At 26.2% G+C, this 144,179-nt stretch overlaps 1 protein-coding gene across 2 annotated transcripts; it reads right to left on the bottom strand.

Moving 5' to 3' along the window:
- Positions 1-79,260: 79,260 nt before the first annotated feature.
- LOC136990882 (probable G-protein coupled receptor No9) lies at positions 79,261-133,895 on the bottom strand. Of its 2 annotated transcripts, none has more exons than XM_067289331.1 (2): positions 133,728-133,895; positions 79,261-82,633 (listed from the first exon to the last, which is right to left on the bottom strand). In XM_067289331.1, the coding sequence occupies exon 2, from the start codon at positions 82,565-82,567 to the stop codon at positions 81,092-81,094; it is 1,476 nt and encodes a 491-aa protein (XP_067145432.1). In that variant the 5' UTR covers positions 82,568-82,633; positions 133,728-133,895; the 3' UTR covers positions 79,261-81,091. The 2 variants fall into 2 exon arrangements, with proteins under 2 accessions (XP_067145432.1, XP_067145433.1); XM_067289332.1 differs by lacking the exon at positions 133,728-133,895 and adding an exon at positions 84,115-84,126.
- Between the last annotated feature and the right edge of the window lie 10,284 nt (positions 133,896-144,179).

Genomic DNA, 144,179 nt, shown 5'->3' with positions numbered 1-144,179 from the left:
AGATGGCGCTAACTTCCGACGACCTAAGTTTGCTTTTCTGTGAGGCATTATGCTTTTCTGTGAGAATGGACTGAAGCAGATCATTTTCTATCTATCTATATAAATAAAATATAACGTTCGTTTGTTCCTACCGATTCCTTTGAAATTTTGACACAACGTTGCATTCGAATACGCACGTGTTTTTATATAATATACATGTCGAAATTTCCCCCAGTGGGGGGAGATGGACGGGATTAAGGCTTACCGCGAAGAACTCGGTTTCTATTTATACTATTTTACATGCGGTTTTTTGCGTTTTTAATTGCGTTTTAATAGGTTACGTCAACAGAATATACACTAAAAAGGGATTTTTCGATATTCCCCAGCGGGAAAAGTGACGGGATTAAGGCTTACTGTGAAGAACTCGGCTTTTATTATACTATTTTACATGCGGTTTTTTGCGTTTTTGATTGCGTTTTAATAGGGTACGTCAAGAGAATGTACACTAAGAAGGAATTTTTTGAAATTCCCCTACGGGGGAAGTGTTATACATTTATAATAGATATCGTTATTTTAATCCATCTGCAAAAACACATAAGTACGTCTTTAAATTTTAATATATTCCTTTAAGATAATTGGTCTTTGAGCGAATTTCTATATAAACATGGGTACGCCTGTATGGGAATAGCTAAGTAAGCAAGCCAACCAATCAACCCAAGCTAATGTCATTGGCTTGCTTATTTAGCTGTTCGTCACATAGTCGCCACCCAAATGTTTCGTGAATGTAATCTAGGGTAAAGTCGTCCCGTTATTCCGGACAGGCGTAGCCTACTCAGGTATACCGGTATGTGTGTACCCGGCTTAAATGTACGATCTAATTGTATTGTTTTCATTCGTTTTTAAAATATTGAAGGCATTGCTGTAGTTACTCATTATTATACTTTGCTTAAAAGTTATCCACAAATTTAAATTTTGTTATGTTTATTTTATTAGTAAGAAATAGAGAATACAGTAGTTTTCATAAGTGTAAATGTTAATGTTATAATTTATGAACTGAATCTTGCAAGAAATGTATCTTAAGACAGAATTATGTGTCGCAATTATATATTTTATTATACTGTATTAATAGATAGCAGAAATTTTGAATTTTTAAACTTATATACTAATTTTAATCATTTAAAACATTTCCGTTATAAGTTCGGAATATTACTTTAATTTTTATAAAATATTTAAATAAATGAATTAATATAATTAATGTATAAAATATTTCATAAATATATTATTAGAACTAAATTTTATAAAATAAAAATGGCAAAAGATATATTTATTGCTGGAAAAAAATGACTATAATAGAACATAAACTACGAAGAAGCTATTTTCGAATGAAGTAGAGCATAAATTGTCTGTATTTTCCTAAAAGATTCCATTTTAAAGAATAGTTAGAAGATATCAAGATGATACTTTTGAAAGGACTCAGTGCATTAAACAGAATCCGAGATAAACTAACAAAACCACTTTTTGTTGAATGTCTGAAAAATCAGTTTAATCTTGATTTTTCTGAATATTTTTTGTCATTTAGTGTTCATGCGCTATCAATTTTCTATTTATTTTTATCTCTTCAATTCTATAAGCTTTCAAATGACAATAAAATAAAACTTAAATATATAAATAACGTTATAAAAGAAATAACAATAAAAAGTGGAACTTAAATATATTTAAATTCAATAAATTATTTTCGTATTAACGATGATTATTTCAAAATTATAAGCTTATGAAATTTATTCTAATGTCTGACGTGGACGGTCGTGTTGAGAGTCATATAACTTAATATATTAAGTTATATGACTCTCAACACGACCGTCCACGAATTGAAGACCGGTGAATCGAATAGGAATATGGCGGATCCAAGAGCAAATTTCAGCGAAGCGATTTTTATTCTGGTAATAAATAAAAAGAAAATTTTATAGCTTCAATAATTGCTTATAATAAACTTAAAATTTAAATGTTGTAATAAAAATATTAAAATATAAACATGTTATTTTAAGGAAATAATGAATGTCATGTTAACAATAAAAATATCAGTTGGAGAATCGTGCCTGTCGCCACTTCCTAAATCTGCTATGAGGGAAGATGACCAGCAACAAAATGTCTTTAAGAAATTATAAATTTGATTATTTCTCGAACTTATTATAAGAATATGAAATCTGGAGTTTCGAAGAATCTGGATTCAAAATTCGAACCCAAATTTTTCAATTATAAGCATTTCAATTTAATATAATCTGATTAAATAATGCAAATTAAATCAAATTTATTGTACTCTTGTACTCTCTATTAATTTAGATACGATAACGATAATATTTTTCCCATTTATGCAATAAATTCTGCGGAAATACGGTTGTTTATGGATAATATTTTTACTTGAATATATTTACTAAATGCAATTTTAAGCAGATCAAATATTTAGTATAAAAATATTTTAAAATAATAATTAGTTGTTGCAACTATTTAATTAAAATTTGCTTCATTATTTATTAAAAATTTGTATTTTCAGTTGAATCTGTTTATCCCAAATCTCATGGCAACGAGAAAAAATTCTAGATAAACAGCTTTCGAGACATTGCGGTTCCTACACTGTAAACAGTAATAGGTTTGATTAGACCTGCGGTACAATAGAAAGCACAGTAATGCCATCATTAAGTATAAATAAAACATTTTTGACCTTCCTTAACAGAAATAGTTTGACAATAGTTTCTAATAGCTGACTTTCTTCAATCAATAAGACATAACATATCAATACATCAATACATAAGCCAAACTCGTATCTAATCAGAGAAAAGCTGAGTTAATTGCAACAATTGCCTATGTAGTGTATGGCAATTATAGTTTATGCTATCAAAATGTAATCATTGAGCTTTCAATTTGTATAATTGGCTCTTCAGTATGTAGTTTGAAATATAGAGGTTTTGGGAAAAAATTATTTGAGATAAACATATAAAATATATTGAATTTAGACTAAGAAAAATGCAGGAAGATAATAAAATTTTTAGATAAAGAGGTTTTTGAGATAAAAATATTTGAGATGATAGGTTCAACTGTATTTAATTTCAGTTTTAAATGTATAAATATAAATCACAGTTAAATCATGGTATAAGCATTTATTTTAATGAAGTGTTACGATTAATATTTTTAATTTCAAATTGTCAAGAACGTTGTCTTTGCTTTTAATTAGTAAGCTCTAGATAACCTACGAATTTTCTGTAGAGATATATACTGTAATACTTTAAGGAATTACATAATATATGGAATGAAATTTTAAGTATTTGCCATTTTGTGCAAAATAATAGAAATTTTCCTGAATTTCGTTCATACGATTAAATTAGCGAGCCTTACAAAGGATATGGAATAAAATTAACTCTGCGAGTGTCAAAACTATCGAGTGTGAGGTTGCTTTGTAGCTGTTAGATACAATAAAAATAATTCAGAACGAATTGCTGGATTATCCCTCTCGAAATCTGACACATGACTCCCCGTTTATCTTTCTATTCCCTGACATTTATCCACCAAAATTTAGCATCAATACCCTTTATATATACGGTCCTATGCCAAATTTCGTTTGTTAATCTTTACCCTATCCTGACATATTTAAACTTAATAGAGGCCAACGGATTTTTATTTTTTTATTTATTTCTTCTGTCGTTTTTGGTACAGGGAGCCTCAAAACGTGGAGATTTGCAAGATAACGCGACGAGTCAAATTTGACAGGATTCCAATACCTGCCTGTGTTATATACATAACAGCCGGGAAAATAAATTTGTTTCAAAACGTGTATTGGTTATCAAAAGTTTAAAATAAAAGCATTTATTGTATTTCTAACTAAATTTTAAATTTTTTAAAGTCATGAGAAGAAATATTAATTTTTAGCAGAGTTTAATAAAAAAATGTACAAAAATAAATTAAAGTGAAACTTGTAATAATTGATTTACAAATACAGTCAATATTCTCAGTTTATGAACTAAAACATTGTAGTTGATAAACTGAGAATATTGACTATCTATATGCTAATATATGAATTGAAATGCATTACATATGGACTATATATATATGCATTACATATGGACTATATATATATGCATTAATATGCTAACATATTATGTTAGCACGATAACTTCAACATCAGAAATTTCTTGTTCGGTATCAGAATTTTCTGCACGTTCTTCAACTATATCATTTTCATCGACATCACTTTTAGTTTTCAGATCCAATAATTAAATTTTTATCAAAGGCTCAAGTCTTCTTCTGTAAGTCTTCGCCTTCCCCTTCATTGTCAATTCGATATGCAATATTTTTCATTTTCAAACAGAAAGCCGAAAATATTTTTTACGAAATAACAAAATTCTCTAATAGGTTGCGGTATTTCTCAAATACAAATTCAGTTAAAAGACAAAATATTCATAATAAAAATCCATATTTTGTAATTGTGAGTTAATTGAAAACTGCGAGCAAATAAATTTTTATAAAACCAATTATTAGTATTTCATTTATTTTTATAAAATTTTTATAGTTAATTATAATTATTTACTGTATATGATGTTAGTTTTCTAAAACATTATCTTTAATAGTAGTATTATATTTTTAGAATTAAATATTTATATTATGACTATTGGCCATGTCCGAGTATTTTGAAAATGCAGAATAGTAGTAAAATAAATTCAATTATAATCGTAACATGTTAATTATTAAATAAAATAAATATTCACAAAAAAGATAGAGAATGTTATTTATGCTTAACAGATATACAAAGTATTGAAAATATTTAAGAACAAGAAATAAATTTATTCTCTTATACTGTATTTACTGTAAAACAATACTTCATTCAATTTTAAATTATAGAGTAATAGAATAAACAGACATTTATTAATATGCATTGCAATGGATATTAAAATCGAAATATATGAATTTTTGCAAAAAATAAAATATAGAATGAAAGATGACAAACTCTAGAATAAAAAGTAATTTCATATTCAGTATTAAATCGCACTGATATTGGTCCCATGGCACTAAGGCATGTTAATAATAAAAGTAATAAAAATGAATCTTACATTAAATATAATTTAACTAGTTTGTTTTATTACGATATGAATCATTTATTTTTTATACAAGCGTAAATGTGTAAGCTGTAATAGATCGGTTATTAAATTGAATTATAGGTTACAATAGTTTTTTTATTATACAAGTAAAGTTTTTACAGTTGACTATTAAATTTATGATAACATTTTTTGTCTTTCCGAATGGGATAATAAAAGAATCTTTAATCATGTTCATTACGTGTTTGGCCAGGCTCATAAACGAGATGACTGAATGATAGGTAACAGGATTCGTCATTTCAAGTCGATGCACATTTGAAAATTTATGAGCGACTTGCAATCGAACCCAAATCTTCCAGAGCGGAAAAATGTTGCCTTTATCGCTTTGTCTGTCTGTCCATTCTTATGACAATGTTACTTTGTGAAGAAATTTCAATTTTTTAATTAAACAAAAGAGCAATCTTATAACTTGGTTTAATATTTTTTTCAAATTAGTCTTTGAATTGCTTTAATAAGAACGATTTTAACCATTATTTGGTTAATGATAGTTACTATTACCATTAAGAAAATAATCCGTTAAAACAAAATGCCATTAAAAAAAAAATAGAAGTAACTAAAAAACATTATAATAAATTAATTAATTAAGATAATTACATATAATAAATAAATTATACGGTTAATTCAATATCTATATAAGTAATCTTATAATTTAATATATGACTCGTTATACATATACACTTAAAAACTTATGGTTTACGTACATATGTAAATTTTTCAATCCCTTTTGACTTCTGCCGTACAGTTTACTGTCTGTCTGCTTCAGTTCCTAGAACAAGAATGTTCTTTGAGAGATCGCCTTTCCCTATGAGGATGACCATTTTGTTCTCTAACGTCTTTTGACCCGGGGTGAAACAGGTGACCGCATATCTCCGTTTGTTTGTTTTGTTAAGATGTAGCAACGCAATGTCGTGGCTATAATTTGGCTATAGGAGGGCGGCGGGCACATCTCTGCGCTGAGAGGGCGCTTTTGTACCATTGAAGCACGAGGTGTGCTTTTTATCGTCCATGTTGAGCGTGTGAAACCTTTATAGTTGACAATAAAGTTGTTATGTGGTTAAAGGATTAGATTAATTGAGAATATAGATATCCTAGCATGCGACATTAACGTAACAAAGGGTTATGGGCCCAGGAAGAAAATTCCAGCGTTGATGCAACTGGATTGAACGACCAGCCACGGTAAGCCTAAATTTGCTATCTTAGAAACCGAACCCTTATAACGAATAGAATGGCCGAAATAGGACATGGTCAGTTACCGAAGTTTACGGGTAACAATTTCACAAGCTGGAAGTACCGTATAATGGCCATTCTAGAAAGTAGAGATCTAGGAAATCTGTTAATAGTCGACCCACCTACGGATCCCGCCGAAGAGGCGAAATGGAAAAAAACGAACTCGCAGGCCAGAGGCATTTTAACAAGTGCGATGGATGACACACAAGTGGCCCTTATCTTAACATGTAGAACGGCAAAAACAAATTTGGACTCACTTAAGAGAAAGATATGAAGGGGACCTAAGCAAACAAGCTATAGAGGCCAGAAACAATGTGGCGAGATTAGTAATGAATCGTGACGAGACAGGGAGAGATTATCTATTAAGAGGAGAAAAACTTCTAGAGAGTGCTAGGATAATGGGAGCTCAAATAGAAAACGACGAATTCATCACCGCACTATTGAAAAGTTTACCGCAAAAGTACAACCTAATAGCCATGCAATTCGACAACTTAAAAGACCCCAAGATCTCCGATGTGAGAAAAACCTTTGAAAGATATAAAGAAAGAAATGGGCCCGAACAGAGGGAAAACCTCGCAGCCTACAGAGCATATCACCCACCGAATTACAAAACCCCAAAAGACAATGCACAAAGAAAATCTCAAACAAGGGAAATGCTATGCTACATCTGCCGTAAACCAAATCACAAGGCAATTGAATGTTGGTCGAACCCGATTAACAAAGCAAGGAATAGACACAGACGAGATAACTACTTCGATCTTGATAACCGAAGATCAAATTTCAAAACTTCTAAAATAGCTTGGGAAAACTCAGCTAGAGAGGACGATAACCGACACAGAAAGGAAAAATCAACTAACGAGGATAACAACCGACAGAGATTAATGACTTTAAACACAAACGGTCAGCCACGGTGGATCATAGATAGTGGGGCGACCAGTCACATGACCCAAAATCGCCAATGGTTAGAGAACATGAGTGAAGACAGAAAAACAATCACCATGGCCGATAATAATGTCATATACTCAGAAGGCATAGGAGTCGCAGAAATAAGAGACGAAAACTCTAATAGATTACTTCTTGAAGACGTACTATACACCCCAGATCTGAGCAACAATTTAATTTCTGTAAACAAACTGGCAAAGGAGGGAATCAAGATAATCTTCGACGCTGAGAACTGTAAAATACTTGACGAAAGAGGAAATGTCATCATGTTGGGCAAGAAGTGGAAAGACCTATACACTGTTAGACTCAGGACCCCCAGCCATGAATACAGTATGAAATCCTACCATAATGACTGGGAGACCTGGCATAAGCGTCTATGCCATATCAATGGAAATTACATGAACATTTTAGCCAAGAACGAGATGGTACACAAATTCCCACTCATACCACAATCCAACACACCTGTATGCGATACCTGCATTCGAGCGAAGTTCACCAAATCTTATCAAATCTGGTATCAAACACTCAACAAATATCTAATAGAGATCGGCGCAAAGAACTTTCAAACTGACAAGTGTGTGTACATCTATAAACTAGGCACTAGAAAAGTTATCCTGGGAATACATGTAGGAAGCCCTTTAAGCCAGTGATCACAAAACAATCAAAAAATCCTCTCGATCTCTTACATCTTGACTTAGTCGGACCCTTCAGAGATGAATCAATGGGAGGAGCAAAGTACGTACTTACCATTGTGGACGATTACTCAAGAAAACTTTTCACCAAATTCTTAAGAGCCAAATCCGAAACGACGGAGGAAATCATAGACTTCATAAAAAACGTCGAAAACGCAACTTCGAGAAAGGTCAAACAAATCAGATCTGATAACGGGGGAGAATTCCTTAACGAAAACCTAAGGACATTTTTAAAGGATAAGGGTATTAACCATCAATTGACTAATTACTACTCCCCTGCTCAAAACGGCGTGGCAGAAAAGGCCAACAGAACTCTTATCGAGGGTATCACAGCGCTACTGATAGAAGCGGAACTGCCAAAAAACTTCTGGGCTGAGGCAATGAATTGCTTCACTTATGTACGCAACCGGACACCCACCCAGAACAACATGAAGAGGACCCCCGAGGAATTGTTCTCTGGAAGAAAACCCACTGTAGGACACTTGAAAGTATTCGGCTGTATAGCATATTATTGGATTCCCAAGATGAGGAGAAGTAAACTTGACTCAAAGGCGGAACTAGGAATCTTTGTGGGATACTCATCCTGTAGGAAAGCGTACCGAATATTCGACCCTACCACTACGACCGTAATCGAGTTACGTGATGTAAAATTTCTAGAAAACCAAAGGGGCAAAGACCTCCAAAAACAAGCGAATCCAACGCAGGACTATACCCTAGTCGATATAGAGAGGCAGGGCACCGATTCAACTTCTACAGCTCAGGACATAGAGGATACAGAAGTCGCAAATCCTGATAACGAAATCGAGACAGATTACGACCAAAATGAACCTATAGAGGAAACCCACTCTCCAATTGAAGGGAAAAGACCTAGACCACCTCTAAATTTTTACTATGAACCACCTCTAAGTGACTCCGATGTCGAAGAAGACATACCAGAGGACACAAACGATCCAACATATCGACCCAACAACAGAGTCCTGTTATCAGAAAGCAAAGTCATAATCCCGAACAGTTACGAGGAAGCAATGAACCTACCGAGCAAAGACAAATGGATTGAAGCCATGCGAAAAGAGATGCAATCATTAAAGGCTCACAATGTATGGGAAACTGTAACCCTACCAGAGGGAATAAAACCGTTAAAATGCAAATGGGTATACAACATCAAGCTCGACCCCTTGACTTCATGCACAAAATACAAGGCCAGACTAGTAGCCACGGGATGCTTCCAAAAGTACGGAATTGACTTCCACGAGACGTTCTCACCCGTTATGAAAGCGGATAGCCTTAGAGGACTTTTGATATACGCTGCTATGCACAACTATGACGTCAACCACCTAGACATAGAAACGGCATATCTGTACGGAAGGTTAGACGAAAACAATATATATGGAACAACCCAAGGGATACGTAGAAAGTACGAAAATCCAAAGGCAAGTATGCAAATTGAATCAAGCCATGTATGGATTAAAGCAGAGTTGCCAAATCTGGTATCAAACACTCAACAAATATCTAATAGAGATCGGCGCAAAGAACTTTCAAACTGACAAGTGTGTGTACATCTATAAACTAGGCACTAGAAAAGTTATCCTGGGAATACATGTAGATGATATAATAACTATATCTACTGACAGGAAGATCTTACAGGAACTACTAGAAAAACTACGAAGAAAATTCAAGGTCAAAGAAAGTCCAGACACGAAGAATATTCTAGGCATGGAAATAATAAAAGGAAAAGGAGAGGTAGTAATCAAACAACAAAATTACGTAAAGTGCATACTAGAGAAATACTCAATGCAAGACTGCAAGCCAAGAAGTATCCCACTTGATCCAGACGTTAAACTGGAAAAATATAACGACTCAAAACCGTGCGATCAGAAGTTATACCAAGAAATGCTAGGCTCGTTGATGTTCCTGACAACACGCACGAGATTCGATATAGCGTGTGCAGTAACCCTACTCTCAAAATATACCAGAGATCCAAGAAATATTCACCTGACTGCATTAAAAGGCGTACTCAGATATCTGAACGGAACACAATCGACAGGTCTGCGCTTCACACCAGACAGACTAGATGTCAAAGGCCTCTCTGACGCCAGCTGGAGAACCCCCCCCCAGAAAAGAGTATAACGGGATACGTATACTCGATAGGAAAGAACATATTAAGTTGGACATCGGAGCAGCAAACCGTTACCCCTCTTTCGACTTGCGACGCCGAACTATACGCCCTAGGAAGCTGCGCCAAAAAAGGGATTTGGATAAAATTCTTTCTAGAAGAACTGTTTGGGAAATTGGGAATAATCCAATTGCTATGTGACAACCAATCTGCGATCTCCATAGCAAAGTCAGGCTACACGAGTAACAACTCAAACCATTTAATTAGACTGGCATCATATCTAAGTCAACAGATAGGAGGAGGAACATTTCAACTTAAACATATAAAGACCGAAGAAAACGTAGCCGACGCCTTCACAAAACCGTTAAGACGACCGAAGTTAAATCTGTTCGTCAAAGACAATTTTTTGTATATGTGAACGCCGCACCCAACCTATAGCCAAATTAGGCAGGGAATCTGTCGTGCCTATAATTTGGCTATAGGAGGGCGGCGGGCACATCTCTGCGCTGAGAGGGCGCTTTTGTACCATTGAAGCACGAGGTGTGCTTTTTACCGTCCATGTTGAGCGCGTGAAATCTTTATAGTTGACAATAAAGTTGTTATGTGGTTAAAGGATTAGATTAATTGAGAATATAGATATCCTAGCATGTGACATTAACGTAACACGCAACACTTGGGCAATTTGACTATTTCTTCCGGGAAGTCTTTTTAACGGTAACTGCCCCCTATTGCGGCGTTACAGACGTGGAGAAAACCCGAAAAACTCCACGTGGCCAGCCGGTCCTGGCAAGGCGCGACCAAAGAACGAAGTCCCAGTGTTCAAAGAACGGTTTGGTCACTGGTGGGCCGTATCTCCATTTACTGTTTTACAGATATATAAATACTTTTTTATATTCTTGCGTATTTTTTTTAAAGTACAGTGGGTGATCGGTTAACGAACATAATCCGTTCCAAGACTGTTCGCTATCCGAATTGTTCGTTAACCGATTATCGATTTACCATAGGTTTTTATGGAAATTTGCTAAATTAGTTCTGAAGACCCCAAAAAATAAAAAATATAGACTTTCTTACTACGTTTATTTATAGGTAATAATAAAAATACATATATACAGTCTTGCATTTTTATTAGTCATGGTTTTTCTGTTTGTGGGGCGTTAAAGAAACTGTTCAATGTCGATTGATTTTCTCTCTTCAGAATTTTTCAGAAGAAATTAATAACATTGTCGTTGTAGAGATCTCTGAGTCTATTAAACTCAACCTGGTTTGGATGCCATTCTAAGACCGTTGTTCTGGCATCGTCCCATTCCTTCAAAAGCAGATGTCGGCATTAATCCTCTTTTTCAGTAGAAAACATATCTCGTCGAGTTTCTTGGTTTTCTTCATTCAAGAGTTCTTGGCGTTCTTCTGTCGTCAGATCAGTTTCAGGTTCCATTATGAACATATTAATGTTCTCTTCAAATTTCTCAGATGTGATTTTGTGTTATTCCTTGAGCGGCTTGAGTCTTCTTGATTATACTGTATTTTTGTTAGATAAGATTAAACTGCGGCCTACTGTAGACCTGTATAAGCCATACTGCCCAGCATCATCAGACATCTTCTGCCCACTCTCTACCTTTGCTATTATACTCTAACCTTTCGAAAATTAAAACCGGCGCAAAACTCAACGAGTGCCCGCCCAACAGTCTCGCGAATACTATAAAAAATTGTTTGTCAGAAAAATAAAAGGCTGGAATTACAAAAGAGACTTTCAAAGTTCAGAGAAATACTATCCGATCAGTATTTCCCCGTGTTGAGGGTCGATGTCGACGTCTCGCACGCTCCGAAAAGTTTCGAATTGTTGCCTGAAAACAAGAGAAGACCAATCTGTATTCATTATTTTACGTCGCTTCTATCTGTGTTTATTCTCTGAGGTGTTCGTTGTCCGAACATAAAAATCTTTCGCAAAAGTGTTCGTTATCCGATTTGTTCGTAGTCCGAACTGTTCGTTAATTAACCAATCACCAACTGTATATCGAAAGAAACAAAAAATAAATCACAATAAATCTGTTTTATAACTAAAAGTTACAAATTGATTTCTTTAGAACGAATTTCAAGTAATTCTAAAACATGTTATAAAATTTTGTAACCGAACTTTATATATATAGAGGAGTTTGTTTATTTCGGATTTATATAAAACTAGCAGAAACGTCCGGCGCTGCCCTGGCCAAAATTAACAGAGTCAAATATTAAAACCATATTAAAAGTTTAGTTATTTTAACGTACTATTGTTATATTTCTTACGAAGTGTGAAAGAGGTGAAATCAGAAGAGTGGTATGTTTAAGTTTCATGGTAGCCTATATTTTCCAGAAGATCATAGAGAATAAATACCAAACATTTTGTGTGGCTCTATTAAAAATTTTAGATGCGTATAGTGAACAGACAGACATTTGAACCTTATTCGGCTGCAATTTGAAAAATATTGTAGATAGACTGTCGTCCATCTGTACGTTTGTCTGTCCTTCCTTAATCTGGAGGACGAAGTTAGAAAGTGAAATTCAAGACAACAAGTTGAAGGATTTAGAGAAGGAGGTTCCGATTAACTATGTAAACCAGATCCCATGCAAACCAGAAGTCATGTTATTCCAATTGAAATACTTTCACCTGAAAGGAATTAGATAGATGACTGGTTGGGGCCTTTTTATGCTCTCTTTTGTGCGGAAAAGGGTCTAAAACCACAAAAAAATAGATGACTGGCACCACTTTATTGCTAACAGGAATAGTATGATGTACAGGGGCAAAACACTACTAATTTGAGGTGGAGAGAATATATTTTAAATTAAATAAATTAAAATTATGATTAAAAATTGCAACCCGGCATTGTGATGTCACAATATCATATTTATATTTGTATTTTTTATTATGACAAATACATAAATTGCAAACTATTAACAGCATTTTATTTATGAGAAGATGATTTAAGATATCCACAGTTTTTCCAATGTTTACTCTAATGTATCAAATGCTAATCGTCCAATTAGATTTCACAAAAAATTGCCGAAATATTTGAACTCGGCACCTTCGAAAACCTCTAAAAACACATTTTGTGCTCGCTGGTAACATTTTGTGCTATATTTTGTATTAAATAGTTTTATTACTTTTATATCATTATCTCGCTGGACACTTAGTAAAGGATCCTCTTATGGACCGAGGGTTCAAGTTGATTCGACAAAAAGTAGTCGTTCGCCTCCTCCAGCTTGTCACTTATTTAGGATTTTTATCATTTAGGCTACCATAATTTCAATATATACATATATGAATGCGTTTATATTTTATGTATATGCATGGCCAGACAATTTTATAATCACAATAAAATCTACAAAAAATTATTTACTTATGAAATAGGATTTCTTTTATAAATTTATCGTACTAGATGATTCAATACCTAAATATCATGAAATTAAAATAATTTCGTCGTTTAGGTAACAACATAAAATTTAAGTTTGAGAATTTAAATTTATCTCTTTTAAATATTTTTAAAATAATTTATGAATTATGGAATTATAACTATATGCTAGATACTAGATACTTACTAGATGCTCTTCAGTCATAAATATTAATTATATGTAGATGTTATAACCGTCTTTTTTAAAAAAACGCTTGAAGTATCTACATATAAAATTTATTTTTTTAAGTAAAATAACCTTGTTTATAAATAGGAAGATTGTTTAGAGAATGTTATAGAATAACGAGCAATTATTTATTCTGATATCGTCACAATGCCGAGTTGCAATTTTTAATAATAATTTTAATTTATTTAGTTTAAAATATATGCTCTTCACCTCAAATTATTAGTAGTGTCTTTCCCCTGTACATTATACTTTTCCTTTAACAATAGTGTCGTGCCGGTCATCTATTGATATTAACTGCCTTCAGTGAAAAAGTTTTGAAATAACAATTTCCGGTTTTTATTGACGTTCGTATATAGTTAGTCGGGACGTCCAACCTCTATTGTTTCCATATCTGTTCCAGATTTTATCTGTCTAAATAATTTCTCGAGATTCAGGAAGGACAGACGGACAGGCGACAGTGGCAATTTCTAGTTCTACAATTTTTTCAAATTGCAGCCCAAGGACTTAAAAAATAACCATAACTGATTTAAATCTAAGAGATATAAGCATTAATAGTAATTTATATGAAGAATCTAAAAGTGTTCTAAGTGCACAAAAAATTAAAAGTGTAGTGATTCACTGCAATAAATAGAATTTTATATTTTTAACTAAATAATTCCTCAGTGACAAAAGATATACTGTATTAGCTCATAACGGAGCTTTTCTTGTAGCCTAATGTTGAAGCAGAGAGGTTTTGTTTTCTCGGCAGTTACATATACCGTACGCTATGGTAATTATATTTACATATTATGATGTAAATGTAATTGTTCGAATTTTCACACATTAAAAAAGAAAACCGTAAAATAATTGTCTTCATACTTTTAATTAGTTCCAGACTGATCGACAAGAAAAGATTTGTTACGTATTAGAATATTTTCGCAAATGAATCTTCGTCAAAAATATTACTTTTATCTTTTATACTTTATTAAATTTTTAAAATTAAACATAAGGAAACCAATTTTGCAATTTTATTTTTATAATATTTCTTACATTACCAATAAAATTACCATTTTAATGATTTACCATCTTGAAAAAAACACTATTACTTTAATATAATTTTATTAGTTAAAATTAATTTATGCATTTTAAGGACTTTTTTTTGCTATTATTGAATCTTTAGAGTAGTAAATATTTATACCTTATGAACATTCACTGTAGTATCAGTTTACAAAATCTGTTTCAATATATTTTCCTTTCTGGATAATGAACACTGTAGTTGGTGGCGAGTTCACAGCTCACCAATGTGAGTACGTGAAGTTTTCCTAGTTTTCTTCACATACCTAACACCTAAATACGGACGAGTTTCCATAAAAGCTTTCCGGGAGACACTACTTGATAGATCTATGTGTTGCGTTGTCTTAAACCGTCAATCTAATCCGATTATTATTTGAACTAGTACTACGAATTTCAAAATGGGCTGCAAGTTATTTTCATGGTTTGCAACAATTTCTTTAAATTATAGTCCTTGATTCTATCATTATCATAGAAGGGGTAGGAATCCTTCGTTCGCCACTCAAAGTTGGCATCCATGATCATTACTTATATCTAAATTTTATTATAATTGTGTAAACTTAGAAAATTTAACTAATAATTTTTAATTTTCAACCATTTTCATTCATTATCAAATAGTTACTACTCAATATCTTTAAATAATTTCATATAATTAGTTAATAGTATTTCTATTAGTATTTCATTACACGAAAATAGAATCACAAAAAAATTATGATAGAAATAAAAGTTTTAACTGCAACTGCTTCGAGAGAATAAAAAACTGCAAACTATAGTTTTTCTCCTTTCCAAAAAGAAATATTATCCTAATTTCCCTAAGAATATTTTGATTGTTCTAAGGCAGCAGAGCCCGGCAGATTCATATCATTTAGGAGAAATTGCGCTAGATTTAAATAGTCAGTTGCTGCTGCATAAAAATGTCTCGATACGGCCCTTTTTACGTCATCATCCGAATGAACCGTCGTCCTTTCAGAGATGTTTTCAGAAGACCATAGGCATAAAAATCTCATGATAGAGATCTGGACTTTACGATCTTATTCTCCTATTTAAGTGTGTTCAACTTCTGTATTACAACATTGTTAACATGAGGATTAGTATTGCCGCTACCTTTACGGAACTTCAAATTCCACGATGGTGATTTTGGACAGAAACGCATCTCTACATATTCATTATTTTGCAATGAATGTAACCGATTTTTGTCCTTTTGCAGCCAAAAACAGAGCAACGGCATGTTGATCTGATTTGGCCGTCCAACTATCAATTGCCTATGATACCGTCAATTGCCGTCAATACCAGAATTGCATGCAAATCTGAGTGCAACAAATGCTGTATTAAATACCGTGCTTCGTATCGGCTCACTTTGGAACTGTGTACGTCATATACGCGACTGCAATGCGGTCAAGGAAAAATTTTTTATCATTACTTATAGTTTATTAGATAATTCTTCTTAAATATGGGCATTATTATATAATAGAACTTTTATAAAAATAAATATAACTTATACAATACAACAATAACTTACAATGATTACTTATAAGCTTTTTTCCTCTTTCTTTTAATAATTCACACTATTTTATGTTACAACACTGATTTGAATTAAATTTCTGCTTCCTATGACTTAAATTTTTCATATTCTTTATATTCAAGATTAAATCAATTTTTAAGTAGATATACCAAATCTCCTAGCAAATTATTTGCTATAAGAAAGGCTATTGTATTAATATTTAATTCTTCATAAACTTTTGAATTATAAAGATGTGAAGCTTTGCAATTTTCTATCCTTCTAAGAATACTAACTAAAAATATATATAAATATTTTATTTTTAGTACAAATACTTCATAAACTGCTACTAAATTTTAAATTTACTAATTAATTTTGTAATTGAAATTTTATGTCTGAATAATCATAATACTTTCTCGAAGCTATACGAAAAATGTAAGCTGTTTATCAATAAAAGAAAATATCTATTATTTAACGTAAAAATACGTAATATTTATTATTTTGAGTTTGCTATGGTGATAATCAAGTAACAAATGTTGTCATACTAAATTATACGTGATAATAATGTATATATATGTCAAGTACACATTATTTATATTTCTATATTTCACTCACTTCTATTGACGTTGTTAATAAATATCCCTCAAGTGAAAATCTTAATGTTTAAACAGGAAATTCCTCAAAGGAAATGAATTTCAGACGGAAAAAATTGTTGTTTACAATCATACCCACGTATGAATCAAAACGACCCACGTATATACCCACGTATTTTGTATATGTAAAATGCTGATCAATTAACTACTGTTAAACTACTGAGATATATTCCCTCTTAAATGGACTCTTTTAACTTTCTCAAGGAAAAGCTCAGAATGAGATGTTTATTCTTTTTACACGTTCAATTTATTTATTGAATTTGAAAAAAAATCAAAGCATTTCACTTGAATATATTTCATAAAAACTGAAATATTCTCAATGTTTTTGAATAATATTCAGGTGATGTCGTAAAAACTATATCATAAAAATGATGAAGCATAAATTGATATTTTGAAAGGATAAATGAAAAGAAATAAAGACGAAATAGAAAAATAGTTTTGAGAAAAAATGTAAGAGAGTCGAATTACAATTCAATTTCGAAATAGATGTAGGAATGGAAAATTAATAAATGCATAAAATATTGAAATTTTAAAAATTTAAATAATGTAGAATTTGAAACGATAGAGGGGAGATTGAAGAAGTTTACGTATTCTTATAAAATATAAGTAATAACTCAGAAATACTTTAAAAAACTGAACATTAAATATGTTTATAAAATATACAGAATTGCAAACATATTTGAAGATGTGTTGTAAACATAACTTGACACCATGACAGATATAGAAAAATAAACAAACTATTTCTGAACAAAAGAAAATGAAATGTTTCAATAACTTTAAAATTAAGAATAAATGAAAAGTATATACAGGTTATAATTATTAAAGTTAGTCTTCATTATTTGCTGTATTTTATTCTGCGTATTAAATCGCAGGAATGGGGAACAGGAAAAAATCCCATGGAGCCAGGTCAGGTGAATAGGGTGAGTGGGGAATCACAGCGGTCTTGTTTTTGGCCAAAAACTCGCGAGTTCTGAGGGACGAATGAGTCGGGGCGTTAAGGTGGTGAAAAAACCACTCGCTACTCTTCCAAAGATCGGGCCGTTTTCGCCTGATTCTGTTTCTTAGGTGTTTCATAACCCCCAGGTAGTACTCCATGTTGACCGTCTGGCCTGTAGGTAGGTATTTGTGATGCACAACCTCCTCTGCATCGAAAAAAACAGTTAACATCACCTTAAAATTTGAGCGAACTTGTCGAGCTTTCTTGGGGCGGGGGATGTTTTTATTTACCTTTACCATAAGCCTTGGTAATCAACTCAAAAGTTTCTGTGAAGGATTTCCCGAGTTTCACACAGAATTTCACAAAACAACGCTGCTCCGTTAAAGAGCTCATTTCCGCAGATCCGATTTTTCGCCGAACCCCACAAATATTCCTTCATATAAACGGTCGTAACTAATCACCAAAACAAGATATCAACAAACGGATTGAATGAGGTTACTCATGAGGTTTCTGCGGATATAATGCCTCCAAACGGATTAAAAAATAACCAACTGGAGGCGCGCTATTCAAAAAGTTCGGGAACTTTTTGAACAACCCACGTACATACTCACGTAGTTTGTATATTTCGTTCACATAAATTCTCTAAATACAGTATTTTGTAAATTAATAAATAATCACTATTTGTTTTATTAACGACAATTATATTTTAGTTTAAGTACTCTCGCATACATATCAAAAGAATATAACCGTATTTGAGACATAGAAGAATGGAGACTGTCCTGAAGGCAAGTTTGTGAGCACTTCACAAATGTTCAAACTTCCATAATGGTATATTAATCATAGTACATCGAAAAGCAAAATTAACCGACAGCAGCTAGTATAGTTCGTTTAAAACGTTGTTTTTCTGAACAGTAGTATCAACTATCTATCTATTTTTTCTCAGCAATATTACATAACAATATAATGTAAAAGCCTGAAGATGGCCTACACAAGTAGGCTGAAAACGTTCGGAATAAAGAAAAAAACTCGGCAAATATAAATCAGGTGTGTTTATTAATATAGTAATGTCAATGAAATGCCAAAACCTATTTATGAATGTGCCTCCATTTTTAGTTTTTCTTCGGAACTTGAAATGATAGAAACATAGGGTCTGTTCGATTGGTTTGAATGATGTACTGTACATTTTTACGTTAATTACTACTTCAGTTTCACAGAGGAAACTTCTAAAGAATGAAGTTAAATTAACGTAAAAATTTACGTATCCCAACAATCCAACAGACCATATAATACAATAGTCAGTATTTGTAAATTTGTTTACATTTAGCGACAGATAATTAATCATTTAAGTTTCACAGAGATTTTCAGTAATTGTATTAAATTGAATATTAATGAATTCTGTCTATTCTTCAATCGATATCTTAATATGACTAGACGAATGCTGAGGCATTAAAGTCTGAGCATATGTGTTAAAGAGTAACAAAATTTCGAATCTAAATAAAGAAATTTAAAAAATTGCTTATTTATTGATTATACGTTACACTATTCAAAAAATGTTCTTTTTTAGTATTTGTTTCGTAGTTTCAATTTTATTTATTTTATTACTTAATATTGAAAGATGGATCTATCTTTATATCTTTTAGTTTTCGAACTCTGCTTAGAGCTAGGTATGAGTGCGGCAACGTTTTAATTTTTCTAAATGTCAATTACTGCTTTTTACAGTGTTTGTTCTTGAGTTTCGTGTATAGTCAGTGAGTATGTCATCCAGATTGGAAATTGTCTTACTGTGCAATCCATATCGTTTGCATAGGAAGAATAGGAAATGCTCCATTACTTACGGTTGGTCTCATACACTTATCGAATTTCACCATTATTGCCAGTGGTAACGAATGCGATCTCTTTCCTTTCTGTATAGAATGTCAACAACTGTTCCAAGAGATCGGTTTATAGGCCAACACCGATTCATAAATTTTTTTCCAGCTTTATGCGACAACCAATAGATACATATAATACTAATTGAAAACCTTGAGTTTGTTTATCTGATGCATGTTTTCGCAAAAATGCTATTATGTTCTGCAAAAATGTTTGCAACCGGTCTATTACTTTGCGCATGGAACGACTTATTACGAAATAATCATTTTATTTGTAGGAAATAATCTTATAGAATCTTTCTATATATATGTATATATATCTGCATGGAATGTCAGAAATCCAGACGTCGGTGAGCACCTGGCGTAGGTTAATAAGTGGTTAGCAAGACACATCCCGGGAAAGTTACAACCAGAGTGGTTCCCCGTTGCTTTCTCTGGTGCGCGATGTTACGCGAGGGAAAATGCATTCCGCGAGGTCTTGTAAGGGAAACTGGCCCCTATTCAGGTGTTACAAACGAGTAAAAAACCCGGAAAACTCCACGTGGCTAGCCCGTCCGAGAGCGGCGAGAACCCGCGACCGAACTCCTAGTGTTTAGCGACAGAACCGCTCGGTGGGCTTCTATAACTGATGAAGATAAAATGTCTTCTATCTTATGCCTCCCATTCTTGCTGCTTCAGTTTTCCGATTGCAACATTATCTAACATACTACGTATTTTGAACTGTTGTTGGTTTGTATCTTGCCTTATAGATGTAGTTAATTGAAACATTTTTTGTAATATACTAAAAGCAGTTTTTCCTCGAGAAGAAAATTTTTTAGAGTTTGAGAAGAGAGGTATACTTTTTATAGGAGACAATTGCCGGATATCTCCGAAGAAGTAAACATGCCTTCAAACGGCACATACTTTGCGTCACAGCATCTGTTGTGAATTTTCGACATTATTTGTGACCCGATCATAGAATGTTCATCGAAAATCAGGTATTGAATGTTACTTAATGCAATCTGAAAATTTCAAAGCGAATCTCCAACTAGTTCTTTAAAAGAACCAATTGGTATTCTTAGACCCATTCACGTTGATGGCGGCAGCACCTGTTGGAACAAGCACCAGGATGCTGTCGTTTTCTAGGGTTTTGCTTACCAATTTTACTATGGCCTTAATTACTGTAATTTTTCCAGTGCCCGCTTTTTAAATTCTAGCGGAAAATTAGTCTCACTACTACTTGACTACTTTTTTCGGGTTTGTTTTTACTTCAATGGCTCTTATGTTAGCAGATTTGTTTTTATTCTAGGCATCTTTATTTTTGAAAAACAAAGCAAAGACAATAATTAAAGAAACAAAATAGTATTAAACAATTTATCTTTAGACCAAGTTGATTCCTTGTATAAACTTTTTTTACAGAGTATGGAGATTAATAAACACATTGAAACCAAAATCCAGAAAAAGAATTTCACAAAACACAATAGAAAATGAAAATATCAAAAAAAAAAAAAAAAAAAAATTCAATAGTAAGAATTTTTAAAGAATGAACGAACAAATAGAAGTACTTGTAAAGGAAACGTAAATAAACTATTTACGCATGTCTTTTTACCTCAAGATAACACGCGCTTGCTTAAAAATGCCATTTATTGGTTTAAGAACAAAGCGCTTATCATATTTTATTTAACCACTTGATTAATTTTTACCAAAATTTATACAGCTTATACATACAAATAAGTTATTCTGAAAATTTCATGAATTTTTGTTATGTAATTCTTTAGTTATCGCTTCACGCAACCGTGGGGTTTCTGAAATTAAAAGGTCTGAGCGTTAAGCGAAGTCTAAATTTAAAATATCATTCGTTTCTATACCTATTTTTACCATAAATGATATTTAAATTAATAAACAAGTTATCATAAATTATCATGATCATAAATTAATATACAAGTTATGAATTATAAGTTCTTGTATAAGCTCTTTTATAAGTAAATTATGTATTAATTATGTTTTTTAATATAAAACATACGAAAAAATTAGCATAAAAATCTATAACTTGAAATTGTTTCTGATGTTAGTTTATCATCATTGCACTTAACAAAAGATATGATAAAAAATTTTATTTTGTGATTTCTATGGCTGGAGAGAACAATGAAAACTTTTATTCTATATTTTGCTTCTATTTTTGATTTATGTAAGGTGTAATTTGTCTTATATACTTATGTTTTAAAACATGTTACAATGAGTAATTTATATTACAAAAAAATTAAAATTAATGTTTCATTAAAGCATTTTTGTAAATTGTATATAAATGTTCATTATTTTTAATTAAACGTAACAATTTTTGACAATTTGTAATTAATTTTTATTAAATATTCAAATATCATGGCATAAGCTTCATTAAAGTGACAAATATTAAATTAAAAGCAATAATTTATATTTTAAATTATTTAGAAAAACTTTTTTCAAAATATTTAGTTGGTAATTTTCAGAGTATCATTATTTAATTGATAATTCCAAAAGTAAGTTATAATTAACGGTAATACTAATATGTAATTTCTCTTTATGATGTGTCAATACGAACTGTAATTAAATTATGTTCTTTGGTCAATTAAATGTCAAAATGGAGTTTACAAAAAGAAGTATTTATTAAATTTTAATTATAATACAAGTTTTAATTTTTAACAAAGTGATTAAAAATATCGATTTTCTGCGTAAAATAATATATATATATATATATTTTTTAAATTTGGTTTTAATGTGAATTAAAATTAGTTTAGTTGTTAAAGGAATATATGCAGTGGCGTCGAGAAGTCTTGGTGTTAGAGGGGTGTATGACAAAAATAGTAGATTCAATAATCAAAATTTCCGAATAATATTTGAGTATTTATTCTGTATTTAAAATACTAGTTGCGACGGACTTAGAAGTTTTTAAAAACGATGTGGCTACATAAGCTAATCAGTTATTGAGTTTAAACTTTTAAAATCAGTTCGTACATTATTAATAAAAAATTTTAATGTTTAGAAATTGCTGTATTTTTTTCGAATAAATTCTGTGGGGTTTATTTTTAAAACGTACATATTTCCCGGAGTTTATTTGAAGACCCGGCGTTTTTGACGACGAAATTCATTGATACTTTCCAGCAGGCGTCGTGGATAAAAATTGAAAGAAACACCTTAATTACCCGTACATATTCCAAACTATCAAAACCATTTATTGATTGTATTTACGGGTTACATCTATAACATTTTAAACAATTACTGTTAACTCGATTCAGCATTTTCCAATTCGCTTATTACGTTGTCATTCGTGTCTGCTTCCATGTAATTGTAGGAATCAAGATCTTGAATACAGTCCAACTCGCCATCTCATTCCAATTCGAGTTTTCCTAATTGCCTTTCGGTTGATAAACTCTCGAAGTATGAACTCGATCGTGACTTCCACGCTCAATATTTGATATTTATTATTGTATTTCGAAAAACGTTTTAATGAACCTTGGAATGGAAAGCTCTGTCCGACTGTAGACAATTTGAAGAGAGAATTTTAGTTAAACTCCTTACCTGCCACTCTAAACTACATTTTTTTTATCCCATGCAATGCAGTATTACATAATACATCTGGACAATAATACAGTACTTGATAGTCAAGACAGATTTAAATGTTTCTTATAATTATGGACTACTGATTTAACGTGTCCTTCACCTTTTATACGTTTCGGATTGATAGAAATGCTTTGCTGAATAAAGGTAAAAATGTTAACTATCTAGGTCTGATTAATATGTATTACGGGAAAGGACGTGTTATATCACTAGTCTACAATTATAAGAAAAATTTCATAAGTTCTAGCCATTTCTATAGTTAACAAATTTAGTTATTTCTTTAAGTAAGACATATATACTCATGAAGATTTTCTGCTATATTTAATACTCGGATCTAATCTCAAATTTTGAATCTGATATTTTTAAAATAAGTTATAATTTACATAGAAAAGTTAATTACAAGTCATACTGATGACCTGTACAACGCAGACCTGTATACAACACGAACGACCCTGGATTCTGAAGCTTTTATTGTTCGGCCTCTTCAGATCCTACTGCTTTTATTTCATTTTATTGTAGACTGCTGAATTAAATTGGCAGTTAACAGTATTGGTTCAATTTGCAATATTTTTCCGGCTGTCCTATACTTTGTACTTGCCACTGTATGAACACAAATTAACCTTTAAACGTCTTGATACGTGAAAAGCAAAATCAAAGTAGACGGCAAAAAGTGTTTGAATAGGGCGACGATAAGTCAATAAACAGTGGTGCCATGTGTCATGGAAAATTTGTAAATTTTGCGACAAAAAACGTTCCTCCTTACTACATGATATTACGTACTGTACAACACAGTCAAAATATTTTTTAATCTCAAACACTGCATTATATAGTCATAATCGTCTTCAATTACTTTTACGGGAAAATAATAAGGGATTAATTTGATTAAAAAGTGATAGGAACTATCTTTTTTACTTTTCCGGTGGTTATACATAACAGAGACAAAGTATAGAGAACGGTCAAAAATGACCCTGGAGATTTTTACACTTTTGGATTCAGGGGACCTTTAAACATCGAGAAATGCCAATAAATTCGACGTTTTTATCTGTATATATGAACGTATGTGTATGATGTGTTTGTGTGCATGTGAGGCACGGTTTTGTTCACAATTTAAAACTTAATGACTCTAGTGTCGTTTGTCGAAAAGTTGAGAAATTTGGCAGGAAGGATTGTGTATTAGGAGAATTGATGCTATTAAAATTTTAGTGGTTTAAGGTCGAGAGAGTAGACAAATAGAGGGTGTCACGTGTCACATCTCGAGTGGAGAGATATATATAATTCATCTTTACCCTTAAAATTAGGCTTTTTGCCATTTTATAATTAATAATAAATTTTTTTTTAAATAAAGTGTCATAACAAATGGTCCGATACAGAATTTTAACTCTTGCCTGTTACGCGACTCGTTGCTGGATTTTCCTAATAACAATTCTATTACTGAAAAAATGAATTCGAATTTAGCAATAGACATTCATTTAAAGGTTCTTGGATAAAAAAGAACTAGTATCGTTTTTAATATTAAAAGATAAGTTATTGAATCTCACTAAGGAAAGAATACAAATCAACTTTCAATTTAATAGTGAGCAATTTTTATAACATCATTAAACAGCTAAATTAATTTTACTCTATTATTTTAAATCAACTATCATATGAATTATTTATAGCACTGATAGGTCATTTAAACTCATTTATTTTAATTTTTAAGAAGTTTTAACAAATTATTAATTCAATCCTTAAAAACTTGAACTGTGACTATTTCAAATCTGACTATTATTTCTAATACTGTATCTATATCCTTCTATACTTATCAACGACATTATATTACTTCTTCAATTCAGAATTTTAATTAATGAGTAGTAATGATATACTGTTAAAATAAATTCTAATTTCTAGGTTGAAAGTGTTTGTCTATTTAAAAAGCTACAATATAGATTTTATATTAATAATCCTGATTACTTTATGCATTGGTATAATATTAATTGTTAATTTCAATGCCCATATTTTTCAATGGTCTAAATTTTTGATTAAAACCTTTAGAAAATTTAAAAAATTATAACAGAGAAATGATTTTCCGCAGCTGTTATATTACGTTAATCATTTGTATTTTAATAATTAAATTAAAAAGAATTAATGCAAACTTTACTTCCGTTAATAATAATTGTTTAGTTGCAAATTTACATTTTTTTTTTTTTTTTTTTTTTTGTTGACGATATTGCTGAATAACTATCGAATTTCCATACAGAAGTATAATCATATTTAACCATTTTTAAAGATAATAATATCATAATAATAAATGCGGAGCTTTCAAGTGTTTTTCGTCTGTTCCATCTAATTTTGTTGTAGCACTCCATCAACGAAGGTGTTATTTTTAGCGCTGGCTATTTTGCTTACTAACTTCCATTTATATAATGTTCTCGAAGAAAATTTTTAAACAGTAGAACATCAACGATACTTTCCAGTATCAATCTCACAATTACCAATCAAACTATATTCGAACAATTTTCAGTTTTATTATAAAAGAAATACAAAATTCTTCATTTAACAGAAAAGTTTCAAAAATAGAAAAAAGAATTTTTGTGCAAAAATAATTAACTACGGACTATCTTCATAGTTAATTTCTTTTTGGATATTATTAACAAAGGTTATGCTAATCAAACCTTGACTACAACCATTATAGCACAAGTTAGCACATTATAGCACAAGTTGAAAGAGAAACTATATTACAGTACTTGTAATTTTTCCACATAATATTCTTCTACAATTTCACTTGTCCCAGCGTTTGATAACTTTTGCGATACTTCCAGCATAAAATTTTTATTGATACGTTTGAATCCAGGTCCGACAGCCATTATGCATAATCAATTAGAAAATTTTGTTTATTCATGTTCGCCCTGTGAGACAAACTGCACTGAGGATGCCTCCCAGAGCAATTGATAGGTTTAAGTAGTTGTCTAGTAAATGTCTAGTAAATTATTCTGCAAAAAAACAGCGTGTCTTTGTTAATAGAAATTTTGCTTTTTGAGGTCATGTTATACGACTTTCAGAACCTAACAGTATCAATTACTATTAGGTTTTAGTTATACCCGTGTTTCTTACCCAGATTTAAAGTAATCTTTCTACTACTTAAATTATGCTAGCCATCACTTTGCTTATAAACCGCATAGACTGGAATTTTTCAGTCTGTAACAAGTTTATATCTAGTAAGTTTCCAATGTTTAATAGTCCACCCGAAATTGGTATAACTATAGTTGAATCATATAACCTGAATGAGTTGATATTTTGCAGTAATTTACGAATCAAATTGTAACAAATTTCAATTTTGTATTTGAGTTTTAGTATATATATTTTTTATAATTATTGACGAAAATATCTGTAAAATGTTATTTATGAAAGAGTTTAAACATTCACGCTATAATATTGTAATTATTTATACGCGAAGTTTTTCAAAAATTTGATATTATAAAACTTATATTTGGTCACGGAACCATAACAAACAAATATATTCGATCGCGAGAGCAAAAAGTTTGAGAAACGCTGTTTTATACTATGTCCATTAGTAATACCTCTACTTAGTGCTACATTGTATATATACGTAATTATTATGTATATATAAAATGTAGCAGTAAGTAGTCTACTGCACTGTTTCTCAACCTTTTTTTGACACTTGGTCCTTTTTGAGCTTAATATTTTTTGAGATCCCCAAAATAGTAGCAGGGAGAAAAATTTTAAAATAAATATTAAAAATTCTACTGCATTTTTAAATATTACAAAACGGAGTTTTAATTAACATATTTCTTAATTAGTACACACATACGTTTTATACATTTCTTTTAAAAAATGAAACATATAATAAGTTGGCATTTATTTTCATTTCCTTTATTCACCTTCGTTCTCTAACCACATCGCTGTTATAAGACATGACAACTAAAATCATTAGATGTAATTATAAGTTTTCGGTAGATTTCACATAAATTCAGCAGATTTGAATCAATTGAAATGTAAATCCTTAAAGAAGGGCGTCTGCAAAGGAGAGCAAATGAGACATTTGCACCAACCTGGAATTGATTTAAAAATTATTCAAATCATAATAATAAAAGTGATTGAAATGTGTACCCTTACATTCTTGACTATGACTGTATTTTACAATTTACTTCTGAAAAAAACACCTAAAATATTAAATAATTTAATAAAAATTTATTGATATAATTATTTATCTCCAAGCTTTGTCCCTCTGAAAAATTTTGTGGATGCTCCTGCCTTTAAATATCTCCACACAAAGAAAAATGAACTTACACTACTTTCATAATAAACAGTCCATGTGTGACTTATCAAATGTACGATTTTGCATTGAAAACAACATTGTTAACATTAAATCACACTAACTTTCAACCTTTAAATTCAAAACATGTATGCATACGGTATTACTATATATAATTGTCATATTTTAAAAATACTTAAGTTTAGCTCCATGCTTGACTTCATGCCAATTTCAGAGGCAAACAAATGTTGGTGCTAAATTAAACTTTCACAATATATACACCAACCAGTTTCCAGTTTTAGCATTTTTGATAAGATGATATCTTCAATATTGTTTTTTTTATTGGTCAAGCAGACCTCCCTCTTTCGGGGCAAACGAATTCCAAGAACAACCCAAATCCCTTTCAAATTTGTCGTCTCCAATTATTATTTTACCTATTCGTATAAATGGAATGATTAAATTCATTGGTTTTGTTAAATTATTTAGTTTAATAAGAATAAAGCAAAAGCCAACTTGTTAAGAATGTTGACATCAAATTAAATTTATGTGCAGTATAGTCTCCGCGATAAGACCGAGGAGGAGGAAATAGAGATATTGAAGTTGGAAAAAGTGATTAAGACCAAATTTTTACACCTAACTTAAGAGTGCAACATGTCCAACAATGTATATTGTCCATGCCAATTGTTTCAATTTTATAACTCCCCCATCTTAGATGATAAAACTGATCGTCTCAAAGATGGTACTCACATAAAAGGATTTTGAATCAGGTAAAGAGGTATTATTGGTTGACTTTAAGGGTCATTCGGAGAGGTTTTACTTTATACGAAATCTATCCTTAAATGATAAAACAAGAAATTTTAATAATTTTCGAAAAAGCATCAATAAATTTAAATACAGAAATCATATATTAGTCAAATTTGTATTTATGACAATTTATTTTGTTTATTTATGATCAATTGCTTAATTTTATTGATATCTTACATAGTGTAATATAAACATTTTCTTTAACAAATTTCTGAAATTGAGAAACATTGAATAAAGTTAACGGTAATTGCACTTTTTGATTGAATTTCACTCCTTATGAATTTATTAGATTTCTGCCATATTTATTAGTTAATCATCTATTATATAAACATTAAGGTACGTATCTTTCGTAAGTTTCTATATATTAAAATGACATATATATGAAAATTTATGTATTAATTTTTAAATTATTGCTCAATAGCTATGATGCGAAGCTTTAGACAGCATAATATTAAATTGAGCAATTAGTTAAACACAGATACTTGTTTGATCATTTTCACTTTTTACTTTAAAAATGTGATATTTAATATAATTGTTATAAACAGATTTATTCATAATAGAATTTTAGAGATATAAATATATTTAGTTTTTATAGATCAACATACAAGGATTATACTTTCATATTTACTTTTGGAAATTTTAATCAGTCAGCTTCAATATGTAAGATTATCTACTAATGCTAAACAATTTTGGAGGAAAATAAATATAAAAATTCAAAATTTTATAGAATAAATGATAAATAGTTAATCAATTTATTATTCGTTATCTTTTAGATGTAAAAGACAGTAATATTTTCGGATTATGCAGTAAAATTTTCAATAGAAACTGAATAATCTGGTTACTTATTGCGACAATAACTGTCTAGCCATCAACGGTCATAAATTCAAAGCAATAATCTTTTATCTAGTGACAGAATTGTCTAAAGCTTGAAAACAAGCTCATTATTTATAAAGTTCGGATAGAGATCAATCTAAATTATTTGGACATCATTTTTCTCCTTCAGGTATTTTGATTCTACATTAAATATAATAACTTAATTTATTAAATTTAATTTATATTAACTATTTTCAATGCTGAATGTTTACTTACATACTAAAGAAATTTTCATATTTTTTAGAGGACTATTTTACTGTAAATTACACTTTTGGGTGTAATCTTAAAATATAAATTAATTGTATTAACAATATAATCAAACTGTTAAACTTTTTGTAAAATGTAAAATTAAATTTCTTCCTTTATTTGAACCTTGTAATATCAGAAATTACATTTTTTAAATTGTTTAAGAAGAATAAGTATAATGAAAACAAAGATAAAAGGACAAAATTTAAAAATTGTTATAAGAAATTTTTAAAGTATTTTCATTCTTTACAAATATATATATATATAATATATATATATATATATATATATATATATATTATATAATTTTAAAACTATGGTTAAGAAAAACTAGAAATAACAGATTACCGAAAAAATTGATGCAAAATATGACGAAAGCACTTTATATGATTGAATATTTTGGGATAGAAAAATAGACAGACTGCATGTCACTTTAGAGTTCAATTCAAATTGTACTTTTATAGATAAAAAAAAATCTGGTGCAGAAAAGATCACTTCAACCATCACTGCACTATTTGAACTGAATGTGAGCTATGTTATCTGGTCCATCAGCTTTTCTATTTTTATAGATTGAATTTATTCTAGTCTAGTTATTTTTACAATTCTATTCACTTTACTTTCTAAGCATTCTTAGTTTTTTTAGACAATTTATAAAAAGTAAACTTGTAGCGTAGATTAAAGAGATTGCAAATAATATCGTTACTTGAAAATGCGCTATACGGAATCTGTCATCTGATAAATTGGATAAAATTGTTTCTAGCTTTTGATTTCGTAATGGAATATAATACAATATATTCAATCTTGCTAGAATTAATAATTAATTCTGGCAAGATTCATTTAGCAAACTATAAACGATTAAAATAACGTCATCTGAGATCAAATTTTAATTTATTACTTATCAACAGCTACAGTATCATTTGAGATATTATTGTTAATATTTGTCATTGGTTAAGCTTATGTATAATTCACATAATATAATTATTAAATATATACATATTAAACTTATACGCAGATTTAATAACGATATGTAACCTTAACAAAATATCTAAATAATCGAGGTTAGATCCAATTTAGCTCATACAGATGGGAATCATAATTAACTAATTAACTTGCCTAAGGATGTGCAAAACGAATTTTAAATCAATAAAAAGGAGAGAAAAAAACTACAAAGATAGTAAACAAGGTATAGTAATTGAGTTTATAAATTAATGATATAAACAGACAAATGTAAATAACTTAAAATAGGCATTTTAAGTTGTATAAATGAATATATAAAACAGTAATGTATAGTAAGTTATTTAAAGCTTTAGAAATCCATGCAATTCATAAGATGAGATAGATATTCGTATATAAAGGTCATCTTTTCTGTGACTTCTACAGTCTAAATGATAATAATAACATATAAACATATTATTAATATGTATATATACGTATTCAAAAGCTTAATGAATTGATTGAAGTAGAATCCGTCTTGCATTATGAAGAGAATGCAAGACGGATATAAAAGATAAACGATAAATAAATTTATATCTTCATTATTCTGAAAATGTCTAAAAATATATTTAACTTATGAAATTTAACAATTACGAATGTAATAAAGAAAATTCATAAGATTAAGACAGAAAATAATTGAAAAAGAAAGGAAGCTAGGCTACTTATAAGAGTTAAAAAGGCGTGTATAAGAGACGATAATGGTCATATAAAAAGAGTTTGATTTAACTGGTATAACAAAAAAATAATCTACTAAAGCATTACATTTTACACCAATTTAAACATAATTCTTGTTTTTTAAATATGTAAATGACATTGATATATGCTATATATTGACTGCTGTTACATAATTTTTTTTCTAATAAATTTATATTGGTACTTATGTTTTTACACAAACAATTATTATATGCCGGGTGATCGTCATTAACACCTGCATCGCTACGATCGCTGTATAGCGTAAGTGCATGTACTGTACAAATAAAATGCTTGTTGCTCGTAGCGTCAAAATTACTATAGTGGCGAGTTTTGCTACTAATTGTTTTTTACGAAAATGTCTTCAGTATGTCGTAAAATATCGTAAAATTTAATTACATTTGGTTTGTTAAATATCTCTCTGGACTGCATTTAATAGGGTCACTTTATTTATTGTGAATCGCCAGGTATACTCTTTTTAAAATTTTTAACGATTTCTAATCATTTTTTATTATCATAGAATTTCTTAATACATTAGAATGTTGGTCAGTCATATGCCATTGGAGCATGATAAGTATAATCCGTTTCTTCATGTAAATTTTTTACTGAAAATTCCGAATATTCTTAAGTAAAAAAACAGTTTTTTTAACAAATAATTTATTTAGTAGTTATATGTATATATATAACAATATACATCAAATTATTCATTATATCCGAGTTTTTCAAAAAATATCTATCTATCTACCATATATAGTCCTACACATATGGTAACTGAATAGATAAATATGTGAAAAACTCTGATGCAATGAAATATTTCTCATAAAATTTACTAAATGTTTTTAGTGAGCAATGTACTATATATTAAACAATACGAAAATATTAATAGATACATTTTAAAAATAAAGATGCTTTGTATAATTAAAATATTTCGATACATTAATAATCGAAGGGAAAATCTCACATTTAGCCATCGGAAGCTAATTCCTAAAATCTATCTGAACATTAAAAAAAAACTGTAAATTAGATAATAAAATAATTATTGTGACATCGTCACAATGCCGGGCTGCAACTTTTAATTAATTTAATTTAAAATATATGCTCTCTACCGCAAATTAGTACTGTAGTGTTTATAGAATAAATGATAAATAGTTAATCGATTTATTATTCGTCATCCTTGCCCAGTACTTCATAATTTTCCGTTAGCAATCGAGTCGTGCCGGTCATCTATCTAACTCCTTTCAGGGAAAAAATGTTTGAATTGAAATAACGTGACTTTAGAAGTTCATATACAGTTGTGAACATTGTAAAATGCTTGCATAATTTACACAGTCTCATTATTTATTTAAACAATTTCCATATCTAGTCTTGTCTTTCCCAAAGCTTTCTATATCTGTCATGACTTTCGTTTATCTATCATCGTTCTCGAGATTAAGGAAGAACAGTCGAACGGACGGACGACAGTGGGAATTTATAGGTCTACAATTTTTTAAAATGCAGCCCAAAAATCTTAGGTTTTAGTTGTCCAGTGTGAGCAAATTTTAAAATATATATGATTAAATTATGTCATATCCATACCTTTAAACGATAAATGTAACATACTAAAATGTAAATTTTTATAGTTTAATGGCTTTGTAAATTTTAAAAATATTAATTAAAATTTATCCTGTAAATAAAATTATTTTACTTGCACACACGAAGCAAAATAGATTGTAAAATGCTTGCGTAATTTACATAGACTCATTATTTATTTAAAAATGAATATTTATCTGTGCTCATTTTACGTCTACAGTAAATTATCCGTGCACAATTATTTAATCGATATTTTTCATTTTAATAACCAGTAAAAATAAATAATTCTTTGGTTGCGTATATAAAATACTAACGATAAACAATAGAGTTATAAAACAATGATGCATCTTATAATCCTTCATACATGATAGATCACAAAAGAAGTGAATAGGCGGCATAAAGGATCTGTTGGAACTGACATAGAAAGTTGGAAAAGAAAAGTCCAGAAAGGAAGCTTCTGCAAGAAAATTGTAGCTACAGCTAAAGGTATAAGAGACTCAAACACCGTTAACAATACTCAAAGAATAAACCAATAACTTTTTCTATATCTATGAGCTTTTACACTTTCCATCCCTATGAGAGAAGTTTTATCAACCTCTGAAAGAGGCGTTTTATTAAGCCCATCGTGGGTTCGACCAGGACTACATGGAACAGCCGCGGCAGTGAGGGATGAGGCCTGATATATTCAGGATGAATCAACCGCCGAAAATTCCCGGAGTTTTTCGATCCGTTCAGATTCATTTCTGCATTCACCAAAGTGATGACACTTTAACCACAGGACCATCCGGCCGTCTACATGATATGATATTCATTTATTCTCATTCTCCTGTGAAAAAGGAAGAATTTATCATAGATTTTCTATGATTCTTAAATATATTTTATTTAATTTTGTTAATTATATTATTTGGTAAACTTAATTGTAACTTAAATATAATATTTAAGAAAATTATGTTGTAATTAATTATTTTAAAACCTACTTAATATAGAAAAACATTCTTAATTATTTAATTTATGAAAAATGTAGGGATATCTTTATAACCTGAAAAAATTAATCTTTGAAGATGAGAAAAGTAATTTAATTAAGAAATTCCTTATCTCCGAGCTAAAATAACAGCAAACTAATTCATTTTAATTTTAAAGGAAATAAGTTTCTTTTTCTTTTCTTTAAATAATCAGATTTGTTTATTCATAAAAAAGTTTTCAACGGAGTTAATTCATGAATGGATAAAGGGTTTATTTGTAAATTTTTGACTAGAGAAGATAATTGCTTTATTTTAAAATTAAAACAAAACGAAATGCAAATCAGTTTAGATAAATTCTCTTATACTCCTTAATGTCGTACAGTTAAAAAATACTTTTTTAAATCTTCAATGGTTAGAATCTAATTTATAATTAACTTATTATTTTAATTTTCTATATAATACAATAACCAATTAAACTATTATTATAATGAATTAATTATAAAAATTATTGCTTTATTTTGTTAAAAGTCTAACATAGACATATTTTTACAATTTCTTTCTTAAAAGATTAAATTGTTTTCATTTTAATTTTTCCATTTAACTTGTCAATTACTGTAATTTGTATTCAGATTTAACAATAATTTGTACAGTATATAATTATTTTGTATTGTGAAACTAAACTTAATTGAAAAACTAAATGAATTTAATAAAATATGTATTTAATAATACAATAAAGTTTATGTATAATCTTTACTGTAAAAAATAAAAATTATTTTAAATAGGCCTACAATATTATATGAAGTCATAATTTATTTCATGAATCATTAATTTATTAAAAATACAAATTAACGTTATAATAAATACAATACAAATTATTTATATTTTTAATGTAAAATATTATTAATTATAAAACAATATTTATTTAATGTAAAATACAAATTTAAATTCTTATATTTGTATTATAACTTTTTATTATTTTACTTAATTACGTATTTAGCTAATTCAGCAATAGAACTTTCCATTTACTTTTCTTTTTATAAAAGTATTCACTTTTTATTCTATTTCGCTGTATTTATTGAATAACTTTGTTTTAACACAATAAAAATAATTATATCAACTTTTGTCAAAAATTTATTATATTTTTAAAATAGATAATAATAAATTAATCGGACAATTAATTGTTTTATTTATTAAATAATAAAAACAAGTAAGTTAAGTAAATGAATTAAAGATTATAAATAATTTCAAAGTATTTTAATATTAATTACCAAGCAAATACTTTTATTTTCGTATATATATTATTTTCCTTTGATAGTCATGCAATTATAATTTTATACATGGACATTTTATTGATTTTTTTCACTCCTTTTCATGTATGAAAACTATTTCCCTTATAATCAAAGCGAATTTTTTATTATATATTTCTATTTATAAAGGACTTTTATATAGGTATTTTTTCTTATTATGTAGAATGATAAATTGCTTAAAAGAAAAAATAAAGTATCAGTTTTTCTCTTATTTATTTAGCTCTCTGATTAATGCCTTGTTTTTGCTGAAGGACATTTTCTTAACAAATTTTGAGTTGCTTATTTCTCTGTAAAAGAGTGACATTTTATTGAATTTATTTATTTTTTTGATCCAATTAACTTAATTCCTTCGTTGTAAATATGTTTTTCGTTATTACATAATTATTTTTTATCATTTTTTCAATATTCCAATTACTTATTTTATACTATTACTCGTTGAAAGACTTGACAAGGCTTTATTTTAATTTATATATTAACTTTAAAGCAAAAATACAACTTTGGTTAAATTTTATATCTAATATAAAATTTAGCCAAAATTGTATATAAATTATAATTTTAGAACTACACTCACTGGCCAATGAATTAGAAACAGCAGTTTAATATTTTATTGGACCACCTTTAGCTCGAATTACATCATTTACTCGATTTGGCTTGGATTCTACAAGATGTTGAAGTGCTTCTAAGTCCAATGCACATCACACATTAAAAAGACTTTCCTTTAGTTCTCGTAGATTTGACGGAAGCGGACTTTGCTGGCAGATCTGTTGTTCTAACATATCCCATACGTTCTTTGTGGTGACCGGGGTGGGTGACAAAAGTCGTCCTCATGCTCGCTGAACCACTGCTGAACAATTATTCCACGATGGACAGTAGTGTTGTCATCAAAGAAAGAGTCATCACATTCAGGAAAAAAATGCAACATTGCAGGATGAACTTGATCGGTAACGATGTTTAGATACTCGTTTCACCTGACCTTCCATGAATATCAGCGGACCAGTTCCATCCCAACAGAACATGCCCCATATCATAACACCTCCACCATAACCTTGATGAGTTAATGACGCAAGCAGGATCCATTGCTTCATGGGGCTTCGTCCGAATCCTCTGTCTACCGTCGGTACAGAATAAGGTGTACCGTGATTCGTTTGACCACATTACTTTTCTCCGGTCCTCAGATGTCCAATCACGGCGCTCTTGGCACCACTGTAGACGAACTTTCTGGTTCTTCGCAGAAATCAATGGTTTTCGTATAGGCCTGTAACTGTTCATACTGATTCTTTTCAGTTCACTGCGCTTAGTTCGGGTAGATATGGGTCAGGGACGGGATTCATTAAATTCTTCCGTCAATTGCTGCACAGAAAAAGTTCTTTTTTTTCTACACTAGCCTTTTTAGATGATGTCGGTCGCGTTCCTGATTAACTGTTTTGGAGCCACAGTTACTTCTTTTAGACATCAACTATGGGTTATTTTTTTATCGATTGAATACTCTGCATATCTCACCTTTGGAAAAACCAGTCAACTCTACAGTTCTTGATATCGCGGTTCTAGCGAGATGGGAACCCACAATCAACCCTTTTTGAAACTTCATCAAGTCCTTCACTTTTCCTATTTTTATAAACTTAATGACCATACTGACCAAAGCATTCTTAAATAGGAGTTAACGAACACATGGTAACTCACATGACTGAAGTGTTTTGCATATAAGCTGCAAAATTACACTTACTTAATATGCAAGTGGGTTTCTAATTCATTGGCCAGTGAGTGCATATCATTTTTATTTTCAAGATTTCTTTAATATTATACGTACTTCAATGAAAGAAGTTATGAAAAAAAAAACATATTCAAAATAAAAATAAATTAAATATTTATTTATCATAATTTAAAATTTAAAAAAATTATGTAATAACATTTCCGTTATTTTTAAATATAAATTAAACATATTTAATATAAAATTACATAATATACTTATTGAATTATTGGTAAACATAGTTAAAATAAATATTTGAAGTTATTATAATTTGTTATTTTCATTGTTTATTACATAAATTTTATTATATTTAATTATAAATATTTACATAAAACTATGAATCTTTTAAACTGATTCTAATTGAATTTTCTCTCAGATACGAAATAATGTTTTTTTAAACTTTATATTATTATTCTATTAAATTAAATAAATAGTAAAAACTGGAATAAATGTTATTAAATCAACTATAAAATTGTTAATTGAGAAATTTGTCTAGATTTATATTTTTACTTTCTACAAGAGGAAAACTACAAATATGACTTAGATAAAAGTAGTTTTACTGTAATTTTTCAATCTTCTTTAATGACATATTTTATATTTATCCAATTATTTTTACTAAATTTAATTATCATTTAGTTAAGATATGGAACAGATCCAAACAGAGAAAAGCACTTCTAAATTTTTTTGATTATCTTAAAAGTGGACTTATAAACTTCTTCCATTTTTTTCTTTTATCAAAAGCTGAATGGGTAGAGATGTAAGTAATAGGAATGTAAAAATAGGCAGATGAAAAGAGTCCATCACCAAAACTAGTCAGAAATCGATGACACGATTTCCAGACCAGATTGGAAAAAGTTAGGAAAAATGAAAATCAAACGCATTGCGCACTTACAAATATCCAACTAGACTCGTAAAAGTTTTAATAGTCGTTTTATTTTATTTATATTATAAACTTAAATCACGTTAAAGGAAAATTAACATTTATATATTTACATTTAATTAGTAATTAAGCTTCTTAATCTGAAGTTAACAATATCTTTTTGAATTCATAAAAACTACATTATAACCAATTTATCGATTAACTTCCTATTTAAAACATATATTTAAATAAGTTAATTATAAGAAGTGTTTTATATTTTAAAAAAATATTGTTTTAATTTTTATTTTTTGATCAAAATTGGCCTCAAAATTATAAAGTATACTATTTTTCCTTTAATTGTAGGCTATATTTTAATTCTGTTCATAATTACAATAGTTTTTTATCGCATTTCAAATTTTATAAGAAAACAGGAAACAGTTTATTTACTATAATAAAGTACGAAAATCCAATATATTTACAACAAATGCGAGATATTTTGTAAATTGCTTTCCAACGAGATCTTGATCGCTTTGCTAATTGATTGCATAAAAGTTGTTTATAGAAAATTGTTTTTATTTTAATTTCTCAACGAATAATTCATTGTATGTAAATTATTCGCCGAATAATTTAATCGCTATGTATTTTCTTCGAATAATTCAACTCTGGACGATTGATTGATGGCATGGAACTATATTGAACAATCTCAAAACTAACGATTTTCAAATATTTTGTTGTTTATTTTTCGTAATAAATTTTATTACTAAAGGTCTCATTTAAAAATATAATTTTATTCTAATTACTTAGTTTTAATGTAATTAAGAAGTAAATTTATTTATAAATGTAAATTTTTGAATTCTTTAATAAAAGCTTATATTTAAATCATAAGAGTCGTGATTTCTTTTAATATAAGGAGTGCATACTACTTAATTCATATAATTATATTGTTGCATAATTACATTTTAAAAACTATTTTTATATCTCCAATTTTCATAGATTATTTTATATATCTGTCGTAAAATAATTATGATTTTCGACTTTAAATTATATATTTCTACAATTAAATATTTATCTGTTCAATATTTGTGGTTATACGATTGACATTTCTTTATTTTATGTTGCTGAAAAGGCATTTCTTTATTCTAAAATTGAATCAATTTCAAGAATTTTTGGAAATAAGGAAATTGATATACAGTCTTCAACACATTTTTGCAATAAATTCGGCAATAAATTTTTCGGTCAGATATTTAACAGATCAATTTTTCGTTCAATTTCAAGAGATTAGATGCCAGAAATCGATTGTTGATGAATAATCTTTAAACTTAAATACAGTTTAATTCGATTTTACGTTTACAAAACTTTATAATACATTCATCATATACTTATAATATATTTTCATATTAAACTCCTTAAATATTTGTTTACAGGTCTTATAAATGCATTAACTTATTACATATATATTTAAAAATAAAATAAAACTTAATTTTTCTGTATTTAATTGGGTTTTAATACCGGTATATTTTTAAAAATTGTATTTTTAAAAAAATAGTATTAAAAAGTTTTAAATAAAATATTTTTGTTTTAAATGAAGAAACGAGACAATACCAAAATTATTAATTTTATATTATACTTTATATTAAAAAATTGTTAAAATATTAAGTGTCCATAAAAAATATTCTTTTATAAAAGATTTTATTTAAAGATACTTCAATCAGTTCATCCACTGAGTAAATCTTCTCTTCCGAAAGATGAGATTTTGATGATCCTTTAAAATAAAACATGGAAAACTCTGCTATATTTTGCTTTATTTTATTTTAATATTGAATGTTTCTATTGAGCAAATAACTGTTTATAGTATTATTTATAAAATTCTATTCGGTCCAATTTTATTTCTATTCTGTAATAAATTTTTATATATTTAAAATATAAAATTGGTTCTATCCATTCACAATATTGAATCTATAGAAACAAAGATCTTACATCATTCAATTTTCTTTAGAAACTAATTTGGTTATATAACAGAAAATTTTTCGTATAGATTTTAAATTAAAGCGTACATAATTAACAGAGCTAATGGCTAATTGTATTTTATAGAAAATAATGGATGTAACAAAGCCTAATTATATTTATTTATTTAAAAGCAATTTAAGATAAAAATGAATAAATTAATAAAAACAAACTATTTATAATAAGGATTATATAAAACATATTTTATAATTCTTAGAGATTTTTAAATTAAAATGAAAAAAAAATGTATCATCGAATAATTAAGCGTGATATTTTCTATAAGAGAAAGTAATTTTATAACAATTTTTAAAATGTTTAAGAAAATTTATAAGTACACTTGAAACTAATAATAAGAATATATGAAATTTTCGTACCATGTAAAATATAGCCCAAAGGACATAAATATAATTAAAATATAGGGAAAAAATTATCATAAAAGATGAGAAACATTTAAATATAACTCTCCTGAATAAGATTATTTTGAAGCGTATTTTGTAATAAAATTAGAATTATAATATTTTATTAGAGAATTAAAAAAATACATTTTGAAAAATTCAAAATTTATAAATAAAAAGTATAATTTTAAAGAATTATACTAAATTGTCACTGTTATTTAAGGAAAATGGAATGAAAATGATGGCATTAAATTAGCAATAGATTAAAATTGAATTTCGTTTAACGTCAGTAAATATAAACCATGACTATGAAATATTTATTTTGTCTTAACGAGAAAATCTGGAATGTTTGTTTTTTCATTCTAACTGACTTAAGTAATCCAGAAGAATAGGAGAGTGTATCTAGCACAATGCTTGTAACTGAAAATAGTGGCGAAGTGGTAAGTACTGAAGTCTCATCTATCTTATGGAGAAAGATTTTTTTTCCTTCTGCTAAATAAAAGATTATTTTCATACGAGATGACTTATGCTGTATTTAAAGTTTGAACATTTATAACAGCTTTTAAACCTTCTTTTATAATGTTGAAAATTAGTAGTTTACTTCAACAAACTCTATTTTGTTTTAATAATTATAAAGTTATTTTTATTTCTTTTCATAACTTTAAATTTTTACAATATAAACTAAAAGTGGAGATGTATCATTTGTTAATTTTCATGCAGATTTCTTACTTAAGTAATTTATAAGCAACTTATATATAAAACAGTATACTAGGGCTATGATATATTATAGTATAACGTATATAATATATTAGAGCTCAATCGTTTATCATTTTCGGTGGTCCAACCCTAGTGTTTCACATAACTTCGCGACGCCTTCCGCATGTTTTGTAATTTAAAACAATTATTTGTAAATAATATCAGCTTTATTATTTACTCTAATTTAATAATAATAAAAAAATGATTGTATGAATTCGTTCTTCTGTACGATGTTTGTACAAATATTTCATGTCAATGAATGAATGAATGAATGAATGAATTATAATACTGAAGTGCCCTTATTATATTATAGTATATATATTAAACTATAATATTAAATTTTCTTAATATGTTTCTATAACTATTATGAAAAATAACTTCGGCAGAAAAGTAGTTTTAAGTTTAATTATATAAGTAAAAAGTAGCATTATAAAATATAAACACAACATAAAATACCTGTTTTTAAATATAATAGTAAATATTTTTCAAGCATGTGAAAAATAAACATCTTTATTATCACTTATCATTGTCTTTCATAATAATTCTTGATACAATTTTATGACATTATTTAAATATTCTTTATCAGAATAATGTTACTAATGCCATTTCTATTGTAATTTCCTTGGCTTCATAAAATGTCATTAACTTAAATTACATATTCGTGCATAAGATAATAAGCGAATTTCAATTCGATTTAGTAATGTCGTTTGTGTTTAGTAATCATTTCAGGAAATACATCCAAAGATCGTAATAAACGACATATTTTAAATTAAAATAATTTTAAAACATTATTATTTTGAATCAAATAAAGCAAAACAATATATATTCTAAGCACAAAATACCATTTTTGTTTAATAATTATTTTTATTCTAATAATAATTAAGAAAACTTTATTATCATTTCTAGTTAATCAAACTTCATCTAGTAATTTCTGAAAAAATTGTGGTGAATATGAATAATGAATATTTTTAATTAATAAACTTTTCTACTTTCAATGACGAGTTATTGTAAGTACAAGTAAACAACATTTACGAAGAGTTAATGAAAATGAGTGTTACAAAAAATCAATTAAAAGAAAGACTGAGAGGTAAGTTTGTCTCTGAAAAAGTGATTTGAGTACTGTTCAAAGAAATCGAAAGTGGGTTAAATGGTAGCACTATTTAATCACCAACTTTGGTGAGACTTGAAAGGACACCGAAAACAGAAAGCTCGGTCTTCTGATTGAAAGAAATGGAACACTGATGTTAGTTAGTGACAGCTAACAATTCTTACGGGAGAAAAGATCTTATAATTAATACCGAGCAAAACCTCAGGTACTAAAGAAAGGTAGAAAAACTTTCTCTCCATTATATTATTGAGATATTAATTGACATAATTGATGTCAATATTGTTTTCTTGCAATCATCTTACGGATTTTATTTAATGTTCAACAAAATTCATAAATTATTTTATAGAGTTTAAAGCGAAAATAATTTAATAATTGTTTTTATAAATAAAATTCTTTTAAGCTAGGAAAAAGATTCTGTAATGTTTCAGTTGATTTATTTGTAATGAAAGAATATATATTACAGATGATTGCATTAAATATAATAAAGTAAAAAGTTAACTATTTATATCTATCTTAAAACTTGTAAATTTATATAGCGATTTATATATATATATATTTCAATATAATTTATCTACGTAAAACAAAAGAGAAAGTAAATAATGATTTCTCCAAAATGGTGTTAATATAACAAAAATGCAGCAACGAGTTGTTTAACTTTCCCGGCAACGTTTAAAACTGCGTATAGCGCCACCTATTACGATATTTTATTTCAATAACTGCTATTTTCTAATAATTCAAAATATATTAAAAACATAATTAATTTTGAGGTTATTGATGGACTTTATAAAAAAAATTGTAAATGCTACTAACGAATAAAATCGTCATTAAGTTTTACTTCATTCGAGATATGACACACGACACTCCCTTTATCGCCTTACCTCGTCGACCTTTAACCATCAAAATTTATATCATCAATCTTCTAATGCACAAACCTCCCAGCAAAATTTCAGAAATTTTCGACGAAAAGCACAGGAGTTATTAAGCTGTAAAGAGAGTAAACAAAATCGTACTCCCCACAGAGACAGCACTAACATCCATACATACAAAAGAAAACCATAAAGTTTTTTGCATTTGTTGACGTTTCAAGGTCCCGAGTCCAAAAAAAAAATGTCTTGGGAGGTCATTTTTTAAGCCGATTATATATAACAGAACCGGGAAAGTAATAAAGTGGGGTTCCATATTACCACCTTCACTATAATCATCATGGACGAATGTAGATTGTGAAACATATTTTACACAAATTTAAAATTTTCTTCTATGTAAAATGCAGTTTTTAAACAATTAAGATATGCATTTATATTTTCTAATATAATAGATGTATATTATTATCTCTATATGTATATTCTGTATCTCTATATATACACTTAGACATACAACACTTTAAAACATTTAAATCATTAAAATAAATAAACTTTTACAGATAGAGCTATATATGTAATAAATAAATTATTTTATCCGACAGTTATTAAACAAATTTTACTTATTAGACAAACATGAATAGATAAATAAAATTAAACCTTAAACTTTCAAAGCGTAACTTAAATTGGTAATTAATATTCAATATTGTCGTTTATTTATATACTAGCAGGTAGGCCCGGCGTTGCTCGGGCAAAAGTAACGATAGCGAAGATTGAGATTATTACGTTATAGTCACACAAGAAAAAGAGTAATTTCATCAACGAACTAAGTATTTCTAAAGAAAGATCGAATTTGAAAATCGAATGTTCTGATTTTATCGTTCGATTTTCATCGAATGTTCTAAAGAAGAAAAATCGAGAAAAACCGAACTAATCTGTTTAAATTTGAAATCGAATGTGTTCTAACATATTACTCTTTTTCTTTTTTTTCCAGAGCCCGTAAATCTTGCACATCGCTTTCTCTTGTTCTCCATTGTTACTTAACACTTCCATTGTTACTTCACACTATCATTGTTACTTAACACTTTGGTACTTAAATCTGGTACCCTAACTGTGTACCAAATTTCAACTTTCAACTCCTAACCGTTTTAGCGAAAATTAAGACTATTACGTTACAGTCAACCTTACCCGTTTTCACAGAATGCAAGAATTGGGTCCCCCTGTTTTCAGACTAATTACAGAATTTTTAGATGGATCTAAAAATATGTTCGATTTCTCACAAAAAACGAAAAAAAACTGCATCTGCGTCTTGCACGTCGCTTTCTCTTAACAATTCCATTGTTACGTAACACTTCCATTGTTGACATTTCCATTGTTACTTGACACTTCCATTGTTACTTGACACTTCCATTGTTACTTGACACTTCCATTGTTACTTGACACTTCCATTATTACTTAACACTTCCATTGTTGATTGAAGTGTTAAGCCTTAATCCTGTCCCTCTCCCCCGTGGGGAGGAATTTCGAAAAATCCCTTCTTAGTGCGCGTTCTCGTGACGTACCCTAACTGTGTACCAAATTTCAACTTTCAACTCCTAACCGTTTGGGCTCTGCACTGATTATTATTATTATTATTATTATTATTATTATCAACTGGTCTCAATTATATATATAGATTAAAAGAATATAATTACATATATTTAAAATATTTATAAATTATAAAAAATATAAGTAAACGACAGTATTAAACATTCCAAAATATAATTATAAATGTTATTTTCGTATTTTATTATATTTTAAAGAATAATTCTTTTATGAATTTTATTAAATCTGTACGTACTTATGAATTAAGGTAAACGATGAATTACTTATAATTTAGTTTTATTGCTATTTAAATTTATCGCATGCCGATATCTTTTAAATCATTTACTAAATGTTTAGAAAATCACGTAACAAATTTATTTCTATTGATTTCATGACTACAAGTAATAATGTTTACATAAATAATTAATTATAAATATTATATATAAAAACAAAAATCTCTACACTAATTCCGTTGTCATAGCTTTGTATAGATCATTTTATACTATTTAATATATTTGTGTTTACATAAACAAAACAGTTATAAACAATATATTAGAGATTATCATATTGTTTATATATATATATATATATTAAAGTTTACTGCTATTTAAATATTAAAAATTATTAAATTAAACAACGACGAATTCACTAATAAATGAAATATTTTATCAGATTGTAATGTAATAAATTTATTAATTTTAATATGTGTATATATTAAATCTCTCTTTACAAACGAGTGTAGTTGTTTAATAGTAGTATATTTTATAAAAGTACCTATAGGTAGGTGTATGCATTTGCACACATGTACGTATTTTTTTATGTAAAACATTATCATAAATAAAATTTTCTTTAGTTTTTAGAATGTTTTACAGAAATTTTTGATAGCTATATATAATATTTGAGTAAGTCGACAGTTTTAATGATGCTTAATACTTTAATTATTTAAGTAGAAACTACGAGTCATTTCTAACAATGTATAAAATTTGGGGGTTTAAAATTGAATGAATTTACATCTATATCATAATAAACTAATTTAGTATTATAAATATTTAACATAATAATGGGTATTTTTGCTGTATATTGAAAATAAAGAAACTTGAAATTTCTAATGTTGTGTTTGATCAAGTACTTTTATTAGCTTATAAAAATAACAAAAACTATAGAAATTATTCGCAATCTTCTATATTTTCGTACATAATCGGCTTTCTAGTTCTTTACAGAAGTTTATTTAAACAACTAGGATTGCTATTTAGGTCTTTGATGTAGTACTGTACTTAAATAAATCTTTTATTCTTTAGTAAATCTTTCAAAGTTTCTTTTATGACTAATAAGTAAGGCTAGAGAAGATAATATTAAGCCTATTTTTAAATATGAAATATTAATTCAATCACTATGACAATTTTAGTTCATTATATAATTAATTGAATCATTAAGAATTTGATGTTTATTTGTAAATTTTATAATTAGTGAACTCAATTTAAATACAAAATTAATTAAGTAATAAAATATTCAAAAGCTATGTTTAGAAATTATAATTTAAATATTGATACAGATCAATATTAAATTATGTAAATATTGATCTTTGTCCTATTGTATTATTGATGAGTAAAAATTTTAAATAAATTAAAATTTTGTCTCGACGGAAACGAGTGAACGTATTGTGTATGAGGAATTGAATGTAAAGTAAAATTTTATATATTGTTATAGTTTTATTACATTTTAAAATAAATTTACATCTGCTTACTGAACTTTTGCTTTTAACGTATTATAACAGTGTTCAATTATTATAATTAGAAAATATCCTATAAACCATATAAATTAAAGTAAACAAATATTAAAAGAAGCATTTAAAATATTTTTTAAATGCTACTTTTTATTGCTTATATATTTATTTATCTTATTATTATTTATTTAAAAAAATAGATTCGGTTTAAATAATTGCTTAGAACACAATTCGAAATTATATATACATTAATTTTGAACATCATTTAACATACAATTATTATTCAAGTTTTTTGTATGTATTTACAGATGAAAACATTTTATAATAGTAAATTATTATTAAATATAGCAAATAAATTTCTATGTTGACAAAAGTAAATATATTTAAAAAATCGCAAGATGTTTATCTCTTGAAAAAATAAATAAGTAAAAAGGAACTGTATATATTTTTAAAATTGAGAAAATATGGAAAATTGATTTGTAGAATACTTAGTTACTTCTGATATATAAAATGTATGAAAAATAAAAAACATACGAAAAGATTCAATTCAACTCAACTCAATCAATGCCATTGAACATTACAATAAGAAAGTAAAAGGAACAAAAGTGTTTGAAGGATTTCGTTCAAGCTTTTACTGCAGTCAATATTCCAATTTCAAAATCTGAAAAACAAAATGTGAAATTCTTATAAGATCTTCTATATATTTAGGCTGCACGAAATATTACAAATAAATATTTTACCTTTTATATAAAAGTTTAGGAATTTTTACTTTAAAAATCGATAATTTACGTTGTATTTTAAATCGATATAACGGAAACACGCAACTGAAACGATAAAAATTAATATTTTAAAGAATTATTGGAAGTTCTATAAAGTTTACAGACATAATCTGCTAAGAGAAAGTTTTTTTTCAAAATTTTTCATTGAATATTAAAATTTGTTGTAGAATTAATAATTTAATTTAATTCATTTCAAAGTTATATTAATTTTAACCATATTTATTATATAAACAAATAATACTTCTTTATTTTAAAAGTTATTATAGAAATTTTAGTTATTATATGAACTAGATTTAGAACTATATTAATAAATGTTAATGATTTTTCACTGTTATCCGATTTTAACATTTTTTATAATATTTAATCGTTCTTTTTAATTAATTTTATCTTGTATATTTAAATTCTTTTGGTTAAACATGATAAATGTTAGCATCTTCATTCTTCTATCAAAAATTGTAGATATAATTTATTTATTTATTTATTTATATAGGAAATGTCATTAAAAAATAAAATACGCCCTATATAAGTTACAAGTTTAATTCAAAAGTGTAAATATGTTAACAATTTTAGGCAGAAATTACACTTATAATCACATTTAAATTATTGTTATTCGTATAATATTTAATTTATTTTACTTATAATTCAGTATATAATATAAAAAGAAACAACATTACACACATGAATCTTTATTTTTCTCAATGAAAAGTAAAGATTTATGTGATTTTCACGTTTTTAAGTTTATTAAAAGTTTTAAGATCATATTTTTTATTATTTATTTGAGTTTCAATAATAACTTATAGTAAATTATAGTAAGCAATTTATTTATAAAAGAAAGAATAATGACAAAAGGATGTAAAGTACAGTATAGAGTAATTTAGTTCAGAAAATAACTCAAAATTAATAACGTAATTCAGGAAGTTTCAATTTCTTTGAAGAGTGAAAAAATGTTTTAAAAAAGATTTTAATTGCTGTTCGTAATATTATAGTTTGTGTGTATTCAAACACACAAACTATAATAAAAATATACTACATACTTCGGTTTTAAATTTAAAAAAAAAATTATTCATGAAGCAAGAAATAAAAGTATTTCATTTTAAAACTGTTCTTATCAAACAGATATAAATTATTTTTACTTATTAAAATAACTTTTAATCTTTTCTTATGTATTTTTATAAAACATATTTCTTTAATTAATAATTCAAGAAATATGAAATTATTTTAAAATTTTGAAAAATTACAAATTAATAATTAATATTTCTGATTATAAGATTAAATAATTTTAATAAAACAATGTTTAACTAATGATACGTTTAATTAGTTTTTGAACTGTATGCATTTTAAATTTAAGTATAAAGAAAATTCTAGTTTTATATTTTTGTTGATTAAATATTTAACGAATGTATTTCCCTTCAAGAGTAAGCAACCTTGAAAATAATAGAGAATCTCATTTGTTTTCAATACTCCTGATATTTCAAAGTGTTTCAGCTTCTATTCAAAGTGGAACATCTGTTCCTTTGTCTCGTACTCTAAAGATATCTCAATGAATGTACTACTTTTACACCCTATTTAATAATTTATTATAAATATTAAAAGAATAATAAATAAATTATGATGTAAAAATTTTATTCTACAAGTATAAATGAATATAAACATTAATTAAAATTTATTAGCTTATTTTAAATTAATTATTATTATTCAATCGATATTGAAACAATGATTAATATATATATATTGCAATATATTAAAGATGCTCAAAATTGTTTTCTTAAAAAATTATATTTCTGAATTTTATATAAGGTAATAACTTATATTTTATTCTGCATTGACAACTATTATTCTAAATTCAAATTGTCAATTTTGATAAATTTTAAGACGACAGTAATGAAATACGGCATGAATCATATGATGTCAAAATGGACCGACAAACTTTCTTATTTGTTATTTTTATTTTTTCTTATTCAAACAGAACATTTTTCTTTTCACGTCAAATGTCGAAAGTTTTACAATATCAGCAATTTCTTTTTATAAATATAGTAAAAAACGAAAGGGAAACAAATGGGATTTGTTCAGATATCCACTTTTATCCATTGTTTATGAATATAGTGACAAAAAGAAGTGATATGTCGAACTTGTTTATATTAACGATTAAAAATTGATATATTTAAACAAATAAACTAACTTATGCTTAAAAATTACTTTAATTTTTGTATAAATACAATTTCAGTTTAATTTAGAAACGATTTTGTTCGTTTTTTTTTGTATATGTTACGTTATTGTATTTTGTTCTCTTAGAATTTCGTAAATTTTCATTAGATACTGTTTCAAATTGCATATATTTTAATCAGTTTATTGAATTTTTATCAAATCAAACTAAATTTATTAACAATTAAAAATTTTACTAGTGAAATAGGTACTGTATATTACTGTACAGTACATATATTTTTATTAATTCTAAACCTATCATTTACGTACTAAAAATAGAAACGACAGCTATAAAAGTAAATGCATAATTTTAATATATAAAATAAAATTAAAAGGAAAATATCTATAATATAAATATAGGAAATGGCTCACAGTGACGGAGTGGATGAAACCACTAAATACGGTGGTGGATTTGCGTCTGACAAACGGATTGGTCTAGTGAAATTTTCCGGGATTCCTTCTCGTATCTAACATCTTGATAGGGATTCGTTTCCTACAAAATTTATTCCGAAAGGCATCGCTCTTGGCAGATCGCTCTTCTGTGCATTTTCTTATGTGCCCATCCCATCAATCCAATTCAAAACAGGAAATGATCTATAAATTAAATTCAAATAATTGAAATAATAATTACTTTTTACTCTACATACTATTTTTTCGTGCGTTTCTCCCCCTTGATAAATACAGTAGAGCGTCGATAAGTGGAATGGCCGGAAAGTGGAACGATTTTCAGTCGGACTGTGTCGTGCTGAATCGAATGTTTTTGATACTAAATTTACTTCTAAAGTATAATTTTCATGTTTTTTTTTATATTCTTTAATATATTTATTTTGTTTGTACAAAATGCAGAAATAATTTTTAACGATACGATAGCCTCGATTATTATTATAAAAATTTTCGTTAAGCTTAAAATCGACGAAAATTCAACACGAAGCGACACGCAACGGAGAAAAATTTGAACATCGGACAGGTTAATGTATTTTTTCGTACAAAGTCGGAAACTGGAACAAATCATTAACTGGAAGGACCCCAGTCCCCAATTGGTTCCACTTATCGACGCTCTACTGTAGATTATTTTTATTGATTAATGGATGATAGTAAGTAAAACTACAATTCTACAAACTACTTACTATTTTTACCAATTGTCCAGTGACACTTCCCATTGTATATGTAAAATAAATAAATAAATAGTTTAAATTTATGGTTTCAATCATTTTTACTTTTCGACATTGTTTTCTCTTTTCAAAATTAAATTTAATTCGCCGACTACTTTCCATTTCGATACAAAAAAGTTCAAATTACAAATAGAAAGTAATAAAACTTCAAATAAAAATTGTTTTTTTTTTAATTAAACACGGAATTTAAAATTGTGGATTTATTTTTACTATTATTTTATCTTTAAGTTTTAGTAATCGATATATTATATTTTTACATATAATAAAAGCAGATTTATCTATCGACCCTTAAACAACTGTTAATAATTTATCGACCCCCAGAAAATTCGATTAACCTTTACCGACCAAGTTGAAAATTTTGGTTTCGATTGTTTAAATAAAAGAATTACAGGTTACACAATCTTTGTTTAATTATAAATCGTATTTATAATTACTTTCAAAGTAGAGATTCACAAAAATGTTTTGTAAATTAAATTTCTCTAATGTTTTTGTAGATTTTTAATTTTTAAGAAAGGAAAAAAGCAAAGAAAATTCATAAACTTTTTTGAAATTTTAATAAGGTTATATTTTAATGATTAAATTTTTTTAAAAAGTAATTAAATGTATTAAAATTTTAAATTATTATTCTAATTAAGTTTGTTAATTTTTATAAAGTATTTTTTATATATATAAAACTTACACAAAGACGATAATATATTATTATAACCATAAATTTGATTTCAATCAAATTTTAGTCAATTTTGATTTTATTTCACACAAATTATCTTATGTCAAAATAATTTTCAAAAAATTATGTTATTGGTCTATATAATCAAATTATTATTTTATTTCTTGAATATAAAAATAAATATTTATGAGATACTTTAACTGAATTTTATTTTTAATCAATAATATTTTGTTTAGAATTTGAATAAAATATTTTTAATGGTTAAAATTTTTATTGTTTTATTCTAGTAAAAAATTGTCTGAATTTTTAGATAAAATTTAAAAATTTAATTATTCAGAGGAAACTGAATTCGCAATTTTTATAAACAGAAACAAATTCTTATGAATTTTCTTGGATTAATTATTAAAAATTTGGTTTATTATTATAAAAGTTTTATATTTGCATACATTTTCCAGCATAAAAATAGTTAGAATAGAATAGAAAAATGAAAAAGCATGTTATTATAATTTAATAAAGATTAATTACAGAAAAATCTTAATTAATATAATTTATTTTACATTAAAGTATACAGTATATCAGAGTAATTAGAAAATACTAGCAAATTTATATTAACAAAATATTAATCTAATTCCATGTTTTTATTTCTAATTTTTCCGTTCTGAAGATATTAAGAGTATGTCTATCCATGTCCCTCAGGCTCAGCCTTGCTCACAACGCAAACATCCGCCTTACTGGCTCATTCAGGGACCTGTATAATATACTGTAAACGTCCCTAAATTTCCGGTTTATTGTGGATCCGGATACGTTATAACTAGCGCTATAGTATGCCGGAAACTTTTATAGATTCTGGATAAACCATCCGTGAAAATTTCTATATCTGATAAATACCTGATCTATACCCGGATTTGAGTACGAAACGTACTCTAATCCGGGTATAGATCAGGTATTTATCCGAGTCCTCCACAGCAGCAGTCTAACGCTTTTATCGTTTGGCTAAGTTGAAAGTCAATATTAATATATTACTGATTAGCGCTAATAATACATTAATATTAGTAATATTATTAATCAAAATACATAATTATTAGTAAATATAGTATTAGAAAAATATTGATACTATTTATTTGAACACTATGAATGTATCAATATATTTCTAAAAATGACTCTGGGAAATCAAAACATCAATCTTTCGCAAACAAATATAAAATAGAAATATTATATGAAAAATCAAGTAAATTACATATAAAATACCATAGAAACTAAATCATCTTCCTTTTTGTTCTGTCAAATCATCAGGAACTGGTGATTAGAAGACGACTTAGTTTCTTCTGTATTTTATATATTGTGAATGTATCGTCTACCTTTTAATTAAAATAAAGTAATTATGTAATTCTTACAAAAATAAATATTTAATTTTGTTAATTGTAAATATGGATTCATACTCAAAATTTGTCATATGTAAGTAATGAAATATAATTTTAAAAAGATTAAAATGCATTTCATGACACTAAATCATTAATTTTGGAGCCGGTCATATGTAATTCCTCAAGCACACCAACGTTTTCACTTTGTATCTGTGTTGATATATTACGCAATAAACATACTCGATAGGTCTGGTCTATTGACCTCATAAAGCAAACTCTTGCCCTGCCCCGCCTATTGGCATTACAGGGTTCGAAGAGACTATGCCTTAATCATAGGCTTTGGTCTCGTACCGTTAGGTAGTCTTTGACTCTTTTAGTTGGGCCACCAGGTACTTCTTTCGGGCTCCCATCCGTTCCTTTAGGCCCAACGCTCTAACTCTGGCATAACTTTTGTGTGTATATATGCAGCTTGCGCCGCATTTTAACTTGCTCTGTCATGTATTAGCACATAGTATTGTATTTCGTACAGACATTCAGACATGAGGGGCGCTTCTTCCTGCAGGAAGGAAACACCCCACCCAGTGTGGTCGCTGGGCTCTACAAATCAAGTAGATCTATAATTTTAACCATCAATTCCTTTAGTCTCTTTAGGTTTCCTTTACTAGCTGCTAGCGTTCTAAGCGCTTGTTCAGGGGGCATACTCCAGTTAACCTGGCCGGCCCCTAGGCGGAAGTCCTCAGTAAGAGGACAGTCAAGCACATAGTGTCTCGCGTCTCCGCGAGGGCACCCACAGGAGCAGCTACCATCTCCTTGTCCGAATTTGGACTTGAAATGAGGAAACCTCCCGTGTCCGGTCAATATTTGCGTCGTATACCAACACAAACTCACTGGGGTAAGACCAACATCAGGCACGAAGACATAGGTTGGCCTACCTACTGCACTCTGAGTCCAGCTCTCTTGCCAGCATGTCATCGATCGTCGCAGCAAAGTACCTTTTATGTAAGTTTCCGAGGGTTCTACCGTCCTCGTTACAAATGGGCCTCTGGCCCCCGCCTTAGCCAGATGGTCGGCACGTTCGTTACCCAGGATCCCGGTGTGGCCTCGGACCCATCTCAAAGCAACGTGTCGTTCGTGCCTCGCCCTCAATACCTTGCCTCTGATCTCCTTTACCAACGGGTATTTGTGGTATCCATCGCTCAAAGCCTGAAGCGCGGATCTGGTCTATTGGGTCGAAATTCATTTGTAAAAATGAATTTCAATAAGTATTGTGTGAAATTTGAAGTAATCCTTCGTAGTGTATGACTTGATGATGGCAACCGAATAGGATTAGCCTAACCCCTAAATTATATTAATACTTAGCAGATACGCCCGGACGTAAAGTAATAAAGACAAAAAAAATTAAAAGCCTACTATTATTATATTTACCGCAAAGTGTCTAGAAGATAAAATTAACTTAAGAGGAATAGTGGGTTTCCAGTTTTCATGGTAACCTATAACCCGGTAAAGCGTTCAAAGGGTATAGAAATGTATAGAGGACTGACAACAGACATTCTACTTTATATAAATTATACATAATGAGATATAATCTAAGAATGATAACATATTTAATTTTTATTTTAATACAATTGTAAATTTTAATACAGAATCTGACAATGATAGTTTTAATTACTCATATTTATAAATAAGGTACAATTGATTGAAGTCTGATTCATAAATAAAGAGCTTTGTTAAGAATAATTCATAAGCGTAATGATTTTTTGCGCTCGATACTAAATTATTTACCCTATATTTTTATTTTTTAATATTTTACAATAAAACTGTAATAATAAATTCTATTAATAAATTATAGTTTTATAATATAATAATGTCATTATAATCCATAATAATTACACTCAGAAAAATATTAATGTCCAATTATAAGATGTGAGATATAGTGTTTTGTTTTCACATAAATTAAATAATTATTACTAAATACTTGTGAAATTACATGAGAATAATTAGATATTCTGTATCATGCAGATGTTCAGCATATAGGCCTATATAATTTAGTTTTTATACAAAAAATAACTTCAGTTTATATTATTTTTCAAATAAAACGTTTTAAGCTAAATTATTTATTACAAAAATTTTAATTTTTATAACTCAAATTCATTTACACATTTTCAAAATATTTATAATAAAATTGTATATGATTATTTATTTATTAATAATAAGAAAGTCGTAGAATTTTTTTTTCAATCAATCAAATCTTTATTCGTGCTAGGCTATTGCCTGTTACAACAGGGTATTATAATTAACACCTAACAACAGTAAACCACCATTAATTTTAACATAAAACAACAGATTTCAACATTTTATACTATTTACATATTTTCATTAACAATAACATTTAATTATTTTTAGTTTAGTTAGTTTGCTTATTTTTAACTCATACGGTTACAACAAATTTTTGTGTATAATTATATAGTTTATATATTGTTACAATCTTTGCTGTATGAAAAAAATCACACATAGAATTTTCCATAGTGAAGTTACCTAGAGAGTGAAGTTCGTATCGGTATCGTGACTCTATTGCCTCCTTACACTTACAAAACATATGAAATTTTGAGAATTTGTCATTACATCTTGGACAGCCACAATTAGAATATTCCTAAAATCTGTTATTAATTATTATCGTCTCTTTGTTTAGTCTAAGTTGAATAAAGAATTTTGTAGTGGATGGAATCGCCCAGATGGAATCGGATGTTTGTAAGATAACGAAAACTTTCGTAATTCAAAATCATAGCCGTTACGGAAGAACCGTTGGGAGAGCCGTTGTGGTTTGAATCGACGCTCGACGATTGGCTGTCGGAGAATGGCCGTTGGCCGGACTTTATGAAGACATCGAAGCTGATTGCCGGAGAATTTGAACGTCGGCTACTATATAAGAAGCAGTTTTCGGCGGGAAAAAGATCTCTCTTTGGGACCTTGCTGAAACCTGCTGTAAGTGGACTCCCGTTGGACTATCACGAACTTTCTCCTGACTCAGAGGTGTTGCGAGTACTAAGTCTGTTAGCGGAGGTCGTAAAGTGTCCTTCCAACGAACTTGTACGGAACATAGTCGGTCGTAACTTAGATTAGTGTATTGTGGATACCTAGTTGTAAACGTTATTTTGTATGTTTGTTTCGTCAATATAAACGTTGTGTGTTTTGTCAACCCGACTGGTTATTTTGAACATTACTAATTTTTTAATATTAAAGGTAGGTTTGTTAACATATAACTATTATTATATGGATATTCCAAGATTGTGCTATACCACTCCTGCATATTCTGATTATGAAGAACTTCAATATCCTGAAACAAAGCGATTTCTAATACATTTTGAATCAGTTGGGCGCTTAACTGTTCGCTCATCTCGGGTATTTCCATAAGCGGTCCTATAGAGAAACCATAACTATTAAGAAATTTTGATAATTGGCTTACCTAATTTCTGTTCTGCACATTCACCCTTGATTTATGCCTCAATAAAATAGCCGGTAGATTCCCACCATCTCTTATCTTGAAAAAGAATTTAATATATTTTTTATTAAAAATTGCACATAATTTAAATCTATTCAATTCCAGTCTGAGTGCACTACCAGGTACACTATATTCTAACGTAAAGATTTCACGGATAAATTTATTTTGGAATTATGTCGAGTTTCTGATAGCTAGTAAGATTCGGTGAGGCGTAGCTTACAGGATCCGTAATAATAATGTTCAAAAACCAAATCAAGTTGACAATTCACAATGTTTATATTAACCAAAACATAAATACAGAGAATAAATACACGGCAACACTCGATAACACCAAATAAAAGTTACAAACCACAATAATTCCGTAACAGGTCCGTCGGAAGAGCACCTTGCGACTTCCGCTTACGAACGTAACAATCGTAGAACACTCCAGCCCTATACCACAGCAAGTACTGTACAGTACGTCACAGTCTAATGTGAGTCCACACTTAACGGGATTCGAACAGGAACCTTCGCCTTCCGCTTTTAAACGGGAACCTCTGCCTTCAACTTTCAAAAGGGAACCTCTTTCCCGCCGAAAGTTACTCCTTTTATACTGGTCAGAGTCCAAAGCCGTCCTCCAATCAGCGCTACGAAGTCTTCGGCTCACCGGCCCAACGTACGATATCGTTGACCAATAGTAGCTCTTTAATTCAAACCCCATGGCCGTTATCCTAACCGTCGTTCTAACGGTCGCTCTCCAACGGACTCCTCTCCAACGGCTATCAATTTCAATTTACAGAATGTGTTGTAATACAAAAGGGCGTCTCGCGACTTCGACCACGACAAATAGAATTAAACAGTTTAAAATGAACGTAAATATTCTTCAGTTTAATCATGGTAAATAACTTCACCATGTTATTAATTAAATTGTTAGCTTTAACCATGATTTTTTTTATACAGTGGGTGACCGGTTAACGAACATAATCCGTTCCAAGATTTGTTCGTTAACCGATTACCGATTTACCATAGGTTTATATGGGAATTTGATTAATTCGTTCTGGAAACCCCAAAAAATAAAAAATATACTTTCTTACTGGGGAGACTATCCATTGTTTGACGTGAAAACTTAATCCTTTTTGTCTTATAGTGGGTGTAATTAATTTCTTTATATAATGTTGTGTTTTATTGTTTGGATAGTTCTCCCCACAAATTTTTATTTTTATATATGGATATTTTGTTTAAATATTTCTTAGTATCACTTTGTATAATTTGTTTGTTTTATTAATGTATTTTTTTTTCTTTCTCTGTAATAACTTATGAATTGCAATATTACATTAGTTTGCAATGTATATGTAATGATTTTGTTGTATGTATTCCCCGCATCATGGGTTCTTCTCAGTATGTCTAAATAAATAAATAAACTACTTTCTTACTACGTTTATTTATATGTAATAATAACAATACATGTATACTAGGGTTTCTCAAACGGGACCTCGGGATCCCGGCTGTTTTTTAACCCGGAAATATCCCGGGAAATTCTTCTCATTTTAAATTCTTATTTTCCAAGTACTTCTTCCAAGATGATTCTGAATTGACTTTTCTAAATTTTTGTAGACTCCTTCGTTTTTTAATCTTATGATAGTAAACCATTTTGTTGGTATTTTAATAACATTCCTTAGACATCTCTTAAACTGATAAGATTCTAATGTTGCTATTAGATTGTTGTAATTATCAATCGGTTTATATTCCTACTCTTGTAATAATATTTCACTAATTAGCTATTTCTTTTATAAATCTCGATTTATTAAATATTCTTCCATTGACTTTACATAATTTCTTTTGGTTTGGTGTGTGGTTTGCAAAGTACTTGCTCCTTCAGTACTTCCTCTTAATTCCAATTGAACTGGAAAATGATCAGACTCATCTATATTAAGTACAGTCGTCTTTCTGCACTGATCTAGAATAAAATCGGAACAAATAATATATTCTATTGTAGATTTGCCAGTATGAGCTATGAGAGTGTATTCAGCGGGGAGATCGCCATTAAACCTACCGTTTAGTATAATTCACATTCCTGTACAAAATCCAATAAGATTTTCAGTCAGTATTTCGTCTTTAGATACTCTCTTGTTATTTATGTTAACTTTTCTTCCTTTATACTTTGTATCTAGCTTCTCGCCTATTCGAGCATTGAAGTCTCCTCCTATAATCCACAAATTTGTAAAATTTTTTCACTGGACAATGATTTTTTGGATTTCCTGAAAAATAACCTTTTTATCTATTAACGGAAAAAAGCATATTAGTATAACACGTAATCGCGACTCTTCCCAAGATGCCTTGAGTCTCTGTCCGAATTCTATTACAGTAAAGATAAACTTTTCAGTTATATGGAATTGTAATAACTCGCTAAGATTTCTTTTGATTAGCAATAATAGACCTCCGAAGGTGACCAAATCTTCTAATCCTCTGTGCTTTGCTAAATAATACCATATATTTTCGTTCGAGATACTCTATCTTCTTTATTCGTATTGGCTATCCATGTTTCTGTGAAACCAATTATTGAGTGAATCTTCATATATTCTTTTAAAGTATCTTTGTATAATTTTCCTTGCAATCCCTGAATATTCCAGAAACCTATAAATAAATTGTTATCTTCGTTACGATTTGTTCTTTCAAAAGCAGAAGGCTTAATTATATTGTCATTGCCTATGAGGTTTTCCATATTCCAAACTTGGTTATTGTCTAATTCTATCTTTTCTGTTTTTAACATTCGGTATGCCTATTATCTCTCTCTCTCCATTTGCTGAGTTTACTGAAGTATTTGTCAAACTATACCTAAAAAATGACCTAATTGAATTACTTTCTTCAAATTGGCATTACAGTATATGTAGTAATCGCCCCTTACTATAAATTTTTTCCTGTTTAATTATTGCCTGTAGTTTTTTTCCTTCTTAATCTGATCTTTTACATAAATCTGCTGTGAAAACTATTTTCCTCCTCTCCTCACTATTAAAATTAGCTTTCATTTTCCAGAATTCTCTGAGAATCGAATTTCTTACGTATACGGAATCTAGTGTAATTTTCACAATATGTTTTTTCTTCATTATTAGTTAATCTAATTAGACTTTCTATAGAATTGTTCACTATTCCCAAATCCGCATTAATAAAATGATTAATTTCATTTATATAGTTGGTTCATTTAAACGGATAATCTATAACTGATATTTTTATTTGCTCTCATTTACCAGTCTTTCTCTCTTTGCGTGCCATATCAGAAACTCTAACGTCGGCGAGCACCTGGCGCAGGTTAATAAGTGGTTAGTAAGGCGGCAAGGTGTATTCTGAGAGAAGTCAAACCAGAGTGGTTCCCCGTTGCCTTCTCTGGTGCGCGATATTACGCGAGGGAAAATGCCTTCCGGGAGGTCTTGTAAGGGAAACTGGCCCCTATTCTGGTGTTACAAACGTACAGAAAATCCGGAAAACTCCACGTGGCCAGCCCGTCCGAGCGCGGCGCGAACCCTCGACCGAACTCCCAGTGTTTATCGACAGAACCGCTCAGCCACTGGTGGACACCATTTACCAGTCTATCTATTTCAAACTCTAACCTACTGTACCTTTCAACAGACTGCTATTTCCGGTTGTTTCGTCCAATTCATCTATCTTTTGGATAATTTTATTTAATTCTCCTTTAAAATCATTATTTTCTTCGTTCAGTGAATTGACTTTCGACTTAATTGCTTGCAATTCTATATTCATCTGCAAAACTTTTCTTGTATTAACTTATAAATTGTTTTTAATGTGTATTGGGATTCTTCTACTACCTGTGCTTCTGTTTCCCTTAATGACTCGAAGTAATCTTGTATTTTCATATTGCTCGTAGTCTCTGATCTGCCTTTACAGAAACCTTCAATTTGATAATATTCCTCGCTCAATATATCCACCAGCTGGTTTTCCTTCTCCACTTCTTTGGAATTCTCTTTGCGTGGTCTACCACGCCTCTTTTTTCTTTTGCATTTCTGCCTGATTCAGTTGTTGCGGAGAACGAGGTAACGGGCCTGGATTTGTTTCAATTCCCGCAATTATTAGTAAGCACATAATTAAAAACAAGGTTAATCTATTAATAAATATCCAATCCTTTAAATGAGTCATAATTCGCTTCCGTATGACTTTTGTACGCACCAGAACAACAATATTGCTCTCCAATAAAAAATCCGCCAGTACCACTGCCGGCCGACTCACATCCCAAATCGTAGAAATTCAGATAATTTAATTGCAAATAAAAAGTTATGTTAAAAATCTTTATGTATTTTATTTTTGTTAAAATAAACAAATAATTTTAAACATTATTTATCTATTTATGCATTTTAAACAATTCTAAATGTTGTTAATTCATTTAGAACGTCATTCATTTAGAATTCATATAGAAAAGAAAAGATAAGAAAATCATTTAGAACGTATTTAAAAATATATTAAATTTAATTTATCAATTTTAATATAGATTTCTATAAATCTATGCAAAAAGTTTTGTAAATTAAATTCAAAATAATTTACTAAAATGTCAAAATAATTAAATTTAACCTTTTCAAGTAGTTTACTTGTAAATTTACAATAGTTCAATTGTTACATACTTTTTAACGTTTCGAAAAATAATAAATTATTTATTTATCTTAAATTTAAATTATATAATTCACAAATTTTTATTCAAATGTTATATAACAATACAAAAAATTTAAATCTCAATATCTTTATCCCAATTTAATATTTTATCAAACGTTTCCACTGAAACTATTGATTGATTTCGGGATAAAGTGTATAGTATAGGCATCTTTTCTATTATTTACTGTGTAATACTAGGAATTCTATAATAATCTGTCGTTTCAACCAAATAGTTTCAAATATACAGAAATAATTATTCTGAAAAAATTTGAAATATTAATTAAAAAGGAAAATATCATAATTTCTCATAAATGAAGTTTTGCCTGCAATGGTAGTTAATTGTTATATTAAGCAAGCACATTATTACTGAGAATTATCAAAATAATACTAAAAATAATTGTAGTAATTATGCCAATGTATCAGGATAGAGCGACTGGATTTACTACGATGTACAGGTATATATTATTTTCAAAAATTTAAAAGCTATCTAATATTAATACAATGTATTGCATTGGCATATTGGCAAAATAAAATATTTAATGCATTGAAAATTGATATCTTTTAATCTGAAAAGATAAATATCAATAATATTAGGCTGAAGAAATTAACAAGAAGAAATATGATGCTTATATTTAGGCATATTGTCATCCATAATATGACCTAGAATGCTAATTATCATATATATTATATGATATTTTAAATAAATTACATTTATTTTTAGTGTTTCTGTAAGGAAAATTTTTAAAAATATTTTTCTAAACTTTATTAAAGTAACCACAAGAGACATATGTACAAAAAAATTACTGTTAAAAATATCAAATAAAAGCTGGCGCTTATTCAATAAAATAAGAAAAAATAATAGAAATATGTAATACAGATTTAAATGCAAAGTTCTTTTTAAGAAAGTTGTTCTTTGATGAAATTTTCTTCTTTATCTGTAGAATAGTATCTGCATTTTGCATCTGCAGAATAGTAGGTCCGAATATAGACAGAAACGTCTTACATTGTCGTTGCTGATATATTGTATTATTCTTGTGTTTATAATCATCAAAGTAACGAAAATTCTTTATAAAAACAGTACGCAAAAATCTTCATGACTCAAGTAAAAGGCTTCCACTAATTACGTAATTGATTGATCTAAATAATGTCTGACTTTCTCCTAATTAATGTTTTACTCTTCGCAAAATTTATCCAAAGATCTATTTAATAAACATAATGTACAAAACATTCTTTTATTAAAACACTTAAATTTCGGGAGAAATGGAAAGAAGAGATACGACAAATTGTCATTAATATACACGTAGTACAAAAGATAAAGGAACGAACTCTTCGATAAAGATGAACAATAAAATTTTTGATACTTAATTGATACTAAACTATCACATTGTAAAATAATAGTATTTTCGAATTCAAAACTTACGCAATTATCAGTGTTATCACATATTTCTGTCAACTGAAATAATTTTTATCAGACTATAAAATATTTTAAGCTCATTCGTGCAATCCGAAAATATTAATCTATGATAAAAATTCTTATGTGTTGAGATTGTAGATGTCGTAAAACCAGAGACACTGTACAATGTGATTGGATATTATTGCAAAAATAATAATTATAATTTGTCTTATTTTTAAAGCTCTTTTTATATGAATTCATAGATTATTTATTTTAATGGTATAATATATATTTTTAGAAGACATTACACTTATTTATAAAACATTTAAGAGGGCTTCAGAAGTAAATTGGAATAAAAGCGTTTGAAATTATTTTTTAAATTGTAAGCCAATTTTATATATTTGGTATAATAAAAAGATACGTAAATTAAGTACCCATTGATATCATTACAACCAGTCTATTATTGTCTTTGTTAAAGTTTATTAAAATTTAATGTATATTAATTCAGATTTAAAATAATATAGTTGCATTTACAAAATTTATAAAAATAATTTACAAAGTATTTATAATTAATTAAATAATTCGCTATTTATTTTTAGTTATTTGTTGTAATAACTATCAAACAATAAGTACAGCAACATTATAGTTATTGCTATTGCAGTCTTAACTGATTTGCGACATCTGTTTGATTTTTTTAATGTAGAAATTTGAAATACTAGCCAAAATTTCATCAAATTTAAAATAATGTAATATACTGTTTTGAAATTTAATATTCTAAAAATCGTAATTACTAAAATTCAACATTTTAAATCAAAGTATATTAAAAATTTAACACTAGAAAATGTTGATGTCTCTGACAGTTGTTAGTTTCTTATCCTTTTACTGTACTCTTTTCTTTCTTCTATGCAGTTGCTTCTAGGCGTAATTGGCTCAATTAATTTGGTTAAATTTTGCATACTTCTTGCGACCTCAGGGAAGTCTACTGAAAACTGTCTTCCTGTAAAATATGTTTACATTAATAATTAAGATATAGAATTATTGTGTTAGGAATAAAATTTTTGATCATATTAATTATATCGAGGCATTATAAGAAAAGTAATTAATGTTAATAACTTCAAGTCTAATTGTTCTTTTTTGCAATTTAAAAATAAAATTTTTGTAAAGAAATTCTTTGAAATATTATAGGAAATCTTGAGCGAAAAATTGGGAAATTACTGAAAACAATAAATGGTGCTTTATTAGAATTTGTTAAGCACTCATTAAATGATTTTGTTAAAAATTTGAAAAATTAACGGAATTGCATTGTAATTATTCGTTTTAAAAAATGAATAATTATTAGGACAATTCCGTTATATTTGAATATATTTAAATATTAACCGATTCAAAGTTTTTAAAGAACTATTATTTTGAGAAAATCTGCGATATTTGAGTCTTTGACAAGATCATTTTCTTATATTTAAAATATACCAGGCCACCTAAATTTATGTTTTGTAAAAATATATTAATACACCGAAAACAAAATATGCAATATAGGAAAAATGTCTTCAATTAGAAGTAAAGTTTTAATGTAGAGAACTGTTAATTAAACTTAACTCTAATATCAACCAGTTCATTTCAAAATAAATAATATCATTAATTACTTGTCTTGAACCGTTTCAGAGATGCATTTATTATTATTTATTCCAATATTTATTTGTTTATAGATATAACTTTTCTTTACCGAATACTCTCACAACGTAATTAATAAAATTACTAATTGTTATAACAGATCGATTAATATTGAGAATAATTTTCTGCAGGAAAATAAGGAACAATTTTCTGCATTGTTTCTTCATATCTCAAATGTCTTAAATAATAAAAGCATTTAAAAAACTACTGTTTACAACAAAACTTAAAGCAATTATTTAAATTTCGTAACAGTTATGTTATGATACATGTTTTTTTCTATATTAAAAATAAATAACGTATAAAACTATGAAATTATTATTCGAATTTTCTAAATTTTAAAATGAATTTTTAAAATTATTTATTTAAACATTTTTCATTTTTGTTTCGTAAAGAAAGTGTAAATACAGAGAAGACATAAATATTTTATTCTTTATGCTTAACTGTACATTGTTCTTAAATATTAATAGAAGTAAATGTGAAAATTTAATTTTTATGTGGGTTAGTCGAAATAATATTATACTTCAATGATTTATGTTTCTTATATATCATTTATTATAAATATATACGTCCCATTTTTATATTTTCAAACTTTTAAATTACTCTTTTACATGTTAAAAACAAGTAAAATACAGATTTACTAATACATAACATTATAAAGGTCACAATATGGTAATTATATTGTAGACTTTTATAAGAAAATGATTTTATTTATTTTTATAAGAAAATATGAAACTAAAGAGGCAAGTTATAATAAATTATTTTAATTTATTTTTATTAAAAATAATACTTAAATTTATAATTTTATGAGAGGGCTTTTAAATACTAAGGATTTCGAAGTGTAATAAATCATGAAAGAAAAGAACATCATCTCTAGATGTGAAACTATGTCAACATGGAATTAATAGCACGCTGGAATTTCCTTTCTCTAAACACTTTAGATGTGATTAAAATTCCTGAGTATTATACCATTATCTGATTTTATTGGATAATATTTAATGAGTCAATTTAATTCGTAGCTTTTAAATTACATTTTATGAAATATGTATTATAAATCATCATTAAAAGTCTAAAAATTAATTAATCAATAAGAAATTAAACATAGTAAACCAATTTAATATGGAAAATTGTGATACTTGATTCTAATTAAGCCAACAGAAGCGATGAATGTAAAGAGTAAATAAGAATAATTTGATATTATTGGATAATTTATTAATTAATAAAGGATTTTTCGTAATGCCAAGCTTTTATGTAAAGACATCTTAAAAGCATGATTCTTTTCATGATTTCGAGAAGGTCTGGAGGTTCAAAAATATATGAGATGTATCCATAGTTTCTCCAATAGTTGAGAATGATGTTAATTATCTTATTACATAATAACATTCTGAGTTATTTAAAATGTTAGTTGCAGATAATTAAATTTTAAAATAATTTAAATAAAATTTAAATATTATTATGTAAATCCATTTGCCCGCGATAGCTTACTGACAATTTTCTAAATCTTTCACTGTTTTGTAAGTTTCTTAATTAAAAGCAGATTATTGTCAACTGTGATTAACTATAAAATAATTTTAATATTAAACATCATTCTGACTCATACTATTCAGTTTTCCTCATAGTTTAAAATGAAACATATCACAAGAAATGTTTTGTATCTTTTACATTCTGTAAGTGTTGGCAAATATCACTAAACATAGTATGTATTTAAAGAAAGTCTATCATTAAAGGATAATACCGTATTACTTAGTATGGTCTTTTTATTCTGTATTTAGTGAGAAACAAACAATAGTATCTATTCTTGCCTGTGATAAGATATCTAATTTCTTTATCAACTGAGAATGAAGATAAAGAAAACAAGTAATAATGTAATTTGGAGAATTTTATGTTAATAATATCTAAACAAATCAACATGGGTTGGATTGATTCGGTCTTTTCAAGCAACAACAAAAAATATTGCAATACTGGCGATATAATTTTACCACTTATGAATGAGTTTAGTCCGAATTTAAATCAGTAACGTGGATGAAGGTTTAGAAAGAAAATAACCCAAAATTCCTGAAAGATTTGATTTGACTGCTAACCCAGATACCTTTAAGCAATAATCATCTCTTATCACATGTAATCAAAACACAGTTAAATAAATTTTTGTTCATAGTTTATATTTCAGTTTCCTTCTAAAAATTGATGATGGTCCAAAGTTATGTTGAAAACATTTCTTCAAAAAGTATAATGAATTTTTATATTTTAAACACTTCGAAATTCAGTAAACCCAATTTAAAATGATTTAACCGAAACCATATATAATATAATTCAATGTTTACTGATTCATTACATTTATTATAATGAATTATTACAGTATAACACTAGCAGGTGAGTCCGGCGTTGCTCGGGTAAAAAGTGACGATAGCGAATTAAGATAATTAGAATATAGCCGATCTTACCCGTTTTCACCGCGTGCAAGAATTAGGTCCCCCTATTCTGAGACTAATTAGAGAATTTTGAGATAGGTCTAATATTATATTTGATTTCCCGCAAAAATTTAAAAAACCGCATCTAAAATAGTACAGTAGAAGCCAAATTCATCAGGGTAATACTTAACTCTATTCTTCTTCTCAGCGGGGGAATTTGGAAAAATTTATTCTTAGTGTATATTTTCATGAAGTAGCCTATTACTGTGTACCAAATTTCCACTTTCAACTCCTAACCGTTTGGGCTCTGCGCTTACAATTAGAGTGGTGTCTCATATAACGTATTAATCCGTTCCAGGTGCACGTCCGTTAAGTGAAACGTCCGTTATACGAAACGCATTTTCCCATAGAAATACATGTTAAAACATCTAATTCGTTCCGCAGCATAAAATAACCGTACTGTACCATAAAAAAAATGAACATGGGGTGCGTTCTTTTATTCCTCCGCGTAACTCTGCGCGAGCGACATCCGTTTAGAAATTCCCGCGGAACGCGTTCCTAAATTCCGGTGGGAGTGCACACCGTTGAACGGCAAAAACGGCCGCTTGTAGCAGTAGTTTACGGTGGAAAGCAACATGGCGTCCTCCATGGCTCAGATAGTTTCGTTTCCGGGTCCATTATGTGGTTTTATGAATGAAAATTTAGAAATTGTGAAAGCGCAAGTTAGTGCACACGGTGATGTAAGTGTCTTTACGAATTTTTTTTCGAATGGTAGCCGCCATTCTAATTTTTTTCGTGGCTATTTTGAATGCTCTTTCAACAAATAATCCATTTTATGGTAAAATTTTACAATTGAGACCCTTCTTTTGCCTTTAAAAGCTCATATTTTAGAATTATAGATTCCCCCATCACGATACTATTGATAGTGCGAGCGCGGCCAACTTTCTTTTTTTCACCGTCATTCCTAAATGCCTACAAACAGCAGCGCACTCCCGTATTAGCGGAGACGCAGAGCGACTGCTATTAAGCCCCCATGGAGCAGTCACCAATTATGCCGGAAAGTCCGTTGTTCGCAGCCAGTCCGTTGCTCGAGTCACGTAACGGCCAAACAGAAAGTCCGTTGTTCGCAGCCAGTCCGTTGCTCGAGTCACGTAGCGGCCAAACAGAAAGTCCGTTGTTCGCAGCGTCCGTTATTCGAGGCGTACGTTATACGAGGCACCACTGTATTATTATCAACCCATCTCGATTGTAAGATTACGAAGCATGTTATGAAATAATGTGTCATTATTTTATAATCTGTAATCGTTTGAAAGTTCTTAGTCTTTTACCAAGAGATTTCTAAAAAAAAAATATGATCTTTCATGTCTAGGCCCTGTCATGGCCTAGGATTTAAAAATTTTAATGAGGTAACTAGACGGATTATCATTCATCACATTCATCACTCAAACGCTAGAAAGAAGAGTTGTTTAACTAGAACAAAGTAACTTAATTTGTTACATCTTGTGATATTACAAATCAATAAAAATTTATCAAAAAACAAATTTATGCTTAACATCGATCGGTGATACGTATTTAGTAGTATATTATGCACAATTTTTATTCTGAAATCTATTTATTGGGCTGCAATTTGAAAAAAATTGTAGACCTATAAATTCCCACTGTCGTCCGTTGTCTGTCTTTTCTTAATCTCATGTGGAAGTCTTGTTATTTCAATTTCAAAAATTTTCTCCTGAAAAGTGTTAGATACATGATTTGACTCTAGGCGGTGATGATGATGATGACTCTAGATGTTGAACGGCTCTATTGTTAAAGAAAAAGTATGGTGTACAAGAGCAAGTCACTACTAATTTGAGGTGAAGAGCATATATTTTAAGTTAAATAAATTAAAATATGATTAAAAATTGCAGCCCGGCTCTGTGACGATGTCATAATAAATAATTGCTCGTTCGACATAAATTCTTGCTAAGAGCAAATAGATCAAGATGCATCGCAAAACTATTTAGACAATATAATTATTATTTACCTAACAATTGAGAACTTTATGAAAAGAAACTTGCATAATTTTAAAGATCTTTCTTAAAAATTTCTACATTAAAACCCGAATTCTAGTTCTGTGAAATGCAATCATTTTTCATGTTTAAAACGTTCAGAAGTTTTTTATTATCTGACATTTATGTCATGCACTATATCCAAGAAATGTTAGTTATTATAATGTTATTAATATGTATATATTATAGTGTATAGTTATAGTGAATCAAAAAATTACTGACAAAACGAACTTTCATCCAAATTATCTTTTATCATGTTACAAATTAGACGTATTCCAAAGAATTACAGACTAAGTATAACAAATAGAATTTCGACACCATCTATATTAAATAAAAAGAAGCTAATTTTTCTTTCTATTGTTATGTAGCGAAAAAGTAAACATGGTGTTGCTGGTGTGTTGTTTATCGCCTTTAAGAAATCCCTAAAGATTAAATACAGAAATCGTCAATGGCAACAAATTTGAAATATTTACCATTGAAGAGACGAAATCGAAATTCTCAATACTTATTTTTTAAAAATAGATAATTTTAATTTATAAATGCTAATATATAAAATTCATCATTAATGTAAATATACCAACATTTACATTATCAATATGTTAATACTGCAGAAATGGAAGTCATTGTAATTGCCCGCAAATGAAGCAAAAAAAAAAATATATATATATATATATATCATATTTATCATCGTTGTAAAATAAAAGATATGAATCAAAGCGTTATAATAGATTTACACTTAAAAGAAAAAATTTATAATTTAACATCATTAAATATCTACTAAGAAATAAATAAATACAAATAATTCTCTTTTATCTTTAGAATGCATCGAATTTCTTAATGTTACTTATAACTAAAGAATTGAATTAATTCTTCACTTTTACTCCCATTTGAGACATCTGTACAAGTAAATTAGTCAAAGATTTAATCAGATTAGAGATTTGTTTCGAATTTCGGATATAATTCATCGAATTCAAATAAATTTAAATAACCAAATATATGAATTTAAATTGAAAATTAACTGATTAATGGGCACATTATGTTAGTTTAATTAATAAAATTTGCATAGTAGTTAATTGATCAATAAAAGATGTAGAGTAATTAAATGAAAATTACTCGATTTATGATGATATTTATAAATTTATATAAATGTACAGTACATAAGTGGAAAAATAGAAATTTTCATTAAAAAGTGTATTTACCTTCTGCCGGCAATATTATTTTTTCTTTTAATTTTTTTTGTAATTTTTTTTTGTATACAATGTTCTACAATTCGAACACTTTTAGAAACAAATAAAATAAAAATCATATTGAACTATTTTTATACAAGTATTATAATTGTGATGTATGGCATATATACCGGTGGTTAGTGCTATGCCGAACCAAATTCAAGGCATAACTATAGAAAACAATATTATTATCATTTGTATGCAGATCAGAAACGCGAATTGAGCACTAGCGAGTGAGAATTGTTTTCATTAATAGATTTACTCTTGTAGTCAGAAGAATACTTAACCACAGAAGCGGCTTTACATATAGACCCTATATATCGGTCAAAAAATAAACCCCCAAGATTTTTGTATTTTTGGACTCAAGGGACCTCAAAACGTCGAGATATACAAAAAAATTCGTTTTTTTATGTATTGTATAAATGTTAGTGTGTTTGTGTGTTTGGGGCACAATTTTCTCATTCTCTTTAAAGCATAATAACTCCTGCGCTTTATGTCGAAATTTTCTAAAATTTTACAGAGAGGTTTGGATTGATGCAATTAAATTTTCTTGGTTAAAGATTAGCGGGATGGGCAGATAGAGAGGGTCATGTGTCATATCTCAATTAGAGTCGGACTTAATAACGATTTTACTCGTTATTAGCATTTACAATTTTTTTTTTTCATAAAACTCATCTCTACCCTCAAAGTTAAGCTTTTTGCCATTTTGTAATAATTAAAAATGTAAAAATTTTAAAATAAAATATCGTAACAGATGACGCTAGATGCAGTTTTAAACGTTGCCGGGAAAGTTAAGCAACTCGTTGATGGCTTTTCTAAATTAAAAATTGATCTACAACAATCTCCGATCAACATTGTGTCAAGAGCGTTTTTTGACTTTCTGTACATTGAAAGAGATGCTGCTGTAAAACTAGGCTTTTTCTACAATTGATTAATTCAACACTGCTAAAAGCAGGATAGCAGTTTTTTATGTGTACTTCTATACTTCTATCGCTTTTTCCAATTCATTGTAAAACTATCGTACACATTTAAATTTCCATATTATGTGTTTTGCTGTCTGTTTCTATATTAAAAGTGCTTTTATTAAGCTTATTGTAGATCAAAATAAATTTACTCTCTACTTCTATTGCTCTTTTTAGGTCCTCAAAACTAAATGATGTGTAGTGTCGCAAATCCTAGAGCCACTTTGGTTTAACCAAAGAACCAATGCTCATTGATATTTGATGGTATACTTCCTACTAAATATCTGTAAACGATTTTCTTCCCTTCATATTTTAACACATTCATTGTCATAAAATAATTCTCAAGATAGCATCATTCAGCGTCTGAACTAGTGTTTCGCAAACTTTTTTTTTCACAAGCGACACTTCTATTTTTAGATAAAAATTTGATACGACCTCATTTATTTTTTTAGTTTTAATTATTTATTAGGTGCATAAAGTGAGACTTGGTTGGTTCATTATTTATTTTTTTACTATATTTTGTTATTTTTATAAACTTTTTTGCGATCGACCACTCATAAAACTTTCCATGCCACTCTTTTATAAATTTCAGTCCATAGTTCGCGTATCACTGATTTAAACAACAACTTTTGCGATTAATTTTATAAAATTTTGACTTTATAAAATTATAAATCTGATATTACACGTTTGTAATATCAGATTTACAAGACAATCTACGTGTATTAGTTAATTTGAAAGAAGCCATTATCTTATCGATTTTATTTTTATACGATGTTATTGATTCTATAGAAAACATGTTCCAAATTTAACATTGATACATCAATGTTAAAGTTGGAAGCTACCTACGGAGAGAATCGCCAAAAAGAAAATATATCGTCTACGGATATGATAAATACTATACAATAGAAAACAAATCGTCTATCGGAAAATTGTATATTCCCTAAAGAGAAGTTTTTGTTCTATTTCTTGATTCAATATTGCTCAGAGTAACAGTCGTAAATGGCAGCACATTATATGAAATTTTAACGTTAAGTGAACCAAAATTTTTTTGATGAAATAATACGCGAAAATAACGTAACACGATGCTCACGTTAGGAAGGAGTCTACAGTATCAAATAATATTGCAATTCAAAGTGAATAAATATAATCTATAATAAATTTAAATTATTAATAAAAATTTGAAACTCTTTTATAATTGCTAATATTGATATTTGTAGTGATTTAATATGCACGTTATATATAAATATATATATATATATTTTTATAAATTTATTAAATTAAATAAAAATAATGAGATTTAATTTGTAAAGGAATTTAAAATAATTACTATATTATTTTTATAAAAACTTATTTACAATAATAAGCAGTGATTTTCCTTTTTTTATCAATTAAAACTGTAAAATAGCCAATCTCCTGAACAATGCCCACTGATGGATCATTAAAAAAATTACCGTTGTTCGGAGGTGGTCGTTGTTTGTAGGTTATTTTGTACGTATCGTAAGTTTTTGGGTTTGTTAACCCAAAAAATTACGATAGAAATGACCGTTATTTAGGGATAATCGATTAATTAATGGAAACTGTATATTTTAGAAGTCTATTTCTAAAGAACTCATAATTTTTCTAATGCATTGGGACAAAGATAAAACTTATGTTCTTAGCTTTTTGATAGCGATAAATATTATAAGCGTTGGTTTAGTTGTTAAGTTTTAATTTTATTATTTGTGCATTATATTTTTAGATATCCTATTATTTTATTTGCTTTTATTATTTATAAATACATTTAACTTTCGATTCAGTGCTACTATTTGTTTACCTCTGAAACTGATACTGAATCTAGTAAAATGCTGAACAAAACTAACACAAATAATAAGAATTTTATATAGAAATAATGTTCGCGTTTGGGAATTTGAAACTGTCGTAATTTGGCGGTACCATTTGCAATGAAAAATCCCACATTCAGTTACTAAAGAGTTTTTTATTTAATATACATGGAGAATATCTCTTCACAAGTATTTATTGGCAGTGTTACGAGTGGGACGCTATTTAAAAATATACAATATTGAGATTTAATTCCAATAATGTGTATATTCTGCTATATTTTAAACATGTTTGCTTCTCTGTTCTTAAGTTTTTTGTTTGTTTTACTTCTTGATTTGGTACAAAATGGGCTTTGTAGCTTTTTGCCAAAAAATGTACTAACAAAGCTTTTCAACTGTACATTTACTGATACTTCTATTAAGTAACAATAAACAGTTTAAGTAAATTGACAAAATCTGAAATTATAGTGTAAAAATATGCAATTTATTACTTGTATAAATCTATTTTTTACCATTGAAGTCTCTTTTAATGAACTGAAAACGTCTTTGACTCAATCTCAAGAACATCTCTATGACACATTAAAAATATGTAAACATAGTTTATAGGTTAATATTTCATTTTATAATTTCCTTAATTTGTCTTCTGTTTACGAAATTAACTGAATAATTTATTGAATTTTTCGTCAAGAAATTTTATGTAAGAGTATCTGACGCCATTTTACTGTATATATTTTTGTCGGGTATATTAATTAGTTTCGTGTTTATAGATGTTACAGATGAAAATAATTCCTATTCCAGACAATAACAATGGCGGCACATCCGGTTTTATTACAGTGTGGTTCCATTTACCTTGTAAAATTTACTTTTATAATTTACACAGTACATTTTATAATTTTTTTCCTGAATATCCGTCTTTTGCGTAGAAAAATAGTGGGATTAATTTCAAATTATTCTTTGTTCTGTAAACATAAAGGCTCTCCTTAAATTACACAGATATGGGTGGGTGAGTATGCAAATAATCGTTAGGATACATTACAATAGGGTTGTGTTTACAAAAACGTTACGTAATGATAGAATCTCGACCCTCGGGTAACAGAGTAATTCATTTTTGTCTCCGAAGAGTCGTATAGTGAACCGTACCGTTTATATCATTATTTTGTACATAATTATTAAAATAATGTAACGTCAATATTCCTGCCGTGTATTATTCCTTAGTATAATTAAGGAGGTTGATCGAGAATACGCGTTACGAAATTTTGAGAGTGGATATTGAGACATGTTATGGGACGTTTCTAGAGGATGGGACGGTAGTTCAAAAGTATAAAAATAGAGTTACGTAATTTATGGACGATTTCATATACTAATTCCTAAAGATCCTTATAATTATTTAACTGTAAGAAATACAAATACAATCCATATCGAAACATAAGAGGAATGTAATACAAACTACATAATATATATATTAACTTCGTGACTGCGCCGCGCGCCTGCTAGCTACTATTATATATACAGGGTGTTCGGAAATTCCCGTTACAAACTTCTAGGACTTGTAGAGGGGAGTGAGTACGTAATATTTTGATTAGGAACCCATGTCCGGAAACGTACCGTTTCCGATCTACGACGGTTTCAATTCAGACGTTTAACTCTTTCACTTCTGCTTGAGGAATTTGAATTAGCCGTGACGCAGTGCAATTATTAGGTAACTATTCGAAAGGAAACATAACAAAACATCATTTATCACTTAAGCACATTTGTTTTTATTAACGTTTAAACTTTATGTGTTTACATTATTCCAAAACAGAAAAGAACCCAGCATACTATACGTACAGAACAGTACTGATGCATTACAACAGCGGCTCGATGTGGCGACCACCAATGTTCTTACATACATTGTACCTACGAAGCATGTTCTGGTATACTCTGAGACTTTTCTCTTTCCCTCAGCAGAAGTGGAAGAGTTAAACATCTGAATTGAAACCGTCGTAGAACGAAAACGGCACGTTTCCGGACATCGGTTTCTAATCAAAATATTATGTACTCACTCCCTTCTACAAGTCCTAGAAGTTTGTAACGGGAATTTCCGAACACCCCGTATAATATTCTGTGGTGTACTTATGAGGTGTGATGCGGGTATTGGATTCTCTCTCAAAGGCTTTGGGAATAAAATTTAAACTAAAAAAATTGTCTTAAATAACAAATCTAAATTTACATTTTATTAATGAATAATTGAATATCAATCAATTATTTCATTTCTTATTATAATTTAAAAAACGAATATTCGGTTATCAATCGCTCACTTAAAATTAATACGTGACCACGGAATGCTCTAGAGAAAGATCTAGTTTATGCTTGAAGTTTCCTTCCAGATGTACTGGAAACATTCCAGAACATTTGTCTGGGAATACATAACGGATACTCATTTGCCGACAGCGAGAAGCAAAGGACATTTAACTTTTCTTCATTCTAATTGTACTTTTTACATCATTCTCTCAGATCACCCCAGAGCAAAATCTTAGTTATTCCGCTTATTGTTTTTATTATTCCAATTTAACATTACTCTCGATTAAGTAACAGTTTTGGGAGGCGAATAAGTTGCGCTGCTAAATAGAAGTTTATACAAATGCATACATTCAAATAGATACATAAACACGCATATATATATGTACCTAGTTATAAAAATGCTATATAATTTAAAAAGCAGAAAATACAGTTTTCATTCAAAAAATAGGCATATAATAAAACAATATATACGAATATGTTGTATAAATATTAGTGTTATGTAAGTAATGTATATAATGTACAACGATTAAAAGTTATTTGATAAATATATTACTACAATCAAAGAATATACAGGTTTCGATAAAATTTTAAATAAAAAAAATGTTGTAAGAACTCGAAATCGTCGATTAAATCTTCGAAGCGAGAGACAAGTCGTGGTAGAATTTCCGGTTTGCTGGAGTGCATGTTGGACTTATATGATTGGCAGAATATAGATGAACTACTGATTCTGATTGGTTACGTGCGACGTTCGTCGATGTTTATTCCTTTATACACTTATAGATAAACATATAAGTTTAAAGGTCACTTAATTTGGGGATAACAATGTCGATTCAAAACAAGCAATGCAGTATAATGCAACGCAAAATCGTACTTATAGTAATTTGCATGCATTGAACGGATCTTTAATTATTTTGAGAAAGATCCATTTAAAAGTTTCATCGGTGCTTTACTACAATGGCGCTATATTAAAATTCGAGTTTTAAAATATAGAAATTATTTTTAATATATATAATTTATAAATATATATGCATTTAATTCGCTATTTTATGTTTGTTTATTATATTTAAGACAAAAATATGATTATTTTTTAATAAAAAAAAAATAAACTATACGATTGAGAGTATTGTTATTGCTGAATCGATTGGTGACAAAACAAACGTTTTTCCAACTTACATAAATGCTATTTCGTAATAGATTTTGGAACAAATTCTTTATATAACTCACAGAGCAACCGTTGGTAAGTCATTAAATGTGCATTATCTAAAACTGTGTTTAAAATAAATTAAAAATAAGTAAAAATTACGTATAATTACATTATTTACGGTTATAAATAAAATTATAGTAAAGAACATTTCATTATTACTTTAAACTTTTGTGTCAGTTAAGTTATAACAGAAAGAAATTTTGTTAATTGTCTCCGTTTGCTTTTTTAATTAATAAAAATAAACAGAAATATTAACAAAATTAAAAATAAAACCAATTTAATTTAACAAATGTTATTTTATTGTATATTTTATGTCTATTTTCTGAAATAATTTACAATGAAATTTGTTTTTAACCTACTTCCTTAATATAATTAAAATTATATTGTAAATTAAATACAGTTTACAACATTAAGTTTTACGATCAATGAAATACATAAGATCTATAATTTTTATTTATTACTTTAAAACGTAATTTATGAAAAAATTATTAAAATGTTTCAAATTTACAGTATTTATAAATTAGAAAAATATAATATTTTCATGTTGACGATGAAAATTATAAAAATGTAAATAAAAATAAAAATAATATAGATTTTGTCTTTTAATATACTTATAAAATTCATCTTAACGCTTGAATAAATTATCTTAAAATTAAATAAAGCTATTTCTTTTGATCTTCATTAAATACGTTATAAAATTTATTGCTTTATTTGATTTATTTTGATTCAACAAATGTCCAATTTGTTTAATTAAATATTTAATTATATGATCAAATTATTTGATTTTCCTTTAATGTATTTTCGATCTGGATATACCATACTTTTATATGATAATTTTTAATATAAATTTACAGTTTATTTAAATTATATAATTATAAATTATTAACAAACATTAAACAATATGAGAATAATGGACAAATTTCGTGTATAATAAAGTCTGAATATTTTCTAGAGTAATATATTTATTTATTTTGTAAGGTTTTTCTTTAAATATGTCAGACTTTTACCGAGTAACATGAAGAAATATAATAAAATACACATCAGTTGTTTGTATGTTGTGAATATAGAATACAGGCTTCATTTTACTGTTATTTTCTCCAAGATTTACAGTAAATCAGAAAAGTTCTTTAGCATTTTTTTAATTTAACTGAATTTCTTAAATTTATTGTGAAAATATAATAATCTAATGGCAAGAAAATTTTCGAAGAGCACTTTTGCTAACATCTATACAAGATGTTTGCTTTAAGAATTATACTAAGAAAAAGATGAAGAGGGAAAAATATTTAAAAAGTAAATCTTTTATTAAAGAATAAATACTTATGTGTATTAGTTATAAATTGAGTTTTGTATAAAATTTAGTTTAAAAAAATTAAATTAATTTATTATATGAACACGAATAAATTCGTGTAGTAAAATGCCAAATAATCGAGTAATTCAGATATTTTTTAATATTGATTTCGGCGTCTTTGATATATTTTCGCGTGAAAAATATTATTAATCACATATAATCAAATTATTTATATTTAAATTTAAATTACGTAATATTTATGATATTTAAAATTAATAAAATATTTGAAAATTTTACTGAAAATACTTATATATTTTTTCTCATTTAACGTTAAAGGTTGTATTAATTATTTTCTTCTCGTGTTATCTCTCCTACATTAATTTCTCTACTATTAATATAAAAAGCATATTTTTTCATTTCAATTTCAATAGAATTCAGTAGAAAATTTTCAATTGATTTACAAATTGGTATTTTTATTGATAGGCAATTTCCTTCCGTCTACCACACAATAATATAGTTTGTTAGCCTCATTAAATTCAATAATCAATTATAATTATTTAATTGATGACGTCAGTAGTTAATTACTTTATTAAACAAATAATCATATTAAATACATAATCACAGTATGAAACGGATTATAAAAATAATAATAATAATGAAATTGGAAAAATGATATTGTTGTGATTATAATTAAATTTCTTAGATGTTGATTGAATTAACAATTTTTGAATCGTTTTAATTAAAATTTATTTCATTTTGGTTTCTTATTTTCTTTATCAGAAACGTTACTTCGATTTTCTTTTCAAGCAACTTGCTCAACTCTGACATTTTAGTTGCGTCGTTATCGTATCAGGTTTTCGTACGACGACAGTTTTTTCTATGAAAATTCGCAAACAATAAATAAACAATCATAAATTTGCGCTTAAATATTACTTTATAAGGCAATAAATTTAATTAAAAATTGAATAGAAATTACTTTTATTCTCTCTTTATAAATTTGAATTTTAAAGAATATTTATTTACTAAAAATTATTATTTTTATTAAAATAATCGTTAATTTAAAGAAATATTTACTTATACATTTAAAATAATTGTAATTTTAAATTCAAAATTCTCAATACAATTATTTTGGTTAGTTTCTACGGTAAAAATTATGTAAAAAAATTCTGTTTATTAAAATATAATATTTGTAAATAATTTTAAAATATTCAAATATAAACGAAGTTTTATAAAAGAAAATAATAAAATAGAAAGAAAATATAGGAATTTATATTATAAAACAATTTAATTTCATAAAAAAATGTTAAAATTTAAAAATTAATATTAATTTATTGTCTAATGGTACAGAATAATAATTTTAAATATAATTACATTTTTTCAGAATAAAATAATTTTTAATCTTTTCTATAATAAGTTCTTAATTAAAAAATCGTTTATATCATTTTTTATTAAATTCTAATTGAGAATTTAAACTGATCATTCAGTTAAATTTTTTCTATAAAAATTAGGAAATTTATACTATTTTTTATAAAGAAAAATTATTTTTTAATCGTTTATAAGATTAAAAATAATTATCTTTAGGAAAGATGATAAATTATTTAATGATTGATTTCTTTATTTGACGATTCTATCACTTTGGAAAACAGAATTTGCTTAAGAAAAAATTATTTTCCAATGTAAATGATCTTGTTTCTCTTCTAACAAATTGAGTTTTTCTCATATAAAATAAAATAGAATTCAATATGAAATGACACGAAGAATGCTTAAAATATTTCCTATAATTATGCAGTATTTTAAATATAAGATTTAAAAAGCTTTAGAATTTTAAAACTTTTATTTAGATTATAAATATTTTTTATAAATTAATTTTAAAATATTATGTATTGTGAATACTAAATTATTTTATATGTCTTATTATGCTTTTGTAATTTGTTCTAAATCTTAAATCATTTGTATTCAAAGATAAATTTAATTCGCCTGAGAATACACAATTTAAACTATTTTTCTGCATGTAAATAGGTGAGAATAAGCAAATTAATGATGTTATTTTATAAGTAATTATATTTTATCGTGTTACATATGTAGAGTTGATTGACAGAAATAGAAATAATTTGAAAATCCTACAACTTTAACAAAAGAAAAGTAAAAGTTCTTTCTTTCTTTGGGGAATTGCCACTGATCTACTCCTAACAAATCCTATTTTCGTAAAATGATTAATTGCTTTATCAGCTAGTCAATTAAGTTAGAACTACATTAGACGATTGTATCATTAAATAACTTATTATCCTTAGCAACGATACTGAGTAATCCTCTATAATTACATTAATAATTACGCATGATATATAATAATCTAGAATAATTTCTTTATAAACACAAAGAAAATTACTTAAAACACATTCAACAACGTAAGTAATTAAGTCTAGCAACAGATTAAACAAATTCAGTTATTTGATTACGGGAATATAATTATAAATTACGATTAAAATTTTTTATGTAAATTAAAATAAAATAAATCGTGATTATTATAAAATTAAGTATTTATACAGAACAATGAAAGTATTTAATATAATTTGTGCTTTTTTAGAATAATTTGAGGCTTATTCTTATAAAATATCAATTTTATGTGGTATTAACTTATTTTAAATGTTAAAATATAAATAAAGGACGTGTAAAGAAAAAAACATTACACAAAAAGTATTTGGAACAAACCAATTTTACTCTGAATATCACAATAATTTCTTTTTTTTTTAAGTGTTTTTTCGATTGTCTAAACACCACATGCATAAATCTATTTTGGACAATATAATGGCATATTTAAATGCACATTTATGGACAACATCCAGCATCAAACAAAACATATTGTAGATGATGCTTTACATAAAACATTGTTAATTATAAATTTTGAAAATATCTTTTTTTCACCCAATTAAGCATTATTAGGATACACTTTTTAAAATATTCTTTTCTTTCACAACATTTTGATTTGTTTTTAAACATACACTTAGACCTACGTCTTTTGATAGTTTTTCTTTAATTTTTAAATTATAACAGTATAAAGCGTAAACTATACAACAATGACAACAATACAATGTAGAATATTGATAATAACGTATAGTTAAAAAACGTTTGTAAAATAAATATAAATTCCCAAAAATAGAAACCAGAACACTAGATTTATCCATTTTTTAATGTAAATAATCACTTTTAACTTAATATTAATTTAAAAGTGATTTGTAGAGTGTGATAAATGCTGGCACATATATCTAAGGAATGTGTTCTTTGTAATTAATTTGTGCGTCATCTTCCGTAATAAATCTAAATTATAAATAATTTCGAATATGTAAATAATGAATACTTTTAAACATCAAATTTAACAGCTTTAAATTTTAATTATTTATCTTTAAATATGATAATTTTTGTTATAAATGTAAACAAAATAATATATATGATACTGTTTGTACTAGTGTCCTGGTTTACATTTATATTTTCGGTCACTGAGACAGAGGAAAAATAAAATAGTAATACATTTCAAAATTATAAGTTTTTGATCACTTTTAATTGATTGACGAAAAGTAATTCAGAAAATCACAAGATTTTCTGAAATAATATTAATACTTTACTGTTTAACATAAGCTACATAGAAGCCAACATTCAAAATAGCTCCTAAAAAGAAGCTACAGAAATTTTGTAATTTAAAAAATAAATTTAACTGCTTATCGGATTACAAAATTTTGTTATATAGTTAAATAAAAGCGATGGTAACTTGAATCAAACAATAATTATGCATATGTTAATGATTAACATCAATGAACAGTTGCATGATTATCATGCATTAGTATGTGTTATACATTATACAGTGACGACAATCTCATGATCAGACATTCTCATGGAAAAATAATCTCATGATTGCACTTAATTTAACTATAATTATGCAAATGTGAATGAATAAACATATGTACTAATATATTAAATCTTTTAAAAATAAGAATGTAAATTTGATTATTTATTAAACAAAAATATCTGAATAGTTTTAAATACGAAGCTTTATGATTGATGATTATTTCTAATATATTTAAACAAATCTGTATTAGAACTTTGATAAAAGTCTAAAATATCATAGAGATATCTATAAACTTATAGATTAAAAAGTTTCACTTAATTAATGCCCTATATTTGGAAACACGTGATTTGTCTGGAACATTAATTTAAAAAATAGATCAATAAATTTAACTATTACACTAATGTTCAGATTATCTAATCACTTTGTGGATGATTATCCTGTTACCATCGCTAATTTAACAAAATTCACAGCTGTCTGGTAAAAACTTTTTCTTTATAATCATTTTCGATAAATATTAATGTGTCTCAGAATTTTTTCTTTTATAAATACATAAATTAGGCTACGTATTGTAATATAAAGCTCGTTATAATCACAGTTTAGTTAAAATTTAAAAAATAAATAAAAAAAAATTTAGTGAGAATCGTTTTTATCGTCGTAATCTTCTTCAAAGAACGGTACGTGTATCTGTCTGATGAGAGATGATATACCTTCATCCTTGAATTGACATTTGAATAGAATATTCTTAAATGCGCATCTGAAATCTTTACTGAAATGGGCATATATGAACGGATTTATGGCTGAATTACAATAACCCAACCAGAAAAAAATTGTAAATAATAACTGAGGAAAACAATCTTCACAAAACGGTCTGATTAAGTAAACGGTGAAAAAAGGTAACCAACAACATATAAAACAACCAACGATGATACCAACAGTTTTAGTAGCTTTGGTTTCTGACCAGAATCGTTTAGCATGTAGCCTAGCGTTCCTTTTGCTCATCCTCGAAAAGAATGAACGTCCATGTTTACTGGAAGATTTTTCGCCTTCTTCTTTTCCATCTTTCTCGTCACTTAAAGTTACAGATTTTGTCGAGTTACCTGTATTACTCCTCAGTGAAGTAGTGTCTGCTTCGTCTAATTTTTTATCACTGGAATTTCTTCTAGAAGGTGAAGGTGAAGCTGGTATCACCAGGACACCGGCTCTCCTACCATTAGTACAACTCAAGTCCGGGAATTGCTTACCTCTATGTATTCTGAGAGTCACACCGTGATTTTCGTTTTTGGTTTGCTTTTTGTTACTATTTTTTGTAATTTTAAAACCGCAGTTTAAGGCACGACTTGTTTTCAAAGCGGCTTGATAGATTCGAAAGTAAAAGAACAACATGATTAGCATTGGGATGTAAAACGACCCGAGTGACGAGTATACTACGTATCCCTTATTATTAATCAGGGCACAGCTCAGTTTGCAACCGTCCTTGATGATTGGTGAACTATAATTTTCTACGTGGGAGTACGTAAGGCTAGATAAATTGGTGAGCGTTATGTCTTTAGGTATATTTTTTGGTGTATCTTTTGAACCGTAGAAAGTATCGATACCCATAGAACTGTCGTTCCATCCGACTAAAGGAGGGAAACAAATCACAAAAGAGAAAACCCAAACTGTAGCGATGAGAATCTTGGCACGTATTTTCGTCATGATTGACCTGTAGTGAACCGGCCTGGTTATGGCCACGTAACGATCTAAACTTATGGCACATAAATTGAGTATGGAAGAAGTACACATCCATACATCTACCGCTAACCATATTTGACACCAGACCGGCCCAAATATCCATACTCTTAGCACTTCTAGAGATATTGAATATGGCAAAACTGCTGAACCTACTAACAGATCTGCCACTGCTAATGACACAATAAAGAAATTAGTTACGGTGCGTAATTTCGGGTTCAACGTAACGGCTAGTATAACCAAGATGTTCCCAGCTATCACAATACAGTTCATGATGCCGAGGAACACTAATGTCATAATTTCCTCAGTACTCCCGGAGAAATCCATATTTCCGCAGTCATTGTTAGGTATGATGGGTTCTACTCCGATGTGTGTCATAGTTTTAGAATTTTTTTCTTCGTATCTCGTGCACGTATTCTTGATTGTATCGGTAATCTGACATATCTATAAAATAAATAAAATAATAAAAGAGTTATGTTTAGAAAAAGTAATAAAAACATCAATCCTTAAAAAATATAATTTTTATTATATAATTTACTATGTAAATAAGAAAAACAAATCATCTTTACACAGTTATTTTCGATTATGTAACTGTTCAAATAAAAAATAAAATATAAAAATCATAATTTAATATAAATTAAATCGTTCACAATTAAATTTATTTCAAAATGTTTACTTTTCTTTGAAATAAATATTACAAATTAGAAATTATTACTATTATTTAAATGAAATTCAAAAATAAACCAACAGGATTCGATTTTAAAAGACATGAAAATATATTAAATGGTTTTGATTTTATCAAAGAATTATTACAAATATTGAAAGTGTAGTCCTTAAAAACGCTATAAAATGATATAAGTTAGGGTTTAACATTGTATATCACATATATAGGCTATCTCTAGCTCAAATAAATCAAAGGAATGTAGAATAACAAATGAAAATTTTCTTGAACGTTTTAGAACAAAAATATTTACTTTAACACATCCCTAAGCAGGAAGACGGTATATTAATTAATTTAGGAAAAACAAAGTTCTTATTTTTAATCAAATCTTTTATCTTACGTAAACGCTTAATTCTCTACAAAATTAAAATTACTTTATCGGTATTACACTGTCATAATGAGTTAGATAACGTTACACATCGTCCATTTTGGCATTTAAGATGGATGGTTAATTATTTTTCTGCAGTAATAATTACCCAAATATTATCTTTTAATTGTCTTCTAATTCGTTTTCTCTAAACATAATTTACTTAGATAACAATTATGATAAAATTTATATAATACAATTATTATAGATAATCCTAGATTGATATAAAATCTACAGTTCATTATGAAACAGAATGAAAGATTAATTACTTTAATAGCTTATCTAATGTTTACATTTGGATTGTATTATAGGATTAACACGAGGAAACAATTATATATAGTATATATATGTGTATATTTTCTATAACCATTTTAAAAATTATTTTAATTTAAAAACATGTTTGAATTGATGACGTGTTTTTACTTCTAAAATAAAAATATATAAATAAAATATTTATAAAAATTATGTTTTTGAACAATACGATAGTTGGACTTATTTTAAAACCGGTTAAAATTTTAAAAAATTGCTTCGAAATTACTATTTAAATAATCAGATAGAAATTGTGTTGGTTTCTAGAGAGGAAATTTGGATTTTTCACTCATTTTTTTTTAAATTTTGAATGAAGATGTTCGGTACAATTAAATAATAATTATTACTTTTAGTATTGTTTAAATCCTATTCCGTGTTCTTTCAGATGTGTAGGTGACTTGATTTTGGCACAGCACACGGAATAAATATGGCATTACTCACAAAATAAATAAGAAAACTACGAAATTAAAAATAATAATTCTTCTTATAAATAATAAAAAAATATCACTTGGGTTATTTTTCGTTAACTTATCATTTCTCATTCTCCTCGTGTTAAAGTTAGGATTACTTCGTAAGGTCACATGATGCGAATCATTTCCTCGTGACATTACAAATGCTGTACGTAAGTGCGTCATCTAGCGACACCAAATGAATTCAATCGATTGTAGTAGAACAAACAATACCGTGATTGCTTCACGTTTACTCAAGCTGCTAATATAAGAATTGAATAGAGATTATTTGGAATATTCTAACACGAAATATGCATACATCCGAAAAATTCCTCAATACATATTAACAATTGTATTCGTTTCCTTTTCCACAGAAAAAACTTACTACTGATATTACAAATTTTTAAAATGTTTCCTTTAAAATAAAATATTTAATAAGAAGATTAAAATATTTTTTTTATTTTTGTGAAAACCTTTAAGATTTAATATATGCCTATACAGTCAAACCTGTTTTTATGCGCTCTTTTTATGTGCGATTTTTATTTGTGCGATTTTTTTAATGCGAATTTTTAATTTGTGCGGTATAGTTGGCGACTAGTCTCGTGCGATTCGTCATGTCTCACGTTGACTTATTATAGCTAAATAAACTTATTGTAGCATAAATGCACTTATTATAGTAATATTATTGCATGAATATGCGAAAAATGAAATAATTTACTTTTTAAGTCAACAAAACACCACCTGGACAAAAATATGTAAAACAGACGATAGACCAGACGATGCATTCAAGTGCTGACATCTGTTGTCAATAAATTTTATTTCGTACGGTTTTGAGTTATTTTCTACGTGAGACTTCTTTTATGCGGTCCCTATTGACCGCATAAAAAAATTATTTTTTTAATTGTGTTGCGAAAACTATTATTTACAGCCATTCGTGAAGTTTCGTGAGATTTTTTTTAATGCGTTTTTTTTAATGCGGTCCCTATCCCCCGCATAAAAACAGGTTTGACTGTATATTATAATGTTATGTTAATTTAAAAAAAGTACAAATTCTGGTGCAATTTTTATTTATTTTGTTTTTACTTTTGACTGATGATTTGACGTGTTAAATTTTAATTTTTTCCACTTATTTTGCTAATAAACTTAAAATATAGTAGATAAATGTCACAGAAAATAAAAAAAAGATATAAAATATTATACAAAAAAAACAGTCGAGAATATTTTTATTATTATATATAGTCTATACATAATTCTCTTATAAAATTTTTTAACTTTTATTTTCGTTTTTATATCATTGAGTAAAATAAATTTTGTTTTTAAATTTTTGTAATGTTAACTTTTATATCAATAAATTGAATATAAATATAAAATAATTGTATATTTTAAAACCGATTTTCTTTACACAAAATCTACAAATCTACAACAACCATTAAAAATCATCGGTGACTGTATGTTATAAATGGAAAACACTAATTGAAAAATTAAAAAATATTTAAATTTTGATAAATGCTATACTTTTTTTAAGAATTTAAACTATACTAAAGGGAATTTGATTAAAAATTTTGTCATTCTCAATTAAAGATACATGATATTCACAATATTCTGAAGAATGACAAACTGAAGATGGTCTAAATTAGATCGAAAGTACTTGTTCTTATTAAAAATACCTCTTCCTTAAGAATAACAACACCGTACGATAAATGCTAGAAATAAATGGAGTCATATTTTATATATAAGAAATTATATGAATAAAGAGAATGAACTTGTATTTGACTGTAACTTGCACTTCAAGTAGAACTTTTATATTAGATCCAATATATCAACGTATTGAATAAACACAAATTAAATGAGAATCAGTTACCAAAATCGAAATTAAACCAATTAACAAAATTAATTAAATTTTCGATTAAAAGTTTTGGACAAATCTGAACGTATTGAATATTAATCAATAAACTATTGGATATGAAATCAAAGTATAAAATAAAGGTTCTTCGATTATCGTCATAATATCACACACATTTACATAATTTAAATAATTTCATGTATATTAAATGCGGCATTATTCATCTCTATCAATTGCAATATAGTTTCAATTGCTTATAAGCAAATCTTTCCATTTTCTTTCTTTTTTTTTTTTTTTGAAAATGTCATTACTTTATGTTATCAATATGATACTATAGCCTGTCGACTGAAATTTATATCTTTTACTGTTTGGATATGAAAAATACGTTTTAAATTAATCTTCTTGTATGAAGTAGTTATATTACATTATTTGAAACATATATTTTACTGTTTACTTGTAAAAGAATAATGTTTCAAAAAATTTAGTTGTAAACCTGTTTAAAATGAATTTTCTTATAGACTGATTTGAATTTTGCAGAAGAATTTAAATAATTTTAAATTATAAAATTAATTTTCTTAATTTGCGTTTTTCATTAGATTACTACATACAAAACTATTGTTAATTTTCAAATTTATTTAATTGTTAAAACATTTTTTTTACAATTTAAAATTTGTTAAAACATAAGTTATTTGAAGATTTATGCAAATAACTTAATTAATTAATGATTTAATTATAAAATTATCATATATTCTACGCATAATTATTTTAAAAAGTGAATGAATTACAGCAGCATAATGCATCTATTATTATTTATAATAAAAAGTTTTCATTTTAAAATTTATAATCATCGCTTAGAGCGCAAATTATAAAATTTAAAAAAAAAACTTTAGTTTAAAAATTAATAAAACTTAATTAAATTTTATGTAAAAAGTTGTTTAAAAATTTTTAATAAATTATTTTTTATGTAATTTAAAGAACTATTAGAAGATGAAAATTTACACAAAGTTAAATTCTTCATACTACTTAATTGATTTTTTAAAATGTTAATTTTTTGATAATTTGTTAAATTAAACTGTTTTATCTGCTCTATAATTAAATTAATATTTGAAAATATGTACAAATAAAGAGAAGATTAAATAGCTTTATGTTTCAGGTAGTATTTTATAGAATAATATCTCTGCAACGTAAGAAAGAATAATGTCTAGAATTGAGACATGATACGATATCAGAAAGACGAAAATAGAACCTGTTAGAAACGTCGATAGTTGGAAGTCAATGATCTGAAATGGCAAATGACGCAAATAACAGAGACTGGCTGAAATATCTGTAATATATTATTTTGTATATAGTTTAGTATATTTGAAGCCAGAAAAATTTAAACTAAATAAGAATTTTATATAGTAAAACCTTACAATTTTATTGTGAAACGTGTATCTACTGTAAAAACTAAATAAAAATAAAATTATGTATTATTTTTTTTTAAATATCAGTCACAAATTATATATAATTTTGTTAATATTACGCAATGTTAATATCCTTTATTGTATAACTTATATTAAAAATTTAATTCGAGTAAATAAAATAATATTTTATATAGTACAGTATCTTTTCTTCATTTCTAATCAATCAAATTCAATTATTCAAACTATATATAATGAAAAAAGACTACTTTTACAACAAAAATATACAGTATATTATTTTGGTTAAAAATTACATTCGTGCCTAATTCTTGTTTAAAATTTTATTTTATTTTTTTAAATTGGAGGAAATAAGAATTAAATCCAGTCTTGTTTTACATTACACCTACGAGAAAAATTTGATATGCAATGCAATTTCTATTTATGTCTATAGTATTTTTATTATATATTAAATTAGGAAAACTAATTTTACTAATTTAATATACAATAAAAATATAGCAAAATTATTTTAACTATTTTTTGTTAAATTATAAGTTTTATATAGATTTTGAATAATTAAATTTATATTTTTAATATTCTTATTAGACATTCAATTATATATATATATATATATTTCCTTCGAGTAAACATTGGAAGATATATATATATATACTGTGTGTAAAAAATTCCTTTATCAGAAGATTTGATTTAATTTATTTATTCCATATAAAAACTTTTAAAAAGTTTTGAATAAACTTAATGCTTAAAATTTTTTTTCTCATATTTGTAGAAATTTCAATTTAGAGAAATTTGATTGAAAATTCATTAAATTCTGAATAATTTTAAAATGAGTTTTCAAGAAAATATCTATAATTTTTTTAAAAATTATATTAAAATTTTTCTTATATATCAACTATTTATCATGATATTTTATCAAAGAATTTCTATTTTTATACATGAATCTTAATATTAGAAAAGAGTTTGTTTGCGTTTCTAAATAATGAGTTTGAAGGACATTTGATTCCTTTTCTCTTTATTCAACTGATATTTTATCCTAAAGCTAAATTTCAGATGCTGACATCGCAACATTTACTACATATTAGAAACGTTAGTTTGCTTGAATTTAGGTTTATTTACTAAAATATGACGTTTTTTCACCAAAAAAATAGAAGGAAAAGCATTACCAGATGTTAAATTGAACATATTTCCGAATTGAAAATTATATATTTTTTATATAATATTAAATTATAAAAAAATTAATAAAATATCAAATTTAATTAGAAAATTATATTTAATCAAATAAAAAATTATTTTTTATAATAATCACAAATTAGAATTTTTCAATAGCTGATTTGAAATTTTTTAAAATTTATATCATAAAATGTTTTCATAAAACAATTAAAAAAAATTAATTGAATTAAAATTAAAGCATTTAATATTCAAAGTTAACAGCTATTTTTTAATAATTAAAATAAATTTTATATACATGAAAATAAAACTGAATAATTTCTAAATCTATTTGCATTATTACTATTTAAAGTAATAAATAATAAATTAATTTTTATTTTATTAGCTTCAATTTATTAAAGGAATTTGTCCATACTATATATATATTTATTTATTTATTTATTCAAAAATGCTTTTAACATTTAGTTTTTGGCATTTAAATATTAAATTTGACTTTATAAATTTTTTAGAATTTCTTAAATTATTGAAAATCTATGCTTTGTATTCAATGTAAAATTTATTGAGCTAAATATTTATTTTTAAAGCTTTTAAAATAGTTTTTAAGCCAAACATTATATAAAATTTTAATATTAAATAATAGTAAAACTTCTGTGATCGTGAAAATACATATTTATAAATAAATTATAGTCTATATATAATAAAATAATGAAATAAAATAAACAAGATAGTATAAAAAATGGCAGAATATTTTTAAAAAAAAGCACTCGCTCACAGATTTTCGGTCACGAATAGTTTATTTTATTTATATAAATTATTTTATAGATTTATTTTACTCAAAAGTAATGTTTTGTTTTCCAAAACTTTAATAAGTTTTTATTATTTTTAATAAAGGGTTACCAAATTTCTTTGATTGCTGACTTCCTTCCAAATTCATATTTAATTCTATACTAATTTAATTAGCATAAATACGAGTAAAATGAAATGAAAAATCTAATATGAAAATATTATTAATTCTTATTTAGTATAAAGTAAACTGTTTTGAATTTTGATTTAAGAAAATTTAAACTTATGTGAATTATTATTAAAATATAAATAAATCTGACTCCAAAACGATCTTTAGTAATTTATAGATTCATTGACTATTTGGAGATTGTTGTAATATTATTGGGGCATCTTGATTTAAATTATCTGTATGAAGGTATGATAACTTTCAAACGTTTTATTATATTTTTAAAACAAAAGATTTCTTTTATAAAGTTAAAAATGTATGCAAATAACTATAACATGACACTAAAATTCATTCAAGTAAAACTTTCCTCTCTGCAGAAAAATACATTCATTACATTATAGATTAACTCTGGTTTAAGGATATAAAAACAACTAAACAACGAAACTTTTAGATAATGTTGAATTTAAAAATGTTCAATGATTTGTTAAAAATAACTACTATATCGGAAGCATTAAGAATTATTGATAGACTTTTCAATAGATTATCCATACAATATTTCCATGTTTTTTATAGATAACCTATATCTGGAGAGATGAAATGCTCGTATAAAGATTTATCGCTTATATCAGACACAAATATATTCTAAGGATGAAATGTCTCCAAATATTATAGAAATTTAAGCTACACGAGGGGAAAAAATATATATAGATTACGATAGTAATGGTAGATGATATTCTATAAGTTATAAGCAAATACACAAATGTTACTGCTTATGAAATATATATATAACGGAAGATTTCAAAAAGTAACTGTCGTCAAAAATTTAATATATTCTTTCGAGATTTATCTAAATATTTTACAGGATCAATATTTTAGAAAAATGATTAAAATAAATAAAAATTAAGTCCACATAAGAACTATATTCTGAAGCTACTAAGTTAGTAGCTTCAGAATTAAAACTTACTATACTTCACTATTGTGTTAATAGTACTAACACAATAGTAAAGTACTGAACAGTTGCTACATTTCAAGATCCATTTACATCCCTTTTTCTTCTTATATTATGTGAAATCTTGAAGTTTGAAAATTTATAACGAACTTTATAAGTTTTTCAAAAGTCGACTTTTTTTAAAGTTTTTAGTTATTTTGATAATATAGACATAATTAAACACAATGGACACAATATATATGAATTAAATTAATTATTATACGATAGAAGTCAAATAATTTGTTGAACTCTGAATTATTGTTTTTATTAATAATTTATAAGTTATGTGATAAGAGAAGTTTTGTTTTAGGAGTTTTATTTTCAATTTATTTTGCTGTATTAGATATAAATTATATCTTTAATACTCTAATACTCAAATAAAGAAAGAGGGGCTGCCTGCTATTGCAAACTTAGCCCACTAGGAAGAAAAAGGGGTGAAGAAAAGGTTGAAGGAAAGGTTCTGAAGGGAGAAGAGAAGTATAAAGGAAAAGGGGGAAAAATAAAGGTGAAAAAAGTTCTTAGGACCTCAGAGCGCTGCATCGGAAATTATTAATAACCAAAACTAGAACAATTGACAAAACCGTTATACAATATTATCAATTACAAGAAATGGTCCGGTGACAGTAGTATGCAAATCCCATCACTTATGGGTAGGTAGATAATAACCTTGATCACTGCAAGGTTACAATAATATTAAAAACTGATTACGATTTTAATACGCAGAGAATGTAAATATTAGCTTACTATGATATAATAATACTGATTACAATTTCTATTTGTGGAGAAGGTAAGTGATTTAAGTTATTTACAAGTTCTCTTACAATTGATAAGTTAACATGCCGAAAATATATTACTGAAATGAGGATAAATATGCCTTTCTAATAAATGTTGATTAATGTTTTTGACATGTTCACTGGTATATGACACGTTAACATATCAAATATTGCCGACATTAGACTGTAATTTGTCAAACCATTTACAGTGTAATACATAGAATAACGTTTGTAAAAAAAAAAAAAAAAAAAAACATAATAATGGTACGTGAGGTCCCGATACATATTAATAGAAATACTTTTTTAATCTAGAATCTAAAACTAAACTAATACTAGACAACTAAACTATGTACAGAAGAATTCTACACTGCTGATCATTCGCTGATAACGTCACTTTTCCGTTGTTTCACTGTTTTCCTGGTCATCTTGTTTTCATTCTTAAGAATTTTTTCTTTCCTGTAGAAGTCTGGCAGAAGAGCCCTGGTGCTTTCAATAAACCTTTCAAAACACTTCCAGAGATTTTTCTTATCAAAAATGTTTTGTAGTGTCGGTGGCCAATTAAGTCCTTCTTGAATGCATTCCCTATAGAATGGAATGCGTTGATCTTCATATCGTTCACAGTGGAATATAAAATGTATGGCATCTCCTACACTATTATTGTTGCACTGGCATTCGCTCGCGTGTTTCTCTTCTTAAAGCGGTAGAGGTAGGCCATAAAATTGCCTTGCCCCTTTAAACATTGAGTGGTTTCTTTAAAAAGCGAAAAAAATTATTCCTCAAGAGGTTTAATTAATATTATATAATAATTCATTTAAATAACTAAATGAAAGAATGATTCGAAGGCGTTTATAAATTTCATGTTTATTTTTCATTACACAATTTTTGAGAAAGATGAATTTCATTTGTTTTTTTACTTATTTATTATTATTTTTACATTTCTATTGTAAGACAGTGTTCAACAAAAATATACTTTTTTCGAAAGTTATATAATAACAAATAAAAATGAATATTGATTATAAATATTATAAGTTGCGAAGTTGAGTTGCTCCGCTTTTCGTTACTTACACGGGAAACTGTTCCAAAATATCGCAGGACGGTTCTCTTATTGGGTTACAGTTATCAAATTGCAGACTTAGATTCCCGCTATCATCCGTCCGTCCGTCTTTACATAATCTTGAGAACGGTCTTAGATGGAGGAAAATCGAGACCAGATATAAAAAGCTTAGGACCGGAAACTCCAATTAACTACGTAAGAATTTCCGGTCTGAACCTGAAGTCACGTGATTTTTTAAATTAAAATATTGCAGCCTGGTACTGTGTCAATGTCACAGTAAGTAATTGATCGTTACGGTTACAATTGTTTGGAGGGCGTATTAGCTCCACTTTTCTCCTGCTTTTTACCGCTGAGCACTTTTTTGATCCTTTTTCTGCATTTTGCACTTAAATTGGGTATTTTTCTGTTTCTATTTATAAATCTGAAATTAAATTTTTAATTAATAATTTTTTTATATTTTGATATTTATATGCCCCATCTGATGTAAAATAATGAGAACGATTGTTCACAAATTTGAGAAAGGGATGAGGTAGTGACACGATAACCTACCAATTTACAATTTCACCTATACGGTAAGTGCTCATTGTTAATGAAAAAGTATTAAAAATTTATGATAATAATTCAATTTTTATGGGCCCTTGACACTTGGAGAAGCCCTATTAGTTCCTATGTAGATCTGCCCCTGGATGGTATGCCTTCTGACAAATACTGAGAATATATCTAGATGTGTGTACTTTCAAGTTATTGTATACTTTTTGTGTTATACCGTTTTTATAATTAAAAGGTAATCGATAATTTTAAATGTAGTCATGTAAACCATGTTTAAATACGAAAGCTAATCTCTAGGAGTTATAATTTATTTCCAAGTTTCATCAAGTTATTTTTTTACATTAATGTAATCTCATCAGATTACAGAATTAAAATAACTTTAAGTTCATTGCTCATTTTTGTCTCTCTTAGAATTATGAAGCTTGAAAGTAGACATAGCGTATTTGGAAAGCTTTTTCGTTAGAATAATATTTTTACTTTATTAAAGGACCACAAATGAATAGCTTAAATATGACTAGAATGGACTTACACGTTAATCACTCTTGGGAGAAAAACGGACTTCAAAAATATTAAAGGTATGATAAACGTTTTTAAGTTATATCTTCGAAACGTTTAACAGTTTACGCAAAACACTTTAATTATTAAGTATCCAATTTCACTACATAATTTAAGCAAAATGGACTGAAACCAAGAGGTTGTATATAAAATTTTTAAATAATGATAATTCGCTTAAAGCAACAATTAGCTTTCCTATGTTTAAAGAAGATACGGAAAAAAACAAGGACGTTTACTGTTATTGTTTAAGGATTCTCTGGAGTGTAGTAAACGTAAGAAAACTAAAAAGTTACTACGTTTAACTACTTCCGTTCAAGAATTGACATACGCTACTCAGATGAGCTTACGTTCTTCGGATCAAGTTGATGCCACAAACTGTGAATTTGAAATTGATAGTAATAAATTTGAAACATAATGTATCAATACTGTAAAATTATATGACGAAAATATTCTTGGTAATGTACGTCGCCAACTGTCTATATGCTTCTTATTTGTGGGCTAGATGTGATCGCAAATTCGTTATCACTTATTGTACTTATTGGACAATTATTGGAGAAGTTCTAGAGCCTTAAAATAAATACTTTAAAAAATATAGGAAAGAATTTTCAAGCAAATGTAACCTCTTGAAAATCAACGAAGACATTTTTAATTATTTTTTTGATTTCTTTAGATTCTATAATCACAAGTTATAGGACTCTTCCCACAAAAAAGTAAAGACCTTTCAAAAGGAAGGCGTTTCAAAAAAGAGATATTGCCAGTGAAAGATACTTCCAATAAACAAACAGATAATTCAGAGAATGACAGATCATCCTCAAAAACCGAAGATGATAAATAGGGATTAAAATTATAAAAATATATCAATATTTGTGAAAAATATAATTTATATAATAAATAAAATGAAAATGACTTATTTATTACTTTTTCGTTTTAATTATTCTGTAAAACTATTGATACAAAAGAAATCTTGTTTAAACTAATTTTGTTTACTATATTATCGGTATATAGTAGTTAGTATAATATATACATGTTCATTGTAAACTACTTCAATGCATTTTAATATTTATATAACTTAATTTACATCACATTTTGAAAGTTTTCGCCCGATAATATTTTGAGATATGAACTAGGCGATATTACCGTAAATATGGATAAAAAGCATCTATCTTCATCGGTTAAATTAACCAACACATTAAATATGCAAAACAGGAAAAGAAAGAACGAAAAAAAGAACCAAGTTATATTTTGGCATCAATAAATTCTGCAAAGGACAATGCATGAAAGAAGAATGAATTTTTATGTGAATTGGCTAGAGCTTCGATATAGTCAGGAATTTCTATAACAAGATAAATCTTATACAACGTAAATTATTCAGCATTCAAAACTTTTCTAAAAAAGTACACCAAACACTTAATTTCCGACCAAAAGCAGCTTTTAAAAAAAAAGCTATGTGCAGCCTACATATGAAACAGCTCTCATAAAAATACAGGAAATAATAGGAAATAACCCAGATTTTTTACTTTAGACGAAACAATGGATATACTAAAAAGATAAGTGCTGAACATTCTCGTCGGTCCGTTAACAGGGTAGACAGTGCTGTTAAGCGTTTATGAATTAGAAAAAACAAATTCCAAAACTATTATGCAGGCTCTCAATGATTCATGTGCCAAATTGTGGAATTCTGCCATTTCCTATAAAAAAGTTTGGTTACTTGTAACAAACCAGGCAATATACATGCTAAGTGAATGCTCAAATATAAAGTTGATGTATTCGAATTTGAGACGTTGTCTTGCCCATTGCCTTAACAGGGTACGTGAAGCAATTAGGACAGAATTCCTTGGGCCAACGATTTTATTTTGAAAATGTTTCAAAAGGCTTTAAATGTGTTGCGAATGTACTGTATAATATGCGAATATATAAAGCGGCTTGCTACTTCAAAACACCCTGTAATATCTAGGTGGACACGTAAGTTCAAATTTCTCGTCCACGGGAAAATAAATTTATCTATTGATAAATTGGACGAAAAGCTTCAGAAGCCACAATGAAACTCAATGCCTGTTAAAACAAGGAATCGTGCTAAAGGAATTCTACGCTGTTCATTCATGATAGTTCCTTTGCAGTACAAAAGTCCTGTGCAAGCTTGAGAAAATCAGTCTAGCCACTCAGAAGCAGAAAGAGATTTTTAAACACATCAAAAACTGGAATACTTCTTTAGTAAAAATTTGGATATTCGAAATTTAATTCCTGAGTATCTTCAGTCACAAAACCTGGAGTTTTTAGTGAAAACGAAATATGCTCCTGTCATATCAATTGATATTGAGAGATCGTTTTTTCCGTTCAAAGATTTACTCTCCTTACGCCATCTGCGACTGACCACGAAAAATGTAGAAGGACTGTGTTTGCAAATACAATGCGTTTCTGTTTGTAAACTATAAAACTGAAGAATGATATTTTGAAATTGACTAACTGATTCGAATTATCTGTTCTTGTGAGTTTTGTGTGCTATATATATACTTTTATGCACGCAACAAAATGATTGTTTTATTTTTATAGGTTTTTTAGCCATTTTTAATAGAAAATTTGCATCCCAATTTTCCAAGAATAAGCAATGCTCACTATAAAAGTAATAATCAGTTTTCACATTTAAGAATGATCCAATCTACAAATTCTGCTACAAACCACTTAAAGAAAGAATTGTTGTCAATGTAGAATTTGAATATATAATTTCGCGTATACTTATGAACATTCGTAAATTTTACATTGTTCTGACTTATTGTTTTCTTACAAGGCGATAAAAGATGTCAAAGTTCATTTTATTTCTCATCAAGATATTTTCTGAATCGAAAATGATTAAATATTACCACTATTTTAAGATAAAACATTTTTGATCGAATTTGAATAAGTTTTTTTTTCAATATTTGTGTATGATATACAGTATAATGAAGAAAATATCTAAAATAGATCACGTAATAATGTTGAAAATAGGCAAAAAATCTATTAAATAATTAAATACAACGAAAATCCTTCCCATTTATAATCACAATTTTGTTTTAGTTATAACGAATTTAAATTAATTTACTCATAAAACCAGAAGTTGTAAACGTTTTATAACAATTTCTATTGATTTAACTCATACAAATGGCCGTTTTTATATCTCAAGAGTTTATTTTAAGACAATGAAATAAAATGAAAGAGGATCTATCCAATACTGTTAGTTACTACTCAGAAGTCTTAATAGTATTAAGGTCAATACTGTCTTTTTTTGAAATTCATTGAGATTAATAGTACTTGCGGTAATGTACTTTTTTCAACCAGAAAAAGAATAAATCTATTGTGAAAAATAACAGATACTTTATAGAGATTTCAAATCTTGTAGAAATGTGCAAAACTTTGTTTTATTTTATTTGATAGATAGGCCTATATTTGGTGTTCATAAAGCATTAAAGGTCTTCACACATGATTACGAATAGTCACTAAAGCCTCGTAAGTGCTCTCTTTTTATATAAAAATATTTTTATGACTTGTAACATAAACAGTTTTTGATAAGCTTCAGAAATGTGGAAAAATCAAGTACTACTCAGAAATTTTGTTGTAAAATTTTGCCATAGGAATTATTCTTAAATTATATTTTAAATTTTTTCCTTTAAATAAACTTTTTATTTATTTAGTCACCAAATTACAAATTAAGTAATATTACTATTTTAGTAGAAAAAAAACCATGAATTAAGTTTTAAAATACAGAAAACCATTTTTAAAAATTCTATATATATATATATATATATATATATAAAGATGTTTGTTTATTTGTTCGCTATACACTCTTAGGCTGTTCGACCAATTGCTGCGAAACTCGGTAGTTATGTTCAAATACTTCTAACTTAGATCATGTTATAATTCCACCCCAAAATATCGATTGCATGTCTATAAATCAATTTTTATTTCTATTCGATTTTCTAAGTTACACATGGCGTCATCTTTTGGCAAAAAAGTTAACAAAATAATTAACTAAATATAATTCATACAAAAAAAAACATGATTTTAAAAAATATATATATATATTCACTGAATTACTGCAACAATGATATAGCGCGAAATAGATGCTCCATTATGCCATTACTGCGACAGGTAGCACATAGCACTTGCCTACATGGAGTGTTTTGCCCTTGTACAGTATATCATACTTTTCCTGTTGGCAATAGAGTTGTGCCGGTTATACAACTAACTCCGTTCGAGGGAAAATTTTTGTATTGAAATAACGTGACTTGCGGTACAAATCGAAAGTTCATATATAAATAATCTGGTCCTTTTCTCTTACGATTTCCATGTCTGGTCTCGACTTTCATATACAGTATCTAACTTCGTTCTCGAGATTAAGGAAGGACAGATAGATAAGAGAAGACAGTGGGAATTTATAGGTCTACAGTTTTTTTTCAAATTGCAGTCCAATAAGTACACTCCATTAACTGAGTAAATAAAACCACCGAACACCGTTAGTCGGTTGCAGGTTCGCACATAGCCAACTGACTGGCCAAGTGGAGTTTCCTGGGTTTTCTTTGCGTTAGTAACACTTCAATTAGGGCCAACTTTACATAAACGTCTTTCCGGGATGCATCCTCTTTGGCAGATCACTCACGTGTCGCGTTGCCATTACCAAATAAACCAAACTACCGGTAATTCTAACGAGCGGTATTGTGACATCGTCATAATACCGGGCTGCAACTTTTCGTCACAATGTTCTCAATTCTTTTAGTGGTGGTTTTGTCCCTGTCATCATACTTTTCTTGTTAGCAATAAAGTCGTGTTGGTCATATACCTAACTCCGTTCGAGGAAAAAATTTTGGATCAAAGTAACGTTACTTCCGTTCTAAACCGGGTGTTCGTGTATAGTTAATCATCCAGTATGTATAATAAATAAATAAATAAATAAAATAAAATAGTTAATCTGGGCCTTCTGCCCTAATTTTTTCATATCTGATTTCGACTTTCATCTATCTACTCCTTTCTCGAGATTAAGGAAGGGTAAATAGATAGATCACGACAGTTGGAATTTAAAAGCCTACAATTTATTCAAATTGCAGCGCAATAATTTTTCCATAAACGCAATATTTACGAGAACATACTTCCCGCGTAATTTATACAATCTGTTGCCGAAATTTTCAAAAATTTTTCATCACCTAAAAGCAATTATTCTAGCATTTTTACAAGATTTTTTATTGAAACACGTCATACGAAGTCTTTCGGACGTTAAGGTTAGCAACGTCTATCACCTGCGGGGCTATCACAACCCATCCAATACGGATTACTTTCAAATATTAATAGTAGACCGGTATTAATTAATGAGAAATCGTTGACCACCCTATCTTCCGGAAGGAAGTCAACGACTACATTTGATCGAATTAACTTCGACTCCCTTCTGCAACAGCTCCTTCTTTCTATCGTGCCAGCGGTATGGTGGTATTTCAATAGGAAAATTAAATAATATATGGTTACCGGCCAGCACAAAATATAATTTAAGTGGTTTTTGAGGATGCCGTGCTTAAATATTTGATCCGTTTTTTCCGAAATTTGATTCGTTGGCAGATTACCGTTTCACATTCGGCTGTGAATGGTACAGTTTCTTAAGAGTTAATATTAGAAAATGTTATGATATCTGAAAAATTTAAGATATATTTTTCATTCCTGTCTACTTGACCATTAAATTTGTGCCATTTCGTACCATTCGAGTATCGCGATAATCGTGACATTGATAGACTGAAATAACCAGTCTTTATATGGTTTTCGTTTTAGTGTTTGCTATATTATAGTATTTGATTTATAGAACTACAAAGGTTATCTTACGCAGGGGTTTATCACGCCGAGTGACCAATCTAACACATTTAAAAAATTCTTTATTCCTCTACTGTACACAATTTAAAGAATTTTTAAAATGTGTTAGAGTAGGCAATCGATATGATAAACTCTTACGTAATGTAACCTTTGTAGATATAAATCAAATACTATAATATAATATAATATAATAGAAAGGTTAAAAGTACGAAATAACCCTTAACTTTTGTTTTTATATTTTGCCCGGTCAACGCCGGGCTTACCTGCTAGTATTATATAATTAACAAAATGATTAAAAATTGACTATTAAATGATTAATAAACTTTAAAATATTTTACGAAAAATATTACGTAATGATTTTTCATTTTAATATTTGAAATTTCTCTGGTTTTCTCTCCAACAGCTGATGAGAAAATAAACTTTTCAGGCGCAGCCGTTGTAATAATGTAATTTGCATAATTATTCTTCAAATCTTCCATTGATCGATAGTTTTATAAGAAACGTACTGAAATATCTTAATAGTTCGAGTTTTACAGTTAACAATCGTTGACAAAACTATAACTCTCGTAGCACCTGCTGTATTCATTAAAGATTTAATGTACTTTCTTTGTTTGATACATATTGCTACCATTCTATTTTTCTCATAAAACTTCTGAAATATTAATTTCAAGATTAAAAATAGTAAATTATTATATCTGTTAGGAAAAATTTATCAATTTTTAACCTGTATATTTGCTTTTGATTACATTCGTCATTTATAGAAATCATTCTTTTCCCTGGAAAGAAATTCAACAGTAATGATAATGTACTATAAGTATTTTCAGAAATAGAATTTCGTATATTCAATATTTTATTTTTTAAAAGGACTTCTCTCTTTACTATTTGGAATTATGTTAATATTAAAATAGCTTCTCCTATATCATATCATTTGATTTCTGTAAAGAGGATTTTTTCAGAATGTTAAACAACATTCCAAATATGTAAAAAGAGTATTCTCGAATATTCTTGAGCTGATAAAATAAAGATAAAAAGGTTTTCCGGATAGCTAAAAGTATCTTAAGATGCAATACAACTTCTCAGTTTCGCGGAAATTTAAAGCAGATAAATATTACAAATATAAAATAACGTGTAAAATTAAGGCTATTTTTAAAAACAACTCAAAATATAAGCTAAAAATTTAACTAAATTGTAAAAGAATGAGTAATTATAATTAATTACGGTATTTAGTAAACAAACGAGAAATAAAGTTTTCACATAAATAGCTTTATAATTAGATGATATTTAGCAAACTTCTACGAATTGACAATAAATGTTATTTATGAGGTATTTATATTATGTAGAGGAGTTGCTTGATGATGCACAGATGTACATTTTACTAAGACATAGTTTATTTTGAGTAAGTTATTTAAATAAGTACGTTGGTTTATGTTTAACACTCGAAACTTTATTCATAAAACAAACAACCCCTATTAAAATAAATAATTTACTACGTAAGATTTCTTATGAAATTTTAAAACAGAACTTTACAAACATTGTCAAATTTATATAAATACAAGGTTTTAAAATTCAAATTTTTAGATAAATTCTTGTTTATAATTTAAAAATAAACTGTAAGAGAATTCAAATTTTAAAGTTGATTTTTACATTTTTTTGATAATTGAAAGTTAACTTTGTTTCTACTTCATAAGAAACAAATAATCCTAATTTAAAAGATGATAATGCAAAAATTCGAATAATAATTTCATATCTCAAACAAAAGATGATAAAATATTACTTGTGATTTACATGAAATATAATTATCTTCATATGTATATTGATGATATCAGTTGATTAATTTTGTTATATTATTAAAGGAAACCTAACAATTGTTTAATCGATGATTTCAACAGTTCATAGAGACATTATTCAACATTTTTTAATATCGATCATTCACTTTTTAAATAATAAATTTTGTATAATAAATTCATTCGAATGTATAAAATAAATATAAATTAAATTATTTTTACAGTTCTTTTTAAACGATAAAGATATATTCAGCGTAAAATACAGAATTCTATAAAAGGAGTAGTATATAAATTATATTATACTACTCAAAATTCACGTAATATACAGGATAACCCAGGAGTACTTTTATATTATTATTATTTTGATTATTAATTGGGTTTTGTTTTATGCTATTAATTGATAATTATTTCGACATGAAAATTATAAAATAGTGTGAAGTTAGTACTAAATAGAACTGTTATAACTTATGGTAAAAAGAACTAATAGATAAGTTATATTGATGTAAATAAGCAGCACTTTAAACAACATTTGTAATTAGATTTTACACTGTTTTTGTACGTTTAAATATTACGTTATGCACATTTTTGAACATCCTTTACACATTTATTATGTTCTGCTAATAAAATTCTTTGCTAAATTGTGAAATCTTTAACTGCTCTATTACTTCTGGACAATTTTTTAATGCAGGGTGATTCAACACCTCCTACACAGGCAAAAGGTTCATTTTATAATATAGCACTTATAAATCATGTAACTTGACCTATATGTGTGACATTTAATTGAAAGTGCATTCTTCCTACTCATGAAAAACGTATGTTAACATGTCTGATATTGTGTGTGCACAATGCATCACCATCCTTCTTCTCAGGTGTCTGCTTTATATAAAAACTTTTGAATCACTTTTGAATATATATTTTTCAATTCTATATCTTCAAATTCTTTGAAAAGAAAAGTAAATTCGAGGTTATTGCTAGAAATATCAATAAAATGACGTATTATTTAAACATAATTAAAAAGTATAAATATATTGTAAATGAATATAGACGTAAACGTTTCAAAAGTAATACACGTTTTATATGTGTTGTCCAGAAGTCCTTTGACATCACAGCCATTTGTGGAGCCAAGAACATAAAATTTCCTTCATTTTTTATGCAACTGCAAATTGTGGGGTTTTCTCTTTAATTTAGTAGTGTTTCGTTTTTCTTATGTATGCATGTTTGTACGCATTTATTTATATACCATCGATTTAGCAATTGGCTGAAGAATTTCTGGAAGATATTAAAGAACTTCGGTATCACCCAGTATATATATATATAAGTTAAATACTGCAAAGGTATTCTTGCTGTACCCTGATAAAAACGAAAGAATGAATACAAAAAGATTAAAAAAATGAGAATAATGATGATAAAAAAATATTAGTTTTGATCAAAACATCTTTAAAGATATTTTAGGAATCAGATTCAATCAAATCCCTTTACAATAATATATCTATATATAATATTGCTAGAATTTTATTTAAAATATTCTATAATAAGGGAGCATAAGCTAAAAAGTCTTATAAAAATTTAATTATCTTTAAAATAATTTTAAAAATAGCAAAAACTTTAAAAAATATATCAAAAATTTTCCTGATATCATTAGTTTAAAAACTCCTTTACTGGTTACTATAAAAAACTAAAATATTGTTATATCGAGAACAGTAAGTTAGAGTATAAATAAAGAAGAAAAATATATATAAATTAGACTGAACAAATTCTTAAAAATGTTAATTAAGATGCCAATACCTTTTGCTTCAAGTTTAAAAGAGAACGTCTTTAAAAATTGAAAAAGTTGAGTAATAAATAATGTACAAAGTCAATATTTTAAACATTAAATATACTATTATCTATTGATGTTTTATATAATTTTTGACGTGTAAAGAAATTAGAATTCAAAATCAATAAATTACTAACATTTACTTTCTTTAATTTTTAACTTCTTTGTTTCATTATTTAAAGATAAGGCATTAAAGAAACTAAATCTACTTTATTTTTTTTAATGTTTATATTTAAACAACATTTGTAATTAGATTCTACACTGTTTTGTACGTTTAAATATTACGTTAATATTTAATACCATTTATTTGTGTAGCATTTTTGAATATTTATAAAAAAATATATAGCATTATGTAACTGTTAAAGTATAAATTTATTTCTAAATTAATATTTAGGATATTTATATAGAAGTATCAATGAGACAATGAAGTCTTTTTTCCTTGAAAGTAATTCTTGAAATTTTTATATTGGATTTATTCAAGATTGGATTAACATTGAAATATTTATAAGATTTTTTATTATAAAATGAAAAAATTAAAAATTTATATAATTATTTTAATCGTAAAATATTATTTATATAAATAAGTTTTATTATTTTTAAAATAGCTTATATTGATTATAACTTAAAAATGAAATGATGATATTTTGATATATTAAGAAATTAAGTAAAATATAAAAATCTTTATTACAAAATACTAATGTAAATATTTTTATTTCTACTAATTAAAATGACATATAAATATCTAACATAAAATATCAATTAAAATTTCTATCATAATTTTTTTATTTCGCTATTAAAATCGAGATAATAATGTATATGTTCTATTAAAATTAATAATATAAAAAATCTTTTAATTAAAAAATATAAATTTTGATATTAAAATGTGTATTAAAAGTTCAGAATTTTATAGTAAAATAGTTTTTTAATTAATTCATTTTTATTCGTATTATTATAACATTATACATTGCGTTACTTTACATATCGATGAGCATTGAAAGCACATATAAATGTTAAATTCGCGTGGAGCTCTTTAATAATAGTCTTTACAGCAACTCCTGCTATAACAATATCTATAGAAATTGTTTATGAACTACTCGATTTAGTTGCTTTATCCTTATTCTACCATCAACACTTACTAATACTGATATTGTTTCACTGTAGAGAGACTAGCACTATTATTACCGCTTACTATTTTGGAACTGTGGAAGCACTTTTCGAAATTGTAAAGATCTAGGGTAATAAAATTTGGCAGAGATTAAGTGGGTCAAGCGCTGCATGATAGCAAATTCTATCATTAAATAAACAGAATGACTTTTTCGGAGCTACAATCGATTTAATAATGCATTTTCACTTCAGAAAATTACTGGGAACCATTTTACACTAAAATCACATTATATTCAGTTCGAAGATTAAGAAAAGATTGTAAAAGTATTCTCTATAGATTAATTTGATTGTTTTAATTACATTCTTTTCTTATCTAACAATCAATGTCTACTTTTCGAAGCACTCCAATTTCCTCTTCAACATAAACATTAAAAGAAAAGGAACAAAATAAACTCAAAAGAGTAAACATGTTTATTTTTAAATTTAGTGTCTGTGGTAGAAAATGTTCCTTGAAATTTTTAAATTATATTTGTTTCGAATACAGCTTTTCAAAAATATTTTTTTGCCACGTAAGTATTCTTTAAATTGTAATAGATATAAAATTCTAGCACATTTAAAGTATCTAAACAAAAATAAAAATTAAAAAAATTATAAAATTGTTTACTGTAATTTTGATTAAGTTATATTTTCTTTTGTTTTTATCGTGTTCCCAACGAAATTATTAAAATTTTAAATATTTTAAATCATCTTATTTTCTACGAAAATGTATTTAAATACATTTTAATAATTTATCATATTCTATTTAAACAATTATATGTTTATTAATAGGATTTGTCTTTATTTTAATTTATAATAATGTCTTTTAAATTTTTAATTATTCGTTTAGTTATACAATTACATGTTTGAGTATATAAACTTGCTTGCTTTAACTCTTCAAAAGTTTTGTTTTGTTTTTGGTATTTAAAATGTAATATTCATTCGAAATTTTCTATAAAATTGTTTAATGACTTTAAAAGTTTCCCTAAATATTTTTAAATCAATAATATTACTATATTTCTTTTCTTTTTTTAATTCAAATGTTGTTGGTTAATTCAATCTTCCTTGTTTTTATGTTATTCTATGTTAAATTTAAGATGATGAACGTTTTAAAGTAATAATAATAAAAAATACATTTAAAATTTACTATATAATATACATAAATAATTTTATAATTTTCCTAAGAAGGTTTATGAAAGATTTTTTGCATAAACAGTCTTCGAAAATATAAAATTAATGAATTAAATTAAAACGGAAAATGAGTTATGTATATTAATTTCCAAGCAATTTAAACAGTTTTTCCTTATTTTTATTCATTTTTTACCTCAAATTATTCCTAAAATATATATAAAAATAATTAGAAACTAAATTACCTATAAAAATTTAATTTTTTCAAGCAATTTCTATTGGAAATATTTGTAAACCCAGACTTTGAAGAATATTGATGCACATTTTGGGAAAAATTATCATAGAAATTACTAGTAAATAGGAATTGTTCTATGTTTCAATATATTTTTTAACATACATTTTGCTACTTCCAAGGTTGGCAACTCAGAAAAGACTATTAAAAAAGACAAAACTTTACAGTGAAAGAATTTTATACTCTAAATGCATTTTTATCTGTCTATATTCGGAATATAAACGTGATATGTTCGATGTAGCGCAGAAATGGGAACTTTAGATAGGTTTCTTAAAGAAATCAATACAAAACCATATCTGTTGGAAAATACATTTTGCTACAGAACGCTTATTACCAGCCTTTAAAACATTACTAAAATTCTATAATTATAAAAAAACAAGAATAACTTGCAGCCTAATAAAACAAATTTAAAATTTTAGCAATAAGTTAAAAAAATGTAACCAAGAAATGCTAATTCAACTTAGTTTCTCCCTATACATTGATAAGTTTCTTTTAATTTAACAGCTACGTTATTAAAAATTAGTGTTATTAAAACAACTAATTAACTATAGAATACAATATTATTTATAAAATAAAACTTTTTATATAGCATATAAACTCTATAAATGTATTGACAGTGTTATCAATACATAAACCTAATTAAATAAGTTTATATTTATTTACTCCTTAATTTTTGCGGTTCCAAAATATTTTAAAGTATATCTTTCACTAAATTAATTTTTTTTAAAGTGTGTAACATTTCTATTTAATTTTAATAAATTTTTACTTAAAAAGATTTTTCTCAAACAAATAATATGGCCCCACTGTATGTGGCTATATGTCAGCTTTCATCGTTGTTAGTTGTTCTATTGTCGACAAAAGAGACTTTGTTGATATTGAAACATAATGCCAGAAAAATTGAAAGTGTTTTCAACACAATACAGCATAGATATATGTACATAAATACTCACGAAATGTATTTTTGTAGAAATGAGAGTAAATCATGTTACATAACAAATAACAAAGAAAAATAAACAAATCTATAATTGAAATCCTGATTGCCTGTTTTTCTCTCAGAAAAAATTCATTTTATGTTATAATATATATATATATATATATATATATATATATATATTTATAACATAACTAGATAGAAATTTATATTCTATAGTTCATGCAGTAATATTGATTCTTTGATAAATGATTTTAGCAGTGCAAGTGAAAGTGATAACATGAATAAATGTACTTTCTTAAATAATGTATAATAGAAGACTAAGTCACGAGAAAATAATAAATCTTTTAAAATAATTTTCACTTAAGCCCCTTAAATCTCTCGATTTCCAATCTTTCCCGTCTAATACAATATTTTCTACTCACTTTAAATTAAATTATTCGATTTTTTTTTTAAAATGATAAATACTATATCACTTAAGGAAAACAGAGTTTTAAAGAAGAAATAATTCAATTAAATTAATTCCCAGATATAGCTTAATTATATTATTCGTTCAACTTTATGTAAACACAATGTGTTATAAGTTCACTATACTTGTTACGTATTTAAGGAATATTTCCTTAACAATCCTTAACAATTTACAGGAAATTATTTAAAATTTTAATCATAACATAACATAACAACCAGTTAAAGTGACTTTTATTTAAAAATTCAGTTTTTAAAAATAGACATGCAAATTTATTTAAATTTTAACATTTTAAAATATCCGGATCGAGTATTTGTCGTAGTCTCCTATTTTCCTTTTTTGTCGAATCGTGGTTACTTGTATCATTGTTTTATTGGAACGAATTTACATGTCTTTTCTACTCAAAATTCTATATGTTTTTTAAAATAAAGATTAATGTATAAAATTGCTTATTTTTTAAAGAAATCGTTTTAAAAAATCTGACAGTGACTGTAAAATTTCTGTTAAATTTCCCATAAACATAATCACAGTTAGATTTTTAAATGTATTTTTTTTAAGAATGAATAAAATATTAAATACATACATGCGTTTTTAATCATTTTATTTTCGTAAAAGTAAAATAAATCTTTAAAGGAATTACCATTTTATGAATCTGTGCGAAAAATAAATTATATTTTGTTCACATAATTAAGAAAATAGAATCGATTAATCATTTTTATGAAAGAATTACCAAGTATTAAAATATAGCGTTATATTGATATTGATAATTCACCTTTACGAAAATTTAAAAAATTTACTAAAAGAAAAAAAAAACTAGAAAATGAAAATTTTTTCGATGCAACAATATCGAGTCAATAATTAATTAAGGAACAACATTAGCTCTCGATGCGCTACTTTATCATAAATCTGACAAGAAGTTTCAAAGGATGCTTTTATATCGTAACAAAAATATTTACAGAGATTAAACAAATATTATTGCTTGTCATACGAAAGAAAATTGTTTATGGGGATGTTGTAGTCATTTTATTAGAAAAGTGAAGCATGGAAATATTTTTCAAATTAATATTTTTTAACTACGATTTTAACATCTTTAATTCCGGGTGTTTCCTACTTTATTTTGTCAGTAGCATAGTGAAAAGTATGCCAATCGGTCAAAAATGACCCCCTGCTCCAGATTTTTACATTTTTGGACTCAGGACATCTTGAAACTTCGAGAAATGAAAAAACAGGTTTTTTTGTATGTATGTGAATGGCTTAATTTTGTTCACCCTATTTGAAGCTTAATAATTCTTGTGCTTTTTGTTGAAAATTTCTGAAATTTTTCAGGGAGGTTTGTGTATTAGGGGGATTGATGCTATTAAATTTTGGTGATTAAAGTTTGAAGGGGTGGATAGATAAAGGGAGTCGTATTTCATATCTCGAATAGGGTCAGACTTAATGACTCGTTATTAGCATTTACAAGTTTTTTTTTTTATATATATATAAAACTTATCTCTATCTTCAAAATTAAGCTTCTTGTCATTTTATAATAATTAAAAATATAAAAAGATTTTTCAAACAAAATATTATAACAGATAGCGCCATACGCAGTTTTAAATGTTGCCGAGAAAGTTAAGCAACTCGTTGCTGGATTTTTTCATAGATACAATATAATTCTTTCAGATATATATCCACCAAATTAGTTTTTTTTTAAACCTGGATGCAGCAGGAAAGTGTGAAACACCTTTTCTTAGAATCTAAGATATGGATGAAATTTTCTTTATTGAACTTTTCAGTTTAATTGAAAAATTATTATATTTTTATCTATTATACATGCCAAACTTAGACCTAAATGTTTTATATTGATGAATGGACATAGAGGAATCTTTTTTATTTATTGCTTAAACAGTATTTAAAGTAAAGATAAAATACAAGAGAGAATGGGTCGATTTTCACTCCTTAAAGAAAACCGCGAATTTTTCATGAGAATGTGAGAGCAAATTTAAAAATTCAATGAGTGCGGGCAGCGGAAAAGGTTAAGAACCAGTGCTTTAAATAAATGGCTAGAATAAAATTATATTAAATATTTTAAAGGCATTTTTTCTAATTTACAGTATTAAATATTAATTTAAATAATCTTACAACGTCGTGTAAGATGCTACGGATAAATCCTAAACACTTATAACTTTATTATTTTAAATTCCTATGCTATGTAATCTAATAATGTTAATATAATCATTTATAAGCGGCGAAACTTCTAAAAATTCAGCTCACAAGATTTTTTTTAGCAATATTTCAAGAATAACTTTGCGAAAACGTAAAAAACAAATCGATCCACTTTCAGTCTCGGAAGTAAAATCAGAATCCTGCGAAACTAACTTATTTTAGATTAGTGTTTTTTATTTAAAATAATAGAAGTTCCAAAAAACAAATGTAAGAGGAAACTACGTCTGAGATCATTGACCGAAAAATACAATTTTGTGATTTTCTTATAAATGAAATTGAATGTAAAAGAATATATGACAATTATCGAGAGTTTATTTCGCTGAATGTGATGGTAAAAATCAAATAGTTTAAATGTAGCAGAAGTTTCAAACCTCTTCATAATTCAATTAGATTTAATAATTGTAGAAATATTAATAATGAATTTTTGCAAATATAAAGATTAAACAATTACCGGTATTCCAAGACATAAAATGCATTTTTTTGTTTTTGTTTGTATTTATTAAATACTAGAAATATTTTATTTATTTGAAAATCATTCGTATCAAGTAAATTTTATTTTGCTATTTAAACTCAAAATAAAATTCGATCAATATGAGCATTATTTTGAAAATTATAAATTTTCATTATAAATTGAAGATTGATCATTGTTTTAATTGATAAACAAATAAAATGTTAGAAGAAAATCTATTTTATTTCTTTAATTTTACTCATTATAATTTCTAAAATTCTAGTTTTGATGATTCTTAGACGAATCATACACAGTGTTCTCACCATAATTCGAAAGCATTTTTAGATATTTTACACAAAAAAAAACTACTAAACTCCTTGATAAAAATTTCAAAATATGATAAATCTAAATTATAATAATCTCCTAACATTTAACTATTAAAATAACAAATTATTTTATGTCTTACTCTCTTCTGTGCATCCATCTCTGTTCAAGTTCATTCCTTTTTCTCATTTCCAATTACTGCTCCAATTCTCCAGGAGCAAGGGTCAACCAAACCCAAAAGCTATTTGTGTTTGACAGCGTATATATCAATCAAGTAAGAACTAGAACAGAGATCTGATCACCATTCTACACCCGAAAATTAACTTTATCAATTTAACAGATGACATAAAGACAAATCATATATTCGAGATGTTCTACCAAATTAATTTTCATTAATAGCTTAAAGCAAAAATTTCTTCGTCTTTTATATAATAGATTTTATCTCAAAGAAGATAAATTATATTACGGTTAATCGTTTTGTTTAAATTTATTATTATTATTATTATAAGGCTATATCTAACCTTAATTTATTCGCAAAATAATTATTATCTTCGCGATTTCTCGTACAGTACATGATAATGAAAAAAACACTAAAAATTGATAAGATGTAATCACTTTTAATTAAAAATTGTATATTATTTTACAAAATAAAGTATTATATAATGTACATAGAAGAAAATGGTACTGTACATATATTTTTATTATCAACGGACACAATTCCACACCTAAACCGTAAAAAGTTAATTATTAGTAGAAGCAAACTATAATTACTTTTAAGTAAAATAAGCATTGCTGCAAAATAATTATTAAAACAAAATCATTAGGCGTTAGACTTTAAATCTCATAACATTATCTAAATTATAATCATTTTCGGTATTATATAACTAAACTCAATTACAAATATTTTCATTCTTTCTACGAAATTCATTTTAACATGATTGAGCTATTCTGATAGAATAGTTAACATATAGATTACTTTACAGCGAATTAACACGCGTAAATTAGCTGCAGTTGGTGATTAAGAAAATTAAACATACAATTTGAGATTGTCAAGAGAATTGATTATGTGTGTAACGAATATGAATTCATTCACGAAACGAAGAATTTATACGCAATTTTTCGTTTAATTTTAGTTGATGCAGAAAATTGTTTAAAAATACATTATATAATATATATTTACTGTTATTTTTTAAAGTTAAAATTTATATCTTATAAATTTAGTTTTAAAGTAATTAACTGATAAGAATATAATAATTTTGTTTTGAATTCATTACGTAGAATGCTTGACCAACGATTTTTAATGAATTTTCTTGTTATTATTTTAAACATTTTTCTCGTTAATTCTAGCGAAAGTAAGCTATTTTCTACATAAATTTATTTAACGAATTTATCATTTTTATTGTAAAATATATTTTATTTAATTTTTTAAATTTCTGATATCAATCGTAAAAGTAAAATTCATCAATTGACTATATTATTATATGAAATATTTTTAAAAAAGTATGATAACAACAGCTGGTTTAAATCTTGAGAGGTTATTTTGGATTGAAATATAAATTATGTAGATTTTACATACTTCAAATATATTAATTAAACCAACTTCTAATGATACATTAATGTTTTCTACATCATTACTCGTGTTATAGTTTGTATGATAAAAGCAAACATATAAAGGATTTTCGACTTTTATGATTCGAATTGGAAAAACATTAAAATAACATTTAGAACTAAATAATCATTTACTTTCAGTCTTGTAAAATAAATACATCGATTTTCATATAACAGAATATTAGTACGGTTTATGAATAGAATAGCAAATATCAGACGTGACTTTACCGATTTTATGTATTATGTAATTAATTTTGACATGTTTATTAGATTTTGGATACGAACTTTTAACTAAAAATTTTTCTCAACAGGTTAAACTTCTTAGATAAACTGTGCATTGTCTTATTTACCAAGCTAAATTACCATGAATATTTAAAATTGTAATCCTTGTATCATCTTAATTTTTCTGTCAGTTTTTTAAATATCAATGAATTAATAACGATGTTAAAAATTTTATTATTAATTTTTTAAAACTATTTTTAGATATTATAAAATCTTTAAAAATTGAAAAAGAAATGATAAATATTATAATTTATTCTAAAACTTAATACAAATTTTATACCAATTTGTATTGGTACAATGATGTTAAACTCTTAACACGACACTAATGCGTTACAATCATGCTGTAAATTAATCCAATTATCAGATAATATGTAAACAAATGATATAAGGATTACAAATATTCATTTTATATTTTTCAATCAATGATTCGTACAATATAATGTATACCCAATTACATAATATATATTTTAAGTAAACTTAGTTACTTTATACAGTATTACGAATAGTATATAAAAATGATTTATTATAAAAATAATAAAATAAAACAAAAAGTTTAAATATTTACATTGTATTAAAAAATTGCATTAAATCGTGCGATTTTTTAATATTACACTATTTACAGCATGTTTCCTCTAGTCAAAAATACGGATTTAAATACATATTAATAAGTTTAACTTAAAAAAAGACTTATTTTAATACATTTTAAAATAAATATAACTAATTTTACTTTAAATTCTTAAATATATTATTATTATTATTATCTCTTAATTAAAATTCAATAAAAGAAGATAATTAAACTTTTTATTCAGATAATAAAAATGAAAATAAATTTTAAATGTTAAAAGTTAAATAATTATAATTTATTTTTAACTATCAAGTGCTGAAAATATCTAAAAGCTATTTTTAAATCGATTTAATATTGTTTACATAATACTACTTTTAAATCGATTAACGTTTAAAAATATCCTATATAACTAACTTATACTGTACATGTATATTTGAATAGATATATTTAAAAATTATAAACAATAGTTTGCATTAATATATATGAATCACATTATTATCTTGATGTTCAGTCGATAACTGTTGAACTGTAAAAGCTCTCTGTTGCTACTTAACAGAATCACAATTGATTATCCTTACATTAACTTGTATAATTACTATTATGATTCACTTCAACATTATACAATCGATTTAGATAACTGATGAGATAAATTATTAACCAATGATTAATATTAAAAACCATTGACATGTGCTTCCACCATAAATTCGTACTTTTTTTATTCATTTCTTTAGAAGGTCATCAATCATAATTTACTCTTATGGAAATATTATACAAACATATTTAATTCGATTTAGGAAGACAAACGAATTAATATTTAATCAAGTTAAAAAGGCAATCTCTTGACAATTCCTTTCATAACGATATTATTTGATTATAATTTAATGAGTAATTATAATAGAAATCTGACGCTTGTTAATAATTGAATTGAAAACTGATTTATTCATTTCTATAATATTTATTTCTTAATTTTCGATTTATTAAATTGATATCAATTTTAATTTTTAATTCAAATTATCGTTAAATTTTTAGTAAAAATTTTTAATAAATGTTATATATAACGCTCATATGCTGTAGGATAATTCGTAAATATATAAGAAGTATTATTATATTATTTTTATATAACTTTTCCCTATGTATATATAAGAAAAGTTGTATAAAAAGGTTAAATTTGGGTAAAAAATTCGCAGAATATGTTAAAAGAAAATTTTTTTATCACAAAGTTTATAAAAATTATAATTTAAATGTTTTAATGTATAAAAAAATATTTAAAAGCCTTTTATTATTAGTTGTTTGTGCCCATATATATTATTAAGTATAATTTAATAAGAAAAACTTCTAACATGACATTTCTTCCATCACATTGAAAATAGAGCAAAAAAGAATAAAAATATCGAAAGATGACATCGGAAATGTAATAGTGAGAAAGGAAATGACGCAGCAAAAAAGTACGTGTTTTGATGTTACAATTGTCAATGTTAAAAAAATCCCTTTTTTTCTGTTATTAAAAATAAATAGATTTTGTTTTTATCTCTGATCTTCCTCTATTAATTTTAAATAGTCTATTTTTAAAAATAAATGGCAATTAAAATAAGAGAAACAAATAAAATATTTATTTAAAGTTTTTTTTAATTAAAAAAATATCATTATGAGAAATTATTTTCGTTGAATTAATTTAATTACTTGTATTAACAATAAAAAACGCATATGAGGAGTGTTATTAGTAGTACTAAGTTTCATCAACAGATGGCAGAAAGAGTTATTTTTTTGAATTTTTATTGATGATTTTTTTAGATTTAAATTATTTTCTTTTATAAATAACGTTAACTGCTACAGAAGCTATGTAATGAATGACTATTTGATGATATTTTGTTGAATAATATCAAAATTTTGGAGCGAGAATTAAATCAGAAACTTCGAAAGTATGGAGAGAAATGCTTCACGATTTTAATTTATTCTTCGAAACATTTTGAATTGTGCCTTTATATGACATTATTATTTCATCAGTAGCATTTAATTGTATGAATAATAATATTTTATACGTAATGCAAATCTCATTATGATGCATAAATGTTTTATTTTACCAAGAAATGGTTCAAGCTAAGCGTTTTCAACTCAAATTCTTGATAATTTTAATTAGATTATCATCATCGTCATCATACTGAAAAATTCCGATTTAGATCCTACGAATTTAGTCCTCAAGAAGTTTCTGATGCCTTCATTTGCGTCGGACTTCTGGCCCTTTTTTCGTGAGATTTATATTCAAAGGTTAATTTCGGTAAATGGTTATCGCCCATTCTAATTAGGTGATTCTTTCCATATTATTTGATATGATTTAATGTTATTCGCATATTATCAAATTTTAGTTTGTTTCTGCTATTTATTTTTTAATTCATTTAATAAGATCTATTAAATAAATAATTAATTAATTCTATCAAAAATCTCATATGAACAGTTGGCAATTGTTGAACATATTTTTTTATTTAGAAGTCAAACCTCGGTAGCATAATAAAATTAGATAATCAGATATAATTAATGATTTTATCAACATTTAAATATATTAATGAAGATTTCATATATTTTGATTAGATGCTTTATTTCCCTTTTTCATCATAAATTTATATAATTTTTAATTTTATTCTTTCTAATAATATGTTATTTTCTCTCAGATATTAATTTCATATTTAAAAATATCCACAAAGTTATGCTAAATTGTTAATTACCTGCATAATATCATAAATTTATTTACTTTTTCATTTAGTATATTTTATGTCCGCTTAAACATCTATCAAGGGATAAAGGAGATCATTCCATCATTGCATCAATGTATGCTTGTGGTGCCTGCTTTTCCAGCGATAAAATAATTGAAGAGAATTAGTTTAAGTCGATTTAGCATAACATACAAATAATCTCTGACTGTAAAAGATAAAGACAACATTTCAGAAACTGATACAAAAAAAGCGAGTTTTATTTCGTTAGAGAGCATATTCTGAACTACCGCCTCCAACAGTAACACAAGGATGTAGACTGCTGAGCATGGAGTTATGGATGGAATGTAGCATTCCTTTTTCACAGGCGTCTCGTATGCATCTCTCCAGTTTCTCAACATCATGTAGTCATACTGGATACAGGCATACGCCGATGCTTTTAGCTGACTCCACAGGAAAAAGTTCAGAGAGGACAAGCATGCGGAACGTGATAGTTACGAAACAGGACCACGTTTTCATATCCACAGATTACCAAACCGTTCTGGCGAGTCATTGGCACATATCTGTTCGAGAACACGAGGACGTTCTGCCAATACTAAATCTGCTATATAAAATGTGAAATCATCAATCTGTTCATCCACCGTCGAGTTTAGGATATTCTAATATTGGTCACAATTCAGAGTACAGTACTTTCAATGAATATGGGACCACGAAGCTGGCCACTCCAAATTCCATTCCGTATATTTAGGATTAAACGCACTTGGTGTCACGTAAGTCGTGGGCATCGTTGCAGAACACTTTGGTGCACATTATGACGCCACACACTCCATTCCAGGAAAAAGTGGCTCGTCAATCCATAAAATGTGCTGAAGATGTTGTGATTCATCATACTGTAAATTTAATATTGTATTGCATCATTCAAATTGCTGTTTAGCACCCTCTATATGCTTTGCTAACTGCAGATAGCAGCGATACAGGTGCGTTTTATGGCGACCGTGATATCCAATGTATTTTGGTCAGTAGTAGTCCATCACCTAATCTAACTAATGCTAGATTTTTTTTGCACTTGGATAGATGTTTGAGTGGACACCCTGTATTTTGTGTGTTGTATTTTATTTATTAGTATGATTTTGTCTAAGATGCATATTTATAGTATGGTTATTAAGTGTGAGGCAGTTTGTATTTGTTTGCAAGCACTTCGTGTATTATTTTTGCTATTTGATTATGTCAACTTAAGTAGTCAGCTTGTTTCAAAAACTTTCAATTCGATGTAGTCTGTTGCATGGTTTCGTATATGGAATTTCTTACAAGTATAGCCTGTGGATGTTATTTTTTAAGATACGGTTTCTGTAATTTTTGTATTTATGACTGGTCTTGTATGACAATCATGAATTCTTCCGTCTCTCCAAAGACACATTTGAGAGTCAGCAGTTTCACGCAATTCGTCAATGTAACACTGGCCGAACTCATTAGGATGTCTACCGTAAAACTCAAGATTGTTTGATAACGTCTGTGTATGTTGTGTAATGTGTAGATCCAAGTCAATGTTGTGTAGCTGTTTAACAGTGTAGTGTTTCATTTGCAACAATTACAACTTTGTGTAATTGTGATGTTTATTATTATTATTATTATTATTATTATTATTATTATTTGTATAAAATTTCTGTAGCTTCCATATTCGTTCGCGATGAAGATTTATTATATCTGTAGTGCCTCAATCTCCCTCTTTACGAGGAAAAATTAACCTTTCTATGGACGACTTAGGGTGGTGTTAGTTGTATTTTATTAATGCTGTTCGTGTTTTTCTTTGGAATTGTTTGTAGTCTGTTATTTCTTTTATTAATATTCTGTTTTGTTATTTCTCTTTTATTATTATTAACATTTTTATTAAAAACAATTTTTATAGTTATTTTAATAAATATTTAGTTGAATAGAAGTTCTTCAATCATTGAGGACATGAAGAAGAGGAATGATATTTAAGTAAATACTGATATAAAAAATAAAATACGATTAAATAAAGATCAAAACTTAATTACTAATCATTTAAAGTATTGAGTAGTTAAGAGATTAGTACAATGAACAATTTAAAATATTTATTTTTCTTCTTGAAAGCTTTTCATTTTTATTTTATACACTGAAAGTTTATTTAGAAACTTTGTAAACTTTTTAATATGTTTGGAATGTTCTAAATTTTAGTAGAACTTAAGATTTTCTGCTGAATTTGAAACTTTTTATTACAGCTCTTAATCTATGTAAACAATAACAAAATTTATGCACTCAGACTTTCTTGTTTTAGCAACAGATTTTTTAAAATTACGTAATAAATTAGTTGTTTTGTATAGTAATTTCACTCTGAATAAATTATATAATTTATTTTTAAACTTTAAAATAAATATATACATATATTAAATTATAAAAAAATATAAATATTTATATTTGAAAAATAATTTTATATAATTATTTAAACTAATATTATATCAATTTATATAATTGTATATAAATTTTTAAATAAATAAATAAATCTGCCAACTTTAAAATATCTAATACCAATTTAAATACAGTAATTTCAATGCTAGAAAAATATAACCTATATTTAAATTAATCTTTATAAACGCGTTTCGTGCTAAGATTAATGAAAGTTTATTCGAGTAAAACAATCCAATTAAACTTTACTTTGATAACGAAGGCCTCTCCGCTCATCTGAGCAGAGATAAAACGAATCTTTTCGTGTTTAATGATAAGCTACTGTATATTGTACATTATTTTACACGTGTACATCATCATCTACACTGATTTATTTAACATTCTTAATTCATATATTAAGTAACAGTACATTCTTTTATCTTAAAAAAATTATTTAATCATCATCTGTGTATAGTTTTTATCCATAAGAATGTGTAAGAAATAAGAAAATTGCAACATTCTTCCATCCTTATAGTGCTGTAAGGCAAATATATTTTCTTCGAATTAAATTTATATTTTCTTAAGTTAATTTTCTTAAAATAAATACATTTTTTACGTATTAATCTTTCTATAATGTTGTTAATTTTACTAAATTTAAATTTAAAGTCTTTTCTTCTAAAAACTGATTTTAAATCTGATTAAATCTTTCTCGTTTTATTGATTAAAATTATTTTTTTTTAATTAACAGAAAGTGATTAAATTGTCTTTTTAAAAATTAGCAAAAGTTGATTAAAAATTATTATTATTTTTTTAATCTAGAAACAAATGTATTATCAGGGTTACTTTTAATTAATAAAAACTGACAAATCTATTTGTTAAAGCAACATATATAATTAGTTGTGTCAAGAAGAAAATATTTCTTATCTTTTTATAATCTTAAAAAACAAAAAAAAATCTTTCGTAACTGCAAAAATATGTTAAACATATAAATTAGTTATTGTTTTTATTTCTAGCTTTTTTAAATATATAAATATATATTGATTTTTCATTTGCATTTAGCATCGTTTCTTATTTAAACTATGACATAATATTTACTAATTTTACATAAATAAATTATCAAAATATTTGAATAAATAGTAATTTTTTAAAAAAAAAAATAAAACATAAAGAAAATTAATTTTATTGTATTTTTATCTGTATTTAAAATTCGCTAAATTTATGGAGAAATGAAATATCATATATCAAATTTGTGTTAAATAAAAACTGAAAGATAGAAATGATACGTATTTCATCATCGTTCTGATAATAAGGTTTTTAATAATAAGTATAAAAAATAATAAAAAATATATCTTAAAAAGTGCAATCACTTTATCAACAAATTATAATAAATGTTCTCTATTTGTTCACAAGATATAAATCTTGTAATTCGATATCAAATACATTTTTAATATAAATTTACTCATACCACAAACTCATTTTTCTCCATTTAATTTAAATAAAATATTCTTAGAAAAGAAAAAGAATAATTTCATCTTTCAGACTTGATTATTATTCTTAGCAATGCAATTAAATTCTTGCCAAAGAAATTTGATAGTTTTTAATCATTTTATGAAATTTAAATAACTTTTTTAAAATGTCTTCTATATTAAACCGTACAGAAGTAGATATTACTTAAAGTAAAAGAAAAAAAAGAATCTTGATGAATTTCAAAGTAAATTAAAATTTTAATAGATGTGGATTTAAATATAAACTGTAACCTATTGTATATTCTTGTTTTAAAATTCTGAGGGCATAACTTGTTTCCAGTAAGAAACTGTTCTGTAAAAAGTTAATGAAGTCCTTTTTTTTCTCAGATGAATATCTTCATTTTATGGAGCTTTAACTCCTTTTCCATCTGCTAGATGATGATAATTGCAATTCTTAGCTTTTCTATTCGCTTTGCACATCTCATTCATCAGCTCGCTACTCGTTTCTCATCTATTTAATAACTCGGTTATTTGTTTTCTAACATTTTTTTTACGTTTCTTCTAATTTTCGGTTACATCCCTCCTGTTGTTAATCATTTGCTATTTGATAATGTTCGCTCTTTTTATTAATCACAATTCGATAATCGCTTTCGCTTCATGATAATCGCTATCTTCTGTTCAATAGAGGTTGTTTAATAAGGTCACTACTAGTTTCTTTTTATTATAATCGATTTCTTGTAGTTAACTATTCAAATAACAAAAAAAGACCTTCATTAATTATAATCGATTACATTTTCACACGTTAATCTTCTTATTTATTGCTTTCTTATATATATATTTTTTCCTATAATAAAACACACAAAACTGAACCAACAAATTAAAGTTTTCTAATTTGTATTAGTAACAATATAGATTTAATGTTTAATTGTAATGGAAATTTCCGTTTAAATTTTGCTATTTAAGAGTTTAATTGCTATTTGTTGAATCGCTACTGACCTTCCTTCATCATCCAATTTGTGTACAACACTAACAAATGATGAAATGTATTCCCTATGTGAATATATATTCTTATTAAAGTATCATAAAGACAATAAAGTGGATTTATCACTTTTATTGTGTTCATTACAGCAAACCTCTGCCAAGTCCACGAATCCTGCTAGCAAATAAAGTCATTAAACTACATAGTAGCGAGTCATTTTCGTTAAATATCAGGATAATAAAGCTACAGTCTTTATTAAAATAAATAAATTTTAGTAAATATTTTTCTCTATAGAATTATAATTGTGTTGCATTGAATGTCTGACAATGCAGTGTGGATTTAAGAAGTATATTTTATCAAATCTTTTATCTACATTCGCGTATTTTATAATGCTTTAGTATACATAGAGAGATGAAAACCTATGGTTGCAGCATCAAAGTGACGATTTAAGATAAGTCTTGAATAATTCTTTCAATATTTCCGCTTGGTAGCAGTTACCATTATTCCGCCCATCCAAGTAAGAAAGCCTCAAGGCTTTTATACCTTCTAACTCTATGTTTTACTTTACTATTGATTCAACGAGTTCCTTTTCATCAATGTTTCCATCTTGAATCGAGTCGTAATTATTTATTATATCGATAAATATCAATACCATTTATGTAATTTTCTTAAAATATTACTTACGTCTTCGTAATTTAATTCGTGATTTAATAAGAGAAAAGTGCATTAAATCATATATATATTTATATTTCTCTTCTTTGTCTAGGTTTTATTTAGTTAACAAAATCAGTTTACGTCTCTTTCAGTGTAGTCTGCCTGTCTGTCTGCACTTATAACTTACAAAAGAATAAGATGAAACATTAAATCTTAAGAAACTGTTCATTTATTTTTACAGATCAATGATAATACCATAGAGTAGCAAAATTGATTTAATAAAGTTAACTTAAAAAATAAAATAATTAATCTTAAAAAACAATAATTATTATTAGTATTTAAATGTTAATTTTTATTTTCTAATAATATTGAAGCTCTATATATATATTTAAAATTAATTATAACAATTTATTTTTAATTAATTAATATCGACAAATTATAATCTCATTAATTAATTTTTCTATTAGATTAATGAATATTTTTATTTTTTAATTATTTAAATATAGCTATAAAATGTTTTTTATTATTAAAAGTGGATTTATTAAAACATTTTAATGATATTTCGAAAACAAGTGAAGAAATATCAATAAGAATATATTAATTAATAAAGTTTAACAACAAATAACCTATATTAATAAAGAATTAAAGTGTAATTTTTATAAAATTAATTATATTTTACAAAATTTAATTGCCATTATCGAGCTTTTCTCATTAATATAAATGATATATTCTTCTGTAATAAATAAATAAATAATAATAAAATTTTAATAAAAACTTTTTATAGCTCTTAAAATTTATATATTTTAAAATTATTTATTTATATTTTCTTAAGTTAATGTTTAACAAAGTAGTCAGTTTATATACATGGTTTTGTGGTTTTGTGTATAAAAATATCACACGTATTGTGATATTTTTATACAAATTTAAACATACAGACATTATTTCATTCTAAAAAAGTAGTATTTTTATATATAAAAATGTTTATTAAATGAATTTTGTGCTTAATTAATAAATTTATTAAATTAATTTTTTATATTAGAAAATGTGCAATTTGCACTTAACATCTTATTAATAAATCGATTTTTACTTATTTTTAAACTCATTTTTTTATAAATTAAACTTTTTTTAATATTCATTTTAATGTATAGACGTTATAAAAACAAGTTTACTCTTATTAAAACCTTGATTTAGCGCTGCTATTTGTTGTTCGCCTCTGAAATTTGCACTAAATCGAGTGTGGCTCTAAACTGAAGTACAGTACCTTAAATGACAAGAATTGTGTATAATAATGAGGTCTACATAAATTTGAACGTAACGTGATTTGATGATGATAATGTCTTTAGCGTAACAAAATCCTACATTTACTATTTCATAGATAGAGGTATTCCTTATTTAATATTTTGTTGGGGAAAATTCGTTTACAAGTATTCATTGGGACTTTACGAGGGTGGTTTTAATTAGTAAGGTGCTATATCAAGATTTAAACTGTATATATAAAACATTATTTTTATTCAAGAAACATTCTTTTTTATCTGAAAAATTCTGTAACACGAATTATTTCCACAGTTGTAATTAAATAGAACAATGTGTTCTTTAGTTTGTCACATTAATTTTAGATACTTCTTCTATTTCGAATGAATCCAGAGTGACATAATGCGTGACGTATAATTTACGTGACTCACCAAATTACATTACGTCATATACACAAACTTATTTCGCATTACTATCACACAACAATGCTTATATTATTATTCACGAAAAATAAATCTAGCATCAATTGTTAAAAGACAATTGTTTAAATATTAATTTTGAGAAAATGAAACAATAGATGTTACTCGCATTCAATACAGTTAAAATAAACGAAAAACAAATAAATAAAACCTCTAAATTCAAGGAATAAATGCAGAAAAAATAATATAAATTTATTTAATTATAAAATATTTTCATTAATATACAGACCCCTTAAATATTCTATTTAATATAACTCCTAAATGCAGTGTATAACTCTTAAATAGGCTGTATTTAAGGGTTGATAATAATAGTATGTTTTTAAAAATAATTATCGAAAGCAACAAGAAATAGAAGCAGAATTTTATATCTTTTTATTTACGGAAATCAAACAAGATTCTTTTATCAGTTCGGAAGACAGCAACAGTAAATGCGGAAATGAACAAATGGAATCCTTACATCTCAAACAGAGTGTCAATAATGATAATGGATTCTTATCAACTGACCCCACCAAGATACCAAGATGATAATGCATTTTCACAAAGAACCTCAGAAGGCAAATGGTCAAATACAATTACTAACACATAGGTACTTAAATAATCGAACTCATTGTTAGAAAGTAAAATTGACTTCTATCATCTTCATATAACATGAAAGAACAAGAGTTTCTATTTGATGTAAGAGTAAGAAATAAAGAAAACAACATTGAAATAATATTTTTCTTTGAGGAATTTTGTTATAAGAAGCTTTTCTAAAACACCGTAAATACATTTAATAACTCGAAATGCTAAAAGAGTTAAGTGTATCGAGATAAATTGTTAAATTAAAGACAGAAGTACAATGATAAATTCTAGTTTTTGCATGAAACTCTTGTATTATTTTATAATTTTTTTTCCTTCTAGCTACTTATATAATAAAGGAAGAAATTTAACAAAAGTTTTACGAAGTTTAGCGAGTAGTAAAACACCAAATTCAATTTTTATTACAAATAAAAATAATATTTTAATAAACATTATTACATTAATATTATTTTCGTTTGGATAATGTTTTTGATTTTAATTCTTTAATCTGATATTTTAATTCAATGGCATGGAAAGTGAATAAGATGAAAATTTTTTCTTTTATTATAGGAGTTTTAGGATAGAATTTGTAGTTTAGACTGTATATAATTATGACATTCTGAAGAATGAAATAGCAAATACATTATTCCACTTTATAATATAAGATGTTTTGAACGTAATTATATTAATTTTTTAATTAAAATTATATTTTATCGCTCGGTAATATACAGTACATACAACAGTGGCACGACAATTGTTCCAGTTATGATCATGTTTGTATACTTATAAACAACTTATACAAATTGAAACTCTATTAAAAAATGTGTATCTTATTCTTAGTAATATTAAGGATTTAAAATTGATAGGGCCTTATATTTTTCCTGTTAGATACTTAAAAGGTAAAGGCAAAACAAGAAACAAAACATTGTTTTATACAAAAATAAGAATCCTTTAATTAATATCTAATTTTTTGGATTTCAAAACAAAATTGAGTTATTATTTCTTTATATTCTCCAGAAATTTATTATTATTTTTTATGTTCTTCATTTCTTTCTGGAGAAATATAATTTGAAATATATTTGGATCAATATCTGTTGAGATTTACTTAAAAAATGGTATTTTAAACGGGAATTTGAATTGCTTATTGTTTAAATATATTTTTACAAATTATTATAATACTAGAAACATATTTTTAAAATTTCATTGCAAAATTTACGCTACAAAAAATTCTATTTCACTGAAAGCATTTTTCTAGTGTAACTGTTAAATTCAAAAGTTGTTACTCGAGAATATTTTATTTCACTAAAGTTAATGGTAACAAGTTATACAAAAAAACAAGTATAATATTTCATTACTAAATAATCGAGAAAAGTGCTTATTTTAAAGATTTTTAAACTTTTTTAGACTTAAATTGTGAAAACAAATTCTTAATTCGAATCCTTTTTTTTCCATTCTGCATTTTTCTGATAAATTCAATTTTTTTCAATTAAGATTGCTTCTAACCTAAAAAATGTCAGGCCGTTATTAGCAATATGACAACTGAAGTAATAGTTAATACTATTTTGACTTATTATGACAGAAACAAACGTCAAACGTTGAAAGAGAGAGAGGAAAAAATTCAATTGGGAACATTTTAGATAGATTTAGTGTAGAACGTGTTTCATTTTTTTAGCAGAGGATCATTTTAATTAATGTTAATTATAATAATTATATAGGATCTGTTATCTTCTAATATAGATAAATTATTTGCAAAATAGTGTGCTTAAAAATAATAAATCATTAATCAATGTATCGATCGATTTTGATTGTGAGATAAAATTAGACAGATCGAAGCGCCTGTTGTATAAAAATACATGCTGTCCTTGAATTTATTTCTGTTTCGTCAACAACCCGATTAAATAAATGATATTTGTGAAATAAAATTGTATTAAGGAAGTTCAATAGTCTCTTGATATTGAATTTGTAAAGGTGTAATAGTATATGCAACATCGTAGACATATACGTCCTTTCACTTAGTAATGAAGCGTGCCATTCAACAATATAAGTTAAATATGCAATATAAAATAATGCACATGACATTACTCATATTTTTTTAGTTTCTTTTTTATTTTCGTAAAACTATTTTATTTATAGTGGTGTGCAAAGCATATGTTTTCAGAACAAATATACGGCTTATCACTCGCGTAACTTATAGAAAAAAAATAAAAACATCCGTTTGAGTTATATAAAGTAATATTAATATTTATTTAATAAAATATTACATTTCAATTTTATATCGTTAAAACAACAGAGTAGTAAAACTGAAATACAGTATATATATACATAAATTAAAGTTACATTATAAAAAAAAATTTATACACGACTCATTCATTCTGTCATGATATCTTTTAACGACTTTTTCATTCAAAAATATTTCATTCATTTATATTTATTTTTTAATGTATTTTTATTCTACTCGAATTTTTCGTGTTGCACGTTACTAGTGAAGTATGTAGGAAGGGAGGCATTGGAAATCTTTTTATGTAAAAAACTGCTTTAAGAGGTAAATTTAATAAGACATTTGGTTTATTTAATTTTATTTAACTATTTAAAAATCAATGAATAAATAATCATTAAGCATATACTTTTAATTTTTAATTAAGCAGGTTGCATCATTCTTCTGCCCTCTCCTACGCAAGTTACAATATACAAACTAATGCACAAACTTGATATGTATAATTTTATTGGATTAATTCACTTTTATGGTATAACTAATTTATAATTAGATATCAACATATATAAATTAACTAAACTGGAATGTTCAAAACATTTAAAACTTAACATAGAAGCAACAATTATCGATCTGTTCTATAAAAATAAACCAAAGATTTAAAAATAATAATTTATTTTTAAAATATATTCGTAATACATTTTATAATATTTTCATTCATGCCATTCGTGACATCATTTTTTTTATATATATATTATGGAAAAGACTATTTTTGTAATAAATAATCAATTTTCCATTAAATTCTGTACTAAAGAATTTATTAAGGAAAATATATTTCATTTAAAATGTATAGAATTTAACTCAATAGTCTCATGTGACATTCATAATATACAACGATTAAAATTGTAATATAATATATTTAATGCATAACAATATTCTCATCTGGAACGAATATGTCAAAGTCAAACTGTTATAATATTTTAACAGTAGCAGCAAAGCATGATGGATAATTCTTAATGAGACTATCGCGTGTAATTCTAACCAATCAAAAAAAGCTACACAAATATCAAAAGGTACGAATCGAAATAAACGTTACTGTCATGTTACTATAGTAACAATTTTCCTTTTTTTTTCGAAACCCGATAGTGAAATATTAAAATAACCGTAAATCTTTTACGTGAATTTAAATAATTAATTTCTCTATAGAAGAAAAATCTTTATTTTTCATTAATTGAAGGGAAAAAAGCATGGTTTTTACGTATGAAACTATATTCGTTTTAGTTGCAATGCTTGAAAGTGATGCAGGAAAGTAACAATTAAAGGGGCACATCTCGAAAGATTCTACGAGCAAATTTACTACAGTATTTGTATTTATTTGTTAATTTTTTTAATCTAAAATATAATTCAGTTTAATAGATTTTGTTCGATAAAATAATTCAAAAATTATTTTATTATAACAGCGTTATTAAACTGTTTATAACAAAAATTACAAAAAATAAAAATTAACCATTAATTTTGTTATCATCATATATTTATATTCTCATAAAATGAAATATGAAATTAAATATTGATAACATCAAAAAAGAAATTTTAATATTTAACTTACATTTTAAAACCAAAAACATAAGCATATATTAAATATATTAACTGTTCTTTATTCAATAACGTTGAACAATTTGTCTAAATTTAAAATTGAAATATTAAATTAATAATAAAAAGTAAAGATGCAGAAAACAATTACAAGAAAGTGTATTTAGTATTAAAAGTAATAGTAGAAAACAACAAAAAATAGCAGATAATAGTGAATAAAGAAAGCGGAACTGATATACAGGTTTAGAAAAATTCCATGCTTATTTGTAATTAACAAGCGATTAGAAAAAGAAGTTGAGTAACTTTACGGATTTAGAAAAAGGTCAGTGATTAAAACAAAACATTTAACTATTTTTGTTAATGGGTTACAACTGATGAAAGTTTTTAACTTTAAGACAAGTGTCATTCTTGATATATTTTGTTGGATTGCAGCCATCTATTGTCTGCAGGAGACAGATATTGTAGAGGTTAACGACTTTCTTTAAGTACTGATATTCTTGAACTTACTTTAAATGTCTATTCGAGATATTTTAGATGATGATGATCATTATCATCTATTTAATAAGTTTTTCACTTTACTTTCTATTTAATTATATATAAAATTTATCCGTGCCAAAATATAGTAAAAAAGTTCGTTAGTAGGAAAATTTTGGATGTAAATTTAACTCCTGTTTGTTGGCTACCGTGTTATATCTTTAAGAGGAAATGAAGTTTGTTATCTTAATAGCAATTCTGCGAAATTCAATGTAATGAAATTCGCTAGAGTTTGCTCTTGAAGGTGATAAGATAAATCACATCATCTATAATAATAATCTGTTCGTTTGATTCATGATAATCATCTTTATTTTCGCAATTATGCAAATGTATACTAAAGAATAAAGTTCTGAAATACTATACAAAAATAATTAAATATTGTATTCAATAGAAAATATAATAAATATATATATATACAGTATATTCAATACTAGATTCACGATAATCCATGCTCTTAGCTTGGAATATCACAAGTGAAATAGGAATAAATCTTTGTCAAAAACTAAAATTTTCCATATGAATGGTTTCACTACATTATGGAAATTGTTATGAATTTATCCTTCAGAAAATTGATGATTTTTTTGTTTTGTTTGTAAAATATTTTCATTGCTTAAATATAATTTTATACAGGTTAGTACATGGTCACTGAATAAATGTTTTATTCAAATTATTATTTTATTCAAGTTACCGAATTTAACCATAACATGGCATGCATTTAATCTTATCTTGGATAATAAGATTACAAAATAACCATATTATTTAGATTAGTCTATAACCATAGAATACCGATTTTATAATTTAATTTAATGCAAAACGTGTCATATCCAGCTATCTTCTGAAGAGAACATTTGAATAGGTTTGTATGTGATCTTTTTCTAGATAGATCTAAAAAGACCATACATGTGAAATATATTTTAAAAAGAATAAATAATTTCTTTTATATTTTATTAATTTATTTATTCTTAATTTTTGGTTAAGGTGTGGCACACGCCGCCTCTTTTCCTCTGTTAAAAATTAAGAGTAAAAATTATTAAATAATAAACGGTTTCTTACCTTATGTTAAACTTGAGAAGACGACAAAAAATAAATTCTGATTTTACAATATTAAATATTTTTCATTAAAATTATTTAGTAAAATCTTTTAAAATAAACTCTAGACTGAAAACCAACAAAAACAAAACAATTTGAATAAAGTTATCCACTAAAGAATAACAATTTTTTAGATAAGTTAAAATTAATTGTAGTGGTTTAAGAATGAAAAATAACTTGGGATTGCTGAAATTAAATTTTTTTCGTATCTTCTTTAGTATTATAAATATTCGTTTTCGAGTAGTAAAGAGAATATAGTTTAAGTAATATTAGATAATTCTCAAAGGAATGAATTTTACTCAGTTGAGCTTTTCAGAAAAGCAAAAACTGTTTAACATCTTGAAAGTTCTTGAAAGTTTCGATCTTTTCTAAACAGTCTATATTCAAGACATTGTATTTCTGAATTAAAGGAGATTTTACGCTGTTATTTTTATATCCAACTGTAGATAAAGTCCATACTTTAACAAAATATAGAGTACTCTTCGTAAATTTTACAAATGACATAATTAAAATAAAGTGAAACATCTCGAAATTCGAAGGAATTTATATTGTAAAGCATAGTTGAATAAGACATGAAAAAAACTTAAATATTTGAAAACGATCAAATTATATAGTTCTTTAACAAATTTAGGACTAAATAACTAAAATTTCAAATTAAGAAATTAGGGCATCGAGTATGAATGACTGAAAGCTTATTTTGCAATAAGTCAGGTGAAGTGATGATCTGATCATCTGCATATGTCAGAAGATGGATGTTTAGATTACTCAATTTCATGCTATCATTATAATATTCTGAGATCTGTAAATAACATTACAGGGAAAATAAATAAAATTTAGTCAATGGTTTTGAAGTGAGCTGATGGAAACGTTTAGGAATTTAAAAAAGATTTTAAAAATGTCGGCATCTTCGTGGAAAAAGTGTTCAGAAACTTGAAATTAATTCATAAATTTTAATAAAGAAAATATATATTTTTGAAAAAAAATGCATTTGTAAAATGGAATTAAATATATCTTAATGAAATCTTGTCATAAATGAAAAAATACAAAGTGAAGAGTACCTGAGAATTTGTCAACGAACAATTCTTAAATTTAGGAAAAAAATATATAAAATAATTAACAATCACAGTATTGATTTTCTTATTTTAAAATTCTTTCGCTACTCGATATAATCTGACATAAAATTTATAAACATGCTTTAAACGTCTTTAAGAAAATTGAAAAGTTTAATTCAATTTTCAGTACGTTAAAGGTTTACCACAATTTTATTTTCATTTTATAAGAATTTTTAATGGTTTATTTTCTTTAAATAACTTGTAATTATTCATTTCAAACTTAATCAGATTATTTAATTTCTGTATTTATACGAGTAAAAATTATTTTATAACTCCACAATAATTTTTTAATTTTTATTTAATAAATAAGCAAAAACTTTATTAATAACCAACACTAAATATATAAATTCCTGTATGGAAATTATATATATGTAACTAAAAGAAAAGAAGCTGATAAAAAATAAATTGGCGTCAAGCACGATCCGAATCTAAGTCCATGGTCAAATCCTAAATTTGTTTTTTTTCTTTATTGTCCTAGTTAATGCCTTATCCTTGAAAGGAATTTGAACCCAGGTCTTAAAGAGGAGTGGATTCGGATTCTATCCAAGATAGAAAAGATGTTTTTTTCATCAAGGTTAAAGCACGTTAGGCTGTCTGATCTCACTTTGTCTCTCTAAATGGAGAAATGATTAATACACTTCGTCGTTTAGAGAACTTACACTTTGAATACTATTTATTTATAAATATTGTTATTATTATTATTATTTAGTAAATAAGAGAACATTTTTCCAAATCATAACTTTATATCGCAATATTACTTTATCTTAAAATGAATTAAATATAATGTTTAACTAATAAATAATACGATAAATATTTTTTAATGAAAATCTCTTCAAGTTTTGAAGGTAAAATATAACATACGTGTGAAATAATTTATAGAAATCCTTTACATAAATCCTTACGCAGAATTCTCTTTCGTGTTTTTATTTTCAAGATTTATTTGTTTTCGTTATTGTTTGTGGTTCGTTCTATATCACTTTCGTCAACTATAATTTACGAAAACCGGGGGAAAAAATTCAAAAATAATTCTATAATATTTTATATATACTTTTTTCTATATTTTAAATTGTTTTATTAAATTAAGCCAATAGGTACAGCCATAAATAATTTAATTAACAATTTATTTATATAAATAAACTTTAAGATTAAACAGAAAATTAATGCTAAGAGATTACACTTTAATATAAGGTTTATTTAAATTATATTTTAATATAAAAAAAATAATTTAATGAAATTTATAAATTAAAAATGTATATCATTGAAACAATGTCATTAATTATTGAAATTTTAAAATTTAGAAGGTGAATGGACTCTTATCTTAAATACTTCAAAGCTTTCTGATAAGACGAACTAAAATTAAGTTTAGCAATTCCTTAACAAATTTAAATTTTAATTAAATTCTATTTTTATCAACAGAAATTATTATTATTATATTTTATTTCATAGATTAATGTTTTAGATATTTTTATTTTTGATAATTATGCGCTTTCTAAGTTTATAAAAGGAGGAAATAAAATGGAAAAAAAATCAATAATATTTTATTGTCTCGTTTGTTTGATTTTATATTATATAAATGAAGATAAAATTAATATTTATTAAAAATGATTCTCATTTCTGAAGAAATATTTTATAAATTTCGAATTGAAAATTCAATTTTCAGTTGACAATTATGTGTAAATTAATTATATTCGTTAAGAGAAGTTGCTGAATGTAATTAATTTTAGCTGAAGTGTGTTAAAATTTAACTACATCCGGATTTTTTCCTAAAAAATCCCTTTTAGATAACAAATGATGCTGATCAGAATTAAGCAAAATAAATTTTACTTTATTATATTTTTTAACTTTAAGCTTTTAAAATATATAAATAATTTTTAAATTACAGTAAATATCAGTTTAAAAATATAGAAATGCAATGTTAACCGTTAATACGTAACTTAAACATTGATTTATAGCTAATTTAAATTAATTAATAAATTAGAATTTTTATATTAAAAATACATTTTTAAACTTTTAAAACACAGAAATAATTATTTATAAATTGTAGTAGTTTAAAATTTGAATATTTATATAAAAAATTCACTATAAACATTAATTTTTAACTAATTTAAATTAAAAAATAAGCTACAATTGTTATATTATAAGCACTTTAAAATAAATCGTTTTTATTTTAAAACATTATTTAATTTAAATGTACTTTTTAAAATATTTTAAAAGCTCTTTTAATTATTTTTATGACTTCGTAATATAAATTTAATTTAAATATTTAAACTGTAATTTAAAATAATAATATGATTATTACTAAATAAAATGCAAAATAACAGAAATACTATGCCTATTTTAAATATTATTTATAACTAAAAACATCTAAAAATATTAAATAAAATTAATTTTATATAGAAAAACGAATAATAATAATATTAATCTTGCTTAAATCAGTGTTTGTGATTAGTTTTACTAAATAATAAAATAAAAATGATTATGAATAAGCATGAATAATTCAAAGAAATATAATCGAAATTGTATTCAAAAATATTAAAAAAATACGATGACAATAAAGAAAAAATAACAATAAATTCTACTGTATATACTATATAAAATCTACATAATTGCTGATAATTTAAAAAAATATTTAAATGAATATAATTGAAAGAAAATTTAATGTTTTAAAGCACGAGAAAATCATTTTCGGTTGTATTAAATATTTAATTTGGATCTGTACCAAAATTCATATGTGACACTAGCTTCTGAATGCGGTTAAGATATAACCTATCGATCAGTTAGACTTCCTGTGTTTAGTACGTATTTTGACGTAACTGGCGACAGCCTACAGGATGTATAACACTTTCCAACATCCGATTTACTTTAAGTATCATATAAGTGCTTTTAACTTATATATTTACTATTTACTTATAACAATTTCCTTTAAAATTCTCTTATTAAAAAGGGAGAAAAGCCATTAAAAATATATACTTATCTTATAAAGATGTAAAGAGGTTTTTAATATTTAAAAAATTGAATTTAGTTTTATTGCAAATTTAATAAAAATATTAAATATTTTATAAGTATATAAATGCTTATTAAAACTTTTAATAAAAATTTTATTATCATTATTTTTTTCCTGTTGAATTAAATGCTTATGTAAACAAAGTTATAAATGTTTCTGTCTCACACTACAATGAATAAATTATAATTTGCATTCATTTTAAAGATTTAATTAATGTTGTTTATAATGTATAATATATATTTGTGTATTTAAAAACTGTATTATTATAATTTCTATCATTTCTAAATGATATTTAAATTTTTAATATACGTTCTTTAACTCGATTACTTAAGAAAATTCTTCTGTTACATTTTTCTCTTGTATATATTTACTTATTTTTTTAAAACAGTTATTATATTTTTATCATTTTAAACTCTGGAAATTAATAAGAAATTATTAAAATTAATTAATATTTGATAACTTAAATGTTAAAAATTCATTTCATATTCAATCAATTTTGATATAATCAATTAGTTAATTGATAGTAAGATTTTTCAATCAGCATCGTTATTAATATTATTTTAACTTTAATTATAATTAATCTTTAATTTATTAATAAAAAACCTTCTACAACTTTATGAACAATTGTCATCGATCCACTTTTTGCTTGTTAGTTACATTAATTATAATTTAGTTATACCGTTTTTATGTTATAAATAGGAAACACTCCAATTGTAATCTTATCTAGTAACTTATCATCCAACAGTAGACCATAACTTTTAATAATATTGCAATAACCTTTAGCGTATATTTATATATATAAAGGGTGTACTTGACATTATTTTTTCTTCGTTTCTACTATTACAACAGATTGTATTAAATATCACAAATTTACAACCATTTAGTACAATAATTGAATAAAGTTGTGTAAATATGCGATTATTACTTGTCATTTCAATTTTTTTTTAAAATAATTTTTAAATTTAAAAATAAACTAATTAATTAAATTTTAATTTCGAATTTATAGTTACTCATTACAATTATTTAAATAAAAATTACAAATTTATCATTATTTATTACAAAAATTTAGTGAATAAACGTATAAATAAGCAACTGTAACTTATTATTTTTCTGGATATTTTTATAATTTTTTTTTAAATTAAACATTAATTAATTACATAAGATAATCGAATTTATAGCCATTTATTACAATTATTTATATAAATATTACAAATATTTAAATGAGTAAATGTATAAGTAACTGTTACTTATCATTTTTTGGATTTTAAAAATCATTTTTAAAGCTGATACCGATTAATTAAATAAAAAAAATCGTACATATTTATTAAAAATGTTATTATTAATACATCCTTCTTTACATTATTATGTCAGAATCACGCAAGATCTCTAACTAATTTTTAAAAATAATATATAAAAAAATATATGTAATAATGATATAATGACGTTTCCTTAATTTTGGAATATTTTTTTTTACCATAATTTCTTAAACTACTCCTCATTTATGGTGTTTAATTAGGTATAAAAAATTAAAATATATTTTTAAAAACTTACCTAATAAATTGATTAATTGGCTTATTAATAACATAATATATATATATAATTGTATATATTTTTTTACTTATAAATTCACTTTTTAAGTCAAACAATAAGAAATCCACTCGAGAAAGAGAAGCGCATTCTAGAGCAGTCTTTCTCTCTCTCCAACTATCTGCCTCTTTCTGTCTATCCCTCTCTCCACTCTGACGAACTAGGCTTAACGTGTGGGTGTAAAGCACTACCGACATTGCGCCTGCGTTCCCATACCACGTGATCAATGGGAGAAACGACTGCAAAGTTTCCATCCTTACAACACTACAATATTCCCTATAACCCCCCTTATAGAAGTCACGTGTCAATAGAATCTCAGCAATTACAAAGAATCATAAATTTAAATCCCTAATACCCACTAGATGAATATATCTTCAGTTAATTACAACAAAATATAATCAGTTATTACGTAGATTTTCAAGAATATGACTGAAATATCATTAAAAAAAAAAAAAAAAAAAAAATTTTTTTTTTTTAAAATTTTTACACGAAATAATTTTTAGTATCATTAATTAATGATATTTTTCATTAAATTAATCGATAAATTAATAATTTCCTAGAGTCATACCTCTTCTTGGGTGTATCAGTGTTTAGAAGATTAGAGACAGATGGTGGCTTTTAATGAACCATAACCATAACTAATCGTGCTTTTTTTTTCTTGTATACCTTTTGTATATTTTTTTTCCACAATCGAATAAATAAAATATTGCTAAACTTCCCTTTATAAATATTAAATAAACGTGTTTCATGTTTAAGTAACACGTTACGATTCTTTCTTTTTTTATTTCAAATCGCTGTACTGAGAGTTATATTTAGTAGTATGCAAGTATAAAACTACAAATAAAAAAAGGTACGTATATATTTATATAAATTCGCACGAATCATTTTATTTTTCGCTAAAAATAATCTTTTTTTAGCATCTTTTCCTTCTAAGAAATCATTTCTAATTTGTCTCCATGACGCAGCGTAGTCTCGTTTGTATATATTTACTATATTTTTCTTACTTAAAACTAAAATTTAAATTTAAAAAGTTGATAAAATATTATGATTATAAACAATTTATCACGTTTTATAACAAACTATTCAACTAGCGTCATCTGGTGTTTTAAAATAGCGTTAAATTATTAATTTAGTTTTGTTATTATTGTTGTTATTATTAATTTATTATTAATTTTGGAAAGAAAAATAAGACTTATATTTTAATTAAATATAAAAATTATTTTTATTAATTTATATTTGAGGTATGTTAAAAATATAACATATTAATCTTATGATGTGTTATGGTTATAGTTATATGGTTAATTTAGAAAATGAATACCATGTTTTAAAATATTTATAAGAAATGTTTTAATAATTTAACAGGTTTTTTTGTGGATTTAATATGATTGGCAAAATTAGTAGTTTACCCATTATGTTATTTTCGACTGATATTATCAATGTAACACCAGGAAAAAAAATACAATGTGCAGTATGTCATCCTCTATCATTAAATTGAAAAATGGAGGCTTTCTTCTTTCTATATATATTAAAAAAAAGAACAAAAAATTTGGCCCTGTATAGTTATAATCGTCAGATTATCAGTAAGAAAAAAATTGGATATTTTTTTCTTTTTTTAGGTATCAAGAAAAAATCGATAATAAATTATCTCAGTGAAAAATGGCAAAAAATTTCATGGAACAAAAGATATGTTTTGGTACGAAACACGATTTTACAATTCTAAAATTTTTATCATAATTTTAAAGAACGAAATATGTAAATGCCAACATTCGAAAAAAATAATTTTTTTTTCTATGATTTCACTTACTCCAAATTCATTTTTATGGTGATTTATATACTTGTAACACAATTTATAATTTATAATTGCGTCATAACAATTTTTAGACACGGAAACACTTAAATTTGCGACCTAATAAAATTTGTAGAAAACCTTTAATTGCATTTCTAATAATATAATTTCGATGAAAGCTTTAATTTTTATTGGAACGAAAGTCATCTTTTCTTGGATATTTGGTGATATTTTATTCGAAGTAAATGTTTTTATTACTTCGAATTTATCGTCCTCTTTCTTTACTTTTTAACGTCATTTTGAGAAACTGAATGAAAGTCTTTCTGTTTTCTCAAAAATATAACCGATCTTGTGTGGGAAACGTTATAGTGATATTGACGTAACAGTTTGATTCAATACGTCACTAAATTTCTGATGACGTGTTTTGGATTTAAAGTAATTTTTATTTAATGGTTTTTATGGCAATGTTATCTATTTCTAATAAATTTTATTTATTAAACTGTCATTTAAATATGTAATAAATATTTCTTCATGTTTAATTATTTTTATATTAATTATTTGTGTGTAATTAAAATAATAATAATTCGATATAAAAATGTTGACAATAGAATTGTACATAAATTAATATTTTTCATTTATTTGATAAATAAAATACGAATAATTTTTAAATTAGTTTTATTCAAAGAAATTTAAAAGTATTTTTTTAATATTTTGTTTTAAATAAAATTAGTTTCTAATGTATAGTCTATAATCTATAATGCAAGTCGTTTTACATCCAACATAAAAACATGTAAGATTTTAAATCAATAAAATATATCCGGATATTTATATATTATTAAAAAATAATATTCTTTTAAAAAGCCTTTAAATTCATATATTAAAATTAATTAAACCGCATTAATAAATTTAAAAATTTGTGGTTAATTTTCTATTAATAAAATAATAAAGAATAATAATAATAATAATAATATTGTTTGCTTATTACTTTTCGTAGATTAAAAAATATATTTAAAAATAATTTTATAGTCTTTTAAAAAGTAATTTGAAATGATTAATAATTTTATTTAATCTTTAAACAATTTTTGTAAGAAAATTTTCATAGAAAATATGTTATATTTAGAGCAGATTTCAATGTATTCCCACATTGTAGAGTATCTTGGGATTAATCTTGAAAACAGAATAGGCTACTCCAACACGAACCGCGCCTTATTTTCATTGCGTCACAAGATTTCCCATTAAGAATATGAAACGTCATCAGGGACAACTCCACCCCTTTATAGTGCGATAGTTTTTTTTCTATTTTTTAATTTTAATTCTTCTCATTTACTGCATCAAAACCAGATAATGAACATGCTTAATAATAAACACAATTAAAAATAATAAGAAAAAAATCGATATTGTGTTAAGGATATATATATGAATATTATTATATTGTATTTTCATATGTAACTTATTTTGCTTTGGATTAATTATAGTTAAAATTGGAATAAGATTCTTATTTTACATTTACAAATAATTAATTAATCATTTTTATTGATTTAATTTATTTCCCTTAATTGAAAATTTCTTCATTTGTAACTGCATAATTTAATTTTCTTATAATTAAAAATATTAAAATAAGTAATGGATTTCTTAGATAAGGATTTTATCCACTTACGAAACAATTTTTTATTCATGTTTTTATAAAAATACATATAAATTCTAGTAAAAATAAAATTATTAATTAATTTTAATTATTATATTTAAATTTTTTATTATCCTTAAATAAATTAATAATAATAAAAAATTAACAATTTTTTCTTGAATAAATTATTTTACGTAAATTTTAATAAAATATCTTAAATGAATGCAGATAAATTAATTGTTAAAAATGAAAATAAATATAAATTTAATATATTGTATTTATGTAAAAATGGTAATAATTAAAATTAATTTTAATTTATATTAATTATATTTAAAAATTTAACATGGAAGGAAATTTAATATATAAGTATTTTCTTTAATATATTTTTAAATGAGATATATCTACATGTATACATATATTTTTTTTAATAAAATATTTTGAATGAATGTGGATAGATTAATTTTTAATAATATTTTCTGAATATTGGTTCTTACATTTTACTGTAACATCATATCATAAAGGTAACTTTTTTATTTTTTATATAAAAATGATCAATAGTGTAGTGAAAGGAAAAGCATGAAAGATAACAATTTTTTTTTTTATTATTAATAAAAAATAAAATATTTTTCTTCATTTTTATGAATTAGAATAAATACAATTGTAAGGAACATAATCTAACTTCTAATAAACAAATAATTATTTATTTTTTATTAATATTTTATTTAGTCAATTTACAGTTGTTTTCTATTTTAATAAATATATAAATCATTCTTTTAAGTGTTAATTTCCATCAATATTGTATTTATTTATGATAATATATAGGCCTAAACCATTTATTGTATAATTTACAATTATGTTTGTTAAGAAAAAGCTTACAATATAATCTTTAAAATAATTAATAACCTCGTTATAATTTATTTTATTATTTATAAACTTATGAATAGACCCATTATTTATATTTTCTTTCGTAAAATTTAATATTATAAATATAAATACAAATTTCTTTATTAACTTATAAATAATTTTTAAATACATTTTATTTATGTTAAACAAAAAAATTTCTTTGATTTTACAATTTAATCTATTAAATATTGAATTTTCAATAAAACATATATTAATTAATTGATTACATTTTAAAGGTTTTTAATTATAAAATGTGAAAATTCAAAATTAAATCATCAATTTTTGAAATTTTTATTGTTTTAAATAAATGTTTACTTATTTATAAATCTATAATTTGATTCTTTATTATATTTTTTGGACATTATTACATATTGTATTATATTTCATATTTTTCTAAATTAATTGTCTATGTAAAGAGATAAAGTTTCCTTTGATCAATAAATGAATATTTTATTATATTTATTTCATTTTTCTCCATTTTAAAGACATTTAAGATGAAAAATTATTTTATCAAATTTTAAATAAAGTAAATAAACATAATTAGCAACCATACAACACAATATAATCATTAACAATCTTTTATCAATAACAATAGACTTCCAAGCTGTTAACTGAGGTGGGTATATCCTGATACGCTTAACAATTATTTTAGGTATATGAAATAATTCTGGAAGAAACTCACTGTCCTTATGAATCATTTGTTTAAGATAAAAATCAGCGCATTCTTTAATATGGCTTCTCATTTCTCCACCCGCAACGCATAAATTTAAAAAGATCAAACCACTACTGATAGCCACTGGTGTGAAAAAACCATATTCTTTAGACATTGTTTCTTCGGTAATACAACTTAACATATTATTTGTTAATATACCAATACTTGCACTAGCATGAAACATCCAGGTACAGATAGCAAAATTAAAACAATCGTCTAAAGTTGTTATACAACTACATAAGCTATCAAAATCTCTGCAGTTCTTAAGAGTTTTTCTAATGCTATAAGGCATAATAGCTTGCCCTTCTAAGCTTTTACGATGGACTAAAAATAAGAAAGATACAATCCAACTTAACAGAGTCATATAACATCGATAGATGTAAACAGGCATTATAAAAAGTAAAGGAATCAAAACGATGTCTGTATAAAGAAAAATCTGTAACATTATTTTTGCAATTTTATTTTTTGGAACGGGTAAATTAAAAAAGAAATTTTCCATAATTTTTTTAAAGTTACTATCATTGATACGAAATAAGTTAAAACACATAAGTGTAATAACTAATCCGTAACCGAAATATGCTAAATACTTGCTTATCCTTTTAAGAAATTTAATTTGACTTGGAATTTCTAACAACAAATACGTATGCTCTTGAAGAACAGGAATCAGTTTAGAGTGTTGCTTCTTCAGTCGGCGGCAGCACAGTACTGCAGACATTGCTGTCATTGTTTCCAATATGTTTAAGACGATCGATAACTCGCCCATTCTTCTTTCCAAAACGTGAATGAAGTTAGATATTGTCAATAACGTTCTGAAGTGTATATATATGTAAACTAGTTTACATCTTAATCTATTATTTTCTGCTGGTAGAATTCCTAAATGTTGTAATATTGTCACAATTGGATGCATTAATTCATCAATTCGATATTCGTCAGTGCCGTACATAATCTATAAATAATTTAAGAAAATTTTGGTTAAAAAATTAAATAAAATATGTTTTTTTTCTATGATTTTATGTACAGTACAAAACTATTTGTTATATTACGGCTTTGTATAATAAGTATAATATTATCTACAACTTATTAGTGGTATTATATAGATCCAGAAAATGTTCCCTAATTGAACCTCATCTCAACATTACTATACGTCTTGTAACTAATGATAATTATCATACAATATGCTATCAGTGTCAACAATAACTATAACAATCCAGTAATTTTCCAGTTGATAGTGACTAACCATTACAATGGTAGACCACTGAAACTACATTATCTGCAAACAGTGAAACAAATCGAATTCTGTTTAATATTAATCAATATATCCACTTCATAATCACTATAATTTCTATTAAATTTTTTAATTAATTTAAACGATAATTTAACTGCTGTTTATGGTAATAAGATAATTAACATAAACAATCGGAATTTTTTAATTTGAAGTTAACCTGTCTGTATACAAAGGAGATTGTCAAAGAAAATGTAATCTTTACGCTTTGGGTAATTATCAAATGGATAAAAGTTATTATATGCATCCCCTTAGGTAATACACACAGTTTCGTTCGATCATGTGAGAAATTGATAAAGATTATCACATAAAAACTGTTAGAAATAAGGTTAGAAAGAGAGTCATTCATGTGTAATTTAGATTTGCTAGTTGGATCATCTAACCTTAAACAAGTAAGAGTTATCTGATACCTCAGCAAAGAAAAGAAAGGTAAGCTACTATTCGGGATCTCAAATTTATTTTGGATTAATGGCAAAATTTTGCTGACGAATTGTATTTTATTCGACTTTAAAGAATCTATAATCAAATAATGTTTACAAAAAACAAGAAAGAAATAATAAATATACTGAGCTTTTATAAATCTATAAAATAAATAATAAATTTATATAAACTTATAAATTAATATTTTAAAATAGTATAGTCATTTTACAATAAAGTATTAACTAATAACGAATTCTTACAAGTTTTAAAATTTAATTTTAAAATTAGAAAATAAAATATAATTTACGATCCATAAATGTAATTCTCGAGCTAAGTTAATTAAATGTTACCAGTTAAATTTATAATAAAATAACTGATAACAGATGCTTGTAAGAAGAATATAGAAAGAGTACTTATATCAAAATATAGTAGATACAATCCAAAAACCAGCTGTTATTATTTAAAAACAAATGATGAAAATTTTAAAACATTTTAAACTGTAATTATGTAATTGATAGAATTTTAATTATAAAGCGCAAAAAATGGCGTAAACATTATGTTAACTTTTATTAATTTATATATTTATAAATTCCACAAAAATCATGTTCATTGATATTGATTAACTCATAATTTAAAGTCTGAAGCTGTAGACTAGACATTTTTCTGTCTGGAGTCTTAGATTTGTTAGTTTATCGAGAAGACTGCCAAAATAGATTTCGTTCAAAATAATCAAGTGGTACGCTTGACAGCATTGAACGAACTCAATTATAGCAAATTGAGGTTAAACATTGCTGAGTCAAACGAATGTTCGTTCAAGAATTTATCAATTTTGGGTATTCCCATGTTACTAACGTTGCACATCATAACAATCGCATGACGAATTTCAAATCAGTTATAAGTTAGTTTAAATTTAGTATTTGCGTGTGTTGTATTAGATTAATTATATTATTAGAAAATTAGATGATCATGAATATGTTTCGCAATTTTAATTTAGTTATTTTAGAAATTTTAAATCAGATTTTTAGTAAATTATTTAAAATAAAATATAATTAATAACAATAATTATTGCTTTTATCACTAAAATATATTTTTATAGGATAAATTACAAATTTATTAAGTAAAATATATTCCATTGCTAAATTGATTAAACATAGATGTTTTTTAATTATAATTTGACATATATTTATATATTAATACAACAATAGTATTATATAAATTATATTTATTTAAATTTATTTATACAATCATATTATTAATATAGGCCTATTATCTAATTAATAATGAAATTTGTAATTACATATATACAGTATATATATTGAATATATACACATATATATATATACTGTGGAAACTCAATTATCCGAATTAGATGGAATTAGGGGTCTTACGGATAATTCAGTAACTCGTTTCTTTTTGTGTTATAAGTACTGTACATCAAGCAACGTGCATTTAAAATTTCATGAGCTATAAATACTGTAATGCAAATATTGTATTTGAAAGTGAATAAATTTACTCAAAATCCTACATAATGTTACATATATATGACCTAGTTTCGCGGCGCTACAATCGACAAATGGCCGTAATCGCGTTTCTATTGCATATAGACTGTATACATATATATTCCAAGAGCTTTCATTGATAAAATCTGTAAAAAATTATGTAAAAAATTTAATAACATTTTTAAAAACTAAAAACATAATAATAATAATTAAATTTTTATAAATTTAAATTAAAGTAATATTTACAAATTGTAATACAGTATACTGTATATGAGAAAATATTTATTAAAGTAGTTTGTTTGATTTTTTTTTAACCTTACTTAGCCTACAGATTTTATAAAAATTATAGGTTTTATTTAATTTAATTAAATAAAATAATTGAAAAAGTTTTTATTTATAAAAATTATTTATTTATTTGTAATAAATAATAGTTTTTTTAAATTAAATAATAACAAGGTTTTAGAAAGTAAAATAGAAATTAATCAATTTATATCTTTATAAATGAAATAAAAATATTTTTTCTGTATGATATAATAGATATAGTTTATGATTTATTTAGCAATAATTGAATATAATAAAATGTCTATTTAATAATGTTTATTCTATATAAATAAAATGTAAAATCTTTACATTCAATTCTGTAATAAAATTATATAATTTGAATACTTTTTTTATAGCATTTAATTTATAAAATGGTATTGATATTTAATATAAAATTATTTTATTATATTACATGTAATAATAAAAATATATAAATATTGGTATTTTGTATTAGTATATATCTAGTGTAATTAGTACAGTAGGTCCTCGATTTAACGGACTAATCAGAGGTAGAGGTGTCCACTATTGCCGAATTTTCATTAAATCGAATGTATTTTAAAAACATATATTAATAACAAATTTACAATGTACAAGATGCATTAAAATATTATTATAATATATAAGCATGACTAAAATATTATTATAACGTACTGTACAGTACAGTATATTAAGTAATTTATAATTATTAAAGCGTAGGTGTACTATATATCAATTGTAAGAAATTAAATTTGCAATATTAAGACAAATACACTTATGTAATGTGGACAGTTGGACACTACGTGAGAGATCTGTACAGATGGTCGACATAAATAATTTATGTAGATTATTAAAATAACTAATATTTGAAACTTGAAATTTTAAGAGAATAATCACAGTTTAACGACCTTTCAATTTACTTTGGAATTATTGACTGGATGATATTGTAATAGGATTTACTGATTGGCTAATAAAAATACTTTCTTGTTGTCAGCTTGTAATTTATCTAATGTCGATGTCATCAAAGGTGACATAGTGATGACATCGACATAGATCTTTCCTTCTAAATCACCATCATTGTCATGCCCAATGACATTGTGATAGCGATTCAGAACGAAAGATCATTTCACACTCCAGCGATTAACGGCTGTCAAATTTCTGATGTTCAACCTCAGATTCGTGTAAGAAGTATTTATTAATATTTAGAATAATTTTGTATTGAAAAAAATGCACAACACATGTTTTGAAATTGTGTTAGCTTTTCAAAAAGATATTTATAATCTTGGATTCAAGAATCGTAATGAGATGCAAGTATTCATTTTTGACATTAAAAATTGTTATTGTTCAGAATTTCTATGGATTTACAAGTATTTCACACTTGAAATAAGAAAGTATTGTTAAGCTTGTTAAAGAATTTTGTCACTTTTAAATCTCTTTGTGTTTCTCAAGCCGATTAAATAAGATTTGAATTTCTTTGTAGTAAGTAGAAAGTATCAATTATAAATTCAAACTTCTGAGATTATCTACTTAAGTTAAATCAAATGTTATATTTTTCTAAAAATCCTTTGCTTCATTTTTCTTTTACATATTGCTGTAATAATGTGCTTCATAATATTTTATTTTTTACGTAAAAAAACAAAAGAAATAAAACATGAAAGAACTTCATAAATGTTTAACAATATCTTTAACTTACTTGTTAAAAAGATTAAAATTATTTGAGAAAAACAGTAATTCTATTCTTACGCTTTGAATTTTAGATTTCTTTATCAATAAAACATTATATCAGCATTAAATTATACTACCTAAATATAATTAATAGATCATAAATTAATATATATAATAAAACATTGTTTTATAAGAGAAGAGACAAAATTAAATGGAAAAGTTAGCCAA

The sequence above is a fragment of the Centruroides vittatus genome, unplaced genomic scaffold (assembly GCF_030686945.1).
Source record: "Centruroides vittatus isolate TY-2023 unplaced genomic scaffold, ASM3068694v2 contig_1349, whole genome shotgun sequence".
Lineage (NCBI taxonomy): Eukaryota > Metazoa > Arthropoda > Arachnida > Scorpiones > Buthidae > Centruroides > Centruroides vittatus.
The sequence above is the reverse complement of the archived record's forward strand: the minus strand, read 5'-3'. Positions and strand labels throughout refer to the sequence as shown.

Coding starts and splice junctions, on each gene's coding strand:
- LOC136990882 (XM_067289331.1), bottom strand. CDS start 82,567: ATGACACACATCGGAGTAGAACCCATCATACCTAACAATGACTGCGGA.